The 144179-nt window shown below is 36.6% G+C and overlaps 4 protein-coding genes and 1 non-coding gene across 12 annotated transcripts in view; 3 read left to right on the top strand and 2 right to left on the bottom strand.

Moving 5' to 3' along the window:
- The window catches only part of RSRC1 (arginine and serine rich coiled-coil 1), a 427490-nt gene extending 390687 nt beyond the window's left edge, over positions 1-36803 (top strand). For all 6 annotated transcript variants that reach the window (XM_059921838.1, XM_059921836.1, XM_059921835.1 and 3 more), the window contains 3 exons: positions 28336-28442; positions 35363-35515; positions 36458-36803. In XM_059921838.1, the coding sequence (XP_059777821.1) occupies positions 28336-28442; positions 35363-35515; positions 36458-36550 (353 nt within the window). In that variant the 3' untranslated portion in view covers positions 36551-36803. The remainder of the gene's footprint in view (positions 1-28335; positions 28443-35362; positions 35516-36457) is intronic.
- Positions 36804-58549: 21746 nt separating this feature from the next.
- On the top strand, positions 58550-94296 carry MLF1 (myeloid leukemia factor 1). Its single transcript, XM_059921833.1, has 7 exons — positions 58550-58713; positions 77036-77183; positions 87322-87405; positions 88500-88628; positions 90439-90598; positions 92186-92324; positions 94175-94296. Exons 1-7 carry the CDS (start codon positions 58667-58669, stop codon positions 94278-94280), a joined length of 813 nt encoding a protein of 270 aa, XP_059777816.1. The 5' UTR covers positions 58550-58666; the 3' UTR covers positions 94281-94296.
- On the bottom strand, positions 64692-64764 carry TRNAW-CCA (transfer RNA tryptophan (anticodon CCA)). Its single transcript has one exon. It is a non-coding gene; the product is annotated as a tRNA-Trp (tRNA).
- A 4524-nt stretch (positions 94297-98820) lies between the features above and the next one.
- Positions 98821-141905, top strand: GFM1 (G elongation factor mitochondrial 1). Of its 3 annotated transcripts, XM_059920036.1 has the most exons (18): positions 98821-99035; positions 100348-100500; positions 101357-101489; positions 101943-102147; positions 104121-104237; positions 107700-107850; positions 111313-111467; positions 112039-112123; positions 114464-114601; positions 116375-116476; positions 118144-118200; positions 121428-121565; positions 122452-122534; positions 132972-133134; positions 134736-134880; positions 139530-139690; positions 140461-140514; positions 140673-141905. In XM_059920036.1, exons 1-18 carry the CDS (start codon positions 98931-98933, stop codon positions 140802-140804), a joined length of 2277 nt encoding a protein of 758 aa, XP_059776019.1. In that variant the 5' UTR covers positions 98821-98930; the 3' UTR covers positions 140805-141905. The 3 variants fall into 3 exon arrangements, with proteins under 3 accessions (XP_059776019.1, XP_059776020.1, XP_059776021.1); XM_059920037.1 differs by lacking the exon at positions 100348-100500; XM_059920038.1 differs by lacking the exons at positions 98821-99035; positions 100348-100500 and adding an exon at positions 100507-100641.
- LXN (latexin) lies at positions 122572-128707 on the bottom strand. The gene is made up of 6 exons (XM_059921831.1): positions 128321-128707; positions 126923-126985; positions 125638-125815; positions 125185-125321; positions 123173-123235; positions 122572-122903 (listed from the first exon to the last, which is right to left on the bottom strand). The coding sequence occupies exons 1-6, from the start codon at positions 128447-128449 to the stop codon at positions 122805-122807; spliced, it is 669 nt and encodes a 222-aa protein (XP_059777814.1). The 5' UTR covers positions 128450-128707; the 3' UTR covers positions 122572-122804.
- Positions 141906-144179: the final 2274 nt, after the last annotated feature.

The following is a 144179-nucleotide window of genomic DNA, read 5'->3' as shown; positions in this document are numbered from 1 at the left end:
GCAGTGGCTTCTCTTGTTGCGGAGCACAGGCTCTAGGCGCGCAGGCTTCAGTTGTTGTGGCATGTGGGCTCAGTAGTTGTGGCTCGCGGGCTCTAGAGCTCAGGCTCAGTAGTTGTGGCGCACGGGCTTAGTTGCTCCACGGCATGTGGGATCTTCCCAGGCCAGGGCTCGAACCCATGTCCCTTGCATTGGCAGGCAGATTCTTAACCACTGTGCCACCAGGGAAGCCCTTAATCATATTTCTTTTTAACTGGTCACTGATTATTTAAATATTCAATGGTACAATTTTGAAAGTGCCAAATTTTCCAAGTTTTTAAAAATTTCCAACAAAACTTGCAGAATGAGTGTCAGTAATTTGGAAGAAAACTCTAGAGACAATAGAGGAGCACCCTCTTAAGAAAGGCTGCCTCACAAATACCCCTGATGGCAAAGAGGACATTCTTGTAAGCAAAAATGTAGACATCTACAACCCTAGGTTGAAAGATTCAGAAAAGTTGTATTTTGAATGTGGAAAACTTTTAGGAATACCCTAGCCAATTTGTTTCTCTTCCTTTGTCTTTTTATGTATGTGCAAGAGTGATATGTAATTTTTAAAAATCTGTTTTCAGTCTAAAAGAGCTCTTTTAATAAGTGGAAATAAAAAATTCTAAGTTATAAGAAAGCATAGTGGAAAGCATAGTTGGACAGCTTTTTCTTTCTTACTGATGTGTAAGAGAATTGTGTACTGTAATCAATGACATCTTAGATTGGATGAAATATGAAATTAGTACCTGTATCACATTTTATTGTACTTTTGTCATTTAATTTCCCTGTTGTGACCTGCCATGGTCAGCTCAGCAGTACTTTGTGATGATGACTGACAAGAGGATATTTCTCAACCTGTGCTGAGCATATTGGAAATTTTAGACATAAAAGAGGAGGTGCTTAAATATGAGACGTTAGAGTATATTAAGATGTTATTAGAAACTTTAGTAACTCTAGCAAAGTGTCTGTTATAGAAATAAAATTCCCTGATAATTTTTAAAATAAAATTCATTTTCTTTTTGACAGGTGAAAGAGGCCATTCCCACATTAACCTCTACTGCTAAATGAGTAGTTTGTTTCTAACTAAGTTAAGCCAGGAGATGAGTCTCTTTGTTTAACACTTCTTAAAGTAAAAGTTAACATCCTACCTTTATCTAATTGCTATCAAAGACATTAGCCTATTTGGCTCTAGCCTGATTCAATTGCATGAGGTCATGCTGCCTAGCTGTAATAACTTAAAGTGCTTCACTTGGTGATAAGAAAATATATTAAAATGCTCTCAGGTTCATTAGTCATTGCCTAAGGTCATGCTTTATGGTCAGTCCATTTACTAAAGTTAGTTGTAATAGCACTGACCCAAACTTACATTTTTAAGTCTTTTGATACACGAAACATATTAAATTTTAAGAAATGATGTTTGTATTTTAATCCACTTAAAGAAAAGTTATTTATTTTCATTTTTACCACTTGTAGAGGAGCTGGAAATATATTTAATGATATCTTGTCACTAAAGTATACTTAAAACCTTTAACAACAACAACAACAAAACACTGCTATAAAAATGAGAGACTTTGATTTAATTTCATTTTTACTATGATTTGAAGTCCTTTTCTATATTTTCATAAATAACCAAATGAGAGCAGGTCCCTCCAAGTCCACCCTTTGTGTCCCTCACGAGCATGTGTTGCTTCATTAGGCTGGCTCAACCACCTGGTGTGGAATCTTTGGTCTCAGGAGACTCTCTCAACATCTGGCATTAGCCATGATCTTTGTATATGTATGCTCAATCTTCTTATTGACATTTTATAAGAAAAAATAATGTGGGACAAATTAGGAAGATGTATAGAACAATATAAAGTAAAGCTATAGTGGATCTAATATGCCATAGTATATTTATAGTATATATATAGGAAAACAAACCAGTAAATAGAAGATCAGTATGTCAAGTTAATTTATTTTAGAACTTAGCATGATGTATGTGATATAAAAGATATTTATTTTATGTGGGATATTGTTTGTTGAGTTATTAATCTAGGGTCAAACTCCATTCATCCTTAAAAGAAATTATATATTTCAATCTACTATTAAACTATTGTAGTTTTTTAGTATCATTTTTAATAGATTTAAAAAATTAAGATGATTTCATGGTGGGACAGGAAAAGAGATTGGCATCTTATTAACTTTCTGAAAGATAATGTAGTTGAGTTTCTGAACTAGGGAATATTGAGATAATGTATGAAAGTGAGTGTTTTCTTATCACAGAAAAACCAAAGAACATTGTCCATTATGCCCTGAAAAAAAGTAAAAGGACTTAACTAGTTACAATGAAAACGAAAGTACTATGGCTTGTTTTTAATTGAAAACCTATTTCTTTAGTACCTTAAAAAATTTTAATGAATATAACAAAAACAGAGAACAACAAATGCTCTATGTTATCACTTATATGTGGAATCTAAAAAATAAACAAACAAATACATATAACAAAACAGGAAAGGACTCACAAATATGGAGAGCAAACTAATGGTTACCAGTGGGGAGAGGGAAGGTCAAAGGGGTGAGATAGGGGTATGAGATTAAGAAACACAAACTGCTATGTATAAAATAAATAAGCAACAAGGATATAGTGTACAGCACAGGAAAATATAGCCATTATTTTGTAATAACTTTAAATGGAGTTTAATCTGTAAAGATATTGAATCACTATGTTGTACACCTGAAGCTAAAACAACATTGTAAATCAACTATATACTTCAACAAAAAACATTTTTTAAATAATAAACTGAAATTATTTTTAGTATAATTTTTTAAATTATGCTATGTATTTAAAATGAGGCAAAACAGGCACCTTGTGCAGAAAATAAAAGCAGCTTGTAGTGATGTGAAGTGTTGTTCTTTTGTTTGTGTATTTATAGATATAGTCATCCTTTGTAATAGTATTTAATATTTTTATTAGAAGCAAATGAAGAATGAATTATCAAATAAGGTATAGTTGTCATTTGTAACTATTTAATTTAGGTAAAGTAGACATTAGACTCCAAAATGTATATAGTTCCTTACGGTATGGGACAATGTTGAGATCACACGTAATAGATCTGTAGGTGAATGGAGAGAAATTTCTGCCTGGAGCCCAAGAGATGGAGACTGACTCTGATCTTAATCTGCTGACCTGCTGAGTGATCTTGATTAGTGTTCATATTATACATGTACAGCTAAGATTATGAAGATTGTGCAGCTATTAAACGCATTGCATTTTTAACTTAATGGGACAAAGATTAACAGCAGCATTGAGCACTAATTTAATATAACAGATTCACTAAGTGTAATTTTAGCAGTTGAAGACAAACCTCTCTAATAATTGGGGTGGGGGGGAGTGGAGACATCATTTATTATTCTGATACTTAAGTGAGGTCAGTACATTAAATTATATGAAACTTTTGTTTTTCAATTATTATCTTTTGCTGCCCTATTTTGAGGTCAACTGAAACTGGTAATTTTATCATGGTTTTCTCAGTAATGTGATTTATATAATAGATATCTCATTTCCTGTTGTCCACTAGGAGATGGACCATAAGAAAGAACTCTAAAAGAAATAAAATAATAGCTATAACAGCACTTTAACTAAAAACTTCTTTGCCCATTAAAGACTTTTTTTTTTAATTTGGTAAATTTAAAATTGAGAAGTGTTCTTAGTGGAGGTACCTAATTAAGTAGATGTATAATACCCTATTTGTGGGGTAACTTAAACTGGCTTTCACAGCCACGTAATTCAGTTAATTTCAAAATTATCCAGGATTATTGGAATGCCAGGCTTTTTCTTTTGCGTTTTGTTTTGTTTTTGTTTTCTTTGCTCTTTAGATCCCAAATGAAGAACATTAAGGATTTCAATATAATTGACCTTGTTAAAATTGTATTTTTTAACTGATTGGCAACTGAAACGGGACTTTAACTTAAAAGTTTAGATTTGGTTAACCACTTTGAGTGTATAACAGTTTACTGTTATTAGACAATACTGTCGTCTTTCATTGTCCAATTATATGCCAAAATAATGAAAGTGAAGGTAACTCAGTGTAATTTTCATGTATGATCACAGAATATACCAACAGTGAAAACCTTTAGTACTTTTGACACCTGGTGGTATGGGTTGGAACATTCTGAATAGAATGTTCTTATGTTCTTTATCCAGGAGTTTTGCCTTCTTTGTAGAATACAAAAATAAGCACGCTATTTTGATGTGTTGAAGAGAATTTTTCATATCTCAGTAGTATTTGTTTATGAATTTTTTTTCAAAACTTCTCAGTTGTGTTTATTTAATATAAGCCTTTCCTAGTAGTGTTAAGTGATAATTTAAGACAGTTTTTAAAGTTATAATGTATTTTCAGTCAAATAGTACTCTCATTCTGAAATTGGACAATTTTGAACAAATCTAGCCAAAGGTACTCTTGGGCGGTTTTCATTACCGAATGCTCTCTAGATAGCTGCAGATGGTAGAGGAGATGGATCTGTGTTCTGCTCCAGGACATACTCCAGAAGTAGGCTGGGGGGGAGGAGGGGGGAGAGCGTTCGCTCGTTATTTTCCCTTCCTTTTTTTCCTATAAATAAACTGCCAGTAAATTCTCGTTAAATGACTTCCTATTCTCAGATACTTTTCCAGTTAACATTTTATTTCTTCTTCCAAGTGCCATTTTGTTTCATCTCTTTACCATTAGAAATAAGTCACAAAATGATAGGGCTGGGAGAAATCTTAAAGATATCTAGTTCAGCTGTCTCATAGCTGTCTTACTTTATAAGTAAGAATTCATTTTTCCCCATCTCCTTAACCCCCCACGCCAACTCAACAGAAATGTGCAGTGGCAAAGGGGAAAAAGCAAAACTAGGTCAAGGGGAGGAAGGTGTTTCAGAGAATATGGTTCAGAGAAAGAGGCTCTAAATGTCACCTTGCTTGAAAGAGTGGCCATTTCTAAAAGGAAAACTCATTCTGGAGGGACAAGCCTTACTGCAGCAACAGACAGAAAGAAGCAGTCTAGTATTTTATGTTAATTCACTCTGCTTAGTGGTTCCTGACCTGACTCTGGGGTTTTACAACAGTGTACACTTTCATTTATCTTCAACAGAGTTGGGGAATTCTGGGAAGCAGATTGAAGTAACATAAGACTTGTTAAATCCCTTTTAACAAATGCTACAAGAAGCCCTAATCATCACCTACTGAGCCAAAGCAGTAGGTCATTGTTCACAACTAAGCAATTGCTGAGTGAGTACCTTGCATTGTAGGTGCCAATAAACTTTCATTCTCCCAACCCAGGAGGAGAAGCCTTTGAAGCAGTTTTAGTCAAGTCCTGTATTCATGTTTTGAGGTTTGGACTTTTGTTTTCTGATGGGGCTGGAGGGTGGTGGTGAAAAGGGAAAGAGAAGTCTGAGCAGAGAATACAGGAAATATCTTTTGTCCCATACCTCATTTTAAAGAGATGCTCCGTACATGGGTCAAACTAGAGAAGATAGATTTTTTTGATCTATCTAGCGAAGTCATCAAGATTTAAGACTGAAATGAAAGTCATACCTGAGGTGGCAAAAATAAAGGGGAGGGGGGGCTTGTTTAAAAGGTTTAGCAATGGAACTCTTGAAATTATTTTATTATTTCAATATTATCATATTCTCCCTTATCTTGAATGCAGTTAGGGAAAAATTAAAATATTTTGTATTCTCAGGGCTTACTCAGCAAACAGGGGAGCAAGATGGCCCAATCAGAGCAAAGAAACATACAATGTGCCAAGCATGGGGCCTTATCTGTGTTCTCTCATTTAGTTCTATGTTCACAAGAATCTGCTAAGGGAGATAACAATTTACAGATAAGGAAACTGAGTCTTGGAAAGGTTGAATAATTTTCCTATAGTCACGATACTAATATGTCAAGAACCAGGATTCAGACTCAGTTTATATATCCCAAACCCTTGATTTTTTTATATGTTGTCTCAGTACCCATAAAAAAAAGAAAAAGAGAATGAACTTGGCTCTAAGCAACAACAGGTAACAAAGTAGAATATTTCTCTTGTCACAAAACCCACTAGTCATTAAATCAACAGAACACCTTCCTAGGTACAAACAGACATTTCTAAGATCCTTCCCCTCAAAAAGCTTCCAGCTTTGAAATTTAATTCTGTGGGTGCCTTTAAAGGTATATGCATAATCTTTATCACATTATGTGTATTTTCTTCATATAAAGCAGTATCTCCAGTGTGAATTATTCATGCAGCATTTGGTTCCTGATTATGCACACACTGCCCTCAGTCACTCAGGAAGCTCAGGTAATGGAAATGTGTTTTAATGACAGCTTAAATCAGAGGTCAGCACACTACAGCCAACCTGCCAAATCCAGCCCACCACCTGGTTTCGTAAATAAAGTACAGTAGGAACAAAAGCCATACTCATTGTTTACATATTGTCTGTGGCTGCTTTGTCCTACAACAACAGAATCTAGTAGTTATGACAGGGATATATGGCCTGCAAAGCCTAGCATATTGGAGTTTAGGCCTTTGTAGAAAATGTTTGCTGACCCCTGACTTAAATGAACAGCATGAGAAAGTAATTTTAATACCAAAATATAATTACAAATATAATTATACACACACATATATACTATCTCCACATACATATATGTTATAAAGACAAAGTATACAGAAAAGAAAAATTATCTGGGAATTAGTTTTTTTGTGGTATCTATGCCCCTAATTCACCCCTTACCTAACTTCTTTGTCCTGGATATTAAATATTAGTATCATATTCCTCATAATATGTATCTAGAGGTACAATTGGGACTTAAACTTTGTTTCATGAGTAGTTATTCTTCCTTTGAATAAGAACTTAGGTTTGATTTTTAAGTATTTGTCATATTTTTGCATACTTGAGAAAGGTTTCTATTTGAATACATCAGTGGTTCTCGAACTTTAGTGTGCCTCGAAATCACCTGGAAATTTATAGCACCATCCCCAGAGTTTCTGATGCAGTGGTTCTGAGATGGGCACTGATTACTGCATTTCTAAAAAATTTCCAGGTGAAACTGATGCTTTGGCCTTGTGCCCACACTTTGAAAACCACTGGAATAAACCTTGAAGATGGTTATAGGGTAACGGGAACCCATGAAAGCATTCAGTGAGATAGCCTGAGTCTTCAGAAAATTTACCACACTTTGCCAGAGAGGGTCTACGGCCTTAAGAGGATTTGTTAAGTAGGAATGAAAAAGCAGAATACAAAATAGAATATATGTACTGTAAAATTAGTAATGGTATAGTCAACAAATGTAAGGTGATATGCAGTGGAAAAGTTATGTTAAGAGTGGAAGGATGAAAGCTTTGCTACTTTATTTTGCTACACTTGCTTTCTGGCCTTTCTACTTACTGACTGAGTGACTGGCCATATTATTTAATCACACTGACTTCAGTTCTTCATGTAAAAATGAAGAAAACAGTGCCTATCTCACAGGAATTTTGAAAGGACTAACGATATGAAAGCCCGTAGTAAAGTTTATCCAAGTGTTAGCTGGAGGCTATGGAACTTCAAAATCTTGATTCTGGAATGAAATAGAGACTATATTTATTAGGAAATGATCCCATCTTTAGGATAAAAGAAACCTTTAAAATTTGTTAGAGGAAAAAGTTATCAACACTGACTTCACTGTTATTAAGTGTATTAGATTCATTTGTTAGGTATTTCATTTAAATTCTGAGGTTTGGCCTTCAAATTTCCATTAATTTGAACTGTTTAGACTTTTGAGGTTTTCATTTGTCAAAATTGTTAGCTCTTGGGTATTACTAACACAAATATTGATATGTAGCTTTGGCCTGTTAGCTATCAATGGAAATCAGAAAATCAGTAAACATAATAGCTGTTCATTACATAGTTGATGCATTTGCAGGACTATGTTGAGTACTGTCAGTGAGTAATCAATTCAGTCAAAATCTATTACCAGATCACTGCCAGAAGTTTCTTATAATATACTGTTTTATTTATGACTTTATATAGCTACCACAGCACTTTTTTATGATGCAGTCTTTTGTCTTGTGGGATTCATACTGCTTATAATTTGTGGTCTTTCCACCCAATTGGAAACACCTACCACCTAGGAGGTATTGTTCCTAGATTAGCCCTCTCAGTATAAACAGGACTCCAGCTCTCAGGTCAGCTTCCACCCTAGGATTAATTTCATCTGGTCCATTCATTCAGCCAGCTTATGTTGGCTGAATCCCTCCTATGTGCTAAGTACTGTGTGGGGACATATATCTGGGCTCTTTTGTAGTATATCAGCTAGTGGGGGAGAAAATGTATGAAGCAATAATACAAGGAGAATAAAATAAATGCCATGTTGGGGGTTCAAAGAAATAATTAATGTTCATCAGTAGGGATTTGGGAAGGCTTCATAGGGAGTGGCATTTGAGCCAAATTTTGCAAAAGTAAAATTCACTTTGTGAAGACTAGATGATAGACCTTCAAGCCTGAGGGAAGAACTTGAAAAGAAGTATTGCATGCTATAGAAGCTTGTAGGAATCAGACTTATAGGTCAAGGAAGGATTTCTGGAGAAGGTAAATTCCGAGCTGAGAGTTAAAGAACAAATAAGATGAAAGGGGGAAAGGATAGAGGTGTTCCAGGTAGAGGACACAGCATTTGCAAAACCTAGAAACAAGAAAACATGGTTTCTCAAATAGTTGGGAACTGAATGAAACTTAGCATGGCCGAAACAAAGTGATGCATGTAGGGAAACGGTGCGCTCCAGGTATGGAGGCCTTATAATGCAGAGATTTACAAAGAAAAACCCTCCAGAAATTTGTTAGGGCAAGAGGTTTACCTACAGAGCATATTTTTTTTAGGTGATACTACGAATGTCTGTTGTTCTAAAGCAGACATTTTATGGTCTTGAAAGTCCATAAAAGAGTAATGTTGCTTGTTGAAAGTAGATGTCCTTTTTTGTGTATAAAATAAAATGTGACACTTCTTGCTTTGTAGCAGGATTAGGATTGTTCTCTATCTAGGAAAAAAAGTTGCAGGGGGAGGGAGATTTCAAGAATGCTGAGTTTCTAAATTTTAACCAAAAACTTGTAATAAGAATTCTTACCTCAGTTTTTAATCCAGGACATTAAGGATTGGTTTTTTGTTTGTTTGTTTTTTAATACTAGTCTTTCAGTGAGGAGTATTAAATTGGTTTGGACTTTATGTCTGAGATCTTTCGCCAATTTTAAAACTCTGATAACCAAGCTATATACATGACCCAACCATCTGACACCCTGTCATAAGGTCGAAAATCTTTCCTCTCTCTCCCCATCCTATTTATTTTCCTTCTCCTCTCTTTCTCATCTTTTTATTTCTTCTTCCTGTTTTTTCATGCCTTTTTTGTTTGTCTGTGTCACATTTGCCCCCTCACCCTCTCTCTTTCTGTATCTGTTTCTCCCCACCCCTCACTTTTCTTCCTCAACTCTCCACAACATATAGCTAAAGTCTGTGTTATATTTGTTATACTGAATAAATGTCATTTTGTTTCCCTCTTCTTTTAAAATACATATAGATGGGATATTTTACATTTCTCTCCAAATATGTTCTATTTTCATATATGTAAATATATATGATTTGCTTACTTACATATTGTATTTTTTTCCCACTATGGATCAGTGACATTTAACTGAAAAAGATTAATCTTTCCTCATTGACTATACACAACAGGCCAGGAGGAAGCTGTTAGGGGTCATCTTCAGTTGCTACCAGTGTCTGCAGCTGCTTTTAGCACAGGTTTGGTTAGAATATTTCCCTGAGGTCCCTATGACATAAAAGATATTAAATTAATCTGGGAAGGCTTCATGGAGGAAGCCTTCCCAGATTAATTCCATTCTCGATGGAATTCTTTGAAGCACAAATTTTTTTCATTTTGATGAAGCACAGTTTATCTACTTTATTTTATGTTGCTTATGCTTTTGGTGTCACGTCTAAAAAGACTTTGCCTACCCCAGGGTCTCAAAGGTTTACTACTATATTTTCTTCTAAGACTTTTATAGTTTTAGGTCTAACATTCTCTGTGATCCATTTGGAGTTCATTTTTGTGTACGGTGTGAGGAAAGGGTTCAACTTTCTTCTTTTGCATGTGGGTATCCAGTTGTCCCAGCCCCATTTGTTAATCTCATTCACTTTTAAACTATTTTTTTTAAGGATGAAATACATTCAGAAGTATTTATAGCATATATGAAAATACAAAAATAACAATGATACAGACACCTGCACTCATTTCCCAACTTGAGATGCAAAACAATGAAAACCCCTTCTGCAGTGTTCTCAAATCTTACCTGTCCTGAGTCCTGTGCTTGTTATTCTCTTGCTTCTCTGTATGGTTTCACATTTGTGTGTATTCCCAATAATGTAACATTTAGTTTCAGACGCTTTTTAACATTTTATAAATGAAAACACAGTGTATGATATTTTTATGACTTGCTTTCTTTTTCTGTTCAGCATTATGATATACATCCATTGTAATGCCTATAGTTGTGGTTTATTCATTTCACGGTTATAAACTATTCTATTTTCTGAATATATCAAAATTTATTCATTCTCCTCTTCATGGACATTCGGGTTGTTTCAGATTTTTTGCTATTACAAACACTGATGATGTAAACATTCTAGTACCCCTCTCCTGGTGCACATATGCAGAAATTTCTCTAGGGTATATATGCCTAGGAATAGAATTGCTGAGATATAAGGAAGACATGTCTTCCACTCTACCAGAGAGTGCCAAATTGTTTGCAAAGTGGTTGGTGCCAGTCTTTACTCACACACGTATTTCATAACATTTCTGGTTGCTTCACATCCTGGCCATACTTGCTATTTCCAGTCTTTCTCATTGTTGCCAATGTGTGGTTTTATTGTCACAATGTGGTGACTATAAAATGGCATCTGATCTTGGTGTGAATGAGCATTTCCAAGATTACTAATGGAGTTGAGTATCTTCTCATGTGTTTATTGGTTTGGTGTTTCTTCATCTGTGACATGCTTATTCAAGCTTTTAATGCCTTTTGGTTTTATCTTTTACTAATTCTTGGTCAATTAATCTGTGTTGCAGATATCTTCTCTCTCAATAGATCTTAATTTTTATATATTTGACCTTATCAGTCCTTTCTTTTATGTTTTATATTTTTTTATGCCCTGTTTCAGAAATTCTTCCTTAATTCAAGGACATAAGCATATTCTCCTACATATTCTTCTAAAAATTTTATCTTTCATGGTTAAATCTTTAAGTCACCTGGAATTGATTTTTGTATATGGTGCACTATAGGGATCCATTTTTTTTTTCGTATAGGTAACTGTTTATCCCAATATCATTTATTCAGTACTCCTTTTTCCCTACTAAACTGCAATGCCAGCTCCTTCATCAACCAGGTTTCCCAATATGTGTAGACTATTTCTGTCCTCTCTGTCCTATTGTATTGGTCAATTTTATTTATCCCTGTACTAATAGAGCATGTATTAGTTAGTTACTAGCTTTATAATAAGTCTTGACATCTGATAAGACGTCACCAACCTCATTTTTCTTCTATGTGAATATTTTGGTTATTTTTAATCTTTGCTTTTATGAATAAATTTGAGAGTTTTTTGAGATTCACTAAATAGAAAAGTAAATAGACAGACTGACCAATTGATATCCTGGGATTTTTACTGAAATTACATTGACTCTGTAGATTGATTTGGTAAGAAATCATATCTTTATGATATTGTGTCTTCTTATCCTTTACTTAGGTCTTCTTTAGTGTCTGTTAATAAACTTTTACAATTTTCTTACTAACGGACTAGCACATAATTTGTTGCATTTATTTGTAGATGCGTTACATTTTTATGCTATTAAAATATTATTTTTTAATTATATTTTCTTCTCATGGCTGATATACACAAATGCAGTTGAGCCTTAAATATTGATTTTGTACCTAACTAATAAATTATCTGTAGATACTTTTGGGTTCTCTATATAGAAAATAATATTATCTAATAATAGTGACTTTTTTGTTTCTTCCTTTCCATTTGTTATATCATTTGTTTCTTTTTAAAATCTTACTGCACTGACTAGGACCACCAATACCTAATAGAAGTGGTGATAGCTAGCTAGCATCATTATCCTGTTTGTGGGCATAAAAATATTCTTTTTACAAATACCATATGCTAATGCATATATATGGAATCTAAAAAAACAGTACTGATGAACCTAGTGGCAGGGCAGGAATAAAGACGCAGACGTAGAGAACGGACTTGAGGACACAGCGGGGGAAGGGGAAACTGGGACGAAGTGAGAGAGTAGCACTGCCATGTATACACTACCAAATATAAAATGGATGGCTAGCGGGAAGCTGCTGCATAGCGAAGGGAGATCAGCTTGATGCTTTGTGAAGATCTAGAGGGGTAGGATAGGGAAGGTGGGAGGGAGGCTCAAGAGGGCGGGGTATAGGGATATATGAATACATATAGCTGATTCACTTTGTTGTACAGCAGAAACTAACACAACACTGTAAAGCAATTATACTTCAATAAAGATATAAAAAAAGATTTTTTTAATAAAAATAAATTAATTAAAATTTTTAAAAAATATAATTGTTTTTAAACATTATACTGTTAAGTGTATTTGCCTTACCTTTTTCATTTTGGTTTAGTTTGTAGGACAGGGGTACATTCTCTTTTTAGGTTAAAGATGTTTCCTTCCTTTCCTAGTTTGTTTTTAATCTCAAATAAATGTTGCACCTTGTCAAAGAATTTAGTTTTTTAGTTTAGTTTTTCTCTTTTAATCAGACGATGTTATGAATTACATTAACGTATCTTCTAAAGTTGAACCAAATCTACGTTCCTAGGACTCATCCAACATGATTTTGATGTATTATCTTTTTTTTTAACATTCCTTGATTTAATCTGTTCATATATTAAATTATACATATACATGTATGTATATTTGTGTACAAATAGATGTGTGTGTATTTTTCCCTCTTACCCTTTTTGCATCTGCATTCATGACCTGCTTCTACAGCTTCTCCCTTTTTGTACTATTCTTGACTGTTTTTGATAGCATGTTTGTGCTAGCCTATAAAATGAGTTAGGAAGTCGGTTTGTATAACATCAAAATTATCTTTTCCTTGAAGTTTTGGTAGAATTTTTATGTAAAACCTTCTGAACCTAGTGTTTATAAAATAATTTTTCACAAATGATTCGATTTCTCTATGAGTAGAGGACTTACTAAGACTATAAACTTCCTTTTTGGTCTTTGTGGATTCCTTACTTCATGTGATCTCAGCAATACATTTAATTTAATTTTTAAAAAAATATTTTATCTAGCATTATTTTTTCTTGTGTTCAGCAGAGGTATCATTTAGAGAATCTTATCCTCCATATTCTAGGAAACAGAAATCTTCATTTAAGTGTCATTCCTCTTCAGTGTGACTTACCACATCACTCCATTAAAACTTCTTTTTTCAAAATCACCAATACTGTCTAATTTGCCAAATCTAGTGGAATTTTTCTTATCACATTCAACCTTGCAGCAGCATTCAATGCAACTCACCACACTTCTTCTTGAAACATCCCTTTTTTCACTTAAAATACGGCATGATACTTACCTGATTTTGCTGCCAGCCCTGGCCAGCCCTCTCTCTTCCTTCTACCCAGTCTGCAAGTGTTTGTATTCACTGGAACTCAGTTCTTTTCTATCTCTTTTCTCCTCGAGTGAATTTATCATTTTCCATTGGAGTAAATGCCTTGTATATGCTTATTACTTCCAAATTTATATCTTCAGCCCAGACTTTCTCTTCTGAACTCCAGACTTAGAGACTTTCTTTTTAAAACCTACAAGCATCTCAAAGTCATCATCTTTAAAACTGAACTCTTAATTCCACCCCCAGGTCTTCTTTGTCTTAGTAAATAGCACTACTGTTTATCTAGTTACTTGATCCAGAAACTTGAAAATCAGCTTGATTCTTCTCTTTACCTCACTCTGTACAAAATTAGGGTCTATTCTTTATTTAAAAAATGTCCCCATCTTATCTGTCACCCCTGATCTGCGTAGTCAGCATCTCTTGCCTAGATCCCTGTAATAGCCTCACATTTAACTGGTTTCTCTACACTCTCTTGATGTGCTAGAGAATGACCATTGGCTACTTTAGACTGAGTGCTCTGGGAAAGCCTCCTTGAGCTGGCATTTAAACTAAATCTGAACAAAAAGCAACTTGCCATGCAAAGATCATTCTAGGTGGAGGGAACAGCTTCTCTAAAGATCCTAAGGGGGAAGCAAGTTTAGAATGCTTAAGAAGGCCAGTGTGGCTAGGACAAGCGTTAGAGATTTGGTTGAAGAGTTTAGCAGGATCGAGATTACGTCGGATTTTGTCAGTAAGAGTATGGAGTTTGAATTTTATTCTAAAAGAGACAGGAGCTAATGGAAAGGGATAGTTTAAATTTAGGGGGTAAAAGAGAAAAATCAAGGTCTGGAGTTTGGTAATGATGTTAGGACCTAAAATTTTGAGGGTCATAAGCGTATAGATGGTATTTAGAGCTATGGGTCACCTAGAGAGAGAAAAAAAGAGAAGAAAAAGGGGCCCAGTCTGAGCACTGGGGCACCCTAACATTTAGAGGGGCCTGTATAGGAAAATGAGGAATTGTGACCAGTGGGGAGAAAGAAAACCTGGAGTGTAAGGTGTCATGGAAGCAAAATAAAAAAGTTTCAAGAATAAGGGAGTTGTCACCTTTGTTGAGTAATGGGTCAGAAAAGAAATAGAAATAGAATTCTGCTCCTATAAAGGTCATCACTTAGTAGTTTCCAGGACAGTGAAAAGCTAGCTTTTAAGTACTCTGTAGAAATTCTTGAGAGCAATAAATAAGTATCCACCATTTTCCAAAGAGAGAGAGGGAGTCGTCTTCAAGGAGCATCCCTCCCCAATAAAGGAATGCCACATTCTTTAGCAATAGTAGCCTGTCTGTGTTCAGGTCATCATTCAACAAATACCTACTAGAGTCTTTGTGAATGCTTAGTATGACCCCAACACTTTTCTTGTTAGACTTTCAAACATCATTCACGCTCTTTGGCACATTGCTACTTTATAGCAAAATTTCAGGATGGTTGATAACCTTTTGGACCAGATCCGATTCTCTTAGAGCTTACAGCTTTGCAGTATCTCTGACTGGACAGTCACAGAGAAATAAATATGTTCTCCCTCGCAGTCAGCATATGGAGGAACAAGTAAACTTGTTTTGTTTACAAGGGACCTTCCGTCAGTCATCACTTCTGAACAAAGACTTTTTGCAGTGAGTAATTATCATTTAAGGTAGTAACTGGCTTTACGAATGTGTTTACTAAACAAGATTTTTAGAAAGACAGCAGGGAGAAATTGAAATTTATCTTTTAAATCCATTTTCTGCCTATTTTGGTAAAATGGCTTTCTGACGTGTTGGACAGTAATTGCTTCCGGGTACTTGTTTTACTGTCTGGCTAATCACTGTCTCATTGCTTCTGGATTATTGACCTCCTATATCCATCTGGCTGCCAGGATCAAGCCCTGAGTCAGCCTGTAAAAACTCTTCTTGAAATGTTTTAAATTAATTGTGGATTTGCAGTGGTTTCATTTTCAAAGGTTTATTTTTAGTGCTAATACTGTGATATCCATTTTGTGATTATTAAGTGAATTCAAGCAGGCCTGGAAGTGTTTATGTGTATATGTATTTGTGTGTATATATAAAATTTATATTTATATTTTTATTTATTTATTGTTAACATCTTTGTTGGAGTATAATCGCTTTATAATGGTGTGTTAGTTTCTGCTTTGTAACAAAGTGAATCAGCTATACATATACATATATCCCCATATCTCCTCCCTCTTGCATCTCCCTCCCAACCCCCCTACCCTACCCGCTAGGTGGTCACAAAGCACCGAGCTGATCTCCCTGTGCTATGTGGCTGCTTCCCACTAGCTATCTGTTTTACATTTAGTAGTGTATATATGTCCATGCCACTCTTTCACTTCGTCCCAGCTTACCCTTCCCCCTCCCCGTGTCCTCAAGTCCATTCTGTACGTCTGCATCTTTATTCCTGTCCTGCCCCTAGGTTCTTCAGAACCATTTTTTCTTTTTTTTTTTAGATTCTATATATATGTGTTAGCATAGGTATTTGTTTTTCTCTTTCTGACTTAACTTCATTCTGTATGACAGACTCTAGATCCATCCACCTCACTACAAATAACTCAATTTCGTTTCTTTTTATGGCTGAGCAATATTCCATTGTATATATGTGCTACATCTTCTTTATCCATTCATCTGTCGACGGACACTTAGATTGCTTCCATGTCCTGGCTATTGTAAATAGAGCTGCAGTGAACATTGTGGTACATGACTCTTTTTGAATTATGGTTTTCTCAGGATACATGACGCTTTTTGAATTATGCCCAATAGTGGGATTGCTGGGTCGTATGGTAGTTCTATTTTTAGTTTTTTAAGGAACCTCCATACTGTTCTCCACAGTGGCTGTATCAATTTACATTCCCACCAACAATGCAAGAGGGTTCCCTTTTCTCCACACCTTCTCCAGCATTTATTGTTTGTAGATTTTTTGATGATGGCCATTCTGACCGGTGTGAGGTGGTACCTCATTGTAGTTTTGATTTGCATTTCTCTAATGATTAGTGATGTTGAGCATCCTTTCATGTGTTTGTTGGCAATCTGTATATCTTCTTCAGATAAATGTCTATTTAGGTCTTCTGCGCATTTTTGGATTGGGTTATTTGTTTTTTTGATATTGAGCTGTATGTGCTGCTTGTATATTTTGGAGATTAATCCTTTGTCAGTTGCTTTGTTTGCAAATATTTTCTCCCATTCCTCCCAGTAAGTTTTATTTCATTAATCTTTATGCACACATATGCACCCTTTCTCTAGCTAGTGGGTGACCAGAACGTAACAACTTGCAAACAAAGACAAAAGCATTACTGGGGTTATACAAAGAAGAGAGTTGAAGATTTTTTTTTTTAATCTCCTCAGCACCTAGGAGTGAGCATAACCAATGCTTTTGGGGGACTATAAGGAGGGTACATCTTTCCACTTTCTCTCCGATGGAGGGCTGAGTGGATACGCTCTCTGGCTTCAGTATTCATTTATGGAAAATTTGTCTTATTTTAATGTCATCCTCTAATAAACTGATGCATTCACTTTGCAAAATATAAGACTATGGAGTTATTATATGCACTTATAAACACACTTTTGGGTAAATGGTTCTTCTGATCTTCCATTACTCTTCATTTTCGTCTCATTAATTTTCAGGTTTCAACACAAGTTTTTTAAAATAAGGATTTAAACATAAAACAATAACCCTAGATAAAGAACTAAGGGATTTTGATAAGTTATTCTTTCTGTTTTTAGTAGTTTTTTGACCCTTACAAGTGTGTATAATAGTCACTATTAATATTCTTATTTTCTCTAATTTGTTATAAAAATGTAACTTTACTACAATGATGCAGTACTTTTTAATCATGAGAAACTGTAAGAATATCTTTATATTAAACCCAAAATACAGTATGAATATGAGATCTTATTTTTATATTAACATCTGTATTTCGTAATGTATGTGGTATGTGTGTGTATTTATTTACTTTAGGTACATTTTGCTACATTTATATGTTCACACAGATTTTATATAGAGACACTAAAAAAACCAACAGGCATACCGTTTGGGTGTTCATGGATGTTCGTTACATACATATATACACACACACACACACACACACACACACACACACACACATATATATGTTATTGGGGATGCAAAGATATAAAAGATAGAAGAACCTAGTAATTGCCTTTAAGATCAGAGTACAAAGCATTAGTTTGAATTTTACAAGGCCAGCCAGCAACAAAAGAGCAGTAATTTATGAGCTCAGCGTAAAAGAATAGCATAATTGCATTAAAAATTAATGCTAATGAACACTAAAATGGGGAAGGTGGTTATGATGAAAGTTTGTATTCATCTTCTCTGGTTTGAATGATGGCTAGTGGCTTGATTAATGGCTTAATTTCTATCAATTAGCGGGGAAAAATCTCCTGTGAGACAAGGGTAAATTGAGCATTGAATTACATATCTTGCTTTTGTGTGCTAAGAAAAAAGAACTGCGTGTCTCTGATATTAGCCACAGTGACAAATGTGGTGTGCCCTGCGATGTCTGCATTAGCTCTCCTGACAGGCGAGTTGTGTGTGGTTATGGGGTGTTTGGAGATGGCTGGCAGACAGCATTCACTTCAAGTTCCTTAGAAACATACAACTCTTCCATCTACAGAATTTTAATTAAAGAGTCAATAAGAATTCTGGAATTAAAATGGATAACAAATAGCAACTTCAGAGCCTGTATTCTCTGTTAATCTGGTATACTTCAAATTATATTCCTTTCTTCTATCCTATTAAAATAAGAAAACTTCCAGTATCTTTGGCTTTGTTGGAATTATTACTTACCACTATTGAAAGTGGATTTGACTACCCATGTTTATTACATTTGAGAGAAGCATAAGGCAATAGTCTATGTAGTTCGTCTGCATAGTGGTTGTTTGTTTAGCCAAATTCTCAGAAACCATTCTAGTTTTTTGTAGCAACAATTGATGCACAATAAATAAAGAACAGCCCTAAAGTAGTAATTTACCATTCAGGTTGTCTTCAGGCTTAAATGAAAGAATGATAGGTTTTCTAAAAACTTTATTTCTTTTATTCATTAATAAAGGTTTTCAGAATGTAACATATATAATTTTTTTAAAATTTATTCGAGTATGAAAGATTCCAAAAATATACATCTGTAATCTAGTTCAAGATAACGCCAGAAAACCAAAACAATATATATGGCCTCTCCTCCACAAATAAAGCTACATTGTATTTTACCGAATGTATAAGCATTAAAATGCAGAATAAGAACAATACCAAGAACATTTATTATTCTAGTAAATGGGTAAGAAGGAAGAAAAAAATATGTTTCTTGGCAGGAGTGGGTAAAGAATTTATTTGACTAGGAAATAATGACTGGATCACAATTCAGAGATTGGATCCCACTTCTACCACCAGCTAGCCCAGTGACCTTGGCCAAGTTACTTAGCCTCAGTTTCTCATCTGTACAATGAAAATAATAATAGTACTATCTCTTATGGTTATGATAGTTAAAGGAAGTAATCCATGTGAAGTGCTTAGCACTCAGTGCCATAAATGTAAGATTCTTTTAACTGCCGTGATTACTGCTTCTGCTTCCATGACAGCTCATCTGGCCTTTTTAACAACCATTTAAAAGAAAAATTAGCCGCCATGACCTTCCTCACTAGAAAGGCATCCCAGATATTGATGATCAAAATATACGTTTGTTTTGAAACATGATTTCTACCACATGACTGCCATTTTAGGGAGTGTGTGGTAGTAGACATCCATTAGGATTCTATATGGCCAGAAATTGAGGTTTATATACCAACTTTTTAGCCAACTTCTGTGTCTTAGTACAGCTACTAAATCAGCCCTCTAGTCCTATTACTAGTAATAGCTCTCAGTTACTAAGTGTTTTTAATGCTTCGCTTCCTCAGCCCTGTGCTGAGCACAGGTGTCATCTCCCAGATTTTCATGACTTGTTCCTTCACATGATTCTTCTTTCTGCTGAAATCACCATGTCAGGGAGTTCTTTCTTTCCTGGTTACCCCATCTGAGATGGCCCCCCTTTCTCCTTTGTAGCCCTCTACCCTGCTCTGTTTTCCTTGATATTATATTGTTTATTTACATGTTTATTATTTGCTTCTTCCATTGAAACATAAGTTCCGTGAGAGAAGAAAGAAACTCTTGTCTCTAAACCTTGGTATGCAGAACAATGCCTGAGTGTGCTCAAATATTTGGAAGTAGGAAAGGAGAGAGAAAGGGAAGGAAGAAAGGAGGGAGGCAACCTCTCAACCATCCTATGATGTTTCACCTATTATCCCCATGCCACAGAGGAGAAAACTGAGACCACCACCACGCACTTGCCCAAGGTCACAAAGCTAGTAAGTAGAAGAGACAGTGTTCAATCCAGATAGTCTGAACCCAGAGCTGTTAAAACTAACCACTTAGAGACATTTAATTTCTTAAAGTTACAAAACCTTTTATAATTTGACATTTCTCCCCCGTGATGTTTTTTTTTAATGGTTATTTTAATGCCCCTTAATTTTTAAGTTTTCAACAAATGTTTATTGACTGCTTACTAAATAATAGAGCACACTATACTAACTCCTGGAGTTGACACAGAAAGGTATGTCCCCTCTAGCTGGGGAAATGAAGCTTTTGCTCAGGAAGAGATTAATATCAGTGGGAGGTAACGTATGCGGAGAGCCTCATTTGGGAAGAGGCCCCTCATTATAGAAGAGGCCCCTTTTCTCAGAGGTGGCAAGGGAAGTGACAGGGAGGATTCAGAAAAGGTAAGAGCATTCTAGGTGAGAGGAACTAAATGAGGTGGAATTTGTGTGGATTTTCAGTATGGATTTTGTTTTTCATAGAACCTAGTCTGATGCTCAATTCACTTGCACTTATTAAAATGTTTATCAGAAATTCTTCACTGGTTCAATCACATTAAATTTATTCTTATTACTTAATTTGACATGGAAAGCAGTTTGTCATGAGTCTGTCTTGGACCCCATCCAAGGGGGGGTTGTTATTAGAGACACTCCAGGAGCCTCACTGACATAAATAACTTGGTACTGTATCATAAGCTTCCAGAAGGCTGATAGACAAGCCACATTCTACTTAAGAACTTTTCTCATCTTTCACGTTATTTGTGGATATCGGTTCTGGAAATTGGTACCCAGGGATATGAGATTTATGAACAACCTTAAAATGTTATGGTTGGATGGATTTCTAATATATGTTTTATATGTTTTAATGAAAGAAACTTATTTGAAATACACTGTTTTGAACTGTTTTGAAGGGAAAGCAGTGGCTATGTTTCATTAAAATTTGTGTTCATGAGGAGTTGCTTTAACTTTAGAATTCCAAGTGAGCTTTATGGTATGTTTTATTTGTCTACAGATTTTATTGAACAGCCATCTCCATTTACTTATTTATTGAATAGCCAGTTTGTTATTGTTTGCTTTTTTTCTTTCGTTCTTGCAGAGCACTTGAAAATGCTTTATATTTCAAAGACTTTGTTTTCAGTGTCTATATTGTACCATAAAAGGGAATTTTGCAGATATTTCCATTCTTGACTAAAATTTGAATCCATTTAAACTGAAAATAAGATCTTCTCTTGTATTATTCATGTATTTGTAGCAGTAGTATTAGTATATAAATTTTTTTTCCCCTTGGGAGAGAAAAGTAGCATAAGTAACTCAATAACTATGAAGCCAACCAACCCAAACTCTTTGTAATATAAAATGCATTTTAACTTTGGGGAAATTCATAAATTATTAATATTCAAAAGTAGTCATTTGGAGATGAGATTTTAATGTGTAAGGTACCTTTCATGAAACTCATGTTGTCACTTAGCCCATTACATTTTGGGTAATAGTGCCATCTGCTGTTTTCTGCCTAGCATTGCTGCCAGTTTAGAGAGGTTGGCTTGTTTGTAATCTGCAAATGGTGTACATATTTAAATTTTGCCTTTTCAAATAAAAGGTTCATATTGGACCTTGTCATCTTTATCTACTAATCTTAAATTTGTGTACCTTTTGATAACACAGAAAATTCTGTAAATGTGTCATGTGAAATTGTCAAATATAACTCAAAGTAGCAGGTGAACCTAATTTTTATAATATAACATCAACAGTAACTAATAAAATATTTGATTTTAATTTTTCATCACAAAAAGAACAAAATAATTGTCCATGCAGTGAGTTATTGACTTTTTTAGTCTGTAGTGACTTAGTTTTCTGACTCCATTATTTTCTCTTTTATTATGAAATATGAAATGTTCTGCGGACATCTTGCAAGCAACCTATGGAAGTCATTTTGTTTACCAATAATGTGTTTATCAAAAAGCATCAAGTGCAAGTAGATATGTTTACTTCATGGTTACCATGTTAATGTTTAGAAACATCCTGTAATTTATTTATTTATTTATTTATTTATTTTTGGCTGCGCATGGGCTTTCCCTAGTTGCGGTGAGCGGGGGCCACTCTTCGTTGCGGTGCATGGGCTTCTCATTGTGGTGCATGGGCTTCTCATTGTGGTGGCTTCCCCTGTTGCGGAGCACTGGCTCCAGGTGCACGGGCTTCAGTAGTTATGGCTCTCGGGCTCTAGAGCACAGGCTCGGTAGTTCTGGTGCATGGGCTTAGTTGCTCCACGGCACGTGGGATCCTCCTGGACCAGGTCTCGAACCCGTGTCCCCTGCACTAGCAGGCGGATTCCTAACCACTGCACCACCAGGGAAGCCCCAGAAACATCCTGTAATTTTTATTCTCCGTAACTTTGTCACTTGTTTTCATTTTTACCTCATGGCTGGTGAATACAGGATACTTTGTATGTTAGGCATTCATGCCAAGCATATAAACAATAACTAGGGGACTTCCCTGTTGGCGCAGTGGTTAAGACTCTGCGCTCCCAATGCAGGGGGCCTGGTTCAATCCCTGGTCAGGGAACTAGATCCCACATGCATGCCGCAACTGAGAGTTCGCATACCACAGCTGAGGAGCCCACATGCCGCAACTAAGGAGCCAGCAAGCCCCAACTAAGAAGCCCGCCTGCCACAACTAAGACCGGACTCAACCAAATAAATAAATAAATGTTTTTTAAAAATAAAAAAATAAACAATAACTAGTTTTAATTCACATTCTTCCCAGTCTTAAAATTGGTACAGAATTTTTAAATGACAAATTGGCATGTTAAACTTAAGAGCCTGAATGTAAAACAGTTTACTATAGGGACTTCCCTGGTGGTCCAGTGGTGGTTAAGACTCTGCGCTCCCAGTGCAGAGGGCCTGAGTTCGATCCCTGGTCAGGGAACTAGATCCCACATGCCGCAACTAAGAGCCTGCGTGCCACAGCTAAAAGATCCCTCATGCCACAATGAAGATCCTGTATGCGGCAATGAAGATCCCGCGTGCCACAACGAAGACCGGGCGCAGCCAAACAAACAAACAAATAAATAAATAAATATTTTAAAAAATAGAACAATTTACTATATATTATTGATGGGTTTTATTCTGCTTCCCAAAATGACAGGGCTATACTTAAGACATACATTTGTGGACATTGATCTTAGAATTTTGAGTATGAAGCAGTTTAAAACATTTTTTATGCCCGTTTTCAGACAGCATGGAGCTGACCTATTTATAAGGCTAAAAATGAAATCTCCCATGCATCTTTCAAATTTTAATTTATAATCTACAAACAATAAATGCTGGAGAGGGTGTGGAGAAAAGGGAACCCTCTTGCACTGTTGGTGGGAATGTAAATTGATACAGCCACTATGGAGAAACAGTATGGAGGTTCCTTAAAAAACTAAAAATAGAACTACTATATGACCCAGCAATCCCACTACTGGGCATACACCCTGAGAAAACCATAATTCAAAAAGAGACATGTACCCCAGTGTTCATTGCAGCACTATTTACAGTAGCCAGGACATGGAAGCAACCTAAGTGTCCACTGACAAATGAATGGATAAAGATGTGGCACATATATTCAATGGAATATTACTCAGCCATGAAAAGAAATGAAATTGAGTTATTTGTAGTGAGGTGGATGGACCTAGAGTCTGTCATACAGAGTGAAGTTAAGTCAGAAAGAGAAAAATACCGTATGCTAACATATATATATGGAATCTCAAAAAAAAAAAAATGGTTCTCATGAACCTAGGGGCAGGACAGGAATAAAGACGCAGACATAGAGAATGGACTTGAGGACACGGGGAGGGGGAAGGGTAAGCTGGGATGAACTGAAAGAGTAGCATTGACATATACACACTACCAAATGTAAAATAGATAGCTAGTGGGAAGCAGCCGCATAGCACAGGGAGATCAGCTCCGTGCTTTGTGATGACCTAGAGGGGTGGGATAGGGAGGGTGGGAGGGAGACGCAAGAGGGAGGGGATATGGGGATATATGTATACATACAGCTGATTCACTTTGTTATACAGCAGAAACTAACACAGCATGTAAAGCAATTATACTCCAATAAAGATGTTAAAGAAATTTAATTTATATATCACTCTCTTACTCTTTAATTTAAATATCACATTCTTTAATTTAAATATCAACAGGAAAATGGTTCCCACATTGAAAAGTAAAAGCTATGTTGGTTTATTTTCATATTGTAAGTCAAGCAGACAGGCTCTCCCCTATCTACCCTGTCACTTTGTTAGTCCTGAAGTGATCTTTAAAGAAACACAAAGATAATGTTCTGTTTTTCCTCTAATCTTTCTCCTTCCTTCCTTTACAGTTTCTCCAGTGCTATTTTGTTAAATATACTGGCCCTTTGGCCAGCTTCTATGATAACACTTTCATTTGTATTAGGAGCTGGTTGTATGCCCATATTTAAAGCTACAAACACTGCAAGCTTTAGACATCAAGTACTGTTTGTGAACTCACCTCTGACATTTAATACTAATGATGTGCTTTGTAAATCCACATGAGGGAATATGTTAGAGAAAAAATCCGAGGGGTCAAACAGTTGATACATATGAGACATCATCCTGAAGTCAGAAATATTGTTTTTGGTTGGGAACTAATGATTGTGAAATAATTGTGAAACTAACACCTACACAAACAAATGTGTTTTCATGTTGACCAATTAAAGTTGAACCACTTGGAATGGTATCCATTATAATTTTTCTCTGCTATATTAATGCCATTATATATGTAACTAATGAAAATATTATCCTCTGGTACAGAATGTGTTAATAAGTTAGATGGGCAAAGAGTCTTCTTTCATTTCACGTGCTCAGTTAGTACATTGCATAATTAAAAGGAGCTTTTATTCTAAAGCATGTGGAACTATTTGCTCTTCCATGACATTCTGACAGTGTTTGCTTTTTATATAGGAAAATATATTCTTCCAAAGATGGGAGTGTTGGCTGTGACGGCTGTTACTTCCAAACATTCCATGCAGGATTTCTCACCTGAGAAAAGACTGGTTACAGCTGTCAGGAACACATCTCAGAAGCACTGTCTTTCTCTTAAATAAACTGGAACTTGCATAAGACTGTATGCTTATAATTTGTGATTGGCCAAAAATTGAAACAGACATTTTTCATAAAATGTTAACTTTTATTGAATGTGTTAGACCAGGTTTCATACTCTCTATATCATTTAACCTTTTCAACTTAGTATGTAAAAATTACTTTGATGCAAATAACTCTACCTTGTTAAACCAGTTATTACAGTTTTTTAAAAAATAAATTCAGTTATTATTCATACAGGCTAAAACCCCGGCATTTTTAGATGCCTTAGCTGAGTATTCAGTGGCTCCTAATTCAGGTGTGTATTCGTTTCAGCTTAGACCAAGAGTTTAAACAGTAAGGTTGTGAACCATAATGTTGTGTTTTTCCTGCCCAGCTAGCATGTGAAAAAAAAATACAAAAGTATGAAATGACACATGCCTGTGGCTATTTATTAAAGCACTAATTGTAAAAAACAAAGGACTGGAAACAACTCAAATGACCATCAGCAGGGCATTGGTAGGAAAAAACTATCATAAAACCATAAAATAGGTTACTGTATATCTGTAACATAGAATGAGGAAGTCTCTATACTGGAAAACGTAGTGTTAAAAGTGAGAGAAGTGGGGCTTCCCTGGTGGCGCAGTGGTTGAGAATCTGCCTGCCAATGCAGGGGACACGGGTTCGAGCCCTAGTCTGGGAAGATCCCACATGCCGCGGAGCAACTGGGCCCGTGAGCTACAACTGCTGAGCCTGCGCGTCTGGAGCCTGTGCTCCGCAACAAGAGAGGCCGCGATAGTGAGAGGCCCGCGCGCCGCGATGAAGAGTGGCCCCCACTTGCCGCAACTGGAGGAAACCCTCGCACAGAAACGAAGACCCAACACAGCCAAAAATAAAAATAATAAATAAATAATAAATTTTTTTTAAAAAGTGAGAGAAGTAATATACATAGGAATGTATAGTATGCTTATTTTGTGTAAGAAAGAAGAGAATATGTATACTTATATTTTCAGAAATAAGCAATGGAAGGATAAAAATCAAAACCTAATAAAAAATGGTTACCTATGGATTGGGGGGAATGGGATAGGAAAGGAAACATACACTTCTCTGAATGACGTTGTTTTAATTTTGACTTTGAAAGCATGTAAGTGTTTTATGCGATTAAAAAACAAATATTAATTATGAAAACAATAGAGCAAAACAACACTTAAAAAAAAAAACTGAAACAAATGAACCTAACTGTATATCAAATTGGTAGCATAATCACATGGAAAATTATTTCAAGTGACTTTAGAGTATAGTGTTTTGACAATTCATCAGTGGAATAAATCCTAAGATCAAAAAGAACCATAAAGAAATTTTAAACTTTATTAATTCATCTTGTTAATAGTAATATTTGTCTCATTATTTTGAAACTAATATATATTCAACTCATATATTAGGAAAAACAACTAAGTACTTTTGATCATATCATTAAGGCCTAATATTCTTAGAATAAGAGAAAAGATATACAAATATAACTCACATTCGATTTTCTTTTCTAAAAGTATGTATTTCCTACCCCACCCACTGAAAAAGCTGAGAAGCGGTGACAATCCAGTAACAACAAACACCCCTACTGCTCAGATTACTGTCTTTAAGTATCATTCCCCACTAAAAGGAATCCAAGCCCTTTGGAGAAATGGCTGATTTCAAGTCTGAGACAGGAACTGTACAGGATGAACCTGGGACATCTTATCACACTTTAACAAAAGAGATCATATCAAAAGAATGCAGGGACCAACATGAAGAGGCTCCCACTACCCAAAGGTAGAATCAAAATATGAAAATGACTACGACGGACTGAAGTACATTACATATATAAATACTCATGAGCTCATAATGGTCATCTTTGGACCAAAATTGATAAAATAAGGGAAAGAATTAAATATTTATTCTGCCTTTTCCTGTACAGACTATATTTCACAGTTACAAAGTAGTCGATGAAGGAAGTTCTTCAAATCACAGCTAATAAATGCAGGACAAATAATAGAATTAGAAAAAAAAATGACCATTTTGCAATGTCTAATAAAATAATGGAGCTAAGCAGCAAACATTGTCTGCTAAAACCATTAAATGAAAGGTTGGTGGAGAGCTAGGGTCAGGCTGACATCACCTTGGACACACTGATCAATCTTAACATCATTAGAAGTGGGAGAAGCACATCCTGATATGATGTAATAGGAATTACACAGCACCATCTGTGATGTACTCTTTACCAAAAGAAATTGAACCTGAATCTTACCCGTCTAGATCTAACTGCTGGTTTACACAAAATATGAAGGATAGAAGAACATGTTAAGTGACACCATGAGAATAAAATCAGCAAAATCCAGAATGTAGAAAATTGTAAAGGCTAAATGATCCATTTTCTTCAATAAATAAATGACAATGAAAGGAAGGGATGGTGGACCGTAAGTGATTAAAAGGAATTTAAGATACTTGTTGATTAAGTGTAATGTGTGGACCTTGTTTGGATCCTGTTTCAGATAAACCAACTGTAAAAAAAAAAAAAACACTTGGACAATCAGTGAAAATTAAACATGGATTATATAAGATGATATTAAGGAATTATTACTGATAACGTTGGGTTTAAAGATGGTATTGTAGTTATGTTGCTAGTTTGTTTTGTTTTTTTAAGCCCTTATCTGAGATACCTAAAAAAATATTTAGGGGTAACATGGCATTATGTCTGGGATTTACTTTTAAATACTCCAGGTCCATCCCCCAAAATTGAAGTGGGCATGGATAGATTAAATAAGAATAACAGAAAATTAATGATTATAGAAGCTAAGTGATGGGTGCAGATGGATTCATTGTGCTCTTATTCCTTTTTCCTTTTATGTATTTCCATAGTAAAATTGGAAAAAAAATGTAAAGTCCTCCTTCCAGATTAGCACAGATTAGCTTGGATCATTTTAGCAGTACCTTCTCAGCAATGTTTTAGGTTTTAGGTGAGAGTCTTAGTGGATAGGAATGTTATCTTTGTGGGTCTCCAGGGGGGGGCAAAAAGTTTCTATTTTAACTTAACCATAATGTCTTTTTTTTTCCATCCAGTTAAATTTCATAAGTCATAAAATTACTTCATAGAACATTGCTTAGGTATAGTGTTGATAACAAGCTGACACACCAAAATACACTGACATAATACCCTCTTTTTTAGACCAAGCCACCCTGGTAGAACAAGTAAAAAGAGTCAAAGAAATTGAAGCCATTGAAAGTGATTCTTTTGTTCAGCAAACATTCAGATCAAGTAAAGAAGTCAAAAAGGTAAGTTTTCATCCAGGCATTATGAATAAGCCTTTAGATTCCAACTAAAGGGATGCTTTATTAATGGATTTTACTTAAATGTAAGTGCTTCTTCTTCTAATAGATGAAGTAGGGCGAGAGTGTATCAGCATGTTACTGAGAGAGAGAATGAATCAGTGAGAATCAGTTCAAGTTTAACTTGTTAAAAAAAAACTGTGAAAATGTATCTGATGCTATTTTTATTTTAAAATTCACCAAGAAGGCAAAGTATAAGATGTCAACATGATGGATCTATAACAATAATACACATTTCATGAACATAACACAGTTTTCTTTTCAAATGTATACAGCTACTTTTTGAATTGACTTTGCTAGAGAAAAGTTACAAAAGAACTTTAACAATAAAATTATTACCCAAATAGTAACATATATTTACACTCTTTGCCCATATGGGTATCACTTATTCAACTCTAATAAAAGGAGCTTTGATTGGCATTTTATTTCTGTTGAATATTTCATGTATTCTTTCAATCATTATCAGGGCTGCTTTTTGGAATTTGTATTCCTTTAGTTGGAAAAAGCTACTGTGAAATACATGTATTCTTCAATATCATACATATAATGAAGACATGGTATAGTTATCACTTATTCAAAAATACTCTATATCTGTAGATATATTAATGACTGTATAGTATTCTACTGATGAATGTATCATAATTGATTTTTTTTTTTTCTCTGATAGATATTTTAGTAGTTGTAAGTTTGGAGGTATTGCATACATGTTTGTGAATATCCATTATTATCACCTTAAGATAAAATTTTCAAAATGGAGTTGTTAAAGGTTAATATTGTTTATTTTCATACCTGTTCCCAAAGGCATTCTCCCAAAATATTGTATCAATTCAAATTCCACCTCGAAATGCAGGGAGATGTCTGTCTCTCACACCCTGGTTAACACCAAGTCTTATCAGACTTTTCCATGTTTACTGACCTGATAGGTAAAAATTGACCTTTTGTTGTTCCATTAGCATTTCTTTTGTTATTAGTGAGATGGACATCTTTTTAATTACCATATGTATTTTAAAATAATTCATTATGGGGACATGAATTGAGCATGTGCAGGGTGCCAGGATGCACTAGACAGCCTTGGTTAATCCATGGTCCTTGCCTTGTTATTTTGCTGATTTCATTTGAACATTTTGTAGTTTGCCACCACAACTCCTGAAAAAAAGGAGCTGTGAAATGGGCATTCACAAATATAGTTGCCCATTTTATTAAATATCTTACTCGTACGTATTAAGAAGTCCTAAAAGAATTGTAATTTGTTTTGAAGTTTACTTGTGTAGTATTTGTTTTCTGGAGTTCACCTTGACTTCCCAGTTCTCACTGCACACACTTCAGATAACCTAGCATTTTCTTTCTGTGGAAATATTTATTCCTCTATGTTAATACACTAGGTTTTCTTCTAAACAACTTTTTCCCATTTGGTATTAATTATTAATACAGTAAATTTATTTTTAATTCCATTCCTCTCCTCCAAGATACTAGCAGTTCTTCCAGTAACTAGTAAAATTGGCAGTGAGCAAGGAAGTTGATCTAAAGCCTGCTTAATATAGTGGAAAGAGCATGGGCTTTGGACTCAAGGAGATCTGAGTTTGAATCTTAACTTCCACACTTCCTACCATGATTTATGATCTCGAGAAAACCTCTCAACCTCTATCCAAGCCTCAGTTTCCAAATTCATAAAATAGAGCTAATAATTCCTACTTTTTAGAGTAACCGAGGATTAAATATAATGATTATCAAGTATCTAACATGGTTCTTGATCCATTAAATGTTTATTTTTAAATTATATACTCTAGCATCTAAATTATTTGATATCTAAGTACATTCTATAAACTAAGTATGGTGCTTGAAAACTTCTACTACTATAGGCATTCAGACTGTCTGAAGTATAAACCTTACCCCATTTACATTTCTCTAATATGCCCCTTACTCTCCCTGAGTCTCCATGCTCACCAGTAAGACAGACCCCTTGCTGAGAAACACAGAAATTCTTTAGATATCTGGTTGCACCTTAAAAGATTTTTTAAATGTAATAATATCTATATATTTGAATTCCAAGATTAGTCATTTTTTTACCTTGTTTATATTCTCTAGAAAAGTTTTAAAATATTATTTCCTATAGTTATTAATCTTAAGATAACTGATTAAATCCAAGAGAAAAACTCCTCTTCCCATATCTATAACAAAACCCTATATATAGTTACATGGGCTTCCCTTGGGAGCAGTTTAAAGGAATTTCACCTACATCTCTCATCAAAGGGACCACCATTATTAATTATTTTAATAATTAGTTTTTGTTTGCTTTAGTTTTTAGTGCTGCGTTGGAATTTACTCAGCTTCAATGTAGCTTTTCTTGTACTCCCAATTCAGATGCTACCATTAAGGATTGAGAGGTCTAGGATGGAACAGGAGGCTCTTCATTTTGTAAGCAACCTTCATAAATCTGTGTGAGGGAAACCCACCTTCTGTTTCAACTATCTTTCAAAAAGAGGTTCCCCTTAACAGTAATTCATAGAAAGAAATAAAATCAATCAAAATCAATCTGGAAAGCCTAGAACTGGCCAGTTCTTGGTTGGATAAGTATGACAGAGAAGCAGAAGCAGCCTAGAAATGTTAATCCAGCACCGTGAATTGAGCCCCTCAGAAATATATTTAGTTAAAATATTTTACCAACATTTTTGTTTCTTTCCTCTAAAATTCAAGCCAAATTGCAATAAATCTTGCATTTAGCAATTAGGAAGCAGTGGTCAAAAGCATGAGATGTAGACTCAGATCTGGAACCACATTTTGATTCTGCCGTTTACTGGTTATATGTCCTTAAACTACATAATAATCTTATTAAACCTTGGCTCTTGTCCCTTAAAATGGGGATAATACCCGTAGCAGAGGTTTTTATAAGGATGAGCAAGATACTTTACATAAAACCGTTAACCAAGTGCCTGGCATATAGTAAGTACTCAAGAAATGAAAGCTGTCACTACTCCTCCTCTTCCTGCTGCTGCTACTGAGGGCTGTATTTGTCTGTGGCTTCCTTCAGAGGAATTGTAGATACAAGGATTCCTGTTTTGGTTGGGCCGGAGACTGTTTTATGTAATTTTTTATGGTCTGTAGATCCTAAAATTCTCCTTATTTGAGGCTTGGTGACCAAGCAAATTAAAAATTACTTTACACAGTAACTTTCTGGTTTCATGTATAGACATAAGCTTTGGACCAATTTGTTTCAACACAGCCATTTGGAAATGTTAAAGCAGTAGGCAAATGATATAAAACAATGTTGTATCATAGCCCCACTTTTTTATATATTTAAATAATGTAAAATAACTAAAATAATGATGGCTACCATTAATACTAGACATTTAACATTTATAATTTAACTAATATCCTAATAACCCTTAATTATAGCTGAGGTTCAGCAAATTTCATAACCCATGGTCAAACTGCTAATAAATGATAGAAAGCAGCAGCCAAACCAAATTTGTCCAACTCCAGAACCCATGTTTTTCCTACTAATCAAATGTCTCTCATAATTGTGAACTCGATGCATATTCCCTGTTGAAATATAAAGAATATGCTAAAAAGCCACAGAAGATGGCATTTACCTTGGTGAATGTACAGTAGTATAAAATATTAGCCATCCAACACTGGACTTATATTAGTCATCGCACCTCAAAACGATCAGAAGAGCAGTGATGGGCCAACAAAGAATAAATTCACACTGGACTGTAATATAAAACAGAGGGCCAATTTATTAGTTTAGAAAGTGAAATCCCTTTCCAGTTTCTAAAATGTCTGTGTCTACAGTATAAGGTAAGGATTCAGGATGCCCAAGAAGATGAATTATTTATCAGGAGATGGCTTACCAAAGGAGGTAAATTATATAGAGGACCATTTCATCGAGGTCATGGGCAGATGTGATGGGCTATTCCTGATGCATAGCAAAGACTAACTCTCTTGAGGACTAAATTATGAACCAAGTTTCAACATCCTTCTCTCCTGGACAGTGCTACATGCATTGGTATAAATTTGTAATATCTCTGAAAAAGGCTTTTCTGTAACTAGTGACCCCTTCTGTTGGTAGAGTCTTTAGCTGTGCTAATTCCACTAATTTAGCTAGGGAGCTATTACCAGAAAAGTGGCTATTACCAATGACATGCTAGACAGTGTGTCTCCTGCAACACATATTGATGTAACTAGTTTAACTCTGTGCAATCATATTTTTCTGGTGTGAGTAGAAAGATGATCTGATAGTTCCTGCTGTATCATCAACTTAAGGAACCAAGATGCAGCTTGTTTTCAGACTGCTCTCCCAAATAAGCTTATTACCAATTATTCAATCCTAAAATTGTTGTATTTGGCAGATATCCGCCTATGTTCAAAAAGAGGGTAAATAACTCTAAGCAGCATGGTCATTTGTTCTTTTATACTTTTAAGTACGTGTTAAAACAAGTTTTTCCAAACTGAACCACCAGGTGGCAGTGCTACTCAAAGCCAGATGTTTGATAGTGGCCATGCTGAGGGTTTTTTAATAGCCAAATTTTCTCTAACAGCTTTCCTCACTTAAAGAAGCAATTGATGGTTTTCCTCTCACATTTTTAAAATTACCCATTATTAAATAATAACTTCTACACTCTGATCCTAACCCCTGAGAACTTTACCTCTTGTGCGTATAAGCACTTTTCAAAGAAAACTTTAATGTACTGTGTAGGTAAAAACAAAATGAGATTACTTGATTTCTGTAATAGAATGTTATCTCTGCCACCTGCACATGTGCAATCCACATGTTTAGCAACTAGAATAACAGCACTTCACAATTTTTCGAGGTAGTTCAATATGGACAGCCAGTCTCCTAGCTGAACCCTATCAAAGCATGGCCTAGATATGCAGAATGGCATGCTCTTACATTCCCTGCATGGCAAGATAGAGTACCAAAAAATTATGTCCTGGACCTCACTGGACTAGCATACTTCCCACTTTCCCCTGTGCAGAATATTGGGCTTTACTGTTACATGTCTTCAGTTTTATAAAGGGTCAGTGTAATATCACTTAGGGCTATGAATCTTCTATGACCACTATGTTGGAGACATAGAAATGTTTGGGATCTGAGGAAAAAAATATTGGCTCCAAACTGTAAGAAGAAAACTGCCAAATCAAATTTACCAAATATTTCTTTAAACAGCTCTATGTAACTTGTTACAATTTGTGATTGTGTATATATTTTGGTATTTATTTGTTAGAGCTCTGTCATTCCATTAGCAAAATGTAATCTCCAATTTGGACAGGGAACATATCTTCTTTTTTTTTTTTAATTAATTAATTAATTAATTATTTTTATTTTTAGTTGCATTGGGTCTTCATTGCACACGGGCTTTCTCTAGTTGAGGCAAGCAAGGGCTACTCTTCGTTGCGGTGCGCAGGCTTCTCACTGTGGTGGCTTCTCTTGTTGCAGAGCACGGGCTCTAGGTGCGCGGGCTTCAGTAGTTGTGGCACGCAGGCTCAGTAGTTGTGGCTTGCGGGCTCCAGAGCGCAGGCTCAGTAGTTGTGGCGCACAGGCTTAGTTGCTCCGTGGCATGTGGGATCTTCCCCGACCAGGGCTCGAACCCGTGTCCTGGACAAGGAACATATCTTCTTATTCTCCCTCGTGTACCCAGTGCTTAGCAATTAGTAGTGCTTAGTAAATACTGGTTAAATAGATGGATCTCCAACTCTGAGATAAATTACTCTAATAAAGGATTAACTAATTCATGCATATTTCATTTTCTAGATGTTTTCCCCAGTGACCTCTGTTTTGCACTTCATTCAGAGAAGTGGATGTTCAGAAGTAAAAAAGTCAAAAGAGAATGGAAATTGAAAAACTATATGTGTAGAACCAATAGGGGTAGAAAAAAAGGCTAAGTAGTGGAATTAATCTCCCAATCATCTAGGGTTTTTTAAATTTAACCTTTAATGTCAACTTCTCATCTAATCCATTTCATGTTATCCCTGCAGCCTTTCCCGTATTCAGCCACTTCCCTGGCCTTCTCCTGTCTCAGGGAAGGAGATATTGGAACTAACCTGAGTTAGCACTACACTCCTGGTTCCTTCCAGGCAGGAACAGTGATTTATCAGTGTTTCTGTCCCCAGCACTTTGCACAGTACCTGGCATATAATATTCTATACAATGGAATATGATTCAGCAACAAAAAGGAATGAAATACTGATACATGCTAAATGAAAGAAGCCAGTCAGAAGAAAACCACATATTGTATGCTTCCTTTTATATGAAATATCCAGAATAGGCAAATCCATAAAGGCAGAAAATAAACTAGTGGTTGCCTAGGGATGGGAGGGTTGGGGAGATATGGGGAGTAGTGACTGCTAATGGGTATAGGGTTTTTTTAGGAGGATGACGAAAATGTTCTAAAGCTGCTTGTGGTGTTAGTTGCAAAACTCTGTTGATGTGATAAAAGCTTTATTAATTGTGATATGGAATTGTATCTCAGTAAGGCTATTATTTTAAAAATAGCAGTAATAACCTTTGAATTTGCTTTTTATATCTAAAGAGACCAACTAAATGGAGATTTGTTGCAAGCTTATTTTCATTAATAGAATTTAGGTATGTGAAATGTATATACTTTTTCAATAGTATAGACTCATAAGTACCAACTTCTTAAGAAAAATATGCTGATTGTAAGACATAACATTTTCAGTGTTTTTGAATTTGTTTGCTTACTTTAGGAATAGTTGTTTCTTATTCAGTAACCTAGGGCCATTTTGTAATTAGTATCATCTCAGAGGAGGCCAATTGAGCAGTTATTATTCAAAATCAGAAATATTATTAAAGCAACATTTTAATTGTATATTGCTATCCAATTAATAACATGTGTTTTATGTTTCAGTCAGTGGAACCTAGTGAAGTGAAGCATGCAGCTGCAACATCAGGACCAGCATCAGTAGTGGCTGACCCACCGAGTAATGAAAAAGAAATAGACCCTAGCAGCATCCCTACTGCTATCAAGTACCAAGATGACAATTCTCTGGCCCATCCAAATGTAAGATCCTTAAACCTTAAGAATGTCAGTTTAAGTCTAGTTGACTGAAGTTAATTCAAACTGTTGTCCTTTTGGGCTGGTGACAAGAAGACCATTGGAGGAAATGGATTCATTTGTTCCTATTTGCTAAAAATAGGCAGCTCACCCCCAGCCTTTAGAGGTGTTACATGTATTAGAAGCTGGTTTGGACCAACTCATGTTACCTGACTTCTAGGAGATTCTTTCTATGGGAAAGAAAAATGGGCAAAAAGAAGTTTTGTTTTATTTTTATTCTGGCACTAAAAGATCTAATTCTTGGGGCTTCCCTGGTGGCGCAGTGGTTGAGAATCTGCCTGCCAATGCAGGGGACACGGGTTCGAGCCCTGGTCTGGGAGGATCCCACATGCCGCGGAGCGGCTGGGCCGGTGAGCCACAATTACTGAGCCTGCGCGTCTGGAGCCTGTGCTCCGCGGCAAGAGAGGCCGTGATAGTGAGAGGCCCGCGCACCGCAATGAAGAGTGGCCCCCGCTTGCCACAACTAGAGAAAGCCCTCGCACAGAAACGGAGACCCAACACAGCCATAAATAAATAAATAAATAAAAGATCTAATTCTGGCTCTGCTCCCGTTGGCTCACGGACTGTGAGCGTGTCATTAACATCATATCGTGCTATCTTCTGTGAAGTAGTGTCATACCACTGTGTCTTCAGGAAGATTGTAGGAAATAAACTTTACAAAATGAGATGTAAAATTGCTAACCAATGATTTTGATGTTCGTCCTTTTACTCTAAAACTTTCTGAGCATCATTCCAAATAGATGATCTTCAGTTAAGAGGTCATCAAGAGTTAAATAGTATCCAAATCTTGTGCTGAAGGATGTATTCTATAAAAGTGATTTATAAGGTCAAATCCAAGTTATTGGCAGACAATAACATTTTTTCTTCTTTTTTCTTTTTTTATTTCAGTTATTTATTGAGAAAGCTGATGCTGAAGAAAAGTGGTTCAAGAGATTAATTGCTCTCCGACAGGAAAGGCTAATGGGCAGTCCTGTGGCCTAAAGTTATGTTCATCTGGTTGAATTAACAGTAACATTGGAAATTTAGGTTTTTAAATCCCAGTATTAACTCTTAAAAATAATTTAGCTGATTATATAAAAAGGTAACCTCATTTCATTCTTTTCTCATGTAGGCTTGAATATTTGTTGATTTGAACTTAATCAAACATTGTGAATATTAAAACTAGTGTAAAGTTTAAGAAAGCATGAAAATGTCATACTGTTAATAAAGCTAATCCTGATAATATTGGTATTAAGGCAAATGGTACACAGTAGTGTTTCTGAGTACAATTTGAAAAATATCAAGTTGCCATTTAAGGACACAATTTTGATTAGTCATGCATATAAAAGAGTCGAACTATATGCTATAAATATGAGATTTTATCTTCCATGCATTATAAAACCATATTTGAATCTTTTATTTCGCCTTATTGAAAAATTTTAGGCACAACAAAAAGCACTGTAAACAATCTAAGCAGCATGAACCATGTTACTTAGAGGAATAATACATTTAGTAAAAAAAAAGACTTGAAAATTAAATAAACTGATGGTTTATTTGCTTAGAGATCAGCTTTTACTAGGTGCTCCTTTGAAACATGTTAGCAGGTCCCAGCTCATTCTTTTAAAAATTACATGTTCACGCTAGACCTAAGCAATTGGCCAAATACTCATGATGGGGAATTGTTTCTGAGAAAACTGGTAAGAGCTCTCACTTCAGTGTTACTTAACCAACTGCTATACCCTGCAGAGGAAGCCAGCTAATTGTAATTTTGATAAGGCTATCTGTCATTGTAGAATACCTTTCTCTGGTAGCTGAATGAAAATCAACTATGCATTCCATACTGAACACGCCAGAGATAAGGACTTTTAGGCCTGCCTTACAAACTGCCTTCAACAGCTGACATGAATTATTTCCCTTTCTATTTGTTCTGCTCAAATTTGTATCTATGAAGACTGTAGCCCAGAACACAAGATAAGCGTGAAAAGTTCTTGGGCTAAGATTACCAATATATAGGACATTTTGATGCCATCTTTTTATATTTCTGGAACTACTAAAGTTGTAATCCCTGTTAAAAACGAAAACTATAAAGAACTTAAAATCAGTTGCAAAAGGGATGGAAAATAGACTGATGACCAAATACTTGTTTTTATACAAACATGTTTTCATATTCTAAATATATGCTAGTGGGGTTTTTTTCCTTAGCTATAAGTAGAAGTACCCAGTATGAACTCAGGTGTGTGTGGTTTTTAACATATACAAATATTTAGTGATTTTTAAAAGGGATTACTGGTACTGAATAATTTTATATTTCATTTATTACATAACTTATAAATAGTAAAAGGACTATCATCCTTTGGGGAATTATATTTTAGTGGTCTAGGCAAGAATATGGGTTGTCATTTGGGCCACTAGTGATTCTCCAGAGAAGCTGGACTAGGCATTTTTTCTCAGTATGCTTGATGTTCCTCATTTATAACATACTGAAAATATTATGATCCACTTTAATTATATTTCACACCAGAGTTCCTCTTTGGCAAGTAGCCCAAATACAGATGCTTGAACTGCAATAGATTTATATTTTAAAGCTAAATTTTTCATAGAGATAGAGAATCAAGTTATTTTGTTAATTAACTAAACTCTAGTCCCTGCTAAACTCAATGACTATTCCCCTTCTTCCTGATTTCCAGTGTGATTCATTTTAATATATTATTAACTTTGTTTACCTGCATCCTGTTGAAGACTACAATATTACCACATAAGCCAAATCAAATTTAATGAGAAAGACTTCATAGACCACTATCAAACATATCACCAAACTCAAGGTAGGCGATCCATGCGGGCCTTCTTTAACATCCTAATATAATGACTCTATAAAGCAGAACAGTCCCTTTCATGTCAGTTGATTAGTGGCAACAGTTTGGACTTACATGAGACCTCAGAGTGTTTTTCGAAACATTGACTTCACACAAAATGATGAGTACTAATAATACAAGTTTTCATTTCTGAACAAGTGCATTCTCAGGGAAAATGGAATAAGAACTTTTTTTTTTTTCTGGCACTCCCTAATTACGAGGAAACAGATACCTAAGAATATGAGAACAGAACACTCTTGAGTCTTTCACCTACTTCACTTCAGCATCACAGCAGGTGAAATGAGGATACTAATAGCCTACCTACCTACTTTGATTCTTCAGTAAAATAACACAAAAGAAAGCCCGTGGTAGAAAAAGTGTACTATTTATGCCAAGGGAACATTTTGGCATGGTAGCCCATCTTAACGGAAATATGGAACAAATAGTTGCATGGGTAATTATTTGAAAAGCTACACTCCAACTTCAGTGTACTCCTTATGTATGTGCTTGAACTGCCATGGCCAATAGACCCCAGCTTTGTCCCCAGATTTCTCTGATGTCCCTCCCTGCCAAGACCACAAGAAACCCTGATTGCTCTGCAGTTAGTGACCTACTATCTGCTTACTGGAGGTATCTCAGGTCTTCTTCCGTCAGATTTACCCACTTACTCATTAACGTTTTTTTGACTACCTAGTTTGTGCTGGGCAGAGTAAGGGTAGTTGGGTATACATGGGTGAATCCAGTGGGAATTCTGCCCTCAAGAGGCTTAGTTATGAAGCCCAGACATGTATATGACATAAAAGATATAATACTTAGTGGCAGAGGAGAGGACATGGTTGCAAAAAAGAGAGAGATTACTGCAAGTTAGAAAATTAAGGAAGCCTTCATGGATGAGATCACAACTGAATGAAGACCTGAAGGATGGGAAAGCCCCTGGAGCCACAGGAACTCACAGCTATCCACTTCCACCTTCCTGGTAGCTGCTGTAGGGGGCTGGGAACTGTTGCACTTCCAACCCAAGGAAGAGTCCCTCTTGTGAAAGACCCAAGTGGCCCTGCCCTCTCGATCCTATTAAAATCCAAGCAAAATTTTAGGTTCCTGGTCGCCCTCTGGCTTTCTCTGATCATTTCTTCCTTTTGGTGGAGAATCAGCTGAATAAGCCAATTTGGCCACTATCATCCCGTCTTGTATCACCACCACTTGTCAGCCAAGATGACTTGAGTGAGACGTGTAATGGTAGCTGAAGGAGGCTTTCAGTACTTCTAAGAAAGAATTGCATCTGCCAGTAAGGCCTTGCACAGCAGTGGGACAACTGTGTGTTCCCTAATCCTCTTTGCTTTTCCCTTGTGTCCTATTACAGAAAGCATTGTTTTGGAATGAAAAGATACAGTTCATTTGCCTGTGTTTAGGTCTGTTTCCAGATTTTCCTTTGATTTGGGTATCAAGTGAAAATCTTGGTATCAAGTGAGTAACTAAGATAGTAACAGAAGCTAGAAATAAAACAAGACACGGGACATTTTTGGTCACTAAACTATGGATGAATTGATCTGGAATTCTTACACCCATGTTACTTCTTCCTTCCCCCCTTTCCCTACCCCAAAATTCCTCATGAGTATGACGGAAGAGGTCTTGAACCAGCTCCTGGCCATTACTCAATGGATACAGTGTTTGAATTATTCAGAAAATGTTTAAATGCCATCCTTTAAATGTAAGCCCTACTTATTACCCTTTGGAACTCCTTTATGGAATAATGGAAAAGTGAGTCATCTTGATAAGAAAATATCTGAGTCTTTACAGAAGAACAAGGATAAAAATGGAGGTAAGAAAGAACTCTTTGTGAATTCTCTATTCATCTTCACCTTTTTTCATAGAGATGGATGTTGATCAGTATATTCCATTTGGTGGGTTTTTCCCCAGATCAAAGAAAATGCTCTGTCATCATGTATTTCCAAGTTATTTTTGCTATTATTGTATCCCCAGAATCTAGCCCATGCCTGACGCAAGAAGTCTCTCAATAAATATTTGACAATGAAGGAAAAACTGAATTTGCCCGTCTTAAATGGGCAGTCTGTTTAGCAGTATGGCTATTTAAAATACTCAAGCTGTTTGGAGCCAGTACAAAAACAAATAGGTGTCTAGGTATATACCCAAAAGAATTGAAAGCATGGTCTTAAAGAGGTATTTGTACACCCATGTTCATAGCAGCATTATTCATAATAGCCAAAACAGGGAAGCAACTCAAGTGTCTGTGGATGGATGAAGTAAAATGTAGTATATATATATACAATGGAATATTCCTCCACCTTAAAGAGGAAGGAACATGGATGAACCTTGAGGACATTATGCAAAGTGAAATAATCCAGTCACAAAAAGACAAACGCTATATGATTTACGTAGAAGAGGTACTTAGAGTAATTAAAATCATAAAGGCGGAAAGTATAAAGGTGGTTGCCAGGGCCTGGGGTGGAGGGAAATGGGTTTATTGTTTAATGGGAATAGAGTTTCAGTTTTATAAGATGAAAAGAGTTATGGGGATGGATGGTGGTGATGGTTGCACAACGGCATGGCTGTGTTTAATACCACTGAACTGTACACCTAAAAATGGTTAAGGTGGTAATTGTATATATTTTACCACAATTTAAAAATCTATTTAAAAATACTAAATAAAAAAATAGATGAGTTTTATGACCAGATTAGTTTGGTTTCTGTGATTTGTATCTCTACACGTCTCTGAGCTGACAAAGGCCTTTGGAATTCCTGGGGAATACAGACTGCACCCGGCCTTCTCTATTACATTAGCAACTAACAACAGTGGGGCTAGAGTTTAAGCAAGGATCTTACTAGTCTTCACTTGCCCAGACTTTCTTTCTGGTCCAGTATTTATATTATATAAATAATATTTTAAATGATGTAGATGTGGTCATTCAAGGTCCACCCACTGGCTCCTGTGACTGCTCTCCTTGCAAATGATAGGTCAGTTTTAAAGAAGTAAAGTCTACCAATATAGTAAGACAACACTTTAAACTCAACAATGTACCATTTTATTTTTAGGTCTTGAGAAGGAATGGCAAAATGATCCTGCTGCAGTGCTAGGAGAGAATGATGAACTGAACTGACCCTCTCTTCTTCACATCTTGTAACATGGTACTCAGGCTTAAATCCCAGTGTAAAAAACCTAGTATAGTGCGGGCTCCCTTCATAATCTTTTAAAAAATGAACTGCTAAAATCCCATGTCTTGAATAAAATCCATAACTACAGTTTATCTACCTGTTCGTGTTCCATGAAAATATCATAAGCTTAAAATGGAACCGAAAACAAATAATTGAGAAATAAATAAATGTTTACCACATACCAGCACAATGGTTTGAATGCCTATATTAAAGATTGGGTAGACTTTTTAAACAAATTCTGTAACTGGATTATTTATATAGCCGCATTGTAGCTTTTCTCCTTCCTCTTTCTGCCACAGTAAATCTAAATGACCTGGAGAAGATAACTCATAAGGTAACTCATTTATTAATAGTTTGAAAAAATACTTTTTTCAAAACGCTTTGTATTTGAATCAGCCACAGTGTTACTACATGCAGTGAAAATGAGGAGTCATCCAAAATTATATAATCTCCCATAAATATACTTTCTCCATGTTTGAAATAGTTCATTTCAAAAAAATTTTTATACCTGCCATAGAGCATAATTAGCAGCACAGTCCCTGTGTTATGTAATAGCTGTTCCATCTAAAACACTTAAACTTTCAGGAAGTAAACCGTTTTCACATTAACATTTGTTCCCCTACAAGCACACTTGTGTTTCCAAGGTCAGGTGGGCCGTTTTCAGCAAAGGTGCTCAGAGACTTTTAACTCACTTTTTTTACAATTAATAAGAGAAAGTGACAAGTGACTGGTAAATAGGTTAGTATTCGATACGGTCTAGAAAATATCAGAGACTCAGTTTCTGTTTGGGATTCTTAATTTGAAGTTCCAATTTCTAAATATGTTTATCTTGCTATACTAACTGCAGTATAATTCCCAAAAGGCATTGTTCAATTAATTTCTAAATCCCTTTGAAAGGCATTTACACAGACCTTAGAGAGCTTTGAAAGGGTTACAAAACTCTTCAAAGAGTTCTTATTTTTTGAAAAACCTATTTTAGAATTTACGACAATCGATGACAAAAATCTCTGTCTTTTCACTAACAAAGACAGCATAGATTTGAAATGTATTTTTGCTTTGGGAGTTTAAAAAATAATATAATGTTTAAATATCAATGGGGGATTTGAATATTGGATTCTAGTTCAAATGTGAAATTTGTAAGTTAAATATCAATGGCCACCATTTCACTAAACTAATTCTCTTTCTGATAAGTACTTCAAAATTTTCTCAATATTCATTTTTATATTTTTCTATAAATTATATAATTTATGCCAGCTAGCAAATGGTCACATATAATTTATTAAATTTGCTCATTTGCTAGAAAAAGTGTACACAAAATGAGAGTCATGTCAATAATTAAGCTTTTTCTTAAGTGATATCTTTCACATTTTATGATTTGGGTTTTTTTTGTTTTTTTTTTCTCATTGAAAAACACAAAACACAAAAGGAAAGTCATCCATATGGAACCAGTTTTTGAATGTAAACATTATCTGTCCCTCTTAGTCGGCTGCTGCGTTGTCTGTCCCCTCTGGTGACCATTATTAACAGTCCTCCCAGCCTTTCCCTGTGCTTGAACAAATACATCTCTGTTGAGATATTGACACATGGGCTCTCTTTTCAGACCATGAAAACAGATTTGTCTACAATTAATTTTTTTCCCTGATCATATTCCTTAGGTAACTTTCCTGAGCAGTACATCTATATGCCTCATTCTTTTTAATGGCTGCGTAGATCCCTAAAAGTGGAATCGCTAGGACGTAGGGTATGTACCTTTCACATTTAAACTAGTAAATAACAGCAACAATAAGTTAACTTTCAAGTTGGATGATTTCATGCAAATTAAGATTATCTTCAAATCACTTAAGAACTAAAAAGTCATTTTATAATGAGAGGACATTATATATAGGTAGTTCTCGCCATCATCCGTCAGAATCATTCTTCAGTCTTTTGTTCTCTACAGTGTCCCAGGAGGCTGACCTTTACAGACCATATCACCCAATTTCCCTTGCCCTCTGGCTTCTGGTTGGGTTCAGCCAATAGTAGGCACTAGCAGGAAATCAAAGGAAGGAGGAGAGAGAATTGGGTCTCTGTACCCCTGCTATTTTAGTTGTGGTTGCTTTCCTAAGGCCACAACTCTTGTGGCTAGCCCCTCTCTCAAGGATACAGCTCCCACTGTGTTATAGTAACAGCTCCCTCCTCCTGCCTTCTGACCTGGAGGCTGGGGTGGTTTCCGTAGTTTTTAGGCCCTGATTGGCTTCCTTAACCCTGCTCACATCTCTGTATATATTGCCTTCGTTAAACTCCTTTGAGTATGTCATTTGTTTCCTGCTGGGACCAAAGCAGATAAGATTATCTGCAAGGGCAGTGTATCAATTAGGATTACTTAAGTATAGCAATTAGTTTTGGCTTCGTAAACAATGACAACAGTAACAACAAACAGTGGCTTAAGTAAGAAAAACGTTTATTTCTCTCTCAAATGAAAGACATTTAAAGGCAGGTATGGTGGCTTCACATGTGAGGAACCCTGGCTCTTGCTCTAACATCCTCGGTAGGTAGGTGGCTTCCACCATGTGATTCAGTCCGGCTCTAGCCATCGTACTCACATCCCACTGCCCACATTCCGGGCAGCGTGAAGGATGTACTTACTCCTTTTCTTTTAAGAAGACTCAGAAGTTAAAATTAAAGGAAACTTGGAAGTTTGTACCTCATCCCCTAGAACTTAGTCACCCGACTACTCTCCTGTTGCAAGAGAGATTAGGAAATGTATTTCAGCTTGTCAGAGCAGAAAGTAGCCTGATAATTATGAATCTTACTATTTCCTTTAAAAATATACAAGATCCTAAAGAAACCTGGCTACACAGCACATCTGCCCATTCAAATTTTTGCTAATTCAGAAAATAGTTCCATCAAATGCTGCTGGGTGGCATACTCCCATTTCCAGCTCTCCAGAGGCCACTTGACAAGCATCCTTTTCATGAAGTTACAGTAAGCTGTGACAGCAGTAGCTTTATGTACAAACATTTCAAACATGAAGTGAGTGAGTGGCATTTCGACCCTGAGAATTCCTAATCACCATTGCTCCTCAGTTCTCTATTCCAGGCCAGTACTCGTCAGTTAAGAGTAGTTCTCAGAGCCTGAATGTATCCCATTTAGAGAGGTCTGGCATGAATGTTTCAGCTTGACTCTGTGTCAAAATGGTACGATGTCCTGAGGTGAGGGCCCAGGGGAAAGGAGGCAGCAAATCATCAGTTTAACTCATGTGCCTAATCACCTCCTTTTCCATTTAAGTAGTTTCCATGTCTGTTGAACTTTTTCTCCTTTAAGGGAAAAAAAGAACCTTTCATTCATCTTATATTGTAAGCACATGGAAAATGCTCAATTCAATTCTCATTCTACATTTACCAACCAACCTTTGATCAATGATTTCTGTCTCCACCAGCAGGATCTTCCTGTCAACAAATATTTTAACTTACTAAAAAATTGAATTAACCAGGTGTGTGATCTCATGTGAGTGAAGCAATAAATTTGAATTTTTTCAGCCTGCTCTCACTCCCAAAAAGCCAAGCAAAACCATTTAAGGTAAACGAGAGGCGTAGTCTGATTCTCTCTGCCTTAGGAAGAAAGGTTGAAAAGGAGGCTACCGGTGCTTCAACTCTTCCCCAGCCAGTGCATCAAAGTCGTAGATCAGCTAGAAATTAGGGGCAGAAGTCCCAACTAGTAATAGAGGTGCATTTGCCTGGAGCGTGCCCTTGCTTATATTTCTGGCAACCAGGTGAGCCGTCCGGAAGGGGCAGGGAGATAGATGAGAACCTCAACTCTAACATGTAAGCCACAGGTAACAATATGTAGTAAAGTATTTATTACCCACTGTGATGGCTTTAAAACATGTCTGCAAATTCTTTGACACTTCTCCCATTGAGGGGGCGGGGAGGGGTCTATATCCCCTTCCTTGAATCTGGGTCAATCTTAGTGACTTGCTTTTAACCAACAGAACACACCAGAAGTGACACAGCATAACTTCCAAGACTAGTTCAGGAAAGGCTTATGCCTAATTCTCTTGGGATATTCACCCCAGAACCCTGAGCTGCCATACAAGATGCCAATTACTCAAGGGCTGCCGTGTTGTGAGAAAACCCAGGCAATGTGGAGAGTCCGCATGTTGGTGTCCTGGCTGACAGTTCCAGCTGACGTTCCAGCCAACAACCAGCATGAGAGTGCAGACTCCTGCAGCCACAGTCCCCCTAGCTGAGGCCCTTCACATAAGCCATCTTCATTTCCCAATCTGAATTCCTTACCCACAGCATCTATGAGTGTAATAAAATGGCACCTCCATACCACAAAGTTTTGAGGTGGTTTGTTACACCACAAGAGTAACCAACCCTATTGAGTCACTGAAAACCTGGTTGAACCACATACTGATAAACACTGATGTTTATATGGAGGTCTGCTGAAAGCGAGGTGATTGCCACTGTTAGCAGAGGCTGCATGGCGTGGTGGTATGAAATGAGCCATAGAGTTAAACCTCTACCACCTAAGCCTCTGTTCCATGATCTAGTAAACAGGAATAGTAATTCCTATTTTGCAGAGTTTGTATGTGGATTAGAGTTGATGTGTGTACAACACTCAAAAAGTACAGTGCCTAGCAAAGAACCAGAATCAATTAAATAGTTAAAAATAGCAGTGCTGTAATTTTCTGATTTTATGCTCCCTACCATTTCACTTAGATTGAAGCTTTATGCTCTTGTGATCTTACTTTATAAAGCCAACTTGCCATATACAGCTCAGTTGGACAGACAGATCTATAAGAGTATTTGAGTTAAATGATAAATATGATTAGAAAATGAGAGTACCATGTAAAAACAAATACTGGGTTATTTAGTGCCTTTAGCTAGAAATTGGCTTGTCCTACAAGCTGACTGCCATGAGTAAGACTGAATAAGCCATAATCATCAAAATGACTGAGAATTAAGAGAGAAAATTAATTCCCAAAGGTAATCGCTGTACATCTCATTAGTTCAGGAATAACCTACCTTAGGAGTTTAATTAAAAATAGTATTTATTCCAGATAAATGAGTGCTGGCAGGTTTCTGCAGAATCCATAATCTTGGTTATGCTAAATCTTCTTATATTAAGGTAGACATCATTAATCTCATTTGAGATGCCCTCCTGTCTGACAGGTCTTACAGCACTGGGGCTATTTCTTGCAGCAGCCTTTTTATCTTCACAAAAGAGTTATAACTCATGCAGATACCTAACGTAAAAAGGTCTAGGCAATTAAAGACATCACTCTGAGATCTACACTGGCATTTTATCATGTTAGAAAGCTTCTCATAATGAGTTTGTTCTCAACTGGAGGCCAATATCTCAACACTACCATCAAATTAATGGTGGTTATTTTATTATTTTATTTATTTATTTATTTATTTATTTATTTATTTATTTATTTATTTATTCCTTCCATTCTTTGTTCCAGAGAAGCATCAGGTATTTTATAATAATTCAAAGGCTATGACCAGACAAAAGAGAAATCCTAACAAGTCAGTGAAGAAAATAGGGCCAACGAGAGAATGAGAGTAGAAAAGGCAGGAAGAAGTTAGAAGGAATGAGGTTAATATCCTAAACACATGCTGTAAAGTTCTGTGAAATTATATAACTTTCAAGCTTGCCAGCTGATTGTTGGCTTATATTCCAAGTTTTATATAATGATTAATTCTGAGAAATTTGTTCCCTGCCTATTCTGATTATTTCTGTACAAGTTACTAATGGATGCATGCACTGGGTTGAATAGCGTCCCCCCAAAATTCGTGTCCACCTGCAACCTGTGAATATGACCTTATTTGGAAATAGGGTCCTTGCAGATGTAATCAAGTTAAGATGAGGTCATACTGGATTAGGGTGGGCCCTAAATCCAGTGACTGGCATCCTTATAAGGAGAGGGAAATTTGGATTCAGAAACACACAGGGGAGCAGGCCACGTGATGACGAGGGCAGAGACTAGAGAGATATGGGGACAAGCCAAGGAGTGAGGCAAGGAAAGAATTCTTCCCCAGAGACTTCAGAGCCAGTACTGCCCTGCCGACAGCTTGACTTCTAACCTCCAGAACTGTGAGAGAGTAAATTGCTGTTGTTTAAGCCACCCAGATACTCTGTTATGACAGCTCCAAGAAACTAATACAACCCTTAAACATTTTTCTTTCTAAGAACCCAGAGTACATGCCCAGTATGAAAATAAGGATTCGAAGGGAGAAAAATTAAGTAACAGAAATAAAATTCCAAAAATGTTGTCTAGTAAGCTTTTTGTTTAAAATGTATAGCTCTCCTATACATGCTGGCTAGTGACAAAACAAGTAGCAAGTAAACAAGTAACAAATATGAAGAGGGGGAAAAAGCTCCTGAAAGCATCCAATCACGTTTAGTTTAACAGATTGCTTTTATGTGGAGAAATGGGCTTTTGATACTTTATTGCATACACTATGAAAGTCTGATTTTTCCCAAAGCTATACAGGGACCGCTGACCCACTCTCTGGCACAGAGGAGACTAGCTGTTTCCTTTACCTCCAATTGAGGGAGGGCCTAACCTAGAGCTAGAGTCAAAAACCACAAGTACTTCAGCTTACAAGACTGGGATGCAAGCATTTTAGAGCACAGGCAAGATGATCTCAGGTCTACTTTAAGACAACAGAATTAGAAAAGTAATATAATACCCCAAACTGATAAACTTGTCCTAAACATTTGCACACCAGATGAAAAACATTAGTTTGTAATCTAAATATCCTGCAGAAATGAAACTACTGCTTCATGGTGCCAGTATTTTAAGATATGGACAGCCAGTGATGTGGCAACTGGCGTCCACTCACAAAGGCCTTCAGCTGGGAGTCGGGGCACTTCTCAGCTCTCACAACACAGGCCTTGCCGTCAGCGCAGTTTTGAGCTATGCTCAGAAGGCAGTACGTGGATGCTACTGGGCTCAAGTATCCTTTCCTGCCATGACAACTCAAGCTCGCAGTAACTAGATCACAGACTCGAAGCCTGCGGCCCAGATTCAGCCCACAGCCTTGTTTTGTTTGGCCTGCTAGGGTATCTTGTTCTTAATTAATTGCTAACTTTAAAAAATTGGGAGATTTCATGTGAAGTTCCGTACTACCAGTGGGCATGAATTTGCAGGGCAGTCATCTGGAGCTGAGTAGCAGTTCCCCTCTTTGCTGGAGACAAGCCCCCTCCAGTGCCCACTGTCACACCCTTCCCGGAGCCCATGGCCATACAGCACAGGGGTAAGAGTGCGGGTTCCCAGCCAGACTCCCAGGGTTCCACTCCTGGATGTGTGACCTTCAACACACGATTGCTCTTCTCTGACCATTAGCTTTCTCTCATGTGAAATGGGTGTAATAATAGTGTCTATCTCATTAGATTGTTTTTGGGATTAAGAGAGTTAAAACATGTAAAACACCTAAGAGTGGTGCCTGGCACACAGTGGAAACAATAAATGTTCTTATTCTCCTTATCATCTTACCTATTCCACTTCTCTCACTTTCATTACTTACCAGGCCCTTATTGATGTTTGTGTTTTTGACTCTGGCTCCAGGTAAAGCCCCATCCTCAGTTGGAGATAAAGGAGACAGCTAGTCTCCTGTGTGTTAGACAGCAAGGCAGCAGGGGTTATACCAGTGCATCGATCAAGAGCCCAGATTCTACAGCCAGACAACCTGGCTTCCAATCCCAACTCTACTGCTTCCTAGCAATATGCTCGTACAATATTAACTCTCTAAAGCCTGTTTACTTACTTCTATAAAAGAGTAATGGAAGTGTTGTGAATTAATGTGCCTAGCACATAGTAGGTTTTAGCTTTTATCATTAACATGCAGCAGACCACAGCATTCTTCTGCCCACCAGCAACCCCAGGCCTGGCCCACCTCAGTTTCTCCCAACAGGCTCCAGGGCCATTCCATAGTATGAGCCCTGCTGAAGGATGTATCCCAAGGGAGATTCCAGATCAGAGGGTGATAAATGAATTAGGAAGAAACCAGGTATAGCTTGGAGCTACTTATGATTAACTCCCCGTCACCCCTTTATCTTGTTATGCACAAGTATATACCCCAGATAGCATTAGAACTTGCATGGCCTTGAAATTAAAAACAACTCTTCTAAGATGGAAGCAAATTTTTTCTACCACTTCAAATAGTTAAAGCATCTAAGCATATGACAAGGATGAAGGCATTCAAGTTCTTAAAGTTTTCCAGAATAATTCCCTCAAGCCCTGGACAGCCTTCTCATATGATTGCCTTCACAGTGGGACATCCACCCACAGCTTGAATTCTCTCCAAATCTTATCAAAGGTTTAAAAATAACTTTTAAAATAATGCTTTAGACAGTCACATTAAACAGTTCCTGAGAACAGATGACCTCAACGGTATTTCTTAAAGAATGCTACCTACTATTCAACTTGTTTTAGGCTTCGTGATTCTAAAATTTTTCAATTTTTTAAAGATGCAACAAAGTGTTCCTTCTATTTTAGACACAAAAGAAATATAGACAGTTGCAAACATCAAAGAGTTGACTCAATAGAAAATTCCTCCTTATGAAATTATTGTCTGTAGAAAGCTTTCCGAATTTCAATGAAAATAAAGATTAAAAAACAGCTGAATGTTAAATTGATTTTAAAAATTAAGTCATGGGAATTCCCTGGCAGTCCAGTGGTTAGGATTTGGCACTTTCACTGCCGGGCCCGGGTTCGATCCCTGGTCAGGGAACTAAGATCCTGTAAGCTTCACGGCACAGCCAAAAAAAAAAAAAAAAATTAAATCATGTACAAGAATGGTCATAGCAGCTCTAGTCAAATGCCAAAAAAAAAAAAAAAAAAAGAAAAGGAACAATCCAAAAATCTATCAACAGTAGATGGGTAAATTACTTGTGGTAAATTCATACAATAAAATATTACACAGCAATGAAAAATAATAAACTACTGCTACATGCAATAATATGAGTGAATTTTGCAAACACAATGTTAAGCAAAAGAAGCAAATCTCAAAATACTAATTACTTTTGAGAGAGATGATCTGGGAGGGACCACGAGGAAATTTTCTGGGGTATTTGAAATGCTTTGTATCTTCAACTGGGTGGTGTCTACATAGGTTTATTCATATGTAAAATTTTATTGAGCTGTACATTTAAGATTATTGGACTTTACCATATTTAAATTACACCTCAATTAAAAAGTTAGTTAAAATACTTGTCAGTCTTCAGGTGTGGATTTCCATAACTACACATGGCTCCATTATGGTGGAAAGTTTGTCACTTAAAAAAAAAATTAGTATAACATATTTGTACTTGACATTGTCATTCAGATTCCTTGTCTTTGGAGTAATAGCCTTCGTTTTATTCATTAAATAACATTTTTGCTACTGTTTGTTTTTAAAGAAAATTCAAAAACCTTTTTGATGTACTTAAACAAGCTATGCCAAAGTTTGGACAATCCTGGCAGCTTCACATATATGCCGTTTCACTCCATCAGGTTCTTTTTCGTTATGAGAATTACGTAGGGGTGTAGTGAGGAGAAAATGTTCTTGAAGTGGCCCCATCTGGATCAGAATCCCTCTTCTACCAGTCTCCAGGTAGAGGACCTTGGCAAATCTCTCCACCTCCCTGAATCTGTGTTCTCTTCTGCAGAATGGAGATGGTGTCTCCCTCACAGGGTTACTGAGAGAATTAGGATAAAATTTGTGAAACTTTTGGTAGACAATTTTTAGGTGGAAACTGTTAGTAAATGGAAGTGAGCCCTTAGCTAAGTCTATATTTTAAAAAGAACATGGCACGTGCTTCAGAATATCCAAGTCTCAAAGATTTACATCTAAGAAATGTGGGAAAGGCCAAAATTTTGCCCATATTTAACAACAGTATAATCCTTCGTTCAGCCCTGACCCTAGAGTGAGCTTTCACTCCCTCCCCAGTGTTTTTCTGTCCTCTCTGGACTTCCATCACTAGTACAGAACATTCCTCTGCTTCTCTCCTACAAACTTCCTTTTTGCCACCTGAACATTAGGACCCCAGCCCAGGGACTAAAGCCTTGGATTCTACCCCCAAGGGGCTGCCTAAAGCACCTTTCAACAGAGGCAGATCTCTTGTTACCAATACCTCAAAGGTGACATTTTCTCAGTGTTTTTCCAAATAAAATATGACTCAATTACAATTTGTGCAAATTAACGTGTCCACAGAGAAAACAAGCTATAAAAGTGAACACCACTGGAAAAGTGTGCTGCTTGTTCGTGGTGTGGTGTGAACAAAACTCCTGGCTCTCACCCCAGCAGCAGGCACCAAAAAGGAGGACTTAGCGTTGAAAATTTTTCTCTGTGAAGTCAAATTTGCTTTGAAGGTTTACTTCACTGGAGGAAAAACTTGCTTTAGAGAGAATGATTCTCAAGGGAGAAGAATGCTATTGACATTTAGGACAAGACAGTTCTTCATTGTGCCAGACTGTGCCACACATCGTGAGACGCTTAGTGTCCTGACTCCACCCAGCGAGGGGAATAAAGATGCCTTCAGGGATGCAGCACAGTTGGCAACTAACTCCACCTTGGCATTGTCTCCCTGGAAGAGAAGGAAGAGTCATCCCCAACAGAATGGGAACACAGAATATAAATCAAGTTCAGCTACAGGAAAATAAAATTACATTTCTTGCTCATGAGTTTGTGGGTGAGCTGGGTACATTAACTTCTGACAAGTAGAAAGAATTCACGCTTGGGAGGGGGCTACCATGACCAAGTGTGCAACACCTAAGGGGGCACCAGTCATACCGTACACATTGTAGATTTGTAAATTTACTAAACAATTGTCCCATTAATGGAAGTATCTTGAGAAGGAGGCAACTGTTCCTAATTTGAACAATGATGCTGTATGGACCAGAGGCGGCCCCAGCAGGGAGTTTGAAGACCTTGGACCTATGCTTTTATTATATGTCTTTTATCACTATGTATGATTTCCCTATCTCTCATAAAAGTATAATGCAAACTTGTAAGAGGGCTGGTAAGACAGCTAGTGGAAAAGAGAATAAACACTAAAAAGAAAATGAATCATACCTTTTAGAAAAATTGGATTTGTGATACAACTTTTAATTTTTAAAAATTTGAAAGAAAGAAAGATCATGGGGTTAAGACAGATGTCCCCAAATGATCTCAGGTCATGAGCCCTTAGTGCCTCAGTAATATTCACTGTGCCCCCTAGGTCTGAAGAAATACTCAGTAGTTGGTTCTGTTTATTACCAACAACTTAAGTCCAAACAACTTAAATATGTATGTCCTAGAAACTCAGTAGCCTTCTTAAAAATTACATACATTGAAAGAAAAAAATTTTTATATCATTCTTAAATAATCACACTGACAGATGTGTGCCACTCTAGCATGGCTCAACTTCTCGAACTTCGGGAACAGATTGAGCTTTGCCATCAACATTTCCTTTTCCACATTGATTTTCACATGGTACTTCCTTGTCGTCATGGTAATTTCTAAAAACCTAGCTTTCCAAAGCTATGACATCACCTTAAGGAATGTAGCACAGTATTGAAATATGCGAACTATCCCAAGCCAGTAGATTCACAACATCCGACAGATGTCAAGTTTCTGTTTCCTTCGAAATTTTTAATTAAAAAAAAAATTTTTTTTTTTTTTTGGCTGTTCTGGGTCTTCATTGCTGCACGCCGGCTTTCTCTAGTTGTGGTGAGCAGGGGCTACTCTTCATTGTGGTGCACCGGCTTCTCATTTGCGGAGGCTTCTCTCGTTGTGGAGCATGGGCTCTAGGCGCGCGGGGTTCAGTAGTTGAGGCGCATGGGCTCAGTAGTTGCAGCTCGCGGACTCTAGAGTGAGGGCTCAGTAGTTGTGGTGCACGGGCTTAGTTGCTCCACGGCATGTGGGATCTTCCCGTACCTGGGATCGAACCGGTGTCCCCTGCATTGGCAGGCAGATTCTTAACCACTGGACCACCAGGGAAGTCCTCCTTCAAATTTTTAAATGTTGCATGGCACCCCCTGTGAATTTGCTGTGACTCTCCTGCAGCATCTCTGTGCACAGTTTAAGACAAAGGGATTAAGACAGTGAAACCCTAGACACATTGAAATTAACTGTAGTAAAGATATTTATCATGGCCTAACACCCATGGCTCTGCAGAGCTAGAATTAAGTCTGAAAGTCCAGCACTCAAGAACCTGTTTAATTCTTCTTGGGCACTTGAGATAATGTCTTCAAAAGCATTTTGAAAATTCTGAAGTGCTGTAACAATAATACTTGCCGAATTAGCTGGTAAAAGAGCTGTCTGCTAGAACATAAGATCCAAGAGGCCAGGGAGTTTTGTATCCTCAACACCTAGAATAGTGCTCGGGATATAGCTATTTTTTAATAAATAGTTGATGAACTAATAGATGAAAGAAAAGAGGGCACACTGACTTTTCAAACTCTTGGTATTTTTAATAGAGTTGTAAGGTTGTCATGGGTTTCATGCTTTTCTTTGTATTCTCTCAACTTGGTCAGTGACTTTCCAAATGAAACCTAAGTTGTAGTGTGGTTAGAGATTACTATGTGTCTCGATGTGTTTCTCCTTGGGTTTATCCTGCCTGGGACTCTCTGTGCTTCCTGGACTTGGGTGGCTTTTCCTTTCCCATGTTAGGGAAGTTTTCGACTATAATCTCTTCAAATATTTTCTCGGGTCCTTTCTCTCTCTCTTCTCCTTCTGGGACCCCTATAATGCGAATGTTGTTGTGTTTAATGTTGTCCCAGAGGTCTCTTAGGCTGTCTTCATTTCTTTTCATTCTTTTTCCTTTATTCTGTTCCGAAGCAGTGAATTCCACCATTCTGTCTTCCAGGTCACTTATCCGTTCTTCTACCTCAGTTATTCTGCTATTGATTCCTTCTTGTGTATTTTTCATTTCAGTTATTGTATTGTTCATCCTGTTTGTTTGTTCTTTAATTCTTCTAGGTGTTTGTTCTTTAATTCTTCTAGGTCTTTGTTAAACATTTCTTGCATCTTCTGGATCTTTGCCTCCATTCTTTTTCTGAGGTCCTGGATCATCTTCACTATCATTATTCTGAATTCTTTTTCTGGAAAGTTGCCTATCTCCACTTCATTTAGTTGTTTTTCTGGGGTTTTATCTTGTTCCTTCATCTGGTACATAGTCCTTGCCTTTCCATTTTGTCTATCTTTCTGTGAATGTGGTTTTCGTTCCACAAGCTGCAGAATTGTAGTTATTTGTGCTTCTCTAGAGATTATATATGTAAAAGTGTCTAGTACTTAGAGGTGCTCAGTAAATGATTAATTTTTTATAGGGAGATAAAGTATGGTGGTGGCAAGAATATTAGCTTTGGAATAGGGCTAATTTGGATTTGAATTGACCAGATAATCACCAGATTTCTCTGTGTCTCAGGTTTTCCATATATAATATGGAGATAAACATCTTAGTACAGCAATCCCCAACCTTTTTGGCACCAGGGACCGGTTTTGTGGAAGACAGTTTTTCCAGGGATGGGGGGTGGGGAATTGTTCAGGCGGTAATGCGAGTGATGGGAGTGATGGGGGTGATGGGGAGTGGCAGATGAAGCTTCACTCACTCGCCCGCCGCTCACCTCCTGCTGTGTGGCCCGGTTCCTAATAGGCCGCGGACTAGTACCGGTCCACGGCCCAGGGGTTGGGGACCCCTGTCTTAGTATACAGAGTTGTTGTAAGGATTAAATGAGAAAATGTATATAAAGCACTTAATACAATGCCTGGAACATAAGAAGTACAAACAGGGGGGTTTGTACTTACAGGACCCTTTATACTTACAGGACCCTTTCCACACCTGCTTCTATTCCAAATGAGGGGCAGGGAATGTTTAATAAGTCTTCAAAAAAGGAAACTTTTTTTTTTAAACAGTATTTTCCATAATACGTGCTTATAAGAGCACTCGGAGAGTTTTGCTGTCTCTCCCTGGAAGTGGTTGGAAATTGCCAGGTGCCCTGTTTGTTTCCTCTGCTTGCTTTGTTACAAAGCTAGCCTTGTTTGGAGAGAGACTCCTCTTTCTGTCGAAAGTACAAATAGGACAGGGAAGCAGAGAGAGGTGCACTGAGCACCTCAGGTAAACAAGTGCCAACCCGGTGAATGGTTCCAAGTGAAATAATATGATGCCTTAAGACGAAGGCATCCAGAATAAGAAGGCATCCTAATAGGTAATTTTCACTTTACTTGACTTATCTCATTCCTCTGAAGGTAAGTTTCAGGACCTATGAATAGACTGTGCATTATATACACCAGGCACATGCTACCTCAGGGCCTTTGCACTGGCCTGGAATGCTCTTCCAATACATGTCCATTTCCTTCCAGTGAGCCTGCTCAAATTCACCTTCACGATGAGGCCTACACAGAATTCCCTGTTTATAACTACACACCTCCCTCCCCCTTACCCTGCTTGGTTTTTTCCCCTAACACCTATCACCTTTTAACATACTACTTTCTGTGTTATTTATTTTCATTCTGCCCTCACAAGAATATATACTCCAGGAAGACAGGGATTTTTGTCTGTTTTGTTCACCAACACCTCAGTGTCTAGATCAATCACTGACAGAGAGTAGGCACTCAGTAGATATTTGTACAATTGAATTGAATTGATATTAATATATTCCCACTGAATTTTATACTGTTTAATTTGGGTCCATTTTTTAGTTTGTCAGCATAATTTTGAGAAATAATAACTTGCTTTCATCCTGCATCTTTAAGTGTGGCCCATCACCCACATTGGTGTAAGTAGCCCCCACCAGGGAAAACTCCAGGCACCCCACCCAGATCAATTACTGGCAGTGTGAACTTTGGCTATTTTCTTAGCCTCTCTGTGTCTTGGTTGCATTACCTATAAATGGAGATAAAAAACCATTGCTACTCCATAAAAATCTTGTGAGGATTTAATGAGTTAATACACATGAAGTGCCTATAACAGTGCCTGGCACACATTCAATAAATATGAGCTATTGTTTTTCTATCTATGGCCAAGTCCAGGACCTTCTCCCCTTAGTCCTGCTCTGCATCTCTATTCTCCCCTCTGGTATTCATCCTCTGCCAACCCACCTCGTCTTTCACCTCCTCCCTCTTTACCTATCTGATCTGAAACTGATGAGGTCTCTTTAGCTTCAACTCTCCTTTTTCCTCTACTAACTATTTTTTAAGCATTGGCCATTAGGACCAAACTGCTTTTAGAAGCTCCAGGTAACTCCCTGACTAACCTGTGCCTGGACTAAAGTTTTCATGTTTTAACAGTGCAATTCTAAGAAAAATCCCAATGGGAACAAGAGGGAAAAACTTCTCACAAGTTGCTTTATTTGAGCTTAATCCAGAACTATTTTAATCCTATCATTTATCACCAATAACTTACCCCATTTAATTTAAGTTTTTTTGGTTTTTTTTTAAAGCGTGGCCTCCTTAACATCTTGGGTTGTATTATTTTAAAGAGAAAATAATTTCAGGTCTTCTAAAACTATTTTTTTTTGCCTTGAAACTAATCAAGAAGATCCCTAATATGTATATACTCTCTGAACTTCATTCTGAGGCTGGGGAAGAAAATATCCTCTTCCCCAGAAGGGCTATGCTATCTCAACTTGGGCTGTGAAGGCTGCCCAACCTCATGTCACCAGTCTCGGGAAAGGGGGGCTGCCAGAGAACTTGGCTAAAGGTGGGGAGGTAAAAGGTCCAAAGGATTAAATTTCTGGCTCCCAAAATAACCCTGAGTACTCCTGCCACCTCCAAATCAGGCCCTGCACGCTTCTTCACTCTGGCAGAGTGCCACTTCTCTGGCCCAATCCCAGGAGGCCCTGTGGAGCCATGGCTAACACTCTGTCTCCACATGACAGCCTTCTAGAGAGGCTGGGGAGCCCACTTAATTAAGGATGGACGTGCAAGGTGCATTTTCTCTCTTCTTAGACTCAATTGTTCTTCTCTTTCTTTAATGTTCTTTCTTTCTTCTTCTCCACCTTTCTCTAGGGTCCTGCAAGTTCACAGGACAGTGTTTTCCAAAGTTCAATAATGTGAGAACCACTGTCATGATGCCCTCCCCCTAGCCCCCAACATATCCAAATCCCACCTGTACTGTTTCCTTAAATTAGCTCACTTTTTCACTTAAGTGTTTAAAAACTAGTTACTGCTTTAAATTTAAAACCAGTTTCACTTGCCATAAACAGATGGCTCAGATATAAATATAATTAAAGGAAAAATATACAGTAATGGCATTTTAGTTGGCTATGGCTGTTTGCTGCAGGCCTTGTGCCTGAGTCCTACTCTGTTAAGGAATGCTGGAGAAGGTGTTAAAGACATACCAGCATCAAAGTGAGACTTGCTTCTTGAAATAGGGACTGGAAAGAGGATGGAAGAAAGCAAAGTTCTCATCTTATTTTTAAATAACATGTCTTCGTAAAACTTAAGCATTTCCCACTCTGGGAAACACTGCTTTCAGTTCAGGCTCACAAAAGGCAAATATTGTTTGTTGAAATCTGAGAGGCCTCATCCCATTTCCCTCAAGTACTGGGTACACTATTTACTAACTGTACTCAAAAACTTTTTGCATATCTTTTCTTATTATTTGTTCACAGCGTCCGACCAACCACCACAGAGAGTTTCGGATATAGGACTCTGCTGTGGATCACAAAATGTGGCCGGTGAATGGGTCTTTGGATGCCATTTAGCCTAAATCTTGACCCATCTCCATTTTCCCGAAAAGAGACTTGGGTTTCGAGGCCGAGGGGGATTTGCCCAAGGTCACACAGGGGGTAGACTGATTTTTGTGTTCCTGCAGCCCAGAGAACAAGCTATCTCGTGCTACCGGAGGCTTCACGATGGGTTGCCTGGCTGGCGCGTGGCCAAACTTCCAGTCTCCTGTGTTGATGGCGGTTGCCATGGCAGCGGCACATTGTTTCCCCGCCTCATCTTTGTGACGTTATGGGACCAGCGTCCAATGGGAAAGCAGCTCCGCGTCAAGCACCGCCTTTCCCGACGGGCACGGCCTTAGCGACTGGGAGACAAGCGTTGACAGTGCTGGACCGGCTGGCTCGGGTCGCGGCCGCGGCATTACATCGTTTTCCAATCTGTCCGCAAACGCCGCCGCCCGAAACAGAGCCAGGATGTTCGGGATGCTGAGCAGCAGCTTTGAGGATGATCCCTTCTTCTCGTGAGTGTCGGCGGGCCGGGAGCCGGCGGTCGCGCGGGAACTCGGGGATCTTGAGCGGAGCTATCTTAAGGGAAAAGAGTCAGTTAAAACTCCAAAGAGGGCGAGAGGGAATTCGAGTGACTCCAGGAGGCAACTTGAGGGAGAGGAAGACTTGGGGGGCGTGAGAGGGAACGGAGAAGATATAGGGGCGTGTGAGGGAGAGGAGAGGAGGATTTCGGGACGTGGGAAGGAGGGGAGAGAAATTTACCGGGCGTGAGGTGGGGGGAGGTCTGTGCAGGCTTCCCCGCCCAACAAACCCGTGTGCCGGCTGCTCTCAACTTGGCCAGACTTCAGATACTTCCCGCCCCCCAACCCCTGTGCTTCTGGTGTTGGGAGTCCCGCCTTCGCAGCCGCAGAGGCTTTGCAGGTGACGACGGTAACTGCCCTCTCGGTGGAACTTCTGCAGAGAATTGTACTTACAGGACCCTTTCCACACCTGCTTCTATTCCAAATGAGGGGCAGGGAATGTTTAATAAGTATTCGAAAAAGGAAACTTTTTTTTAAAACAGTATTTTCCATAATACGTGCTTATAAGAGCACTTGGAGAGTTTTGCTGTCTCTCCCTGGAAGTGGTTGGATATTGCCAGGTGCCCTGTTTGTTTCCTTTGCTTGCTTTGTTACAAAGCTAGCCTTGTTTGGAGAGAGACTCCTCTTTCTGTCAAAAGTACAAATAGGACAGGGAAGCAGAGAGAGGTGCGCTGAACACCTCAGGTAAACAAGTGCCAACCCGGTGAATGGTTCCGAGTTAAATAATATGATGCCTTAAGACGAAGGCATCCAGAAATTAGTTGTTTCATTATGATCTAATTTTCTGGTTTTTGCTGTGTCTTGTTTTTTCTTTAGTTCTTCCTCTGTCGATTATATAAAAGTAATAACACAATCTAGTGATCCCTAAAACAGGAAGATTTGTGTTACTTTTTTACCCAAGTGTTTTGCCAGTTTGAATTTTGACTTGCTGTCCTAATTTATTTTGATCACTTAAATTCTCTATCTATGCAACTTGGGGACTATCTTTTAAAAAAGTTAAAATGTTAACAGTTTACTACTTCGATTTTTTTGTTTGTTTTTAAAGAAAAATATTGTATTGGCTTAAATGTATTAGTACTATATTAAAACCAAGTAACATAAGAGTAATAACTGAAAGAAAATTAACAGTAGAAAGACGAAATGATTAATTTAGAAAAAATTAAATGATTAATATTTTATTCTAAAGATTATTCATTATAATTAAGGGGTGTATGGACTCCAGCAAATTTATCATGCTGTTTTAACTTGTTTAGGAGCAGTTGGGACGTTTATGACCAGTGTCATTTTAACAGATTTCAAATTTTGTATTATGATTTGCTCTTTTAAAAGCCTCTGAGAGTAGGGACTAAATATATCCTTAGATTAGTTGAGCTGTTGAAGTGGGTCTTATGTAATTGTGATATCAGTACAATGGGCGACAGTTAAGAAGATTATGACAGACAACTTTTGAGTTGTATTGTCTTTGATTATATCAAAAGAGCAATGAACTAAGCTAAACCATGAATGTATAATTAGTACCTTCTTTAAAACATCTAGCAAAAGTGTAATTTAAACTCTTCGGTGACGCTTTCTGAGCAAAGGCAATGAACCCAAGAGTCAGGGTCAGAAATAGTAACAGACCACAAATAGTAGGCATACATCAAAGAACACTCTTCCCCTGGGCTTAGGATGGATAGGACCATCAGTTACATGTCAGTAGGTTTTTCAGTCATCATTTTCTGTAGCCTTCTTCAAATGCAGGCAGCCATATCTTAGAAATCTGGGATAAAATTAATTAACTTTATAAAACTGACTTATAATTTCTTTGCTCCACAATTAACAATATAGAGAATAAACATAATTAGGGGAGACAAGGGAGAAAGAGAATGTGAGTTTATATTTATTTCAAGTAATGTGTCATTTGACCCACCCCTTTTACCCGAACCGCAAACAAAATGGGAATCCACTACTTAATATAAGTCAAGCATAAGGAATTGATAAAGGTGACAGACTCCTTATTAAATCATCCACTGACCTTAAGGAACACAGAAGGGTTCCATACCCACCATCTTTTATATAAATATTATCCCTATTGCTAACATTATGTGTCTGGTCATTGGGTTCCCTAGTGGCTATTTTAATGTCTGACATGTAGAAAGTATTCAAGAGATATTGTTTAGTGACAATCTGGTGTCTTTTACTCTGTCTTGTAGTTAATGTGGTATTTAGTTGATTGCTGGATTGCTGAAAGTAGTTACAGATGGTCCCCAATTTACGATGGTTCCACTTAAGATTTTTCAACTTTACCATGGTGAGAAAACAATACACATTCAGTAGAAACCATACTTTGAATTTTGAATTTCAGTCTTTTCCCGGCTAGCGACACGTGGTACAATACTGTCACAAGGTAGGCAGTGGCAGGGGCAGTGAGCCTCAGCTCTGTCAGCCACGATCACGAGAGTGAACAACGCATCACTGACAACCATTCTGTTTTTCACTTTTAGTACAGTATTCAATAAATTACACGAGGTATTCAATACTTTATTATAAAATAGGCTTTGTGTTTGATAGTTTTGCCCAACTGCAGGCTAACGTAAGTGTTCTGAGCACGTTTAAGGTACACTAGGCTAAGCTATGATGTTTGGTAGATGAGGTGTATTAAACGCATTTTCGACTTACAGTTATTTTCACCTTACGATGGGTTTATCAGGATGTAACCCCATCACAAGTAGAGGAAGATATGTATTTGCTTTCAACAGGTGCCATTGTCGATGTTGGCACTTTCTAATTTAAATACTACCATTTTCTAAATAATTCATTAGTTCAGAATCAGGGATATTAATAATAAGCACACTCTACTAATTTACTAATTAAAAGTGGGCAGACAAAAAGTATATACTTCTTGGATATGAAATTAGAATTATTAAATAAATTGAGACTAGTAAAATACAGTGTCAAATTGTCAAACACTTAAGAGATTTGAGTAAAAGACAAAATCTAGTTTTGAATTCAAATATATTCATTTTTAATGTTTACCTTCCTATAATAGCACATATTAAATGTTTCATCAGAAAATTAAAGGGAAACTTCAAAAGTGATATTTTAAAGTTCGTTGTTTTATTATATATTTGGGACATTTTTGGTGTTATAATATGTTTCAGAGCTCAAGTTATTTCAGTGAAAATTGCCTCACAGTATACATTCACATACACCTTTTTAAACAAATAATACTTGTAATTTGGTTAAAAACACAAAGGCTAAAAGCTAGCACTTCCTGGCATGCAGTTTTCTCTCAAGAATACTACTTTCTCCTCCCGTTTGCATTTTCTTAAGAATAGAAACATGCCAGTATGGACAGAAAAATTAATTTGAGAATAAAATGGTTTTGGCATCTATCCTACACCCTAAAAAACATTGATTATTAAATGTAAAAGTTTACATATATTTAGTACAATCTAGAAACTTCTGCTTTATACAGAAACATGAACTTCGAATCTTCTGAGCTACAGAAATGAAATTCTGATCGTGCAAGTCTACAAAGAATAGCTATGTTACCACTTATCAGCTGTTAGACATTAAACAGCCTTTAATAAGGCAAATCAGCCTTATTTTTCGTTGTAAATTGTTAGCATTTCTTTAAGCCACCCAAACTCTTCATGTGGGCCCCATATCGTGATGACCAGTCTTTGGTTAAAGAAACCCTGCATATATTCTTAGGATGTTACTTTTTCTGTCTCCTCACTCTCATCAGGGGCTAAAATTTACATATCTATAAACTCTATTTTTAATTTTTAAAAATTTATTTATTTTGCACTTTGGAGGTAGTCAGAGGACACTGCTTTGACCTATTTACTGAGTTGAAAGTGAATGTATTACACATACAAGACAGGCATTGACTGATATTTTCTTGATTGAGAATATTGCCACGGCAGAAAATAAAACAAAATCACCTCATTAAATACACTAGACTGTTCATTCGGGGCATTCTTTGGCTCGTTAAGTACGAACTATTGAGTTAGGAGCCAAGGAGCACAACACAATTATGACATAGTCAAAGAATGCCATGTGGTACCATCTGATCATATCATAATGCTTAGTTCTATCAATGACTTTGTAAGCATTCACACAGAAGTAGGGGAGTACCTACAGGATGGGAAGGAGCCATAGTCATTCCTACATCTCTACACCACCATTTTAAACTGTGCTTCTAAACAGTAGGCAAATAAAATTGCCTATGAAAATGTAATTCATTCTTCAAGTATTTCTTAGTTTTCTACTATATGCCCAGCCCCATGGACTTTGTTATAAATTTGTAGAAGTCTTGGTCCATGCCCTAAAAGATTCTCTTATGAAGGTTGTATGCATTATTTCTAGTGTCAAAAATATATCATCTGATCTATTTTCTTTATGGACCCATACACCTTACTGAGACTAGGAAACATTTTTTTGTGATCAAAGACCCATAGCAATCTGCTTATGCCACTACCATGTATAATGGAAGGAAGGAATTTCCCTTGATGAATGGGACTGCCATTAGTTATCTAAGTTATCTAAGTTATCATCTAGTTATCATCTTAGTTATCTAAGACCCTTGTGTAATAAAGAATAGTGTACTGCTTTTTTACTTAGAAGCACAAATATCTATATTCTTGTACAGGCCAGTAAAATTGTAATTCTGGTAAAATATATATATTACATGTATATATATATATATATATATATATTTATTATATATATATATATACAACATATATATTTGAGAGAATCTTGGAAAAAAAAAAACTTATTCTGAAGTGAAACATTACCAGCCCTTAAAAAAAAAAACACTTTTATGTTGAGGTTATCCCAAGAGACCCAGAATCAATCTAGGAGTTAAGATTTTTTTGTGGGGGGAGGGGCAACAATTTTTCCTAGCTTCTGATAGGTAAATATAATGGAGTAGAAAACATATGTTTGGTGCCAAATTTCATTCTGTTTGATTGTGGTTTGTGTCAACAATGCTGAAAGAAGTAGTATGGCCATCATAATAGTATAAGTAAATTTTTCCTCATTTAAATGAAAATGCATTCTCATGGAAAATCTGAAGACTGTAGAAAATTTGGTAAAGGAAATCATGCAACCCAAGATTTTAGCTACTATCATTATTTTGGTGTATTTCGTTTCTATTTTCCATATATGAATTTTTTTCTCCAAAATTGGAACCAAACTTTATGGTTATAAATATACTGTTTTGGCTTCCCTGGTGGTGCAGTGGTTAAGAATCTGCCTGCCAATGCAGGGGACATGGGTTCGAGCCCTGGTAGGGGAAGCTCCCACATGCCGCGGAGCAACTAAGCCCCTGCGCCACAACTATTGAGCCCACGCGCCTAGAGCCTGTGCTCCGCAACAAGAGAAGCCACCGCAATGAGAAGCCTGCGCACCGCAACGAAGAGTAGCCCCTGCTCACCGCAGCTAGAGAAAGCCCGCGCAGCAACAAAGACCCAATGCAGCCAAAAATAAATAAAGAAAATAAATAAATTTATAAAGATAAATATACTGTGTTTTTCCTCAACATATACCATAAGCATTTCCCTAGTCTTTAGGTATTCTTTAAAGCATGAATTTAGTGGATGCAAAATATTGCATCCTGTGGATGTACAAAGAATATTTTTCATATAAATCTTTAACCACATTTCAAGTTATTACTTTAGACCAGTTTATGTACACAGTATGACCAATTTATAGGGTATTAGCTTTGTAAAGTGTCATCATATTTCTAGTTTATTTTCCTAGAAAACTGAAACATTAATTTTCTTTCTTTTTTAAAAAATATTTATTTATTTATTTATTTGGCGGCACCAGGTCTTAGTTGCAGCATGCGGGATCTTTGTTATGGCCTGCGGGATCTTTAGTTGCAGCATGCGGAATCTTTAGTTGCTGCCTGCGGGATCTAGTTCCCTGACCAGGAATCGAACCTGGGCCACCTGCATTGGGAGCATGGAGTCTTAACCGCTGGACCACCAGGGAAGTCCCAAAACATTAATTTTCAAAAGAGAACAATATGAATAAGTAGAAAAATATAAAAACTCTTCCTACCGGAGAAAACAAACTCTATTAGATTAATTTTTAAAATATTAAAATAACTTCTTGCTACCACAAGAGATTTTCCCTTTGTTAAAAAAAAAACAAAAATTCAAGCTTGAACAGGAGAAATCTTAAAGTCCTATTTCCAAGCAGCTGCTGTTTTGGGTAGACATGAGTTGAACTCACTTCAGGGTCCAGCCGGGTTTCTTCCTGAATGGTTCAGACAGGTGCAAAAGCCAGACTGTGAGCCCACTTTTGTCTTAATGCTTTTTCCGACAAGCATGTCAATAAAAAAATTAAGATTTAAAAAAAATTTTTTTATGTATGTATGTATTTATTTATTTATTTATGGCTGTGTTGGGTCTTCGTTTCTGTGCGAGGGCTTTCTATAATTGAGGCAAGTGGGGGCCACTCTTCATCGCGGTGCGCGGGCCTCTCACTATCGCGGCCTCTCTTGTTGCGGAGCACAGGCTCCAGATGCGCAGGCTCAGTAATTGTGGCTCACGGGCCTAGTCGCTCCGCAACATGTGGGAATCTTCCCAGACCAGGGCTCGAACCCGTGTCCCCTGCATTGGCAGGCAGATTCTCAACCACTGCGCCACCAGGGAAGCCCCAAAATTAAGATTTTTTTTAGCATTTGCTCTATGTATAAATATACCTACTCCTATTTAAATAAAGAGAAACCTGGGCAACATTTTAAATGAGCCACATTTAGTTGCTGCATTTTTAACCCAATTATAATGCAATCAGAAAAATAAATCTTACTGAATGTTATGTTTCTATAGGAAAATAATAGCTATTTAATACTCATTTATTCACTGAGCAAAACTAGTATTCCCTGAAGTATCTTTCTTCATGCAGTTGAATGTCATCCACGTATCTAAAGGGAAAGTTGACTGGTTTTCTTAAGTAACTGCATATTAATTAGAATGAACATTTTAATCTTCATACTTGTACCCATATTCTAAGCTCTAAACGTCCAGTGAGTATAGAGATCTCAGCAAAATGACTCTTTTTTGAATCATCCATTTTAAAAACATCAGATGGTACGAAATCCTTTAACTCTACGTAGTTCTATTTCTTTTTTATTCTTTAAAGATTTTTATGAAACATTTTGAATATATACTACTAAAGTGTAACAGTATAACAATACTGCATACCCCTCGCCCAGAATTTCAAAATTTACACCTGCTTTACCCATCTCTATCACTGCTGCTGTCTCCAAAGTGTTTTGTTTTCTTTTTTATAAATTTATTTATTTATTTATTTTTGGCTGCATTGGGTCTTCGTTGCGGCCATGGACTTCTCATTGCAGTGGCTTCTCTTGTTGTGGAGCACGGGCTCTAGGCGTGCGGGCTTCAGTAGTTGTGGCACGTGGGTTCAGTAGTTGTGGCTCACGGGCTCCAAAGCACAGGCTCAGTAGTTGTGGTGCACGGGCTTAGCTGCTCCACGGCATGTGGGATCCTCCCGGACCAGGGCTCGAACCCATGTCCCCTGCATTGTCAGGCGGATTCTTAACCACTGCACCACCAGGGAAGTCCCCAAAGTGTTTTAAACCAAATTCCAGACTTCTTGTCATCTTATTCATACATATTTCCAAACACATCTCTGAAAAATACTGTTGTATTCTTACATCAACACAATACCATATTTACATCTAACAAAATTAACAATAATTCCAACTTCTTGGTATCATCTGGCATTGAGTATCATCTAGATATGAAATATTTAGGAATAGTCTGGTTTTTTAGGTAAAAACTAGAAATTATTTCTTAGACAACTCGTTTATTGGTCTTAGAACTACTTGAAACTCTGTCTCTTTAAGTAAAAATTAGGGAGATACATACACCTAATTCTGATTCCTTAATTGTAAACTAACTTTTAATCTTCACGTCTTGATTTGGGAAAGCATAAAACTCTATTTCTGCCCTCTAGTCTCATTGTGTGCCATTGATCCATTTAATTTTTAAATTGTCACAACTTCCGCATAGTGCTAGTTGCCTATAATTCTGCTAAAATAGTGATTCTCAAACTTTTAACAGGTGGCAGGTCTAGGAATAGCAGTCTGTTAAATTTTCCGTGCCCATCACTCCTATTAATAAGACAAAAATCCAAAACTAAAAATTCTATAAGAATTCATGGGAAAATTATTTATGATATTTTCTTCATTGTATGTATAATGTCTTTACTTGATTATTCGTAATATGTTAGAGTCTGTTTTTAGTTGGAAAGAATGAAATATGAATAATCTCTAAATAAACCTAATGCTCTAGTGTCTTCATTTTATCCTATTTCCTAAATGAATTTAGTACATTTCTGTAGTTAATACTGAACGTTCAACTAAAGAGACTCTTCATTCTCAGAGATTCGGTTACTAATTTGGTTAAGAACAGTTTAATTTTTGGACTCCTGTTGAAATTTTTGTGTTCTGTTACACTAAGAGCATCCTCAACCTGCACACACTGGAGAGCACTTTCCTTTTATGACTTTGCATAAAATTTGTCAGCAGGAAGGAGGCTGGAAAGTAGTCAGGGCAATGTCCGCAAGTGGATTGGTATGTAAAGGACAAGGGAGTGACAGTAGGAGAACAAATGAAGAAGTAAGAGTACTGACATGTTACAGTTTTTTAGAATACGGATCAATCATCCAGACCAGCAGTGGTCCTAATGCAGGGGTGGTTGAAACTTATCGTGTTGGTCAGGTATGCAGAGGACCTGCTATTTGTCATTCGTAAATATATTTCTTTCTCTGCTTAACGAGTTTCCTCTAAAACAATTGATACTGCACAAGAGTAAACAGATCTGTAGAACAAAACAGTCAGGAAACACTCTCATAAACAGCCTCCCTGTTAGATTTATTTAGAGAATACTCATCTTTTTATTTTTTATTTTAATACTTTGTAATATCATCAAATGTACCTGGGAAATGGCACTGCTTTCTGAGTAGAAGACTAGATTTTAATTGCTGGAAATCCTTTAGACAACTTAAAAACACTCACCTTGGGACTTCCCTGGTGGTGCAGTGGTTAAGAATCCGCCTGCCAATGCAGGGGACACGGGTTTGAGCCCTGGTCTGGGAAGATCCCACATGCTGCGGAGCAACTAAGCCTGTGTGCCACAACTACTGAGCCTGTGCTCTAGAGCCCGCGAGCCACAACTACTGAGCCCACGTGCCACAACTACTGAAGCCCGCGCGCCTAGAGCCCGTGCTCCGCAACAAGAGAAGCCACCGCAATGAGAAGCCCACGCACCACAATGAAGAGTAGTCCCTGCTCACCGCAACTAGAGAAAGTCCGCGTGCAGCAATGAAGACCCAATGCAGCCAAAAAAATAAATAAAATTTAAAAAAATTAATTAAAAAAAAACAAAACATTCACCTTTACACCAGTTATTGTAGAATCAATTTAAACATTTGAAACATTCGACATAAATTTCTACATTCAATTTTCAGAAATTATGTTCAAGTCGAATTAAGGCAATAAGACTTCAGAACTACATAATACTTTTTGGAGTAAAGTTCTGTCTTAGCATATAATTAAAACTAATGCCTAACTGAAAACAGATGGGAAATATTAATTTATTGAAGCATAAAACTTAGTAACATCTTACCATGAATACCGAAATTTGACAAGCTTTAGGGTTTTCACAGAAATAAATTGGTATACTTTATTTTACAGCATTTTAGTGGGAGTTGCCAAGAAATAAGCTTTATTACTATTAGGGGGAAAAAAACCACATTTATACAGTCTGAACTGAACATTTACATTGGATTTGGAATTGTAGAACTTTTATCCCATTTCAATTTTCCATGTTTACACATGCACTGTGAGACTTTAAAAAATGAGGAAAATCTCTTAAAATTTAATGACATCCAACATCCAGCAGTTAATACCTTATTTTATAAAGTATCAAGATGCTTTACATTTTCAAAAATGTGTTTTTGGAATGTGTAATACATGCTTATGGCAAAAACTCAAAAAGGTACAGAAGAGTACATAATTAAAAGACCCCTCCTCACAACAAAGCAAATATAATTAACACTAAACTGTACATTTAAAAATGGGAAAACTCATTGAGCTGTACAGTTGTGATTGATCTGTGCACTATTCTATATGTGCTATACTTCAATAAAATAATTTAAGACAAAAAAAGACTCTCTCACCTTTGGCCCTCAACCATCTAGCCACCCTCTCAGAATGCAACCCCTATGACCAGTTTGCTGCATAGCCTCCTAGGGATATATTCTATACATTTATAAGCATATGTACATGAATATTTTTAATATAAATGGAGGTGTACTACATATCTTGCTAATCCTTCTATATCAATACGTAAATATCTGCCTTGCACTTTCAAAGGTGGCATTATATTCCATTTGAATGCTTTTAAAGTGCTGAAAAGTCTTCAATGGCTCTTTTCCTATCCTTTTTTGGTTATTGTTCCATCAGTCAGTCCAGAAACATCTGTGGGCCAGATAATTTTGTACAGTAGAGGGAGCAAGAGAGATGTGTCCCCTTTCCTCAAGAAGCTTCTAATTGGGCAGAAAAGACAAATAATATTTTCTGTATGTTATTTTATTTTCAAAAGTCTTTGTTTTATGAAGAGGGCTAACACAAATAGCAAGACTTTATTTTTAACTTAAATTAAAAAAAAAATTTCCCCTTGACTCCCAATAATGGTAACCTATGCCTTCCCTTCAAGGGGAAGAAAAGAAAGTAGAAAAAAAATATTGAGGAGTACATAAAAGAAAAATGATAAAATAGTTGAAACAGTACTGTTCAGACATGCTTCAATGGGATTAAGGCTGATGAAAATAAAAGGAGTAAACCTTCCCACCTATGTTGACATTCGAATGTGGAAAACAAATTTACTCTAGCAACTTGAAGCAGAAAATGATTTATTACAGGGCATTAATTGGCTTAGAGAATCACTGTGATGGCTGAAGAAACAGACTCTAGGTTGAACTTTCAAGAATGACCCTCAAAGTCACATCACATCCAGACCACTGGGGAAGCAACTGCCACTTCCCAAGTTAGGAAATCACTAAATTGGGAAGCTGCTGCTACTCCTAACTCCAAAGCCATTGTGTACCTGATAGCAACCGTATCAGCGAAATGGATTTCACTTCCTGTCCCCCATTACCCATAAAGCTCTAGTGATGAGACACTCTGAGTTGCTAATACTGCTACAGAAAAACTATGTAGCTCTGTGATCATGTTTACCAACAAACAGAAGTAATAGTACATACAGACTCTCCCACACCTCTACCTTCCAGTTGTCCATTGTCCATAATTGGCAGAACCTAAATCCAGAATCTTAGCTGCAGTGGGGTGTAGGAAATTAAATTTTACCTTTTGAACTTCTGCAGTATAAAAGGGCACATTGAAAGGAAGTTGAAATGGATTGAATGCCAATCTGTCTTTTATATCCTCTTCCCCTTCCCCCAATCTGTAGCTCTCTTCCAACCCCAACGTCTTTTTCTCGTTTGTGTTGCTATTTTAAAGCAGGTAAGTGTAAATAACTATACATGATGGGGAGGATTAAAGTCTACAGTCACACTACCCTCCCCTCATTTCCTTTTTAGAAGGATAAATTATTGCTCCCAAGGTACTCCTTTGCTGTGCTGTGTCTCAGGAACGAAGGAAAAAGAAAATTGTAATATCTAGAGATCTGCTGTATAACATTGTGCCTGTAGTTAACAATACCGTATTGTACACTTAAAATTTTCTTAGGAGGGTAGGTTTCATAGGAAATGTTCTTACCACAGTAAAAATAAAATTGTAAAAAGCTAGAGAAGCTAATTTGATAGAAGAAAGAGAGAGTAGTCTATTAGGCCTTGGATTGAAAGGGTTTGGGGAGGAGGTTAAAACAGGAAATCTCAAATACTAAACCAAACTGTAGGACTAAGCACACATTCCAGCTTCTCCCTCTAACTCAGATCTATAAACTCACTTAAAATACTTTTAACCATTCACGTCCCTTCATCCATTTATTTCTTTATCTTGTTCAAAATATGTAAATAACTGCAAACATTTGAGGAAAACTAACATCATGAAAGACAGAAGCTACACTAACCAAACAGAAGAACGAACATTTAAGGAAACAAAACTAATGAAACAAAAAAGACTATAGAATGTGAGATTAATATCTTCAGGAGACCTTCATTTCTAGCATAGCCAAGAAAGCTCCGGTTGTACCAACTCTCCTTCAGATAACAGTATAATGCCAGAATAAAACACAAAAACAACTTTCTGGAGAAGGTACTGGAAAATGACCAAAATCAGACATACACTGCAGGTGACTCAACAGTTGGAAGAAGGGAAAGCAATGGTAGCCTATGGGTAAGCTTGATCTGTGCTATGTAGGGGTGGCTAAAACTCTGATAGAAGACTTGAAACAGGCTGGCCTAAGAACCAGGCTCAAAGTTCAGTGCAGCCACAGTCACAGGAAAATGAGGAGTGAAGTCCCAAAAGGGGAGAGAATCAGAGAGGGTGATCTCTAAGAACTGTTAATAAATTCTGCACAAGTCTCCATTTGAGCCTTACACCTTGTATATGTGGGAGAGACATAAAGCAGTTCAGCCAAGGATAAAAACTAAATTGAGAATTGAGCTGCCACTCAAGAGACAGAATTTTAATATTAAGGCCAGCCAGAATAATTTCCTGCTTAAAACAACAACAGCAACCCACACTACTCCTGAATATAACAGATACACAGCTCCCAAACATAATAGCCACAATTTACAGATACAATCCAAAATTATTTGACAAAAAAAAAAACAAAAAACAGGATAAAATGCGACCCATTCTCCAGAGAAAAGATAATCAATAGAGATTGATCCCAAACTGATCCAGATGTTGGAATTAACCAAGAAGGATTTTAAAGCAATTATTATAATTTTGCTCAATGATGTAAAGGAAAATATGTTTACAATGAATGAAAAGATATGAAATCTCAATGGAGGAAGAGAAATTATAAAACAAAAACAAACAAATAGAAATTCTAGAAGTGAAAACTGCAGTATTTTTAGGAAAAAAATTCACTGGATGGGCATAAAGATGGCCAACAGCTACATGAAAAGATGTTCAACATCCCACTAATCACCAGAGAAATGCAAGTCAAAACCACAATGAGATATCACCTCACATTTGTCAGAATGGCTGTCATCAAAAAGATCACAAATAACAAATGTTGGCAAGGATATGTAGTAAAGGGAACCCTAGTACACTGTCAGTGGGAATGTAAATTTGTGTAGCCACTGTGGAAAACAGTACGAAGTTTCCTCAAAAAACTAAAAATAGAACTACCATATGATCCAGCAATTCCACTCCTGGGTATATATCCAAAGAAAATGAAAACACTAATTTGAAAAGATACATGTATGCCAGTGTTCGTAGCAGCATTATTTATAATAAAGACATGGAAGAAACCTAAGTGTCCATCAACAGATGAATGAATAAAGATGATGTGGTATATATATAATGGAATAGTACTCAGCCATAAAAAAAGAATTAAATTTTGCCATTTGCAACAACATGAATGGACCTGGAGGGTATTATGCTTAGTGAAATAAGTCAGACAGAGAAAGACAAATACTGTATGCTATCATTAAATGTGGAATCTAAAAAATAAACAAATGAAAGACTATCACAAAACAGAAACAGACTCATAGATATAGAGAACAAACTAGTGGTTACCAGTGGGGAGAGGGCACAGGGGAGGGGCAAGAGAGGTGGGGAGAGGGGATTAAGAGGTACAGACTACTATGTATAAAATAAATAAGCCTCAAGGATATATTGGACAACGTGGGGAATATAGCCAGTATTTTATAATCACTTTAAATGGAGTATAGTCTATAAATATCTTGAATCATTATGTTGTATACCTGAAACTAATATAATACTGTAAATCAACTATACTTCAGTAAACACAGACTTATTTGGATAGAAATGGGCAAATGTTCAATAATTGCTTTATCATTGTAATTTATACTCTGAGTACTTCAAAAAGTATTACAACTTCCTGGCCAATAGGAAGTTGAAATTGATTTTAGCCCTCCAAAAGTCAGGGCTCTATACCCACTGCCTGGGGCCTTCTACATAGGTATTCAGTATATATTTGTTAAATAAATGGAGACCATTTGCATCAAAACAAGCAGAAATTGAACTAGAGTCCCTGATAAAGTGGTTGAAGAGGACAGATTATAGTGTTTATTCACTTGAGGTCCTTGGAACATCTGCATTAGGGTTACTTGAAATGCTTGCTGAAATGCAGATGACTGGGCCATGCTCCAGATATCCTGAATCAAAAATCCCTGGGCGTATGTCTCAGGAATCTGCATTTTAATGAGTACCTCTGGTGACTTTTAAGCATGGTCAAGTTAAAAGAAATAATGCACAGAGGGCAGGGAAAAGAAGACCGGGTAAAGCCCAGAGGAAGTATGTCTTTAGGGGGCAGTGCTTTTCAGCATTTTAACGTCATTCACAATTAGAAAATACTTGCAAAGCACCTTGGAGTACAAGGAGGAGAGACTGATAGAAGCTGGAAGTAACCAGCGCCAGGGACTTTGGCAGGTTCAGGCCCCACCTGGCTGCCCCAAGGATGAGGTATCAACATTTTGACACATCAGTAATCTATCTGTGACTCTAAGGAAGCTCCATCAAGGGCGAGAAGGAAAGGAGAATTTAAAGGAGAAATTTATCAAACATGGCTGAGAACAGTGCATTGCCCTGAAAGTTCCAGATGCTGCGGAGAATTCAAGGAATAGGGATGACCTTTGGGTCTCAGTAATTGGAAGGTTAAGGGAATCATTGGTGTTTTAATGCAGAGGTGAAGGGAAGGAAAAGGCATTTGTAAAGAAATAAAGGGAATGAGCTACAAGGAAGTAAAGGACACAAGTATAGATGACTATTGGAAGATTTTAAGTGCTAAAGGAAAGGAGACAGTAGCTGGAAAAGTATCAGGAAAGGGTTTGGGGGAGGGGGAGGGAAAGTATAACAGAAGCCTTTCTTTGGTACATTAAGAACAGAAGGTAGTTTGCATTCGCATGGATTTCATAAGTTACTTTTTAAAAAATTGTAATTATTTAGTAGTCTAACAAAGGACCTCAAAAGTCCCCTTGAATTATAACAAGAAATAATAGTTACAAATCAGGCCATTAGTCAGAGAGAATGCTGCCATCGTGGTGGATACTTCTTCAAGAGCTGATGCTTTCGGAGCTGATGTCTTTTGGCTTGTCCTAATTCAGGTTCAAGTTCTTTAATCTATTGTCTTCATCATCAGTCATAGAAATCCCCTTCAGCACACTAGTGCCAGGTTAATCACAAGCTGTATTTTATAGCTTTTCAATCTTCTAAGACGATTTTATGCAGACTGACAGGAACAATTGGAAATTGCTTTAAATAAAGTGATTTTAAGAATGTATTTGTGGTAGACAGAATAATGCCCCCCTAAAGATGCCCATGTCCCAATCCCCCAAAACTGTGAATATGTCATTTTGCATTGCAGGGGGAAATTAAGGTTATAGATGGAATTAACTTGGTTAATCAGCTAACCTTAAAATAGGAGAATAACCTGGATTATCCAGGCGGGCTCGATTTAATCACAAGAGTCTTTTAAATATGGAAGCATCAGAGAGAGATTTGAAGGTGCTATGCTGCAGGTTTTGAAAATGGGGAAAGGAGCCATAAGCCAGGGAATATGAGCAGTCTCTAGAAGCTAGAAAAAGGCAACCGATTTTCCCCTGCAGCCTCCAGAAGGAATACAGCCCTGCCAACACAATGATTCTAGCCAATTCTGGGCTTCTAACCTCCAGAACTGTAAGAAAATTAATTTGTGTTGTTTTAAGTCACTAAATTTGTGGTGATTTGTTACAGAAGCAATAGTAAACTAATACAATATCTAAGTTTTAAAATCTTAATTTTAAAACATAAAGTCTCACTTCTCTGTCAGACCAGAAGTTCCTCCAGACCAATAATCAACCTCTGTGCTTGATGCACAATTTACACAATAAACATTTGTTGAACTTGAACCTGTATATCATATTGTCTCTCCACCATTTCTTGGGAGAGTTGCTTACTGTTCTTAAATAAAGTTTCCACTCACCTGGGAGCATGCTACATAGAGAAGCATTTCTGTTGCAGTCAGTATCTGTAGTTCCGAACTTCTTCCTTAGTGACTTTTGATTGACCGGGGGCAGGGAGGTAAGGGTGGAGAAGGGAGTTGCTCGCTTAAACCAGAGTTAGTTTTCTCTGGGCCAAGTGTTTTAATATATGAAACTTGTATCTCCTGATCAACAGTTCCGTGGCTTCTTGTACCTCAGTTTCAACTGCTTTAGAGTAAGACCACCTATCTAAGAAACACCACCCTCAATTGAGGTTTGTTTTATGCCATAGAATCTTATATATATATTCATACCATCCCAAACGTAGTCTCAAAACTCGGTGAAAATCTGTAAAACATTTTCTCATGATGCAGAAACAGACCTACTTATTTTTATAGATTTGTATTCATTTCCTTCCCAGTCATTAGATGAAACTACCAAAATTGACAGAATAAGGGCAGTTTTAAATGTGTTATACACTGCTTTTTGGGATGTAATATGTATTAGTTATCTATTGCAGCTTAAAACAAACATTGATTATGTCATAATTTCTGTTGGTTAGGAATCTAGGAGCAGCTTAGTGGTTCCAACTCAGGGCCTCTTAGGCTGCAATCAAGTTGTGAGTCAAGGCTGTTGTCATCTTAAGGCTTGACTGACGGAGAATATACTTCCAAGTGCCTTCACGTGGCTGTTGGCTGGTCTCAGAAATCTGCCCCTAAGCTCACTCATGTGGGCCTCCCCACAGGGCTGCCTCATAGTGTGGCAGCGGCTTCCTGCAGAGTGAGCCATCATGCTAAGAGAGCGTACAAGCAGAAGCCACAGTCTTTCTAAAAACCTAATTTTGGAATTGACATCCCATCACTTATATTCTATTAGAAGCAAGTCTGTAAGTCCAGCCATACTTAAGGGGAGGAAGGGTTTACATGAGGGCATGAGTACCAGGGAGTGGTGATCATTGGGGCCATCTTAGAAGCTGGGTACCACACATATAAATTAGTGAGTTCATTGGTTTATCAGAGACTAGATAATCAAGTTAATAATATACCTAACTGAAATTAAGTTCAGTAATATTAGAACATTTTGTAAAAAATAAATAAATAAATAAACTACAAATAAATCTCCCATGTTAGAAGATGCAAAATAAAAATGGAAGCCTTTTAACTTTAAGACAGGAAATTTAGAAGGTACGGTAGAATAATCAACACAATTTACTCTTTTATACGATACTCCCCTCAGATTGTCCACTTCTGACTTTCTATTACAATTCTTCCATTCATGTTTTAAATTCTACTTATTCCTCATCTTCTAAAAACAAAAGAAGCTTATGGAGATATGTAAAATGTCATAGGAGTTGGAGTTAGTTAAAGATGAAAGGCAGAGATAGAAATCTAAGTCAGAAATAAAATTTCCATGCAAAGGTCATAGTCTGGTGAAAACTGAAGACCTAACAAAGGATCCTGGCTGTGTGGCTCAGTAAGCTGATGTTAAGAAAATGAAAAGGCAAGTCCAAGATTGGGGGGAAAAAGTATTTACAAGACATATATAATAAAAGCCTGATGTCTAGAATATATAAAGAACTCTTACAACTCCGTAACATTAAGACAAAAAAAACCTGTTTTTTAAAAAATAATGTTGTATCTTTTATGGTATTCATAACATAGCTATAGTTCTCAATGCTCATATTTAATAAATAAGAGTTAAAAAATAAACAAGCCAGCATTCTTTATTAGCTCTCACTAGAATTTATGTTGACTGCCCAAAGTGGCCTCTACCTGGTAGCAGTATTTTTCAGTCCTTTTTTGCCATTTCCTTTAGTGCTGGCTTAAGCTACCTGAGATGTGTTACTTTGTGTTTATCAATTTCATACAATGAGATAAATAAAGGTATATTTTTACTATTATACATAAGTGAGTTATGGTAGATAACAAACAGAACAGGTTTTGTATTCATGAATAATGGGTCTTTATGAGATAATTCTATTCTCCTAAACTCTTCTTTTGTCTCTTTAACAAGCATATTAGCCCAAAATCATTCTTTGTAGTATTAAGCTGCCTACTTATTATTTAAATTCCAACACTTACTCTTACATGATACTCTTATGTATTTTCAACAGTGATTCTTTCATGGCACACCGAGAAAGTATGCGACAGATGATGAGAAATTTTTCTGAACCTTTTGGAAGAGACCTGTTCAGCATCTCTGATGGCAGAGGAAGAGCTCGTAACCATACGGGACATGAGGATGGAGAAAATTCCTTGACTGTAAGTTCTTTATTTTAAAGTTAGTAAAGAAAAGTATTACAGAAGAATATATCTCTGACAACAGGATATGACTAATACTTATGTTATAGAAATAACTTATGTAAAAGGAAGGACCAGTTGGAAAGCTGAGTTCTTGAACAATGAATTGTTAATTGTATAGAATTCCACTGTGCTACTAAAACTTTTAGCACCATAAAATTATATATTACCAGCCAAACTTAAAACATTGTTTTCCATATGTATATAGTTTTTTCCTCACCTTATCATTTACTCCCATGTCTTACATTAGAACAGGCAGGGAAATATCATTGCATACAACACTTTTTTTTCCCCACTTTAAAATAAAAAACTATAGTATAATGCTTTATCTCTATTGGACCAGGAAAAACCAGTCTTCTGCATGGCTACCTTGGACCTTCAAAACTTAGATTAACTTTTAATTGTATTCAAAAGCCTTGCAAAACTACAATATATATTCAGAAGTCTTGTCTGAGAGCAAAACTAAAAGGTTACAAACATACTCAACTCAAAAAAAAAACCAGGATATTTATATACCTTAAGTATTTTCTTTTCTGCTTATTTCTATTGTTTCTTCAGCCTCAGGAATGGCAGTTCTAGAACAACAAATCCACAGGAGTTTCTAAAAGATAAATCTCTGCAATAGAAATGTAGATATTTGGAACTCAGTAAACATTTTGAATTGGTCAATTGGGAAACTTCCAGAATCTTCCAGGAAAACATTTTCATATTTTCTATTTGCAGTGGTCTTAAATAGAGCAAAATGTTTCAAATACTCCTAAGACGTTTGATGGATAACATTGCATTTGCCATTTAAATGAAAGTAATCTTCACATTCTTTTTCACATACATATTATTCCAATATATATATTAATTACATTCCAGTTATTTTTTAAATTAGTTAATGTGGTATCATTATATATATTTTTTACTGTTAGAGCTATAAATTTCCATAAAAGTTGAAAATTAAGGTCAAAGGAAAAAATTGTCAAAGAGAGCAGAAAAATCAAATATGACATTCTGAAATTTTATCTTTCACATGAGCATTGAAGCATTTTATATATCTGCTATAACCACAGCAAAGAAAGAGTAGGGCTGTACATAGTGCTTTGTATTTACGTGCATAAATGAGCTACTCGTAGCCTTTGTAGAAAAAGAAGTGACAATTTTATTCCCTTGTAAGCATAGAAAGGAGATCTGTTTATAATTCAGCTATAAAGTTCTTATTGAGGATGCCTAAGCTGTAACTCTGCTGGTCATCCACTGGAAGTAGAAGTAAATGTTTCTTTCCTGGGTACTTGTGCTTAAAGCATCTGAATGTTTAATGAGCTGGAATAAGAAATATATGTAACCAAATAAAGAGATAAATTTCTGTGAAACTGTAGTTTATACGATTCATAATTTAGAACTATTTGTATTTTAGCTTGCCTCATATTTGCCTTGCCAGTGTGGCTTGAAATCAAGTTTTGGGGAACCAAAAACACTCACACAGCTGAAGTAATATGGTTGCATAAATGTTATGATTAAATAAGGAAAGTCAAGCAGGAAAACAACTCTGAATATAAAGGAAGGCCAAGACCAACATTTGAATGAAAAACTAAAATAGTTGCTACCTTGTCCAGTTTATAGTGACATAAATTAACTTTTGTCTAAGATTATTAATCATAGGTGTAGGCTAAAGTCTGTAGCATTATCCAATAGAACATTCTGGATGATGCAAATGTTCTAAATCTGCCCTGTTCAGTGTGGTTAGCCACATATGGCTATCAAGCCCTTGAAATGTGCCTAGTGCTACTGAATTTTTAATTAAATTCTAATTATTTTAAAACTAATTTTAAATAGCCACATGTGGCTATTGGCTACCTTAATGGAGAGCATGATGATATTCAAATAGACTGGAAAGCTTTTAGCTTTTTTTTAAACCAATGCTGAGTAAAGTACACTAATCACCTATACGTGAACCTATCATCTTATTTTTTAAGTTAATAAAAATCTCTTTAAACATTTTCCCAAGAAAAACTGCAGTACTCATCTACCTATTAAATAAAAAGTAAATGGTAATTTTTACTATATCAGATTTAGACAAAACCATTTCATAAAACTTTGAGTTTTATAACTTTTTATATAGTCAATACTGCTAAGTAGTATTTAGTTGCCTCTCCCATCTAAAATCAAGTAGTATACATTCTTCTTCAATTACATTATATTGTATCAACTGTCTTAGAAAGCTAACACCAGTGGAGTTTTTTCTTGTTCAAGCTATGAAAACTCTTTGCCAACCAAGAGTTCCGAGCACTGTCCTAGGGCAGTTGAAGGGCAGTAGGAATTTTTAAATATAGGAATTTCATCCAGTTTTCCCAGGAACATTCAGCTTCTCTTTTAGCCAAAACATTTTTTCTTTCCCGGTACATTATAATTTATACTGGTGAGATATGGCTCACCTTTTTTCCCCTAGGGTGTGATACATTTGACATGTTTATGTCTCAGTATGAAAGACTTATGTAATAGCAAAACTAAATAAATTAAAAGAAAACAAAAACAAACAACAGTAGCAACAGAAGACCTCTATCCTAACTTGACTTTTCTAAGTCAGTGTCTTATAACTAGATGTGAAAGTAGAAACAGAAATTAGAAATTGACTGCAGAAGATGAAAGATGGCTGCCTAGTTTGAAAAGAGCACAGTGAAGAAAACAGTAGGGCTTCCCTGGTGGCGCAGTGGTTGAGAATCTGCCTGCCAATGCAGGGGACACAGGTTTGAGCCCTGGTCTGGGAAGATCCCACATGCCGCGGAGCAACTAGGCCCGTGAGTCACAACTACTGAGCCTGCGCGTCTGGAGCTTGTGCTCCGCAACAAGAGAGGCCGCGATAGTGAGAGGCCCGCGCACCGCGATGAAGAGTGGCCCCCACTTGCCGCAACTAGAGAAAGCCCTCGCACAGAAACGAAGACCCAACACAGCCATAAATAAAATAAATAAATAAATAAATAAACCCAAAGTTTTAAAAAAAAAAAAAAAAAAAAAAACAGTAGTAGGCTTTTTGAGCATGCTGGCTGTTCTATTTGAACTTTTATTAACAGTTTACACGAACTCTTTTTTCTCTTTTTATGAAGTTATAAATTTTAAAATGAGTATTTTGATTAAGTAGTGAGCCATATGCTGATGCTTTTAAGCACAGTGGATGAAAATTTATATTTCAAATAGACGCTTGATAACTTTTTTCTTTATTTTTGGCCCATTTCTTGACGTTTGTCATCTTTATCAGCCCTATTAGGAGGGAAAACAGAGACACCTACAGAAGTAGAAGCATCAGCTTTGCCGTTTTCCTGTGTTTGTACTATTAGCATTTTCTTCAGTTCATGATTTCCTAATTGGGATATTTTTAAGCCATTAAGTTTAAAAAGTTGTCCATTTTGAGAGGATTGGTTTGTTTAAAACTATAATTTAATCTGTAAATTTATTTAATTAGGCAGTTTATAATTCAAGATATGACGTGTGACCATTTGACAATTAGATTGAGAGATGGTGCCAGAGTCAATGTAAAATCTGTTTTTCCTTTCAGTAAAAAGAAACAGAAAGAGAAATTTTACTGGTACATCAATACACTTTGGAGATTACTGTTCTGCATATACAGTATAAGTATATATCATCTGATATAACTTATAAAATTGAATATAAACACAGTTTTCTCTAGTTTTTTTGACATAACTTACACAGGGAGAAAATTATCACAGAATGATGGTAAAACTTTATATATACCTTTTACCAAGAAATTAAAAATTTATTTTCAACATTTAAAAATTCCAAGTAATGAAAATTTTTAATTTGTATACGTGTCTAAAAATTTATTTTCATCTGTACCTATTGAGGAATATAATTTGTGAATTATTAATTTTGATTATTCCATCTATTATACTTAATGTTCTTTTTCCTATCGAAGACTCCAAATATCTTTAAATCTCTATGTGTGATCCTTTCTGAAGTCCATATTTCTTATTCCATAAATTAGTTCTTAGGAGGTATTCATTAAATTTTTGGCCAAATATCTCTATTTTGGCCAAATATCTACTAATTTTTTGAAATGTTATTAATTTAGATACTTTTGATTTTTAACGGGTTAAAGGAAAGATTAACTGATTTTTAAAAAATATGGAATAGTTGAACAAAGGAAAGATGATATAATCTTAATCATTGTACCTTCTGTGTTAATTTTGGTGTGAATTTGCATTTCCTTTGAGAAATATTTGTCTCAATCCATAGCAAATACTTTCTCTTTCAACTGCCTTTAACAAATACTAGAGTAGTCTTATTTAAAAGTGATATATGGTCTCTCTATTTGCCTGCCAGGATCCTGTCAGGCTCTACAATGAATAATAAGCAGATAACTTTAAAAATATATGTTGAGTTCTTTTTGATTAAAAGGTTCTGTAATTTGGTTAGCTCTGAACTATGTGATTATGCAGTGCATTTCTCTCTTTTTCAGAGATTGTTATATAATAAATATCATAACCAAAATTAATTGGATTTTTTTTCTAGGTGATGAGTGTTCTTGTGCCTTTTGGCAGTTTTGGTAGTATGGTTCATATCATAAGACACAAACCATTTGAGCAATATTTTCTGACAAATATTTATTTTTCATTAACTCAAGCAAACTGAATTGGCATGCCATCTCACTTTCATAATGGCTTTTTAGCATTTGTTACTGAAAACTTGTTTCATGTGTTAAATTTATCTTAGAGTGTTTAGGCCTGTGTTTTGTGAAGTAAGTAATATCAACATAATAAAATCAGTCTTCCAAAAGAAATAGTACATTTTAGTTGATGACTATTCACTTGATTTGCAAAAGGGATCCCCACAGTTGTGTTTAAAAGTTGGAAACTTCCCCAAGCTTATGAAGACTTTTCAAAAGGTGAAAAACCACCAAACTGTAGATAGACAAGCACATTTGGAAAAGCTCAGATTGGCTGCTTTCTCTAGGACTCTATTGCCAATTCATTCATGCTTTTCCTTTCCCAAGTTCAAGCATGGCTACTCTGCAACCAGCTTTTCTCCCACCCCTGTTTCTCCAGGCCTTTGGTCCTGTTTTCTGTGGCTCTAGTTTCTAACACACTTAAAGGCAATCTGAGGAGTAACAGAGAATAGCATCACCTTGGAACATTTCCTATGGATGCACCTATGCTCTCATGAAAAAGTTTTTTTATTCTCTTGTGCTAGACTTCAGCCATTTCTCTCCTTAAAGTTTGACATATAACATTTGTCCTTCCTGATCAGAGTTTTTAGTGGGACAAGTGATGAAGGAAAAAAAAAAAAAAACAGCTATAGCACAGAGTTATCAGTAAAAATGACCAGGAAGTTCAGCATGCTGTGGGAGCACAGGCAGAAAAAAGCCTGTAGCCCAGACGTTTTGGGATGGTGGAGTGTAGGTCAACTAGAGAACACTTCCTGAACCTTAAGGATTAATAGGAATTAGCCAGGAAAATCTGGGAGGGGAGAAGAAGAGTGCTCAACACAGAGGAAACAGCGTGTGCAAAAACCTAGAGGCTAGGGAGCCCAAAGATGTTTAGGGTCATTTGGCCCTAGGATGTGAGTTGGAGAGTGTGTATAGATGAGGATGGAGAGGTAACCAGGGGGACTTCTTTTGGCCCTGGTAAGGATTGTGGGCATTATCTTAAGAGCAGGGGAAGCAATTGGTGAATTTTCATCAAAACAGTAGTAGAATCAGGTTCTCATTTTTTAAAGATCATTATGCCTGCAGGGAGGAGAGAGATTAGAAGGGATCACAGTGGAGGCAGGGAGGCTAGGAGGCTGATCAAGTATTCTGGGAAGCACTAGTGATAGCTTCTACTCAGGTAATAGCTGTGGTGATAAAGAGAAATAATCGCCTTTGAGAAAGAGTTAAGTAGGTGAATGGATAGAACTTGGTGATTAATTGGGTTGATGGATCAGTAGAGAGGGAGAAGGAAAGTATTATGCTTATTTTTGTGGCGTGAGGCATTAGGTAGATGGGAACGCCACTGAGCTAGGAACAGAGCATTGATGCAGTGCAGATATGAGGGCAGGGGTGTTCAGAAAGGTCATTTCAATTCTGGGTGTTTTGCATTTGAGGCATCTGTGGGCTGTCCAGGTGGGATTTATCTGGTAAACAGTTGGATATATGGGTTTGAGCTGAGCTAGAGATAATTAGTTCATTCATTCAGCAAATATTTATTGAGCCCTCCTATGTGCCAGGAGTTGTTTTTAAAGTATTGGGAATATAGTAGTGAGTAAGACAGAGAAGATAGCCTTGCCTTCACAGAGATTATTTTTACAGAGTGGCAAGACAGACAATAAACAACAAAATAATTTCAGATCGTCAAAGTACTTCAAAGTACTCTGAAGGAGATGGAGTAATGATATAGTGACAGGTGGAGGTGAGGCAGAGATTAGTTTAGACAGGTGGGCTTCTTAAGGAGGTGATACTTGAATGATTAGAAGAAACTATACTGAGAGTCAGGAGAAAACATTCTAGGCAGAGAAGAGCAGCCGTACAGAGTTCCTGAAGGCCTCAAAAGCCCACTGGAATCTCTGCTCTAATTTGTAGCCCCACTTTTTGTCAAGGCGTTGGGCCACCCCATAGCAAGTACAGATACATCTTTTGATGGCTGATTTGATAGTGAATTGAGAAGAGACAGAATATACCCCAAACATCTGATCTTTTTCTCCTCCTCCTCCCCTTCCTTAGGCCAGCCCTTCTATCTCTCTTGAATTGTTCTCTCTTATACAGCCTTGTAACCTAATGTTGAAGCAAAAAATTCACAACATTTCCTGAATTGTGTTGAATCTCTGAAATGCAGATTAATTCTATTGTAGTCCTTTGCATCCTAAAGACGTATCAATATCTCCTAAATGTGTCTTTGTTGTTCCCTACTGTGCTAAGTGCAGGTTCTAAAAAGGAATTTGCTTTTTTTCGTCTATTTCCTATTGTAACTAGCAATAAAAACCCAGTAGAAGGCAGAGACATAAACAGACCTTTGATAATTCTTTACTGAGTCCCAGCTTGGCACAAAGCAAAAGAATATCCAGAAGGGCTGAAATACCAGCATTGAATAACAGTGCCTTACGGGGTTCAAAACACTCCTCCTGCTTGAGCAGGGGAGTTCCTTGAACTAAACACTCCTTATAATAGTAGATGGTGCTTTGGGTGACACACTAGAATATGTGCTTCACTTTTTGATTCCTGGTGATTGTTCCAGTGATAAAACCTAAAATCAATAGCAGATCTTTCTAGAGCAGAGTTTTGCAGCCTTGACACCACTACTTTCATGTTGGTCTGGATAATTCTTTTTTTTTTTTTTTAATAAATTTATTTATTTATTTATTTATTTATTATTTTTGGCTGTGTTGGGTCTTCGTTTCTGTGCGAGGGCTTTCTCTAGTTGCAGCGAGCGGGGGCCACTCTTCATCGCAGTGTGCGGGCCTCTCTTGTTGTGGAGCACAGGCTCCAGACGCGCAGGCTCAGTAGTTGTGGCTCACGGGCCCAGTTGCTCCGTGGCATGTGGGATCTTCCCAGACCAGGGCTCGAACCCGTGTCCCCTGCATTGGCAGGTGGATTCTCAACGACTGCACCACCAGGGAAGCCCTGGGCTGGATAATTCTTGTTCTGGGGAGCTGTCCTATGCTTTGTAGGATGTTTAGCAGAATCCCTTGCCTCTACCCACTAGGGTCATATACCCTCCCCAGCTGTGACAAACAAAAATGAGTATAATTATTGCCAAATGTCCCAATGGGATCAAAATCACTCCTGGCTAAGAAACTACTTTCTGGAGGAATTCTTAACTGTTCTTCTAAAGGAGCATACCTCTGGAGGAATCAGGTTCCCCAGCTTCAAACTATAGTACAAAGCTACAGGAATCAAGACAGTATGGTACTGGCACAAAAACAGAAATATAGATCAATGGTACAGGATAGAAAGCCCAGAGGTAAACCCACGCACATATGGTCACCTAATTTATGACAAAGAAGGCAAGAACATACAATGGAGAAAAGACAGCCTCTTCAATAAGTGGTGCTGGGAAAGCTGGACAGCTACATGTAAAAGAATGAAATTAGAACACTACCTAACACCATACACAAAAATAAATTTCAAATGGGTTAAAGACCTAAATGTAAGACCAGACACTATAAAACTCTTAGAGGAAAACATAGGAAAACTCAAACCATATATGTGGTTTGACATAAACCACAGCAAGATCTTTTCTGACCCACCTCCTAGAGTAATGAAAATAAAAACAAAAATAAACAAATGGTACCTAATTAAACTTAAAAGCTTTTGCACAGCGAAGGAAACCATAAACAAGACGAAAAGACAGTCCTCAGAATGGGAGAAAATATTTGCAAATGAAACAACGGACAAAGGATTAATCTCCAAAATATACAAACAGCTCATGGAACTCCATATCAAAAAACAAACAATCCAATTAAAAAATGGGTGGAAGACCTAAATAGACATTTCACCAAAGAAGACATACAGATGGCCAAGAGGCACATGAAAATGTGCTCAACATCACCTAATTATTAGAGAAATGCAAATCAAAACTGCAATGAGGTATCACCTCACACTGATCAGAATAGCCATTATCAAAAAATCTAGAAACAATAAATGCTGGAAAGGGTGTGGTGAAAAGGGAACCCTCCTGCACTGTTGGTTGGAATGTAAATTGATACAACCACTATGGAGAACAGCATGGAAGTTCCTTAAAAAACTAAAAATAGAACTACCATACGACCCAGCAATCCCACCACGGGGCATATACCCTGAGAAAACCATAATTCAAAAAGAGACATGTACCACAATGTTCATTGCAGTACTATTTACAATAGCCAGGACATGGAAGCAACCTAAGTGTCCATCGACAGATGAATGGATAAAGAAGATATGGCACATATATACAATGGAATATTACTCAGCCATAAAAAGAAACGAAATTGAGTTACTTGTAGTGAGGTGGATGGACCTAGAGTCTGTCATACAGAGTGAAGTAAGTCAGAAAGAGAAAAACAAATACCATATGCTAACACATATATATGGAATCTAAAACAAAAAAAAATAGTACTGATGAACCTAGTGGCAGGGCAGGACTAAAGACGTAGACATAGAGAATGGACTTGAGGACACGAGGTGGGAGGGGGAAGCTGGAGCGAAGTGAGAGTAACATCGACATTTGTACACTACCAAATGTAAAATAGATAGCTAGTGGGAAGCAGCAGCATAGCACAGGGAGATCAGCTCAGTGCTTCGCAATGACCTAGAGGGGTGGGATAGGGAGGGTGGGAGGGAGGGTCGAGAGAGAAGGGTATGGGGATATATGTATGCATGTGGCTGATTCGCTTTGTTGTGCAGCAGAAACTAACACAGTATTGTGAAACAATTACACATCAATAAAGATCTATTAAAATAAATAAATAAATAAATAAATAAATAAATAAAGGAGCATACCTCATGCTTCAAGGGTATGCCCTACTGAGCCGGCAGTGGTAGGCAGCAAATCCAAGGACTGTTAGTGGAGTGAATCAACCTATATCACTTGGGTCCAAGTCTGATGGAAAGGAGGGCTGATTACTCCAGAGGCAGCTTCTATCATCCATGTGGAACTGCTGGAAGGAACACTGTCATCTTATACTCGGGTTTTATTTATTTGCCTGGTAGGATATCCAGAAGGAAGAAGGAAAAATTGGAAGACTAGTCTATGCTAGAGCTGTCCCACAGCCAAGGATACACCACTCAGTATTTAAATATTAACCAAATTATGTTATGAGCAAGTTGAATTTTATGTGTGTGTGTATTTATATGTTCTTGCATGTATATATGTGTGGATATATACACATGTATGTATGCATGTATTTATAGTGTTACAACTCCCTAACCATTTGTATGTTGGCTGTTTAGGATTTTGTGTATGCTTCAAATTCTTCTTTAACAAATCACTTTCATTATATAGTCCTTAAATTATCTTTGCCTGGTCCATCACTGCATGAGACCCCACAGCAAAAATCAAAAAAAAAAATTTCAGCTGTTTTGGGAATGTTGATTTTCTTCTTTTGTGTTGTGCTTATAGTTAATGACATACTTCCTAATATCCTATAGCGTACAGATGTCAACCCTTTTCAGGCAATGGACCGAATGATGTTAAATATGCGAAACAGTATGCAGGAATTACAAAGAAACTTTGTAAGTACTAAAAGATTGTTGAGAATGTTATTTTCAGTTATCGGTACTCTATATTATAGTGGCTTTCAACCTTTTTCTAACCATTGTCCACAGTGATTGAAAAATATATCTTACATCATAACAGTACTTGTGTACCGTATATATTTTACACCTGAAATAAAAGTTTCATGAGAAAATAATCATACTGTTTACAGCGTGTGCTGATATTTTCTATTTTACTTCATATTTTAAAAATCCCGGTCACAACCTATCAAAATGATTTCAGAAGCTGCAAGTTTGAAAAACAGCGTTAATTAAACTTTCAAAATGAAAAAATTCAACCTCAAAAACATTTATTCTGCTGAAGATGACTATTGTAAATGAATGTTTTATATGAATTTAGATTTTTTTATTATGTATAACTTGTCTACTTAAAAAGATTTGTGGCATCTAAGAAATTAAGTTTTAGCGTTCAAAAATAACTCTGAAAATAGAAATTTCAGGAATGATGTTTAGGTACTGGATTAGATTAATACAGTCCAAACACTTATAAACTAGTACTAATACTCTTACTTTTCTACTCGTGATATTAATCAAAATAACTTGATTCAGTATGAAGACCACCCATATTATTTTAGTCATCCAGTTTGAAATCTAAGGATCATTTCAGAATGTCCAAATCTAGGACATTATTAATGATTTTAGAAACGTAGCAGTTGGTACCCACAGAAGGTATAAAACTTCTTGGCATATGGCTAATTGGCTCAACATTGGCAAAATTGCACACAAAAGTCAACCACTGACTGTAAAAGTATTACATGCTTCAGGGCATGGCATCTATAAATTTAAGCCACAAGTCTTTGACCTCAAAGATTTGAGGATTTCTAAATGAATCACTTGTTATTTATTATTCCTTATAAGGAGAGTGTGAATTGGTATCTAAAATGCAAGGAAGTTAGGGCCTTCATGGGGGTACCATTTGGACATCATACTGATCGTATATACTATCTTTAGTAGAACTTCTAGCTAGTGTTGTTACTTTATTTGAATCCTCTGACATTAGTTCTTCGTATTTGACTGAACTCACTGGATTTACAATTTATATTTACCTCTAGGGTCACCTTTCAACGGATCCAAATGGACATTCGTTTAGTTCTTCCTCAGTTATGACTTATTCCAAAGTAGGAGATGAACCACCAAAGGTTTTCCAGGCCTCAACTCAAACCCGCAGGGCTCCAGGAGGAGTAAGTATTTTCTTGGAACTTTATAAAGTTGTGGAATCATAGATCACCTATATCAAATTTTAACTATTAAAATTTGACCTTGTACTGGTCGGGGGAAGGGATGGGGGGAGAAAACACAGGTCAGTGTGAAAAGCAATAAAACTAACTATTTATTTATTTATTTTAAGGCATTCTTTGTCTCCCCCACCTACCTCCATCCCTGCCCCAGGTGCCTTTTTTCATGTTAATATCTATGGATGTTTATTAGCTTTACATGTTGACAAAGTAAGTAGACACTATAAGAAGTCTTTGTTTCATGAAATAAATGTCTACTTTTAGTTTCTATTTGAAGTAAATGAATTTTTTAACTCATAAAATATTTCAAGTATACAGAAAGGACATAGAGAATAATATAAGTACCCCATACTCCTTCAATCCAGTTTAGTCAAATCATTAATACTTTTCTCTATTTACTTTAAGTTGTCTCTTGTTTTGCTTTCTTTTTAAGCAAAGATGTTACAGATTCAGTTAAAGCTTCCAATATACTCCTCCCTCCTCCTCCTTTTCCCTTTCTCTGTCCCCCAAAGACAACCATTTTCTTATACAGGCATACCTCGTTTTATTGGGCTTCACTTTATTGCACTTCACAGATAAATTGTGTTTTTAACAAACTAAAGGTTTGTGGCAACCCTGTGTTGTCAGATGAGAGATAGCAATTTTTAGCAATACAGTGTTTTTAAATTAAAGTATGTACATTGCTTTTTTAAACATAATGCTACTGCACACTTAATAACTACAGTATAGGATAAACATAACTTTTATATGTACTGAGAAACCAAAAAAATCATGTGACTCACTTTATTGCAATATTCCCTTCATTGCGGTGGTCCAGAACAGATCCCGCAGTATCTCTAAGGTATGCCTGTACCTGGAATTTATCATTTTCATGGATGCTTTTATAATTTTATTACTTATGTATGCTTTATATACAATACAGTGAATTATTTTACAGGTTTCTAAACTTTGTATAAATGGTTTCATACTGCATGTGTCCTCTGCAGCTTGACTTTGCTCAGTAATTGCTTCTGAGATTTATTCAAGTTGATATGTGTAGCTCTGGTTTCTTTATTTTAACTTCTATATAAATGTCTAAAGTATGAATATACCACAGTTTTTTCATCTATTTTTCTATTGATAGATATTTAGGTGTTTATAATTTTTCACCTATTCATCTTTATACCTGTCTCCTCGTGCAAAAGGGCTAGGAATGCTATTGTTGGATTGGAGGAGACCTGTGTCTTCATCCTTACCTAGAAATCACCAAGTTATTATCACACAGTGATTGAGACAATTAGCTCCCACAGACTTTGGTATGAGTTCCCATTTCTCCACTTCCTTGTTAGTACTTATAGTAAAGAAAATTTGGGTTTGCCTGTCTAACGGGTGACTTAAATGAAAATAGAATATGTAAGTCATTTCATGAGTGCAGAATAATTAGTTGCCCTTTCTTGTAGGAATGCTAGTATGTACTCCCATCTATTAATTGTCAAGGACAGTGTTGAAGGCACTAAGTTTAATATAATTAAGTTATTCTTTATTTTAATAATTATATTGGTTCTATTTGTCCTAGATATTTTAATTGTAAGCAGTTCAGGAAATATCAGAGAACTATTACCATAATTTTACTATAAGTTGGTAGTGGAACTGAGTACCCATTAGTTTTAGAGCAGTAGATTTATATTCTTACCTCTATAGGTAAACAGGTTCTGAGGAGTTTATAGTCTATATTTATTTAAATAATAACTAATTTTTATTTTCATCATTTTCACAGGTAAAGGAAACTAGGAGAGCACTGAGAGATTCTGAGAGTGGACTAGAAAAAATGGCTGTTGGTCATCACCTCCGTGACCGAGCTCATGTCATTAAAAAGTCAAAGAACAAGAAGACTGGAGATGAAGAGGTCAATCAAGAGTTCATCAATATGAATGAAAGTAAGTTATCAGAGAAAATAGCATTCTTCCTCTCAAAGTTAAAATAGCAGCTGTACCAGTAGAACTTGGTGAATATTTTTTATAGAAACATTTTATATGATGTTGTTTCAGACAGTTTATGAATTGTAAATGTAGAGAATACGTTATCAAAATAGTAATAAAATTGTGGTTTCAGTGTTTCATTGTAGATCTGTTTTTTATAGTGATTTTTGTTAATGTTGAGTATCATTTATTTTTTTGTTTTATACTTGGAAAATGGAATCTTTTGAATTGTTTTTTAGAAAGACTGTCAGTAGGAAATCGAGTTTTTATTTATTTCTGATATCAAAGAAGTACATTCGAAAAGTATAAAAAAGTATAAAGAAAATTAAAATTATTCATAACTCCAACCCAAAATAACTACTATTAATGTTTTAGTGTATTTCTTCCTAATAGTTTTATGTATTGATATATATAAACATACAATCACACATACTGTTTTTCAAAATTTGTATTTTACTATCTATATAGTTTATATTGTGCTTATTTTAATTCCCCACTATAATTGTGAACAGTCACCTATGGTGTTACTTTTCAGAAACATCCTAGATGGTTACCTAAAAGTTTTATCGTGAATTGGCCATAATTTATTTCAACTATTCTGTATTGTTGGGCACTTAGGCTTTTGTATAGATAAGATATAAATTTCTGGTGTTGTTAGATAATAAATCACATATATATCAAGCAAACCTTTCCATTTCTTAGATTTTATATTCATTCTTCAACTCATTTAAGACTTCCTAACTTTTTTCATTATAGTTTTTAAGCTGTATTCATTTCCTGTTTTTAGAAAGTATTTTGAATAAAAATGTTTTATCATAGTAAAGGGTTTAAATTATATGATTTAAAAAAAAGAAGTTCTCTTAAGGTTGGAGCTGGATAAAATTATTCTTATGCAATGAGATGGAAGCCACAACATCTTAACCCCTCTTTAATTTTAACCTTTGTAATTTGGTCATATTTAAATATATACAGAGTAGTTCACAATAATGAACATACTGAAGAAAATTTTAGTAAAGTAACACATTATTATAAAGGCAATCTGAAAGAACAAGTATTATCATTTACTTATTGTTATTATGGAATTTAGATTACCTACTTCCTAACAACATGAATTGTCAGATGAGTAACCTGTCTCAGGAAATTGAAAAAGAAGCTCGTGAGGCCAAACTGAGGGCAGGAAGCGCTAGGCACAGGAGGAGTGTCCTCCCAGTGAGAGGAGGAGCAGGATCACCATGAGATGACCCGGGAAGAAAGCCTGTTAGTGTCGCTGGGTCATGGGGTCCATTGGATAAGTAATATGATACCCAGGCAGGTGTGTGAAAAACCAGATCATCAATAACCAAATTATCAACAGGAATAGGAGAGGAACAGAGAGAAGAGGAAATATTACTCTGAGTCAAAGACCTTTTTATGTGAAGCAGTTTCCTGCTTCTACTAAAGTAGGCTGATGGAAACACCAGGCTAGAGTGAAATGCGTGGGGAGCAAGGCAATTACTGACAGCTGATACCTTAATATTTACCCCTTTATTTTGATATTTGATGTAGGTGATGCTCATGCTTTTGATGATGAGTGGCAAAATGAGGTTCTGAAGTACCAACCCAGGGGACAATGGCACAATCTAGAAAACTCTAAGATGCGAAGCATTGGTCATGAGGATTTAGGATCCCGAGAACTTAAAAGAAGGTAAAAGTTATTTCTAAACTAAACAGTGTTTTTTAAAGAGAAATTAGAAGAGAAGTTATGTAATTTTACCTCTGTTATCAGGAAGTTTTGATTAACATCCAAGTTGTTTGTATCAATAATATCTTTTGTGAAAGATGTAAAACTGGGGCTTCCCTGGTGGCGCAGTGGTTGAGAATCTGCCTGCCAATGCAGGGGACACGGGTTCGAGCCCTGGTCCGGGAAGATCCCACATGCCGCGGAGCAAATGGGCCCGTGAGCCACAATTACTGAGCGTGCGCGTCTGGAGCCTGTGCTCCGCAACAAGAGAGGCCGCGATAGTGAGAGGCCTGCGCATCGCGATGAAGAGTGGCCCCCGCTTGCCACAACTAGAGAAAGCCCTCGCACAGAAACGAAGACCCAACACAGCCATAAATAAATAAATAAATAAAATTTTTAAAAAAATGTAATAACTTTATATTATTTCCAAGTATTCCAACACAAATTTAAATTTGTATCTGAAAACCAATATTTTAGGATTATATGACTAGTACCTCACTAGCAAATTATGCTTTAGACAATGGGGCTAAAATCCTCCTAAGGTAAAGCAATATACTATAATGCAGTTATTCTTGTGAAACAGATTTTCATCTGGATAGAGTAGGAGTCATACATTTCGTACCAGGTAAAGATATTGGTGTTTAGGGATATGGTAAGGGGAGAGGAACTGTAGCTAAAAGGCTGAACAAAACTTCCCTAACAAGTCAAAATTGAGCATTTAATGGTAAAAAGATTTTTAGACCCTTGTATAATATGTAATAGTATCTGTATTAGATATCAAATATTTTGGAAGAGTTTTGCAAAAACTTTAGCCTCCTTTGGAATTACCGTTTGGAATAGCTGCAAAATATGAACGTGCTAAAACCACACTTTTATAGAGATTATAGAGATTTTGACACATTTAGTATATATTCTAGAGTTACAATTTTATTTGATACTCTGGGGGGAAAATTGCAAACACTACCTAATTCCTACTGAAAATTAGACTCGAGAGAGAGAGAGAGAGGGCTCAGCAGGCCTTAAAACAGAAATCTGTTCTAGGCTCTAAGAGAGTGGAGAATTGCTGCAGAAGGTGGAAGCCTTCCCAGAACCAGCGGTCGACAAGTGGGTACCAAGTAAATTAGAAGACTTGTGCAGAATTTCATGTGCTAGCATCTTTTATTTTAAAATACTTGTTTAGGAATTTAGAGCCCTAATGTTTTCTTTAGAAAACTTGCTCTCATATTAATTTTAGATAATATTTGTGTCACTTTGAAAAGTTTATTGATAAAAACCTAACAGTGCTAAGTTTGACTATGAAATCCAGGTCCCAGTTAGAGAAAAGCATGCTCTTTATAGATGATCTATAAATTTATGGCCTATCAGTGGCATTTTCTGTAAACCAGCACTGTCCAATAGAACTTCCTGAAATGGTTTTTTGCAATGACGAAAATGTTATGCATCTGTACTGTCCAATATGGTAGCCAGTAGCCCCATGTGGCTATTGAATCACACTTGAAATGTAAACAATGCAGCTGAGGAACTGAATTTTTAAATTTTATTTTATTTTAATTAATTTAAATGTAAATGATGTGGCTAGTGGCTACCATGTTGGACAGCATGGTTCAACGGTAAACAGTTAAATCTATCTCAGGAAAGCAGCTGTTGCTTTCTTAAATGTTAAGTGAAATAGTCTGCCATATGTTTTTCAAAGCTACTAAGGAACCTTTAAGATAAAACTCACCTTAAATTACAGTGGTCTGTATCATGTTTGTATTGATTTTTTTAATGACCATTTAAAAAATGGTATTAATGTTCACATGTATATTTCTCAGAGAGAAACTGCATCAAAGTCCAGCCATTGAACGTGGAAGAAGATCAAATGTTTTTGTGGACAAACTCAACATCAAAGGATCACCTGTGAAAATCAACAAAAAATAAATAACATTGCATTTGATTTGTTTAGTTTTGGTTGTTTGAACAGAGAAAGTAATGGTGCTGAGTAATACACCTAAGACCAATCGCTTGTTATTAAATCAATACTGTGTTCTTAGCAACTTTCTTCTGAATGTTCTTGGAAGTGCTAGCTTTATATTGTCCCTACTTTAGGAATAAAACTTTAACTTTCAATAGTGCAAGCTGTTAAACATTCTATAACACTCTTTAAAACATAACACATGCTGATTTTGCTTTCACAATTATTTTCCTATTGGCTATGTATTCCCCTATATATTCAAGATTGAATGTACAGCTGTTCTATCATATAAAATTAGTTAAAAGAATAAACTGTAAAAAAATAATCTCAATTTTTACTAACACTATAATAGAGTGATGTTAAGAAAGGTTAAAATTATTTAGCTCAAATTTTATAATGTGTTATGTAGCCAGCTAGCTTAAAGAATTTTTTTAAATAAAGCAAAACTATACTAGTACTCTTTTACAAAAAATTAGTTATTATTTTGATAAAGAACATAAAGAATAATCAAATAGTTCCTTTTCAAAGAGATTTTAAATTGTTAATATACATGAATTTTCTTATCATTTCTTTATACAGTATATTCTTTTTTTGTTCTGTGTTACATTTTCAACATTCGTCAGACTTTATATTGACCTTTCTCTTTAACATCTTAAGGTAGCATATTTCTGTTCTCCTTTCTCACAGACAGCTTAATCTATCTCCACGGTTAACATTCTAAAGTTGGAGTGTCCTTGGAGAAACTCTGCTCAGCCCTTTTGTGACATTTAGAAAAATGCATTTGGTATTCTGCAAACCTGAATGATTGATTGTCTCAAAATTTCTTAGACAGGTGAAGTGTGTTTGAGCAAGGTACTTAATAATTCAATTGTTCCCTTTTTAAGTATACTATTTAAAAATTCAGCTCTTGGGTTTTTTCATTCTAGAATGTGAGCATTAATCTGTTTTTATAGTTAGGTATGAAGTTTGTGAGAATATAAAATCTTAACTTTTAAGTTTTTGTTGTTTCAAGGGGGGAAAAAAACAGAATCGATTATCACTCTATAATCCTAATATCTTCCCTTTTAAACTTTGGAAGTAGAATTGTGTGATTGTGCTTATACTCTTCTAATTTTCTATATCATATCCTGTTAATTTTACTAGTCAGTGTTTCATGCCTTTAATTAGTCAGTAAACTAAGATGCATATGTGTCAATTCATTTTTATAATGGAAAGTAATTGAGCAAGTATTAAATATGTTAAAATTTTCCTCTTATGAATAATTTAGTGTACTAATAACATACTATTACATACTGGGAAGTTATCATAAGGCATCCGTTTGAAATAACACTTTCGCATAAATTCCCTAGATAGAGCAAAATCCCAGTAGACACTGTAATTATTCTCCTTTCGCTTAAATTATTACACTGATGTTAACTTGAATCATTATATTCAGATATGAAAACACATTTTAATAAATATTTGTGCTTAAAACAGTATAACTTCTATGCATCATATAACAGAGAATTCATAGATGCTTTTTTCATCTCAATTTGTTTACTGTAGAAATCAAATTAAAATGGAATTAAATATATATTTCCTCCTATGCCACAGTGCTTCCTGAGGGGCCACTTACAAAATATGTGACATCTGGAGATCAAATGTTAATTCTTTATGTTCACACGATGCTGAAATTAACTTTTTTTCTGAATTTATTTTTATCCTAATTCTGAAGTCAACTTAACTAGTATAAAAAAGAAGGCTCGCCATAGCTTGTAGTTCACATGTTATTTTTTCTTTATTGACAACCACTGATCTTTCTGGAACGCTGGGTCTTTGGGGAATGTAAGGATATTAACTATTTGGTGAATGTGGCCTTGACAATAAGTCCAAGTTGAAAACTTAGGCTCCTTGCTACTTTAGTGATTTTCCTGGTAACTTTCAGTCTCAGTGATGGGTTTTCATTATTTATCTTTAGGACTTCATTATCTTTTATTGTTACAGGGCAGTGGCAGGAGCACATTGGTATCAGATGGTGCCCTACGTGTGGCAATGTGATGGTGTTTGGAGGTGGGGCCTTTGGGAGGTGATTAGGTTATGAGGGTGGAGCCCTCACGAATGGGATTAATGCCTTTGTAAAAGGGACCCTAGAGAGCTCCTCCACCCTTTCTGCCTTGTGCCCACACAGTGAGAAGTTGGCTGCCTATGAACCAGGATGTGGGACACACCAGACACCGAATCTCCTGGAGCCTTGATCTTGGGCTTCCCACCTTGCAGATCTATGAGAAATAAATTTCTATTGTTTACAAGTCACCCCGTCTATGGTATTTTTGTTATAGCCGCCTGAATGGACTAAGGCAATGGTCTTAGGCTAGTCGGGCTAGGACAATTTGGAGATTCTACTGAGGTTTGACCTAGACCCTCACTGCAGTGAATCAGGACCTTCACTGAATTTATCTTTATTCTTATACATTATAAAATGACTATGAATTAACAGAATGTGTAACTGCTTTGAATGATATAATGTATGTGTATTTTGCCACTTTAAAACCTAACAGAAGTAATCTATAATGTGTACTCATATAAAAATTTAGCTAGACAGTTCTTGGCTTTTTGTCCTCTAGTTTCCTCTGTGGAGAAAACAAGTTTATTACTTTGGTTAAAAGTGGTGATTAATAAAAATAATTAAGAATATACTTGGTATAATAATTACAGAAAAATATGAATATATATATATACACACAGAGGACAATGAGTATGAATTTTTACTTCAGGAAACTTAGTTTGTTAAAGTGGTAATTTCAAAAAGTAATTTCAAAAGTAACAGATACACTTTTTTATTTAACATAATTATATATTAAAATTAAAGTAAAACCTTAATGTTATTACTATTTACATAATTATTACTTAATTTACATATTTTAAACAAATACATACACAGGCTTATAAAGACTAAATTTTTGAAAGCCTACAAATCAAAAAGTTTACTTAAAAGTATTCAACATTAATGGATTGATTCATCAAAGTAAATCCTTTACTAAAAATTAATACATGGATGATATACAAAAAATAAGTACAAAATTCATCATTGAATCTCTGGTTTTTCTTTCCTTGTATCCTGTAATTTACTCTGATTTCCATTTATTTGACCTTATTCATTTAACAAATATTTATTGAGCACCTAGCACAGCAAGGGGTACAGCAATTAACAAAACCAAATCACTGTCCTTGCGGAACTTACATTCTCATTGGGAGAGTCAGACAACAGACAGCTGTGTAAAATGTCCGGGTGTATCTAAGAAGAGCTCTGAAGGAAAATGAAGCAGTGCAGGAACATAGGGAAGAGCTTGCTGTTTTAGAAGAGTTGGTCAGGGAACACCTCACTGATAGAGGATATTTGAACAGAGAGAAGAAGGTAAGGGAAAGAGCCATGCTGGTAATCCGGAGGAGAGCACAGGCTCTGGTCATGTGAGGATCAGCAAGGAGGCCAATGTGTCCGGAGGAAAACGGGCAAGTGAAGTAGAGCTACACTGGTGTGGCTCCTCAAGCAAGACCTTGTATTGTAGGTGCTTATTCTGAAGGTTAATTTTTTTTTTTAATTTAGTTGTTTAAGGTCATTAAAAATTTCAGATTAAAAAAATTAGTTATGAAAAATTTCAAGCCTACACAAAAGTAGAGATGACAACAACAGTGAATTCACTGGTTGAGTGATTTCAGCAGAAAAATGACATGGCCAGGCTTAAAAGGATCCCTTTAGTTACTGTGCTGGGAATAGACTGAGCAGTCGCAAGGCAGAAGCAGTAAGGTCAGTTAGGCTATTACAGTAATTCCGTCGAGATAGCAGCGCTTTGAGAGGTGGAGAGAAGCTGCCGATTCTGGATCTATTTTTGAACGTAGTTCCCATAGCATATGCTGACAGACTGGACCAGCAGAGTCAAAGAGTGGTTCAAAGTGACATTTTTGGTCTGGGCAACTCGAAGAACGGAGTTTCCATTTATTGGATGAAGAAGACTGCAGAAGAAGGTTTTGGTGGAAGATCATTAGCTCCTTTTTGGACATACTAAGTTCGAGATGCCTCTAAGAGATCCAAGTGGAATCCTCAAGGATGCTGTCTTCTATGTGGACCGGACATATAATGTTTAACATCGAACAAAGATGGAACATTTTGAAAGGAGAAAAAGCACTTGTAGATCATTATTTTTCCACGTTCTTTACAGGTCATCCTATAGATTAATTATTTTTTCATATTTCTGTAGTAGCATAGATAACAATTTTGCATTTTTTTTTAACGTAAATTCTATTATAAACGTCTCTCCACTCTGCTGTATGGGGAAAACCACCACGTTTAAAGGCTGCATCTTTCTGGGAGCGTGCCAAAACCCTGATTAGCTCCGGAAAGCGACTGCACTTCCTCTTCCCCGTCGGCAGAGGGCATCCTGGCAGCGGAGGACGCTGCTCGGCTCTGAGAACCGGAAGCTTCTCCCTCTCTCTTTTTTTCTCCCCTCCCTCTCATCCTTCGCCCCTGAAGTGCTCTTCCGGCACTGGTTGCCGGCGTGCGTTTGAACGCTTCTAGTAGTGGTGCTGGTTGCTGGGCAGAGCCGGAGCTGCGGGACCTTCGCGCCTGTTCTGCGCTCGCCATGAGACTGCTGGGAACCGCCGCCGCCGCCGCCGCCGCCGCCGCGGCTGTGGAGAGCCGGCCGCTCCCGCGGGTCCCCGCCGCCCTGGGCTGGCAATGGAAGCAGGTAGTGGAGTCCGGCGGGGCGACACCGCACCACGGACTGTCCCCGGGACCTTGCGGTGTGTCCGGAGCCAGGGAGGAAGTGACACTCCTACCCTCCCTGGCACCTCCTTGCTGGCAGCTCCGAATGGGAGCTGTCGACCTCAGCGCTGAAAAGCCCCTCGGTATCTGCACAGCCGCTGGTTATTAATGAGCAGCGTCCCGGTGCGCTGGGAGGTTCGGCGGCCTCCGATTTACGGTTAAGCCTCTTATTTTTGGTATACCTTAGAGAGGAGTGAAGGTCGAGACAACGGAAAAATTAGTGTGTCCAGGGCTCGAATCCAGAGCTTCTGACTCGTTATGCCGTGCTCTTTTCACTACAGAGTGTCGTTGGCCTCTGACTGATCCCTCTTTCAGCTGACCCTGGGTTATTCGATTTGGAGCCCGACCCTCCCAGTACCTTTCTTTGGTTCTGTGTCTGCCTTTTGTGGGGGGCGCGGGGAGCGCAGAGTGGACTAGGATTAGGTAGGAGTTGAGCCTTTCCTGTTATGCAAACCTCCTTTGCTTTGCTCGCTGATATCCGTGGGATTTAATCAACCAAGTGCCGATCACCCGGATTCCATTTTACCCAGGTTTTCCAAGTTCTTCCCTTTTCCCAGAAGTGGCTGCAGTGCATTTTGGATGGGCAGTCCTATAGAGAGAAATTTATATTGTGTCCTGTGTATATTGTGTCCTGTTTCCATAAATGGAAACATCCATTCCATCACCACCAGAGTAAAATAAAGTTGTTGTTGTTGTTTTAATGTTACTAATTGTTTTGGGGTGGAAAGGAATTGGAAACCTTTTGTGGGCTGCCTTGAAGCTATTGGCACCACTGCATAGAGCATATAAGTCCTCAAACATCCTTGCTAGCTGTGAACTACAGTAAGGAGGAAGAGGAAAAAAAGTAAAATTTAGAGTAAAAACTATATTTCCTATTAAAGTAGTTGTTGGGAGCTGTTTTTCTGATTTTATCAGCCCCAGTGTATATTTTCAAACCTGTGCCATTCGGTAAAAGTATCTGTCCCCTTTTCTTTATTTAATTAATTTATTTGAATATATCTTTTCTGACTTATTTATTTTTAAGAGTATGTCTTTTCTGTCCTCTCTTGCAGCCTCTTCTTTGGTTACAGGAGTTGCAGGTTGAGACGTTCCTTCTTTTGCCTTTTCAGACAATCTCATATGACGTTTTGTGTCCATTGAGATTTCTTGGAGGAAAGATGTCCACTAAACCCTTTCTAATTGTCCACTGTTTTCTCATGAAAAATGCATTGAATTGAGCTCTCTTATTTTTTCAGGCTAATTGGAAGATTTGCCGATGGTGTTCATCAGGGGTGATTCCTAATGAAAAGATACGAAATATTGGAATCTCAGCTCACATTGATTCTGGGAAAACTACATTAACAGAACGAGTGCTTTACTACACTGGCAGAATTGCAAAAATGCATGAGGTGTTTGGTTCATGGTTGATTCCATTAGTTTGACCTTGGTTTTAATTGTTTTATAAGGATTTAAGAAACTTCACAAACCTGGAAGATTAAAAGAGTGGTAACAGTGGATCTTTAATCAGAGTCACAAAATGGATAGATCAGGTTGGCTTGAAATGTTGCTCTGAGGAATCTTTCTAGAGACCATCACTGTGGGTATCCTGAGTAGGCTGTTTTTCAAGAATGTTAAGTCAATATGATGTACCCTTAAGCAGCCATTAAAATAATGTTTACATACTTTTAAATGTTATGGAGAGATGTTTATAATGTTAAGTGGAAAAAGGGTTTAAAATGAGCTTAATAGTTAAAAAATACATATGTCAGGAAAGAATTATTTTAGAAAATCTTCAAACTCTCCTGAAGACATTACATATTATTGAGTAATTCTACTCTCCACTTAAAAATGTTACTTCAGATGAAGATCATCTCATTAAACCACAGACTTTAAAAGCTGAATTCTTCCCACCCAGACCTCAAAGTCCACACGAAACACAGCAGGGAAAAATCTCTTCTCTGCACATCTGCTCACAGACTAACACAGGGCTGGTGGGCAGGAACAGTGTAGAGGGAGCAAGGATGGCTCTAAGACCAGGTAATGCTCAGTGGTAGCAGCTGCTAAAAATGGCAATGAAAAAAGGGTTAGGGTTAATGGAGGGCAAAACCTGTAATCAATTTTCTACTCCATGAGATGATATGGTTTGACAATTAGGTTTCTCTGAAAAGTGCATCAGTTAACTATCTGTGTTCTGGTTCCATCTGTGAAGACTTCTTTCTTGGAATGCAGGGACAGAGAAATCTGAATTGCTGTGCTTGTGTTTAGGTAAAAGGTAAAGATGGAGTTGGTGCTGTCATGGATTCCATGGAACTAGAAAGACAAAGAGGAATCACTATTCAGTCAGCAGCCACCTATACCATGTGGAAAGATGTCAATATCAACATTATAGATACTCCTGGTGAGCTAAGTTCTTGGTTTTATTGCAGCTTGTTTTGGCAGTGGCATATTTAGTTCTTTCCTCCACCATGATCTAGCTCACTTTTGAGTATCAAATAATACTCAAAAGTGTGACTGTGAATTTCCTATTAGAGAAATCTAACTTGGGACCTAGAATACTTAATCTTTAAGTGGTTTCTTTGAAAAATAGTGCAAAGAAATTGTGAATAGGAAGGTTCTTGCCTTTTACATGTTGCAGCTGATTCCAAAGATGCCCATGCCCTAGTATCTTTTGAAGTGATTTTGTTGAGCCCCTAAACCTTATGTTAAGTGAACAGTATTGGTGGTTTAAGGAGTTCATATTTTAATTAGAAGACTTACGTAATGATCAGAGATAGAAGAACTTTTACTTGTACATGTTGTAAAAATTCATACTGCTTTTTAAGACCCTGACACAGTTCTCTGTCTCATTTAGGGCACGTGGACTTCACAATAGAAGTTGAAAGAGCCCTGAGGGTGCTGGATGGTGCCATCCTTGTTCTCTGTGCGGTTGGAGGGGTGCAGTGCCAGACCATGACTGTTAATCGTCAGATGAAGCGCTACAGTGTTCCATTTCTAACTTTCATTAACAAACTCGACCGAATGGGCTCCAGCCCAGCCAGGGCCCTGCAGCAAATGAGGTACTGAACCTTAGAACAGAGTGGGGGTAATGATCCGGATAACAAACCTTACATCCAGAAGGACAGTTAATTCAGTGTCATTAAGCTTTATCCCCTTAATTTTTTTTTCCTTTTTAAAATTCATCTATGTGTATGACTTATCATAGTAAATGGAACACTGAGGTCCATAGTTTGGTTTGTGATGTGATTTCATCAACTACTTTCTCTGTAAAATGGAAGAAATATGACTTAAATTTTAGGGAGGTTGAAGGTGAATTCAGAAAACCATCTGGCAATTTGTAGTGTTTTGCTGTAATTAGAGAATTTATAATCTAGGGTAGATTCTAAAAGTACTGTGCGTTTATTTAGACAAACCTAGAGGATTATCTTCAATTTTAACCTTCATTTGAGGAATTTTAATTAATGACTTAAATTAGTATGCTATATTCTCTTGCTTTTATTTGTTAACATATTTGTTAAGACAACAGCAATACTTCCTTTCTGAATCAGACATAACCCAGTGGTATTGCTATGATTTTACATTTTGCACAATACTACTTGTTTCACACAGCCTTTGAAAAGAGTCGGAGTTTCACTTTTCACCTTTTGTAGATCTGTAAATGTAGCGGTAGAGTTCCTACCCAAGATTCACATGGCAGAGCTGATGGATGTAGGCAGTAAGGTTTGTGGTAGTGGAGAGACTAAGAGTGATGTGTCTGATGACAAAAGATACCGTGTTGAGGAACTTTAACTGACAGTATTGCTGTGTGCTCTCTGATGGAAGTGACGTTTTTGAGAACATGAGAGTGAAATTTTTCTTTATTGGGCATTTGTAATACTTTCTTGGGATAACGAAACGTTTTCACTGTTTTTTTCTAATTATATTTTACTTGTGGTTGGCAATAGATGGTCTCTTTGCACCAAGTTTTTTCCTGAATTCCAGGCAGATTCTGTTTCAGCATTTATTTGACTACTTTGGTTCTTTCTTTGCACCACTCCCTTTTACCTGTTACCTCATTCTGTAGCTCCCATTAAACAGATCTTGAAACTTCTGAATCTGGCCTCTGTGTCTTAACTTTTCTACCATACTTTCTCATACTTTCTGTCTCCTTCTAATTTTTACTGGGTTATGAGAGAATTTTTGAGGTCAGTCTTCCAACTCACTAATCTGGTATTCATCTGCATCCCTTCTGTTATTTAGCCTGTTTTTTGTTCTTTTTAATCCCAGCAGTTATGTAGTTAATTTCTATAAACTTTCCCTTTTATTGTGACATCTTTATTAATAGAGGTAATTCCTTTTTAGATCTTTACATTTTATTTTCTTCTAGTAACTTTCTCCTTGGAGGTTAGTACCATTTCTTGAGCTCCCACCTCTCTTTCAAGCTATTGATTTCCTTCAGATATTTGGTGGTTCTTAGTTATCTATCCATAGTTATAGATGGATACCTAGAATCTAGAGCGTAATTAGCTAGAGCATATTTCTACTTGAGTGTAAATCCCTGCCAGTGAGTGTAATTTCTCTTCGGTGGTTGTGCCTGATTGAGCGTACAGGCTGATGATGAATGTCTGACTTTAATACCCACTCTAAGGGTTTTCCCCCTAAGGAACTTCCTTTTCAGATAGCTATACTCAGCTTCACTAGAGTCAGCTGATCCAAGAATGAGATGTGGGTACAATTATCCCACCATCCTTTAATTTCCTGGCCAACCACTCAATGACCTGTTTTCCCCTCTTCTGTGTCTGATCCAGGGTATTCTGGGGATCTGATGGGAAAATACGTATCTTACAGTTCTTTTTGTTGCCCGAATAGGGTTGAGGCTTCCTGAGCACAGTGAGTTTGGCTGTCGGTCTGTTCCCAAATGCTTTTGTATCCTCCGCTCTGACCTGCTGATCAGTTCCACAGATCTGCCATTGATTTCTTTTTATATTTATTTTGTTATTTCAAAGGGATTTGGGGAGAAAAAAAGGGGTAAACATGTATTTTTATTTTTCAGGTCTAAACTAAGTCATAATGCAGCATTTGTGCAATTACCCATTGGTTTGGAGGGTGATTTTAAAGGTATTATAGATCTTATTGAGGAACGAGCCATCTATTTTGATGGAGACTTTGGGTAAGTGTTAAAAATATACTATTCTATTAAAATCTTATATTTTAAAAAGTATCAAAGAAAGGAAAAGGATGAGTGCTTTAAATATAAACTTCTTTTTGAAATGGGGCTGGAAGAATATCCTCTAAGATGATTTTGTTTTAATACTTTTAATCCTAGTTACTTCCCATTTTGCTTAGTATTCATTCCAAGGGAGAGTATGTTACTCTTTGGGTGATATATTTATATCGCATTATGATATACACGGTGTGGTGAGAGGAGACCTTCAGCTTGGGCTAGTGATATAATATCTCTTTTTCTACTTGTTCATGCATTCATCCATGTATTCATTCATTCTGTAGACTTTTCTGGAACAGCTACTATGTTCTGGGTATTATAAAAACTGGGAAGAAAATAAGGATCATAAATATTTCGTCTACCTACTTCATGGGATTACAAAAATAAAAAGATTAATATATAAAAGAAGTTAAAACTTGTATACATGTGGTTTAGGCAATACAAAAAGCAAATTGGTAACTTTTGACATGGTTTTGGTCCGTCAACCAACTTTTGAAGAGACCTTTGCATACAAAGCATAGTAACTGCGCAGTGGTTATCAAACCACGGCATTCAGAAGAATCACCTGGAGAGCTTATTAAAACACAAATCTCTGGATTCACCTCCAGAGATTCTAATTCAGTAACTGTAGGGTGGGCCTGGAATTTGCATTTCTGGAAAGCTCCCAAGTGGTGCTGATGTTTCAGGTCTGCAGACCACAGTTTGAGTGGCACTATTCTAGACAATTTAGGGAGTCATAAATGAACCTTTGTTCTGAAGTGTGGACCCAGTAGCCTGGCAGTTCTCTCCGAAGGTCCTTTATTAGAGGTTTCCTTTTTCTGCTATGGAACTGAGATTGCTGGTCTGGCAGGTGGGTGAAAGGCATTGTGATCAGTTAACTATATAGAATTTATCCTTATCGACCGTCTTGTAGGCAGGGAAAAGATCAAGCCTATTCAGTGGACAAGGCATTTCTCTTACTTTTTGTTTGACAACTAAGTAATGACAACAAAGTTTATCTCTCACTCCTTAGAGTGTAAGGGACAAGGATTTTTACCAGGTTTATTCGCTGCTGTGTACCCAGCCCTAGAACTGTCTGGTACAAAATAGAGACTCAAAAAATATTTTTAAGTAAATGAATAAATCTGCTTCCCCAGAATTACCAGGGCACACATTTCTGTGTACTGAAGCAGAGGCTTTTAAACATTGTTGTACATCAGAACCACAGGTGGAACTTCTTAACATACCTGCCCCCTTTCCCAGCCCTAGACCACTGGGTATGTACATTTTGAAAGGAAGATTCTGATGTGAAAGACTAAGAAGCAGGGAGCTAGCCAGAATGGAAGAAATTAAGTTCTGAAGACTGTGAAGAGCATTCTTTAGGACAATAAGAATTATTTTCTGACTACTTGCAATTATTTGCAATTGGCTTCTTTTCCCTTTTTTTTTTTTTTTTTCAGGAATGTGTTTTCTGAAAAGCTTGTTATTTTTCGACATTAGATTCCATTTTTAAAGAAATACTTTTAAAATGTTAAGACTGATGTTTCTAAATATCAAATATATACATTTCTCTGTTGTGTATTTTATTTGTGACTCTTACCTATCTGGCCCCTAGAGGGACGGAGAACTGAGGTCAAGGTTGAAGAGTCTGTCATAATTAGTAACTTTTTTTTTTTTTTAACTACAGAGTGGAGTGTTCTGTGTTAAAAAATTGCTACTAATGAAAAGGAATAGTCAAGTCTCTAATCCTGCTTGTCAGAGACTGTGATATTCTTCTTTTGTTTTTTTTAAAGATTATGAAAACTACTGATACATGGAGTTGTTTTTAATAAATTTTATTTATTTATTTATTTATTTTTGGCTACATTGGGTCTTTGTTGCTGCACGTGGGCTTTCTCTAGTTGCGGCGAGCAGGGGCTACTCTTCCTTGCGGTGCGCAGGCTTCTCATTGTGGTGGCTTCTCTTGTTGTGGAGCACGGGGTCTAGGCGCGTGGGCTTCAGTAGTTGTGGCATGCAGGCTCAGTAGTTGTGGCTCGCGGGCTCTAGAGCGCAGGCTCAGTAGTTGTGGCGCACGGGCTTAGTTGCTCCACGGCATGTGGGATCTTCCTGGACCAGGGCTCGAACCCGTGTCCCCTGCATTGGCAGGCGGATTCTTAACCACTACGCCACCAGGGAAGTCCTGACTGTGATATTCTGATTAATTTGGTTAATAGAATTTTCAAGTACAGTTGACCATTGAACAATGTGGGGGTTAGAGGTGCTGATCCCCCCATGCACTTGAAAATCCAAGTATAACTTTTGACTCCCCCAAAACTTAACTACTAATAGCCTACTGTTGACTGGAAGCCTTACCAATAACACAGTTGATTGACACATATTTTGTATGTTACATGTTGTATTCTTACAATAAAGTAAGCTAGAGAAAAGAAAATGTTAAAGAAAATCATAAGGAAGAGAAAATACATTTATAGTATTGTACTGTATTTATCAATATGGAAAGTAATACCTACATTTATCAGTATGGAAGGTAATACCTACATGAGTCAAAGCACTGTAGATGTTATATGTATTACTAACACTAGATATCTAAAATGAAAAGATAAAATATGAAAAGAAATTCATATTTATATACAGGTATTACAGTTCATACATTGATAAGGAAGAAGCAGCACTATATTGCTTTAGGGTAGCCTAGTGTAATTGATGTAATGCAGTAGCCTAGTCTGTATGCTAATGAATGAGTCGTTATAGAATTTTTTATGGCATATCATATAATCATATTCATAATACAGTATTGGAAGCATTGTGACTTTTAAAAAAATATTACTTACCTGTGATGATACACAATTTCTTTAATTATGTGAGAAAGGCATACTGTATGGTGATATAATTCTTTGAAAGCAAAGTTATAAAACAGTAAGAACACTAACACATTAATTTCATATTAAATATCACTCCTACATAATGATAGGCTGTCCACTTCAATACAAGTTTTGTACACAGTGTTATACACATATATTTTTGCATGTTTATTGAAAAAAATCCGTCTATAAGTGGACCTGTGCAGTTCAAACCTGTGTTGTTCAAAGGTCAGCTGTACTCATGGGCTTTGGAGTCAGTTTAGCTTTGAATCATGGCTCATCTGTTTACTAGTAGTACAGCCTTGAGCAGTTTGCTTTGCTTGTTTAAAGTATTTTGCCCACTATTCTGAATTTTAAAGATTCACATTTTTCTTATTTGCGATTTTAATGCAAATATATCAGAGCTCTTATCTAAAAAAATATTTTGGCCATTAGTTTATCTTTTTCATTGGTGCTTATATGTTTAATTGAATATTCTTTTTTTAAATTAATCTTTATTGGAGTATAGTTGACTTACAATTTAACTGAATATTCTTAAAGTACCAAAATAAAACATTTCTACTTTTAGTCAGGTTGTTCGATATGGGGAAATTCCAGCAGAATTCAGGGCAGCGGCAGCTGACCACCGGCAGGAGCTGATTGAATGTGTTGCTAATTCAGATGAGCAACTTGGTGAGATGTTTCTGGAAGAAAAAATCCCCTCAATTTCTGATTTAAAGGCAAGTGCTCTCAAAATTAATCTTATATTAATAAGAAAAAAGAGGGTTTTTGCTTTTTTTTTTTTTTTGCAGGGAGGGGACATGGTGCTTTTATGCAGGGGTTTTATTAATGAAATCTGAGCAAAGTTGTTTAACATAATTGGTTTCTTAAAAAAATACTTGACATGACAAATTATTCTCTTTTTTTAAGTAGTGAGTTATGTAAAATGGGAAAGGAGTCATAGTTCTAGGAAAAAAGATACTTACACTGCCAACCTCTTGGACATAGTCTTATTAAGAAGAAAGAAGATAAACTAGAAATGTACCCTGTTGTACTATTTGGAAGGCTGTATAGATTTTTTTACTTGATTGTTCAGCTCTTAAAAAATAAAGAGAAGATCCCTGCCTAAAACTGGTATTCAGTTTGTAAATAGACAGTTCTCCATAGAAGGTAACAAATGGCCAAGAAGCACATGAAAAGATGCTCAGCATCACTAATCATTAGGGAAAGCAAAGCAAAACCGCAATGAGATACCACTTTACTTATTAGGGTGACTATTATTTAAAAAACAAAATAAGTGTTGGTGAGGATACGGAGAAGTTGGAACCCTTGTGCATTGCTGGGGAATGTAAAATGATGCATGTGCTGTGGAAAACAGTGTGGTGATTTCTCAAAAAAAATTAAACCTAGAACTACCATATGATCCAGCAATTCCACTTCTATATACCCAAAAGAATTGAAAGCAGGGACTCAGATATTTGTACACCAATGTTGATAGCAGCGTGATTCACAATAGCCAAAAGTTGGAAACAACCCAATGTCCATCAATGGATGAACAGATAAACAAAATTGGTATATTCATACAATGGGGGGTATTATTTGGCTTTAAAAAAGAATCAGCTTCTTATACATGCTACAGTATGGGTGAGTCTTGAGGACATTACGTTAAGTGAAATAAGCCAGACGTAAAAGGACAAATATTGTATGATTCCACTTCTGTGAGGTACCCAGAATAGTCAAATTCCTAGAGACAGAAAGTAGAATAGTGGTTACCAGGGGCTGGGGGAGGGAAGAGTGGGAAGTTTAATGGGTACAGAGTTTCAATTTGGGATGATGAAAAGTTCTGGAGGTGGATAGTGGTAACAGCAATGTGAATGTACTTGATGCCACTGAACTGTACATTTAAAAATTGTCAAGATAGTCAATTTTGTTATGTATATTTTATCTTAAAAATAAAAATCATAAAAAGACTGATATTTATTTTGCCAAACCACTTGGTGCCCTTAGCAGAGATCAGATAAGTAATTATTGTGTGTAAGACATTGCACTCAGGGAGTTTATAGATCAAATGCACAAGGAAAGAACCCTACTGAAGCTGAGATGCTTACTAATATATCTCATAGCTTGAGTTCTTTACCATTCACAAAGGCCTTATCACCTCAGCTCTCTGATGAGTAAGGAACACCACGTAGGAAAGTATAGGTCTGGGCCTTGATTAAAGTCAAGCACTGTATCCCAGGTTCCACAATAGAGAGTTAGGTTTCGATCTATGAAAGGGAATATGTCAGGGGTTCCCAGGACCACTCCCAGATCTGTGATTCACTAGGAGTAAGGACTCAGCACATAATCACACTCATGGCTATGATTTATTACAGTGAAAGGATACAAAGCAAAATCAGCAAAGGGCAAAGGCACATGAGGTGAAGTCCAGAAGAAACCAGGGGTAAGCTCCCAGGCATCCAGTGCAGTCTGCAGTGCTTGCCTGTTTCCTCCAGCAGCAAGTTGTGAGTGTGCCTGTGAAATGACATCTACCAGGGAAACTCATTAGAAACTCAGTGCCAAGGTTTTACTGGGGACTGGTCACACAGACACCCCCTGCCTAGCATGTACCAAATTCCAGACTCCCAGAAGGAAAGTAGGTGTTTAGCACACATCACATAGTTTGTACAACAGTATAGGCACAGTGAACCAGTCTTACCAGTTCTGGGAATGCTGGGAACCTCCCAGAAATCCAGATCCCCAGGCCTCAGCCAGGGGCCCAGCCTTGCAAGCAGGCCTTTATAAGGAGGACAGTTTCAGGCCTGCTATGTTTACTGTTTTCTGCCAGGATACATGGGTGTACTTTAGTTTCTGTGTTGTTGTTGGGTATATTGTTATTAGGGACAGTGGAAAGGCAACGGTTTTCAAGTGTGAATGTGATTCTTATAAAAGTAAGGGAAATTTTCGGGAAAATAAAGCTTTTGTTATGCTGGTATAGGGTTAGCTTTAATTTCTCCTTTTTTCTATTTATCAACCACCCTCATGTGTTTCTCTATTCAATGGATGTAAACTTAAGCATGGTAAGATTCATATGTTCCTACTGTTGCATATAGGGAGGGTGGGAAAGTCAAAGACGTGACTTTGTGGCCTAGGGTAGCCTAAGTGATTAGTGACCAAGCCATTTCTGGCTCCTAGCAACAGCAAAGGCAAGTGTTTTAAGATAGCTCCAAATGGTAATTGCTTTCTTACCATGCCTACTTTCTCCTTTTTATACTCCTTTTATTGTGCTCAGCTGTTATCCTACTTTTCATTGTGATGTTTAGAAATTGTGGTTATAAATGTTTTGCTTTAAGCTTTTTAGGATAACTAGTTTTCTGTTTTTCCTGAGGACTGAGAAATAATTGTATGCAGCTGCATATTTCTGGAGTGGTGGGTTGTGGCCACAGCACAGCACTGCTGTTGGCCTCTTCCAGCTGCTAGAGCTAAAGGTCCACTGCTCCCTCTGAGGCCAGTAGCCAGTAAGGAATGAGGCTGGGACACATGGACAGTGTTTGCATGAGGGGTTGGGACATGACCAGGAGGTCGTTATTTTAGAGCCTTGTTACTATCATGGCCCTTAATTTATGAGCAGTTTGTACTGTTTGGCTTCCTGTATGTATATCCTTTAAAAAAAGGAAACAAGTCAGTTAAATGTTTTTTAATAGGTGACACTTTCATATCGTTTAAACATTTAACAACTGTACAAAGGTACACAGGAAAAAGTCTCCCACCTGCCCAGTTCTCTGCCCTGTCCCTAAAACAGATTGCCAGTTAATAGTTTCTGGTGTATCTTTCCAGAGACTTTGTGTGTGTGTGTGTGTGTGTGTGTGTATTGCTGTTCCCTCTATTTTACACAATTGTTAACATACTGTTTACACTGTTCTGTGTGTGTGTTTATTTTCTATGTATGTGTGTATATATATATCTTTTTCTTTTTTTTGCCAGATTGAAAGTTAGTGACATTCCAGGAGTGTTGAAAGCAGTTGCAGTGTTGAAAGTTAAATAGCCTTTTTTCTTTTTTTTGTATTTTGATCTTAAGTTATAGAGAACCTGATTCCAGTCTTCACCAGAGCCAGTACTCCAAAGACTATCAATTCATTTCGTTCATTTGTTGCTTTGTAATTGATCTGAAACACAAAATGTAACTTTAAGATAAACTAATCATTAATTTTTTTCGTTTGTAGCTCGCAATTCGAAGAGCCACTCTAAATAGGTCATTTACTCCTGTCTTTTTGGGAAGTGCCTTGAAGAACAAAGGAGTTCAGCCTCTTTTAGATGCTGTTTTAGAATACCTCCCAAATCCATCTGAAGTCCAAAATTATGCTATTCTCAATCAGGAGTAAGTCTTGGAAATTGATTTTTAATTTATGCACAAAGACTTTAACATTTGTGCACTGGGAAAGTATTTAAGAATGGTTCTTGTAGTTGTGATTGTGGAGTTTTCCCCATAATTTACAAAAATCAATCTCCATTTCTATTTGGGTAACAATTTTGGCATAGAGAAAAATATTTATTATACCTTCCCATATCATATTCTATTTGTAAGTTAGAAATATGATTTATTTCATTATCAAAGTTTACATCATTAGAAAATTTACTCATTTGGAACCAATTGTATTTTTTTTAATGCTTTAAGAAACAAAAATTTTGAAGTTCTCATTGATAATTTTTCTTTTTCTGCCAGACTATTTTTGTGTTTTTTATTCTGCTCTGGTCCTGTCACAATGCAGTAATTAAGGCCAGAAAATTTATTCTTATTGATCCCTTTCAGTGAAATTTCACTTATGAATCAGCCCAGAAATGTTTACTGCACATGTGCTTCTTCTCAGATAATATTCTGATGAAACAAATTGATATAAAAGAAATATCAAATATTCCATCTCATAAATGTGTATTTCTTTTATTTTAAGTGACTCACAAGAGAAAACCAAAATCTTAATGAACCCCAAAAGAGACAATTCCCATCCATTTGTAGGCCTGGCTTTTAAACTGGAGGTAAGTTGCTTTCTAATGTATTTAACTGCTATATGTAGAAATTTTCTTTTCTATTAGGCTTTTATTCCTATTATAAAATGACTTAGGAAATATTTGGTTACAGGTTTCTCCACTGTAAAGTTACTTTCCCCTCTACCCCGTTCCATATTGACTGTTTAGAAGAAGGTTCCTGGGCACAGCCCACACTTAAGGGCTGGGAATTATTTTCTTCCTCCTTGAGGGAGCAGTATCTATGTAAGTTATTTGAGATTCTTCTGTATAGGAGAATTGTCTTTTCTCCCCCGTGTATTTACTTATTCAATCATTTATTTTTATCAGTATGGACTCATGGATATTTATTTTGTACTTTGAGTTATAATCCAGTGGTATGTTACTTATTTTGTTGCCAGATTGACCAGTTTTGGCCATTGGAGCTGTTTCACTTGGCTTCTGTGCCCCTTAGACATTCCACCGTATTTTGCTTTTTTGAATACTTCCTTACTTTCTGGCACTACAGGATGCTCCAGGCTTATGTTGTATATTCCCTGCCCCAGCCCTAGAATCAGCCATTTCTCTAAGAGCCCTGATTTCTTTTAATTGTGAATGGTATTAGAAACCAAGATTTGGGGACTAGGTGTGCTTTTTGTTGTGTTATTGCTTCTGTGTATAATATTTTAAGTGGGAAAAAAGTTGGATAAGTTGAAAATGTTAAAGAGTGGTTATTTCTGGGATGGAATTATATTGGGGGGGCTTTTTCCTAGTTTGTATTTTTAAATTTTTACAATATGCTTTTTATTACTTCTAAAACCAGAAAAAGTAATTTTAAATTAAAAAGTAGAAATAACATTGCAGTGACAATTTTTATGCATAAAGCTTTTGAAAATATATATTTAGGAATAGTTTTCTTAGGATCCTCAGAATTGTAATTATTGTGTAAAAGGTATGAAATATTTTAATATTTAATGGTTTATATTGCCAGATTGCTTTCATACTGTCAGAATTAATGTACATGTTAGATTATTTCATTGAATCTTTATCAGCATTGAGTATTGTTTATTAAAAATCATTACTGATTTCATAAATGAAAATAGTATTTTAATACCTCATCTTGCCTTAATTCCTAATAATAGAGAACATTTTTCCATATATTCATTATGGAATTGTATTTCCTCTTTTGTAATTGCCTCTTTATTTTTTTTGTCTTTCCTTTTTTAAAATTAGAGTCAAAGTGTTTTACTTATTTGTACGAGCCTTTCTCTAATAAAGTTTTTAAAAAAACAATTCGCAGTTTAAAATTTACATAGACAAATATATCAGTGTTTGTCTTTAGTCATTTTCTCATTTTTAACCTTATAAATCTTCCTCTTTGATTATATTTTGTAAATATTTACTTTTCTTTCTACTTTTTTGTGGTGGGGTTTCTTGTTTTTTTCATTGTTAATCCAGTTGGAATTTGTTTTGCTGAATGCTGTGAGGTAGGATCTAAATGTATTTCCTCTGCCTTCAAACAGAAGACCAATTGTCTAGTTACCAGTTTTTGAACAATGTTATATTTTTTCATTGATTGTCATGTGTCCTTTATCTTCTATTGACAAATGAATTAAACATTTTAGATATTTATACTATACCCTATGGGCTGTTCAGTTTAATTTGTGCTAGTTTTATACTATTTATGTTTTGGAGTATTTAATATATTCTTATATCACTCAGAGTTATTTTCTATTTTTATCCATTCTTCTAATTAAATATTAAAGTCACTAATAAAATGTCTAAAAATTCCTCTTCGGATTTTTATTGCTATTGTGTTAAACCTGTAAATTAACATGGGAGGAATTGGCAACTTTTAAATACTTACCTAATAAGTTAGTGTTACTATTCAGGAGGAAATGATCCTTGATTATTCATTTTATATTCCGTCACTTTACAGAACTCTTATTTGTATAGCTTTCCAGGTGACTCTCAAAGTTTCTCTAACACGTAGTCTAACTAACAATGTTAGTTTCTCCAACATTGTTGTCTTTCTAATAATTATACCTTATTTTTATGTCTTCTTGTATTAAACTGAACTTATGGAATAACTTCCTTATTATATAAATTTCAAAACTTTTTCTAATAACTTTTATTTCAGAGGAAGCAAAAGTAGTATCTTGGGTTTTGATATCAGAAAGAACAACCATTTAACTTATCTATATTCAAAACTAGTATTAAAGTAGTTTATGACAACAAACTGAAGCATGTATATATGTTGTACTACTAAAACTGATAGCAAATATTTGAAGGTAGTTGTGAAGTTTTCCTCTTAATTTTGATTCCTGGGTTTCTTTTTTATTCTTTCTGCCCTTATCCCATCTTGACTTCTAGGCAGGTCGATTTGGACAGTTAACTTATGTTCGAAATTATCAAGGACAGTTGAAGAAGGGTGATACCATCTATAATACGAGGACGAGAAAGAAAGTACGGGTGCAACGACTGGTTCACATGCATGCCGACATGATGGAGGCGAGTACCTGGGCATTGTTGTGAGATCAGAAATTTCTCTAATGCAAGTGAAATATATCTACCTTCTTGGTATCCTGAGCCCCACAAGAAAATCACTTCTAGTTGAATGTGTTTTCCTAGCTTCTTCCTTTTTAGTTAGGTGGGCTACAATTCTCATGTGGCACTTTGGTGTAGGCTAAATTAGCACATGTCAAGAACACATTTTAAACCACCATTTGTGAGTTAGCTGTATTTCCTCAGTGGCCAAGGTTAAGGAAAAGGGACATTAGTTCCCTAAGATTCAGAGCACAAGATTCAGCACTTTCCTCAAGAGCTATCCTTATGAAGAGTATAATAGGTTCTTAGGACAGTGGAACTGTGGTTCTCAAAGGTAAATGAGAGTAATAAATTCATACGTAACTTCCCACATTGTTCAGTAGATTTACTTCCTGAAATATGGAAGTAGAACCAACCCCCAGAAGGGCCATGTTGATGCCAGAATTCATCTGAGCATTTAAAACCTCTGAAGGTCTAGTCTGGGAGATAAACTTTGGCTTATGGCTTGAATTCTTGAATTGGCTCTGAATCTGTCCTAGCCTTCTGTGGTCCATAGGGTTAAGGCTTGGCAGGATTACCAAGTGTGTGAGGTTGTCTCCTTCTTGCACCCTTTCTCAATTCAGCTCTATAGTCCTAGAGAAATTTATTAGTCTAAGCAAAATGTTATGATATTCAGAAATTTTCAGTGGCCATAACTTTTTTATCTCCTGGAAAATGAATAGGCAGTCTTTCAAAATTAGACATCATTTCTCTTTTTTGAGATAGGCAGCAGGGGGCAGGCTAGAGGGATTAGTGATTGTCACAGCTCTTTCATGGGCCAGAAGCTAGGAGATCCGTACAGCTGTGTAACCATTAAAGCAAGACACACACACTTGCTCATTCACAGCCACAGCTGTTATTAATGAATGTCAATATAAAAAAAGACTAGGAAGTTTAGAGGCACCAATGCTTTATTCTTAGATTTCCTGTGTTTTTTTAACTGCCTGCATCTGTGAGAAATTAAGATTATTTTAAGTACAGTAGACTCCATTCTCCTGCCTTTGTTTTCCAAAACTTCCTTTGCAGGTTTTCCTTGTATGCCTTTGTCATACACATCTCATTATTGGACTGTGGCAGCACATGTAGTACTACATGTTTTTTGTTTGTTTTTCTTTTTTTTCTTTCTGATAGAATTTTATTTTTTTGAATTTATCTTTTTAAAATTTATTTCTTAATTGAAGTGTAGTTGAATTACAATGTTGTGTTAATTACTGCTGTACAGCAAAGTGACTCAGTTATACATATATATATACATTCTTTTCCATATTCTTTTCCGTTATGGTTTATCACAGGATATTGAATATAGTTCCCTGTGCTATACAGTAAGACCTTGTTGTTGTTTATCCATTCCATACTACATGCTTTTTAATTCTATAGAGATAACTTTAGAACCATGAGGCTCTGTGTTCTGTCAGTAGTGCAGATCCTCCAAGTAAAGATGCCGTAGCTCGGAGCTTCCATTTAAAGTAAAATCTTGTCAGTTGAGATGTGGTTTAAATAAGGGCCCTGTTGAAGGTATATCTTGCCGTGGTTGATTGTTGGTGTTGCATTGATTCTATCTAATTCCTTCTTTGTGGAATTCATGGTGAGATTCTGCCACATTTGTTTGTGTACAATGTGTTTATTGTGCAATTACTTTTTAGTTATGATGTCCTGGTTTGTATTACTTGCAAGTATCATATTGTGTTCTTTCTTTAGGATATTGAGGAAGTGTTTGCCGGAGACATCTGTGCATTGTTTGGCATTGACTGTGCTAGTGGAGACACATTCACAAACAAAGATAATAGTGGCCTTTCTATGGTAAGTCATTTAACTTCAAAGCTGTTTATCACTTGCGTTTCAAAAGTCTATGTTTTAGTACTTCAGAAAAACAACCACAGAAGTTTTCATTGAGTGCCATGGGCATCAAGTGTAGATTGGTTGTGGCTCTTTTAATGTCAACTAAACAAGTGCTCTGTTAGCTAACTTACCTGGTTTTTCTTAGTAAAATCATTCCACCATTCTCCAAGGTTTAGCATGGAGGGAAAATCTCCACCAGGTAACCTGGCATGTGTAGCGCTGACTCCTACCCTGAGGTCTGCCTCCCCATTGTGGGCACACCTCTAATTGCTGTCGCCGTCATCAGGCTAGTCCCAACCAAGTGCTCCTTCCTTATTAACTCGGCAGCTGGAGATTGGACCCTTCCCTCAATCCCCTAGAGAACTGTAAGAGCAGGCTGTAACATTTAGGCTAGACTCCAGGGGCAGCATGACAGAACGGAACCGTGCCCTGCAGGCAGGATGCAACTAGACAGTCCACCTTACTGTACACAGCCTGCCTTGTGGAACTCACAGGTCCCTTTTTGTCACTGAGGGAGACTGAAGGGAAGAGCATGCTCGGGCAGTTCCCGCCTTTCAGTCCCCGCCTTTCAGTCCCCTTTACTCCTCCCCTTTTTGCCCCCACAGGACAGCAGGCTCTTGCACAGCATGACCATGTGTTCATGAGGGTGCTCCCTCTCCTGAATTCATTCAGTAAAGGACGAATATGAGTACGCAGGGGATAGGTGATTTGCAGTGAAGGAATTTACAGTGGGTTGTTTATATAAGAACTGGTCCAGCCTAACAGATGAGCACTATAATAGCTCCTGTATCTTATGATGAATTCTTGATTTTATAATTTAGCTTTTTTGTATAAAATACTCTCTAATGTCTATGGTTTTACATGTGGAGTTAGGACACTGCAAAAATCATAAATCTGTAAAGGTTTTTGGGTGATCTAGATAAGGGGACTTTTTGATAAGTATTATTGATAAGGCTTTTTCTAAACTTGTCATTACCAATATGAAGGGACTGGAGGTTGTGGGAAGTACTCAGGCGTTGAGGCAAGTAGACCCTGGTCAGTCTTACCTCTGCCCTGAGCTACCTGCTGGCCCTTGGCCAAGTTAGTTATTCTTCTTGCCAAGCCTTTGATGCTTCTATTTGTAAGATGGGGATAATAATATCTGCCTCTCAGAGTTGTGACTGATTAAATGAGATGTCATATGTATAAAGAATCTAGTCCCTTTCTCTGCTTCTCTTATCAGTGATGGCAGTATATTTTGATTAAATAACTTATCAGAAGATAGCTATAGCAGATGTAACCACGAGCTAATAAGTATTCCACATCTCAGCATTTGAATTCATTATATGTAATGATTATGTTAAACTGAAAGTGTCAACAAACTTAAGGGTCTTAAACAGTTAAGTAAGTAAATAGATGCTTTATTTTTGTTATTTTGGGAGGGAGGAGATCATATAAGTGGACACCTTTATATATTAATATATTCATTTATTTAAGGAAAAACAGACCAAGATATATTTGTCTACCCTAAGATGTTGACTAGTATTTGTCTTTTGTTCTATTGTAAAGGAGAACATTAAAATTAATCCATCCCTGACACATACGGTACTGTATTTGAATTCTTCTCTGTTCTTTGAAAAATACTTTAGGAGTCAATTCATGTTCCTGATCCTGTCATTTCAATAGCAATGAAGCCTTCTAACAAGGTAGGAGTTTGATTTAACGCTCAGTATATCACAGTAAAAACTTGAGCTCTTTTTTGTCTGTCTCCACAATGCATATGGTGTCTTGTGATAACCAGCAGTCTTATGGTCTCTATTTGCTCTTTTGGTATTGAGATCACCTTTTAAAATTTACCAATCTATTAGTAGTAAGTACTTCACAGTATATTTGAAGAAGTTGATGGTATTAAAGTATTCATGAGACGGTGCTTTATAACTCTTTACTATAGTAAAAGTATATCATTGGCTCTGGAGTGTTAAGTGTGAGTAACTTCCTAGATTGAGATCGTAAGAGATGGAAAAGAGGCAACTGAGGCATTTGTCCTAAGTTGCAGAAAAACCTCACTGTAAAGTATATTAAAATATTGCATAGATTAATTGCCTCATGGATTATAATACATCTCTACATCTGTAGTAGTTATGAAGTAAATGTCTGACTGTAACATGGAAGGCCTGCAAATAAGACTGTTTTGACTCACTTTCAAATATAAAGTTTTATGATTGGATTTGATGTCATTTAGCTTTTTAGCCAAAATTGCTTGAATAGGTTCTGCATTTGCATTGCTTGTCCTTGGAATTAGTCCTGATCTTGAAATATAATTGTTTAGTTCTTAAGTTAGTTACATTCATAATAATCATTTTAACGTGATATATTGACATTAACTCATTCATGCACTGAGGGAACATTTTATGATCTCTTGTCATCTGGGTACTATCATTTACAGAACGTATTCTGATTTATTGTCTTGTGGATATATTAACAGCAACTACTTCATCTATTTTGAGGAACTGAGATTTTCCAGGCCCTTCTCATTATAGAAAAGAGAATGTTGAGGTGGCAGGAAACATTCAGTCACTCTATCTCAGAAAGTTGAAAGGCGAGCTTTACATCTTACCACAGTGAGATGCCACTGTTTGCTCCAAGTACTTTGCCAGATTGGTTGCTTTTCCCTTCAGAAGATGAAGGACTAGAAGTTAAAGATATTATTCTTCTTTATTCCTAACTCCAGAGTTTATGTAAGACATTTAACTGTTGATAGTTCACAATCATGGAGGGAAATCAAATGCATCAATATTCAAAAGGTTTTTTGGTGTCTTGGGGTTGTCTGCTTCCTGGAGAATTAATATACATCAAATAATGAAATCACTGCATAAAACCCTGAATCTCAGTAGTGGGGCAGGGGTGATCTTCTAGTAAGTTGAGAGTCCCTGGCTAGTGCAGGGCAAAGGGAAAAGACTTTGGAGATAGACTAACCCAGGATTCAAGCCCAGCTAGCTCTGTGGCCTTGAGCAACTTGTTTGTACCTAGTTTCCTCACCTGTAAAACATGGATAATTCTGTCGTGCAGCCTTGTGGTTAGAATTTGAGATAACGTATACAAAACACATAACACATCTTCAGCCACATGTGATAGCTGTTAATATTGGTGATTGGAGCGTGTTAGTTTTCTATTGCTGCCTAAGAAATTAGCAAAAACTTAGTGGCTTAAAACAGCACAGATGTATTATTTTACAGTTGGGTAGGTCACAATTCGGACATAGTTCTTAATGGGCTAAAATCAAGTATTGGCAAGGCTGTGTTGTTTCTTTCTTGGAGGCTCTAGGGGACAGTTTAGTTCCTTGCTTACTCAGATTGTTGGCAGAATTCAGCTCCTTGTTGTAGGACTGGGGTCCTCATTTCCTTGCTGTCACCTGAGGGCTGTTTGTAGCTTCTAGAGGCTGCTCATAGCCCCCTTCCTCCTGTCTTCAGTGCCAGCAACAGCAAAATGAGCCCCTCTCATGTTTCAAATATCTCCTGTCTCTTCTTTCCCTCTTCCCATCTCTCCACTACCCTTCTTCATTCAGCTTCCTTTTTTTTTTTTTTAATTCAACTCCTTTATTCAGCAAGTATTTATGAAGCATCTGCTACAAAGCAGACACTCTTCTAGGTGCTGGGGACATAACAGCATCCCTTTCCTCAAAGAGCTCACGTTCTAGCGAGGGCAGCAAACAGTAAACTGAGAAGGTGTGATTTATTACATGGGAATGATGTCTCGGAGACCACTGCAGGGCAGGGGAGGTGGAAGAGGAAAGGGGCAGTTCTAAATGCAGGCTCAGCTTCCATTTTTATTTTATTTTATTTTATTAAAAATTTTTTTTTTTTGCTGCATTGGGTCTTCGTTGCTGTGCATGTACGGCGAGCGGGGGCTACTCTTCATTGCGGTGCACAGGCTTCCATTGCAGTGGCTTCTCTTGTTGCGGAGCACAGGCTCTAGGCATGCAGGCTTCAGTAGTTGCAGCACGCAGGCTCAGTAGTTGCAGCACATGGGCCCTAGAGCACATGGGCTTCAGTAGTTGCGGCTTGTGGGCTCAGTAGTTGTGGCTCATGGGCTCTAGAGCACAAGCTCAGTAGTTGTGGCGCACAGGCTTAGTTGCTCTGCGGCATGTGGGATCTTCCCAGACCAGGGATTGAACCCGTTTCCCCTGCATTGGCAGGCGGATTCTTAACCACTGCACCATCAGGGAAGTCCCTCAGCTTCCATTTTTAAAGGCCCATGCAATTAAATTGGGCCCGTCCAGATTATTCATGATAATCTCCCCATCTCAAAGTCTGTAACCTTACTCACATCTGCAGAGTCCCCTTTACTATGTAAGGTAACAGTCACAGGTTTGGGGGGATTAGGGCATGTCCTTAGAAGACCATTATTCTGCTTACCACATAAGGAAGTTACATCTAAGGAGAATAAAGGTGCATCAAACCACATCCAAGCAGATTGTTTTGAAAGGGAGAGGTCTCAATGTGCATTTGCCTAGTGTTGGTCTTAACTGCCCTGTTGAATCTACAGTAGAAACTTGGTAACCATGCTGATTCCTTTGATCATGTATAGGATTTCTAAGATATAACACAGTAACACAGATTCTACTTTCTGCTTTATGGGCAGTTTTCCACAAATGGACAGTTTTTGTCAATATAATAGGAAAGGGCATAGAGTTAAGTCTTGGACTCCTGTATCTTGGTGTGAAAAGAAAATTCTATCAGTTAGCTATTCCCTGCTGTCTTGGTTGTGTGGTATTCAAGCTCTCATATTAAAAGGATATAGCCTAGAAACTAGATGGTAGATCATTTTTATTTTTTTACTGTTCATGTATTTGATTTCATTCATTAAAGTTTTTTCAACAGTTTCATTGCTTATCATGCTTAGTAAAATGTGTAATGATTTTCTTTTTTTAAAGAATGATCTGGAAAAATTTTCAAAAGGTATTGGCAGGTTTACAAGAGAAGATCCCACATTTAAAGTCCACTTTGACACTGAGAGCAAAGAGACAATTGTATCTGGAATGGGAGAATTACACCTGGAAATCTATGCTCAGGTAATGAATAACAAGGAAGTTAAATTCACTTTATGTCTATGTTTTGTTAAAAGTCGATAATTCTCAATCTAATGGTTATAAACTAATAGTGGTTCTTCAAGCTTCACTCTGGTTTTTGTATCTAGATGTGGTATACTGCTTCTTCCAGTGTGTGTTACTAATTAATTACTTTTGGTTTCTAAATCTTTTTATTCGTAAAACATTGCAGACTTCTAGAATCAAGGCTCAGGGGATTTGCAGTAAGACCATTCATCCATCCCTAGGTTATGGTTCCTTGGGTCGAGTGTATCCTGGTCTCAGCCTTAGGAAGACAACCTCAGGGAGAAACCTGCTGAGAAAGTCGGCCCACCAGTACCCACTCTTCAGGCCATTTCTTGCCTGTTTTCTTCTCAAGTCAGTACTTGAAGATCATTATAATGGAGATAAACAAGTGGGTAGATGGGGCCCCTGCTTACCTAGGAAAGGTCTTGTGTGTATATGAACGAAAACAAAATATATATGACTTATGATTAAAAATTCTGGTTGTGATTATATCTTTGAAGTTGAGATAGTAGAAAATTATGACAACAGATTCATATACTATTCCAGTGAATATGTAATAAAATGGAGCAAAGATAAAGTTTTATTGGATAGATTAATTGGAGGTAAGTATAAATTAATCAATCTAAATTAGAATTCATTTATATAAAATCTGTAAAAGCAGTTTTATTGTTTAATATCATGTATTTATCCTCATAAGGTACTTAAGTGATTTAAGATTTATCATTTGCTTATCATATTTAAATGAATGCTTCTAAGGTAGTTGAGATTCTTGGGATTTTTCTTCCTTTAGTTCATTATTTTTTTAATTTAAATATATCAAAAAGATCTCTCCTGCTCTTTTTAGAGGATGGAAAGAGAATATGGCTGTCCTTGTACCACAGGAAAGCCAAAAGTTGCTTTCAGAGAAACCATTACGGCCCCTGTCCCGTAAGTATGCAAAACGATTAAACATAAACTATGAGGCTGGAATTTAAAGCTTTTTATTAGGGGATATACATAGCACTGTTACTGTTGATAAGACACTTTTACATTGTGATGCTCTTTATTATGGAAGCTATATAGTTCTGTAGTTCAGGCCATTTATACAAAGGGACACTTATGAGATTTGTCTGACCCTTTAAGCTAGATATCAATGAAGACTGGTATACACATCATTAATAAGCATGTTTATACTTCATCGAATGTTACAGTCTTCATTTATTCCAATTGTGCTTCCTTTGGTAGACGGCTATTATGTTTTACTTTAGTACCATATTGTGGATGCCAGAGAACTTGCATTTGCCAAGGAATAATCTCCTGCAAGTAAAGGAAACTGATGCTATGATAAAATTCAGAAAACATTTAAGAAAACAGAGTTGGGTTTATATTTTGTTAGAAACAAAACAGTCCTCATAAAGAAAGCACAAAACAAGTTAAATTGCTGCAAGTGTAATATATTTCAACCTGGTGCCTATTTGAATTTATATGAATTCTGATTTAGAGTCAAAATTAATAAGGCATACTGTGGTTACAAAATGAGTCTCAATTTTCAAAGTAGCATCAAATAAAGGAAAATGATACTCTACCTGAGATGCAATGTCATGAAGTAGAATGGTGTAGTCTAACTCAATGAAGTCATCATTTCTTTGCTATAATAAAAAATAAAAACCTGTGTTTAAAACTTGATATCATTGGCAAAAATGATAATTTTAAGAATCAGCTTTCATTAGTAGATGACAGTAATACTTCCACTTAAATAAAATTAAAAATTGAATGTCATAATTTATTTAGCCTGGCAGAAAAACTATTCTCTTATAAATAAGATTTCTTTCAAACTACATTTTAAAATCATGATTTTTAAAAAATTTGTTACTCTAAAAATCATTTACCCCTTCTGTTTTTAGTTTCTGAGTTGTGGTAGCTACTTAAGAACATTACAGTCTATAATTTGTCATTTAAGATTCCTTAATGTTTCCATTATTCAGAAAAGCATCGTTTAAGGGATAAACTACTGAAATGAGAGTTTACACTAAAGGAAACCAATTTTATAATAGGAATTCTCTTTTAAAAAACTGAAAATAATAAAATGTAATGTTTGATTTTGTAACTAAAGCTTTGATCTATGCTGCTTATTGCTTTGGACATATAAAGTATTTATACTATCAGCTGCACAGAAATATTGCGTCTACAGAGTTTCAAACCATGGTCATCAGAAATTTGCTGTACTCACCCAAGGCTCTTTAAAGCTTATAACTGATGTATTGAAACAAGCCCTAGACTCCAAGAGGCAGCACAAACTCCTGTGGCTCCTTTGGTTGACAGTAATTATAAATATGGCCCCAGGATCAAATAAAACTATGCTCTTCTCTCCTTAATAGTATCTTGAAGCAATCCCTTCTTTGACTATATCAACAAAGAATGTCCTTTAAGGATAAGGTAAAAATCAGGAAGGTTTCTTACGTGTTGGATCATAATAGGTAAAGATATATAATATATTCACGCTGAAGCAGTGGTTAAACTCTTCTGTTGGGATTTTCATTAATGCCTTAAAACTGCAGTTTAGTGAAGGGTTACAGGAAATTTCTTTCATAAAGCAGTAACACTGCATATTTTGCTATAAAAACATGGCTTGAAAATCATGATTGTGATTGTAGATCCTCTGTAACGTGGACCCAGCTACTCAATTATCTGAGCCGCAATGCCCCTATAGGAGTGTTGTAACCAAGGTTGCTATCTACAAAAATGCATTAGAAAAAGGCTCTCTTAAAGTGTTATAAATAGTGATGCTAGGTATTTGGCATTACACTCTGAGTACTGTAATTGGTATCCTGTCCTCCAGTGTCCAAAGGTATCTAATAAGTGGCTGCAAAAGCTTGTGGAGTACAGGTGCTCCAGCTGCCTTGCAGTTTGTTACCAACAAACTGAAACAAGCCAATGGAAAGTGCTTTTCTCTTACAGAGTATTTTTCTTGTATTCCATTAAATACTACTAGTTGACATATTTTGTTTTTCTTTTAAACCTCTTAATAGAGCTAAACTCAAATAATTTATTTTAATCTCTTTAAGGTCTAGAAAGAGGCAGTTTGGAATAGTCATATCAGACTTAAAATACAAGGCTAGCAACAAGTAAGATATGAGGTTGTCAATTATGACTAAATGGGTTATAAAAGATAATTATATACAGCAAGCTTCACAAAGACTGAGTGCTAATATTTTTGTTCCAGCTGATCCTGGGGGAAAAAATGCCAGCCATATCTTTAGCTCTGACACTACCATTTCACTAGAGGAAAAAAGCAGAGGTGGTTTCAGTATCACATGATTATAATAATTTGAACACAAAACTTAGGTTGCAAAAGGAAATAATCTGTATTAAGCTGCACACAAAAACCACTGCCAAATTATTTATAATTCAAGACTTCACTCTCTTGAAACTGCAGCTTCACCTTCTCTGGCCTTGATAACTGACTTCTCCTTCAAATACTGACTTCACTATCTTAAATACAAAATGACTAAAGGGGCACTATTTTTCCAATCATGAATTATAACACCTTCAGTAAATATTAAATCTATTAATAGTGTATTTTATAGAAATTACTTACCACTTGCTTGACAGTTTGAATTTTTGCCATTTTATACCATGTATTTTCAGTAGAATTTTGCCATATTATATAACCACAGGCAACCCAGGCTAAATGTTGAACTGGCTTCATTTCCGGAGGTACATTTCCAAAACTGTCTGGTGAGGGAAACATTTATATGATAAATGGAATTATTTTATATATACAGTATTGACCTTTAAAAAAAATCTAAATTCTAAGTCATGTCTTAGTTTTCTTCAAATGGGTACAGAAAGTAATTAATTTAATTAAGCCATAGATTGATCTATAAGGTTCCAAGGCTTTTTTTGTTGTTGAATTAGATTAGTAATAAATATTTTTGCAAAAGTCAATATATTGCCAGCATAATGTTAACATCTAACAATTTTGAGCATAGGTAATTGATATTATCTTAAAGTCGAAAAAAATATTTTTCCGTGCCATATATTTACATACCTGGAATATTTTGTGCTTCTAGTGGTTCCTTCATAGACTTGAGTCTATGATAAAATGTGGTATCTTCCTCATCTGGGTTCTTTCCAATTTCTCCTTCAAATGTGAAGTTGACTTCTGGTGCAGTATCTTGTCCCATTGGAGGGTACAGTACTTCAGCTGTGCAATTCACTGTAACTTGCTGTTTGAAACATTTTGTGAAAGATCTTTACATGTAGATGGCCATCCATTACTAATTATTGTTCTTTGAGATATAACATTTAAAGCATTGCCCCCCTAATGGTGTTGTTTCAGACTTGACTTGAGTGTACCTATTCCAGAGGTATCTAATTGGTGGTGGCCCAATAATTTTCTTAGAGGTATCTAAAATAGGTAACTTATTTTATAACATATAAGGTCTCATAATCTTGTAAATTCATTTTAAAACTATGTATTTCAGTATTAATGGGAAGTCCATTTGTAAGGCAGATTTTAGTCTTTATATACCAACTCTAGACTCTGGTTACTTTTTTAAGTCTGTCCATTACTCTTATTCTCTCCTCCTGAAATAACAGAAATTTTCTCAAACTCAGATTCTGCAATCTATATCCAAATATAAAATGAGAAGATTGTAGCGTTGGTTCTGCTTTGTAAAGATGACTATCAAGCAGCTCAAATGCCTTTTAATGAATCTCCTTATGTTAGCCTGTATCTCTTTTTAATTATGCTTAACAAAAGGGCAAGCTTTTTAAAATTTCAAGGTGGTTATGGTACAAGTGGCAGTTCCTTCCTTTTAAGTTTGTCTCATTAATAATTTGACAGGTGTATAATTTTTTAAAATTTCCCTGCCCCATTACTGAAAGATTCTTATCTGAACAGAGTGGTACCAGTTGGCCATTCTATTGCTCATAAATATCTAAAAGCACTTGCTTTCTTTAAATAAAAGAAATGAAAAACAGAATGAAACAGACATAAAAAAGTGATGATGATTGTAGAGTTAATTATTACACTTGTTCATATTAGGCATAAATTCATACTGGCCTATGAGTACATAACATTTTTAAAGGAAATTTATTTGAACTGAAGTATATAGAGTCTCTTTTCTAAATAGCGTGATAGAAATACTAAGTGTATCTCAGAATACACAAAAAGTAAAAACTGACCTTTGTATGGTGATCATTTTTTTTGAGGCAGGGATTTTACAACAACTTTTTTAAAAACCAAATTAATCCTATGATTTGATCAACAGAGGTGATATGGAATATTAGGAATCAAATTTTATTTCATAATAAAATGACATTTCACTTACTTTTTGGATAATTTCTTCCACAGAAAATTTAAGGTGATACTTATGTCCTCTTCCCGGAATATCCTAAAATTAAGAAAATGTTGTGTTATTATAACAATAACTCAATTCTTTACATTGTTAGAAGAATCCATTCTCATTTGGTTGGGCGTGGTGCTGACTGTTGGGGGTAAATGGTTAAGGCCTTACACCTTGACCAAGGCATGTCACCATGTTTGTGACATCTAATTTAGCAGGTCCTCTAGCAGGGTTATTTTGGATGAGAACAAGAGGGTGAGATAAAAGCATGTATAAATAAAATCGGTTATAATTCACTTTCAATCATCAGAGTACTCTAACCTCTGGATCTGTGATCCTAAATTCCACATGAGAAATTTTGAAAATTTTAATTCTAAAGGTGACAAATAGGATGCACCATTGAAAAGCTTTTTCATAAAGCCTTATGTACCCTGCAAATAGTGTTCAATGAAGATGAATTCCATTTTGAGGCAGCTTACTGCCAAGTGGTTAGAGAATGTTAAGTACTGCTTTTACTTGTATGTTAGTGGACTTGCAAAATGATACGTTAACAAATTTTATAACAGTAAGACAGACGTTTAGGTATTTCACTTTTGAATCAAGATGTAATTGAGAATTTGTACCTAATTATGTTATCTGGTGTGGTTTTGAAATAACATTTACTCCCTGTCAGCTCTTAAAGACTGTTAGCAGTTAAACTTCTGTCAGATAAATAAGGGACAGTCGCAAATCTATTAGATTTTAGTAAAACGGAAACAAGCTTAGTGGTTGCTGAGGTCTTGAGCGTTTAATTTAACCCCTTAGCCAGAGGGGGCCCATCATTCACAGCAGTCAGTGGCAGTAGTGTTTGGATGGTTGAAGTGAAGCTTCAGGCCACAATACTTTTACTCTGCTTTGTCAGTTTCTGTTGCTTTTTGTTTAACCCTTCATTTTGGTCAAAGAGTCTAATAAAGGATTGATCTTAAAATTCAGGCAGTGAAGAAACTTTTGCAAGACGGGAGCTTTTGTTGGCCCAGATTGGAGTAGTATATGCTAAACATAGCGCCAGTTTTAAGATCCTTTTGAAAATGGTTCCTGTAGGTTTCACTTGGGGAAAGGGGAGAAGCCGCCCCAATTGAGAACATTTACCGATTTCCTTATAGCAGGGCTCATAAAAACTACCAGTGTCTCTGCCTTCCCGTAAAAACAACAAACATTCCCGGGGCTGTCCCCAGAGACTGGAGTGTAGCCCAATCCCAGAAAAGCCAACTCCTCTAGAGAGACAGCCAGCCTTGAGGCCCAAAACGGGCATGGGGTGTGGGGGGTCAGAAGCAGGTGGAGCTGAGACCCTTGGCGGTGGGGGGAACGCTAGCAGGTGCCGCCACCACCCTCTGCCCGACTCACCTGCAGGCTGGCTTGTTTGACTGTCTGCACCAGAAACACCTTGTGGGGGCTGCCCTGCTGGTAGTTGATGCAGCTCTCTACCACCGAGGCCGCCCTGGAGGCCGGGTAGTGGGTCGGAGGGATTGCCATTCTTGGTGAGCGGCGGCTGGGCTTGCGTGGGGCTGCTCGAGCTTCCCAGGAAGGGAAGGGCACCCCCGTCCTGCCTGCTGCCGAGTCCCCCAGGCGGAAAAGTCAGCCCTCCTTCTTCGGGCTGGGCGGGGCCTGGGGCGGGGCCGCCAGCTCCTTCCCTCCCTGTCTCCCTCCTTCCCTCCTTCCCTCCTTCCGATTCTGCAAGCCGCTGCCTGGGAGCTGGCTCCTAAGGAGGCTGCTCCTGGAGCCCCGCCCTGCTACCGCCTACTGTTACTCTCTGGTCCCTGTTTGGAGAGAGCCCCCTCCTCCTTTAAGGGGGGGTGAGGAGTGAGTCGTTGGGCTGGGTTGTTAGAGACTACATCCTTCCTTTTATTAACCTTTACAGAAGCTTGGGGAGGGGCTTTCGGGCCTTCGCCTTAGTGGAGAGTCTCTGGGGCTTCAAGTTTCCTCTTCGTGGAAGGAGGCTGGTTGCTTTACTTGCAGACTGGAGCGCAACTTCCTTATACACCACCCACAGTGTCCGGCACGAGCGCAACTTCCTTATACACCACCCGCAGTGTCCGGCACGGGGCAAAGTACAAAGGAGCGCCAGGTAGTGAGTCATTGTGAGTCCTTCTTTTCTCTTCCCTGTCCAGGAACAGGCTTGCTCATACCCAGCTTTCTGTGGTGGTGTATCAGTTCTGCCCAAATCAGGGTACGAGAGACTGCAAACGATAGCATTAATTTGGAGGATTATGTAATTTAGGTCAGGAGAATTTTAAAAGGTACTTGGCACTCCTCTCTCCCTTTACTGATCTTCGAAAGATGAGGTTTTGATATCACACCATGCTTCCAACTTTCTGAATCACTTTGAAAATTTTACTTTGAGGATTAAAACTTACTTAAAAACTGAATTTATACAAAGCACTACATTGAAGTAGCTTCTAACAAAAGCAGTTTTTAAAGCTCCTTAAGCAAGCACAGACTTTTAGTAGGCAGTGCATTTTTACTCTCCAGATCTCTTAATTACCTCCTGTGAGCTTTAAAGGAACTGTAGTCTAGGCTGTTCTTTGGATTTGCTGTAGATCTAGCAGCTAAGATTTCTTTTCATCAAATGTATAGCCAAACTGACACTGTAGCTGGTTGGCTTAGAAATAAAGACTCTTAAAAAAAAAAAAAAAAAAAGAAATAAAGACTCTTTGCTATTTTTCCCAAAACGGATTTTGAAGGTTCCTTGGGTAGACATATATATTGTGTTGCTTTTTTTAAAAAAGTTAACAAAAATGTATTTGTAATGTGTTGTTTTCCTCAAATACCCTTTTTATTTGTAAATAAAGTCTTTGGAGTAAGTAGATTTTTAAAGAACAGTAAGTAGTAAGGCATTCCCATTCTTTCTAATTATATTAGCCAACAACCATCAAGTAACTAGAGGATGAAAGGGTTAGTTTCTCCTCAAGGCTTTTTGTAAAAAATTGAAGCTTGTTTTTCTGTTTTTGGGCGGTGTGTGGGGGGGTGTGAGTCATTCATCTATCAGCCAACCTCTTAGTTTGTCACTGTATTTGTGTGTTAGTTGTATGAATTATGTGCTCCTTTGATAGTGTCCAAGAAGGAGTGGCGGAATACATTCTAATTACCCAGAAAGAGCTTTTTTGCTGATAATGAAATTTTAAAGTTTTCACAAGTAGCTAGTTAACATCTGTTTTATTACCAGTTAGAGTTGTGAGGAGTACAATATGTGAGCTTCCTAGATGAAATCACCCTTTTGAAGCTTTACGAATACAGTTAACATCTCTGTAGATCAAGGCTAGTAACAGAGGTTGTGACGTATCAGGCATTTATTTACTAAAAGTACACATACCAGTTTAAGTTCTTTTAAAAATATAATTATTATATTAAAATTTTTAAACTGCTTATTTAGATGTTAAATAAATAAACTGCATTGAGAGAATCTTATTCCTATACTTGAGTCCTTGAAATCTTACTTACTTACTAAAATTTCATTAGTGGTAAGTCAAGAGATCATTATCCGCAAACTTGAATAATGTATGAGTTACCTTGAAAGTAGCAGAATTATTATGGGTCTCTGGGATCGGGCAAATTAAATTATTATTTTAAATAATTGTATGGACATAAAACTTAAAACGCCTATGGCTTGCAACTTTGATAAGACTATGAAGTCAAAATAAATCTACAAAATAGAGATATGCAATAAAACCAACACAATTCTAATTAACAGTAATTTTAATGTGAGAGATGATGATGTTTTGTCAAAATGAAATTGTCTTTTATAAAATTCCAGTGGTCTGACCACAGGAGCATGGATTCTTTTGCCTTCAGCACATCTATTCAGTGCCTACCAAGTGATGTCTTAGTTCTTCCACTTCTCTATTTAAGCTACAGTAAAATCTCTCTTTGTGCAGTGTCTTCTAACAGCTTTTGAAGTGAATGCATCGTGTGCAGATTAAATCAGTTTATGTTCTTATTAGCCTTTTAGAAACATGCTTGATTAAGAGTGTTGGTCTTGGTACAAATCCTGGCTCTGCCACTTAAGAGCTGTATCACGTTTGGCAAGTTACTTAGCTTTTCTGACCCTCAGGTTTCTCACCTGTAAAATAATAATAAAAAATAGTGCCTACTTCATGGGTCTGTGGTGAAGAGCAAGTAAGACTGTTCATAAAAAGTGTTTAGCACAAGCCTGGCACATGAGTGTCCTGTTATTTGGCATCCACTTGATTATAAACGCAGCCATGGTCCCTGAAACCGCAGGGATTGCTTGTCTGTGAGCTGGCCCTCCAGGGCACTGCTGTCCAGTAGCAGTTTGTGCAGCGATGGAAATGTTTGGCTCTGCTGTCCCGGACAGTAGCCACTCTCCACACCTGCCTGTTGACCACTTGTAATGTGACTAGTGCAGCTGAGGAACTGAATTTTAAATTTTACTTAATTTCAATGTAAATATCCATGATTAGTGATTACCATATAGACAGCACAGATCTAGAGTATGTTGTATGTCATATTATTGTCAAATTGAAAACAAAATTTAAAATGTCTCAGAGAACTTGAGCATACTAGAGAATATGTCAATGGACCACAGTTTTGGAATCCCTTCAGTAATTCTGTGGTGATTTGGCAGTTGTTTCTCTTCTCCTTTTCCTGCTCTTGGTGGTTCTGATGGCTGTTTGTTTCTCTCCCGGGAAAATCAACCATTCAGCATTGTTTCCCAGCCTATCCTGAAGCTCTTGGCTGCTGGAAGATTATTTAAAGGCAGTTCATCAGGCACATTCACGCTTAGGCTCTCTATGGAAACTGCTTATTCCAAGCTGACATCTACTGAAATTTGCTGTTTACTTCTTCCAAACCATTCACAGATCTGTACGCAGGAACACACACTCATTAATGTCCATTTACCTGCAGTTATCTGCAGACACCTTTGAAAGCAGCCAGCTTCTTCCATCTTATGGCCTTGAGGAAGGTTTCAGTTGACAGGAAAAACGCCTTCCAAACAGTAGATACTCATGAAATGTTGTTTTTTTTTTTTTTTAAATTTATTTTTATATTTATTTTTAGCTGTGTTGGGTCTTTGTTTCTGTGCGAGGGCTTTCTCTAGTTGCGGCAAGCGGGGGCCACTCTTCATCGCGGTGCGCAGGCCTCTCACTATCCCGGCCTCTCTTGTTGCGGAGCACAGGCTCCAGATGCGCAGGCTCAGTAGTTGTGGCTCACAGGCCCAGTTGCTCCACGGCATGTGGGATCTTCCCAGACCAGGGCTCGAACCCGTGACCCCTGCATTGGCAGGCAGATTCTCAACCACTGCGCCACCAGGGAAGCCCTCATGAAATGTTTTTTCAGTGATATCGTAGCCTGTGTTTACATATATTTAGTATGCATGTAAGATGTTTATTTCATCCTATTTATGTTGTCATTAGTAGTTTCAAGTAAACACTGACCTGTGTGTCTATTTGAATGACTTAACTTATGTTAATCATGATCATTTTGCCATTAATCATTTTCAGGTGTTAGTTATTCCGCCTGAAACTCCCTTCTCTCGTATTTTCTCAGTCCATAGTGTACAAGTTGTAAAATCAAATAGCAAGTATCTGAATGAATTAACTGCATAGCTCCTATTTTCAGGTAATTGTCCTCATAGAGATTTAAGGAGAGAACACTGTCCCAGGGAAGGGAGGCATTCCAAAAGAAATGGGTAAGCTCTTTGGAATGTAGGTTACTATTAATAGAATAAGAACCTTAGACGGACTTTTTATTTTAATTTGTTGACTTTTACTTTCTACTTGTGAAATTCAGAATTAGCAGAATTAAAACCATGGATTACTTTGGTGGTGTGCCCCACCCTCACCTCCAAGTAAAAACAGAAGGGACAGGATTACTTTTTAAATAAATTCTATAATAATTTTATAGCAAGGCCATGGTATTTGAAGGAAAAAGTAAAAATGATGAGAGGTGGTTTTTCATTTAAATTAGTAGGAGTTATTTCATTTTGGTGATTATATAATGCTATGTTGATTTTTTCTTCTTCCTAAATTACTTTCAGGTTTGAGTTTACACATAAAAAACAATCAGGTGGTGCAGGCCAGTTTGGAAAAGTGATAGGTGTACTGGAGCCTCTGGACCCAGAGAACTACACTAAGTTGGAGTTTTCAGATGAAACATTTGGGTCAAATGTTCCAAAGCAATTTGTGCCTGCCGTAGAAAAGGTAAAAACAAAAAAAACCTTTATTGCATTTAAAAAAAAATCAAAAACAGTCTATTAGGTATCAAATCACATTGCTATCACGTCTTCTGTGGTTCATTTTCATTACAGTTCTGCTTCTTTTTCTCATTAAGCTTTCCATCTGATTAGAATCTTTAAGTTCAAGAGCTATAAATATATGCTGTGATGATGAGGGGAAGTCATTCTGTTTCTTAATCATAGTTATTGTATTTCTCTTGATAAATTTAAACTACTTCATTGATTATAATCAGCACTTGAAATTTGCAGTAGGCGTTAGGGGTTTATGAAAGTTTTAGGTGTACTGATGTAGTAGAATGGACATTCATTAAGATTCCCCACACCTGGGTGCTGTCCTAATCTCTGCTAGTGATTAACATGCCCTTGGGTAAATCAGAGCCACTTTCTTTTGTAAACTGAGCATATAGTACTTAATTCCGAACCCCTCACAAACTCAAGGATCAGATAAGACTCTGATATTTCTTTGGGAACTGTGAAGTGATTTGCACATACAATGGGGTTACTAGTGATTTGTTGGCTTTCTAGGTCAACTGGCTTTAAGACTGTTGTAAACCTTTAGCAACTGTCTATTCTTGTAGATTGAGATTTTTAGGTTTTTTTAACCTTTTAACTTAGAAATCTTTATTAACAGATCATAATTTTGGCTTCAGCATTAATTTTGGTAGCATTTTTTGTGATTAGTGTGTTTCATTCATTATACTTTATTTCAAGACAATATTTTGTCATTCACACACTTTTAAATTATCTTTTATTCTCCAGGATTAATGTAAGTGAAGGAAAGCTCAGATATTTTTCAGCATTTAGAGTTTACAGTTTTGAATGCCAGAAATATATTGTACTACATGTGCAGCTGTGTGATTGTCTTGCCATGAAAAACTATCTTGAATTGTAGGAGCTCTACGAGTATTTAAGTGACTGAATGAAAAAAAAAATTGCACACTTATCAAATTTTACTCTTTAAATATGTATAGTTTATTGTATATCAGTTATACCTCAATAAAGCTGCTTTTTTAAAAGAAGAATTGCTTTGGAAAAATGAAATTAGCTTTTAATTTTAGTTCTTACTGACATTGTAGAACACTAAAGCTGTTAGTGATCTGCCAATGAGGCAGAGCAGTGATAGGTATATAGTAGGAGCTTAAGACACAGCTGTTGATTAGATGTCAGTTTTGATTGACGTTTTATTTTAGAGAATTTCTTAGATTTGCCTTTCCTCTCTTTCCTCCTTGTAAAATTGAGATCATGCTGTCTCTGTAATGCATCATGAGTGTTTAGTAATTCTTGAAGATGAGGTTATGAGAAAGCGATTGTAGCACTCTCAGCATCACTTTCAAACCAGCTCTCACCTTTAAGTGATAGAGTTTTCCAAGGGATTGCTCATCTAGATTCCACAATAATAATACTTAAATAGGCTGTTCAACTTAAAAAAAAATTTTTTTTTAAACAATGAAATGTAGCATACATAAAAATGTTACACTTCTGAATACTAAAATGTTTGGGGGTTTTTCATAATGCTTCTGTGAGTAAAACCCACTCACTCCAGAAGTTGTGTTCATTCATTAACAGGGGTTTTTGGATGCCTGCGAGAAGGGCCCTCTGTCTGGTCACAAGCTCTCTGGGCTCCGGTTTGTCCTGCAAGATGGAGCGTATCACATGGTGGATTCCAATGAAATCTCTTTCATCCGCGCAGGAGAAGGTGCTCTTAAACAAGGTACGCTGTGTCTGGCAGTTGCCGCATCAGTGCATCTATTTCCCTGGTGGACCATCAGAGCCGCAGAAGGCAGCACTGTGTTGGTTAGGTCTTCCTCCCATCCCCCCCACCCCACCAGAGCAGTAAGCAGCACACCAGGGAACATGATAGGCTCTGGGCAAGTATTCATAGAATCAAAGTGAGGATAGATTACTGTGTTTTCTTTCTTACAAAATTAAAATCCTACTTTGTTCTCCTAAATTATCTGGTATTTTTTTGTAAGTTTAAATTCATAGATAATCTGTAAGTTCTACTTTTAATAGAGAAGACGGAAGTGCTCAGAATTATAAGAATTATTTTAAAGAAACATTAATTATAGTCATCCTGTTTTTAGTGATTTATTCAGATGTCAGAAAAATCTATAAATTTGTAAACAACTTTTTCATGTATGACATTGTAGGCTTTTAGGCATTTGAAAGAATTCAGTAAACCTTATTCTCAGTGCAGACTTCTTGTTAAACTGCTAAAATTGTCAACCTTTCTCACATAGAATAATACGTCTATTAAAACCCTGATGAAACAGAACCCTAAGCAATTGCAGATATATCTGATTCATTGCTTTTAAGAGAGAAAAGCAAATGACGGCACAGCAGCTTGACGTTGGGGGCTTTTACATTGTAACTGGGAGCCAGAAAATTCATTCTCTTTGTCATCTCTTCCATATCCATTATATGGTAATTCATTAGTTATGTCCATAAGTGGATTTTTGCAGAGAATTACATTATGATTCACAAAACATTTCAGAGATATTTTTGTCAAAGAGGGTCGAAATAGCAGAAAATTAATCCTAACACATCATTTCCAGGCATTCGGAAAATCAGGATTTTATTGTATGAATTTTGGACTTTGTTGTTTTTGGTCTGTTTGCATCTGTGACCAGGTGTGGGGCAATGGCTGGAGAAGGTTGCTCATTCCCTGACCAGGTTGCTAATTCCTTATTTTAGTTAAACTAATGGGAGCCATTAGTAATTTGTTGTTTCATTTCTCAGTTGTGAAAGGGTGAGAGAATCCTCCATTTTCTTTATGCCAGCTAGCTGTCTATTAAAAATGCATTTGAAATTTATGATCTAGAAACCTTGTCACAGTCTGTCAGCTGTAATAGGAAAAAGGGAAATAAAGTCACACAAAAAAAATAAGACTTTATTAAGCATGATTCAGATTGTATTGATAACACCTGCCTCTTGCCTTCTCGGGGTTCACCACTTTAATAAATCTTCAACCGGCAAATTGGTTGTAATCACTTCATATTCTTTTTTTCAGCTTTACTCAGGTGCAGTTGACAAAATTGTAAAATATTTAAAGTAATGATTTGATAAATGTATACATTGTGATACTTTTTTAAAGTATAGTTAAAACAAATTAGATATCACCAACTGTTCTATGCTGATTCTTGACTGGAAATTGGTAGCTTTCCTGGATAGAGGTTGCATAAAGCAAGGTAATTGGTAAAATCAATTAACAAAGAGCCTCAACCTTTTAAATTATACCTATATGAAATATAAATAAATATAGATTATATGCCCATAACATACACATATATAGCCATGAAAAAAGTCTGTATGTCTATGCATATTAACTAAACAGGTAGATATGTACCATTCAGTTTGTAAATACTTAAGTGTACAAATACTGTTATGTGTGATGACTGCCTGGTGGGGTGCAAAGGAAAAGCACCAGATAATAATTGAATTGAGGAGTATTGGTTTTTGCCAGATAAATATGTGCAAATAAACAGGTTGCAAGCGTGAAAAATGAATTACTTTGCTGTATCATCATCTGATTCTTTTTTCTCCATGACTGAAAGATAAAAGGGTAAAAGGGTAAAAGGAAATTTTTGCTGGGCTCTTAAGAAAATCAGCTTTTCATGCATACACCTCCACTGATTATCATATGAGAGTTTTAGGGTGGAAAATGTTGATAAATGAGCTTAGTATCAGATTAGCTTATACTTTTGAGCTATTCTCTATTATCAAAATTGGAAGAAAAATAGTCCAAATTCTCACGTAGTTTTCATTAAAAAAAAATGAAAACTGGAACTATTTTCAGTCACAATGTAAACTTTGCCCCTGAGATTAATCAGTGATGTAACTAAAACTGAAACGTGAAATTGAATGTTCTTTCAGGGACTGTTTCACCCCATAGATGTTAACCGTTGCCATCATTGTCTATGGCCAATTTTTAGACCGCTGTGCTTGGTCTCTGCAGAAACATTGAACTTGTAGCTACTCTACAAGAGAAATAAAGGCCTACCCAGAGTCATGTTAGCTCATTTTACTCAGCAGTGTCCCTTTTCTGATCTCCTGGGCTTTGAGTTTGAATGCTGGCTCTACTTCATACTTAACTCCGTGGAAATGGGCAAGTCCAGGCTGTTTGGAGATAGTAATGCCAAAGTATTAGATGAGAATGTACTTGAAAACACTTGCACACACATATTTGGGCATAATGAAGGCTAATCCCTCTTCCCTTCACATTACCTTTGACCTAGCACTGTGCAATGCCACCCATTTGCCAGCTTTTGGTCTCAGAGTGGTCATAATAACACTTATTGATCACTTTTGTGCTGTGTATTATGCTGAGTACATGAATTATCATATCTTACCTTCAACAGTGGCCTTATAGTTGAGAAAATTGAGACTCAAGAGTAGTTAATCAAATGGCCCAAGGTTACATGTTAGTTAGTGGTGGAGCTGAGAGTTAAAACCAGAGCCTAGCCCTTGACCACCTCCTCACACAACCTCTTTAGCACCCAGCCTGGTGTTATCAACTTTGTCCCTAGGGGACTGAAATAGAAACATTACCACCTCTACGCACCACTTTGGCTTAAAAGGTCCTGTGATGGTGTGGGTATTTTCACTTGCTTTTTATTCTACTTCAGGAAAAATTGCTTGTAGGACTTGGCTGCCATGTGACTATTAAAAAATGGCAGGATGAATTTAGCTCTGGAATCTTGTCGTACGGAATGGGACAGAGAAAAGCATGAATAAGGGCGAGGTGAATCAGAAGGTGGATTTAGGAAGAAAGAGGGAGTTAAAAGGAAAGGAGCAGGGTGAGGGAATATGAAACCAAGAACTGGATAGGCCGTCCTCAACAATTATGTACTATACACTATATACTTGGCCCCTTCTTTCTCTTTAGAATATGAGCGTCTTACACTCTAGCTCTTTTATATTACTGACCTATATTGAAAACACTAGATAATGTGTTACTAAATTTTAATATGTCTGTTCACATCTCTCTTTCTGGGTACCTTCTTCTGCATTAATTGCATTTATTTAGAGCCAAGGAAGCTCTGCTGTTGTGGTAACCCAAGAAGTTAACAAGAAATAGAGCTTCTTCTACAGTCTATCTAGAATTTTTAGTCTACTGCTTTAGCTGTCTACGTAGAATTCTGCAGGCTTAGCTAATGAAACTTAGGAGTCTGCAGAGTTCAGTTATTCCTCTTTTCAGAACAAAATTCACTAATTAGGAGTAATGAGTCAAAGTTAGGTCTGAGCTAAGATATGATTTGAATTAGAAAACATTTCAAAGAAATGCAAGTATATTAAATGGCTGTTCTTATAATTATTGCACTTAAGCTAATAGTGTCTTTAGAACAAGTGCTTTAATGAATATACAAGAATAATTGCTGACTAGATTATTATAAACAAATTGATGCTTGGAAAATTATGATTATTTTAAAACAAAATATTTTCTTTGTCACCTTTTCATGTTATGCTTAAAGTCTTTATTTAAAGATAATTCATCCAGTCTGAGGCTGAAGTATTATTCCACACTATCATGATGTCCAAATTAAATATGAGTGTTTGAAGTTTTTTTATATTCTCTCCGCACTGTTACATTTTCAACCTCAGTCAGCATTTGTCACAGTAAGAAGTGTTCTTGTTATGTACTAAGTGGGATTAAAAAAATAAGTTTTTTTTATTTTAAAAAAACACACATAAAAAACACATTGGGGTTTAGTGCTTAAATGGCCTTTAGCATCTAGGCCGATGTCTTTATTTTGTAGGTGAAGAAACATGACCTGGACAGATTGTGTTTTTCCAAAAGGCATATAACTTATTAGAGGCAGAGCAGAAACTAGAAACTTGGTTTTCTAATTCTCAATTGGGTATTGAAATTGTTTAGCCTAGACATATCTCAGGCATGACTTGATTATTGTCTCCAAGTATAAATAACTGTCTGCCAGGGACCAACAAGAAAGAATTGATTTACCTTGGTCAGAGACTTAACAGATAGTGTCTTTATTCCCGAAGGATTTCAGAAAGAATTAGTAACCCTCAACTGCATAATTTAAATGGGAAGGGACTTGATCGAATGTTGTTTTAAGACCCTTTTATATTACTTCTGCAACCTAATGATTTTTAGGATAAAAATATGGTAATGGACATACTAATATTAGAATTAAGTGTTGTCTTACTGGAAGTTCCATTTAGAAGAGTGACTGCTGCTGCTACTAGAAAAATGAGTCCAGATCAAATATTTTAACCTTATCATTTATGTGTGTACCTTTGGGAGAGCACTTTCTATTTCCCTTTTGTATATGTGGATAGGAAAGAGCTCCAGTTTGTTTAAAGATTAATAAACCAATTTATATTTTTTTTAAACCCTAGCCCTGGCAAATGCCACATTATGTATTCTTGAACCTATTATGTCTGTGGAAGTTGTAGCTCCACATGAATTTCAGGGACCAGTGATTGCAGGAATTAACCGGCGCCATGGAATAATCACGGGACAAGATGGAATTGAGGACTATTTTACGCTATATGCAGATGTAAGTACTGTTAGTCACTGACAACCTTGCTTTTATTATCCACAGGAGGAAATCAGAGTTAGCTTTTGGTTTTGGAAATTGTAGAGCAAATTGGCACATTTCCATGGCTGAGTGTTGAATTTGTGGCTTATATGTATGTGGTAATTTCGGTACTTTGCTGTTAGAGCATCTCTTTAAGTGCAAAATCTAAAACTAAGATTCATTTCAGGTAGGCCTTTTGTGAGTATGTCATTTTCTTAGATGTATAATTACCTTTCTCATTATAGCTTTGTTTGCATAGCCGTTTTATTATGTTCTAATTTATTGGGATAATATTTAATTCCGTTGCCTGTCCCTTACTTAAATCTCATGGGAGAAAGGGTTTATCACGTTACCTAAGGCCTCTTAGAAGACACTCCTCTTGGCATGTGGCCTATCATTGAGTAGTCCAAGGGAAAGTTGTATTCACATTTTCACAGAAGAAACACTTCTGAGTGCTTGAGCTGTAGCTGCGTGGAGTGGGGATGAGAGGGACAGCTGTTAGCGGTGTCCGCTCCGTGAAACTGAAAGATTGGGTTTCTAGTTGTGTCTGTCAAATGAAATTATTTTCAAATAGGGTTTCTACTGTGGTAAAACAAAAACAGGTTTCTCTTTGGCTTTTAATTCTTTTAAACCAGGAGTAGTTAGTAGAAACCTGAGTCTAAAGGAGTTAAATGACTAAGTCTTCTCTATATTTTTCTCAAATATTTTTCAATAAGCAATGCTGAAATATCTACTGTGTATGTTTTCAGGTCCCTCTAAATGAAATGTTTGGTTATTCTACTGAACTTAGGTCATGCACAGAGGTAAGCAAGTGTTTAAATTTTACTTCAGTGTTCTTCAAGAGACCATCCTGCAAAATCATCATTTTTGTGAAATCTTGTCTTTGCATGACTTTACTTGATAGTTGTTTTAAAAAAAAAAAAATCTGCTTTTTGTTTCTGTTTTTGTGTTAAACCCCCAGGGGAAGGGAGAATATACAATGGAGTACTGCAGATATCAGCCATGTTCACCAGCTACACAAGAAGACCTTATCAATAAGTATTTGGAAGCTACAGGTCAACTTCCTGTAAAAAAAGGAAATGCCAAGAACTAACTTTCCTCACTTTGTTGACTAACTTCAACTGTATCTGCAAGGTTTAGATACGTTAATGGATTCATGGAATAAATTCAGCCTGAAAAGAAGTAATTTTAGAGGCCCTTCCTATTATATTCAGGAGCTTCTGTTATATCATAGTTCATTCTGTGTATATCTCAACTGTTGATTGGTTTTATACCTCAAATAAAATATGATTATTACTGAAATATATTTAATATTTATTTGAGGGAGGAAGAGACTTATTTTTGTTATACTTAATAGGCTTAGAACATGTATAAACGTCCAAATTTTTTCATCATAAGAATTTTCAACATACAGAAAAGCTGAAAAAATAGTACAAAGAACAGCCATATACCTTCCATCTAGACTCAACAATGAACAATTTTGTTAAGTGTTTATTGGATAATAATTTGTTTTGTCATATTTGCTTTATCTGTCTATTGTCCATCTATGTTGCATACTTTCATTCTTCAAGTTGTTTTGCTGTATACTTGAAAGTGAATTGCATATATCATGACATCTCTTGGAGTATCACCTTTTTTGTTTAAGAGTGGATTCCTTTGTGACAACCTGGATAGCTAGCCCTAGAGGGTATCATGCTAAGTGAAATAAGTCAGAGAAAGACAAATACTGTATGATTTTACTTAAATGTGGAGTCTAAAAAACAAAACAAGTGAACAAACATAACAAAATGGAAACAGCCTCACAGATACAGAGAACAAACCAGTAGATGGTGGTCAGAGGGGAGGGAGGAGCAGGAGGAGGAGTGAAATAGGTGAGGGAGATTAAAAGGTACAAAATAAATGAGGCACAGGGATAAAGTGTTTTTTTTTTAAAAAAAATGGATTGGAGAACACTTTTCAGATTTTCTTTGGAATATTAAAATGCTAGCTCAATTTCTAGCTGTTTTATTTAGAGCTGATTGCTTCAATCTGTGGCTTCTGCAGATTTTTAACTGCTTGTTTTTAGGAGTATAAATGTTACTTTTTTGCAGACCTGTGAGGTAAAAAAAAAAAGGCCCTTGCACATGCTATTCTTGTCTATGTTCATTTTAATGTTTCTGCAGCTTGGAAATAATAAAATATAACCTACAGGGTTGCTGGCTAGTCTATTTCATCCACCTATTAAATGCTAGTTGAATTAGAGTCTGTTGGAATGTATCATATATTGTATTCATTGAGATTGTGAAAGAACAAATGTTAAGCTAGAGTATGTTGGACATTGCCAGGGAGTTAGTTCTACCATATTGTTCAGAATTGCTTCATCCAAAAACCATCTGATGTGAAAGACATATCGTAGTCCTTTCCCTTAGTGGATAATAGACATGAAATAACTGTTTTAAATTCCTTTGTTTTTCTTGATTTGTAGATTTGGCTCTATAACTTCAGGTTCCTAGAAAAAAAGACCTTTAAAAAATATTGAGCAAATGTTTTCAAGGCATTTGTTAAATGCTTTAAATGCATTATCCATTTTAGTTTTCACAACCCTATGAAACTAGGTACTATTATTATGTCCATTTTGTAATAGAGGAGGCAAAAGCACAGAGAAGGTAAATAACTTATCTAAGACCACACAGCTCATTAACTTTTCAAATTGATAATGCAGTTATGATACTCATCAAACCAAGTGCATTTTCCCATGAATATGTCTGTTGCTACAGTAGCATCAAGCCTGAAAAATTGTGTTGCTTTGGCATTTCATCAGCATCTCATGCTATCCACACTGACTTTGAATATTGTTCCTGATGAGGAAATACCTTCATAGAATTTAGCACAGTTCCTCTTGCTGTTGCTAACAGTCAGAAATATTAGAACTAAGATGTATAAATTTGGAAGTGATTTTAACTTGTTAAACATTTTGGTTATGAAGATACGGTGCCAGAAGAGAGTCGAGATATCTAATACAACACCAGCATTTCATAGGCAACGACACGGGCCCAGCTGGTGGGAGTAACTAGAATAGGATCACATAGGAACCCATCCAGGACCAGAACCCACATCTTTTGTTAACTCATTAGTTTGGTTAGAGTTGGTAAAGACCACATACCAGCCAAAGTCTGTATAAGGAAAAAATTAATGAGAATATTCATAAATGAGGGTTTCTTTTATACTACTGTTGTAAAGGATGATTGTTGGCTAATTTAAAGACAGTATTATTTGTGTTGGAGAATGGTAGCAGCACTAGGTCTGCTGCAGTATCGCCCTGATTCCCAACCCTGGCAGCACTTTAAAAATTACTTGGGGAGCTTTAAAGAGAAATAGCCAGGCCAACCCCTAGATACTCTGATTCTTTGCATCAAGATCAAAAGTTTTCCAGCTTATTCTAATATACAGGCAAGGTTAAAGACCATTGCAGTATAACCTGTACCTCCAGAACATGAAATGCAGGATTTGTTCAGATGTGCCACATTATTAATATTCTTTGGTGTGATGTTAGTGATTGGGCTATTGGTTCTTAGCTTGGTAAGTTTATCTTTAAAGATGTACAGTCAATTTTCTGTTATTCCTTGCCTCCTTGCTCACTCTTAGTTTTACGTTGTGAAGTCACTAAAATTTAATACTGAAATTTTAGGATTTTTCATATTTTAATACTTTTGAAATCTGGATGAGTCTTAAAATTGATGCCAGTGAAGTGAGGCAGCCGCCAGGTAAGTAGTAAATTGTGACATGTAGGAATATATCCCTTAGTAGAAAACATCTACTTGCATTGCTAAAACTATCCATTTTTGAATTAGAGCTTTAATTGCTGCTTAAAGTGTCTTCAAATAAAACTGTAATACATCGTTGAAATAGTTCATGTTTTCACAGGCAATTTATTGTGAGCATGGATTCATTTATCCTTTCAAATAAGTGCCAGGCAGCATGCTAGTGATTGTAGCACTTTGAAAGTTAGGAAAGGTCACAGAACAGGTCATAGAATTTTCTAGGCTGAGAGAAATCAGTGTGATAAACTCATATGTCATGAAGCACTATCATTCAAGGGCCAATATAGAAACTTTCAATTGACTTTCAAAAGAACTTAACTTCTAACTATTCATAACTCAGGTAGGAAAAACAAAACTATAAGTAGAATCAAATGGAATGCAGGCAAAATCCTGGTGTTAATTTGTATGTCTTAAAATTTTTGAAAATTCTAAAGAGATTAGGAAAATAAGTGTGATGCTCTCTGTTACTGTCATTGGGTCAGAGTGATTCAGAATTCTTTAGACTCTTAATGAATAAAAGAGGGCTTAGGGAATTTAGAGGTTTTCATTTTATGTCAAGGCAGATGAAGTAATTTTTCTCCTCTGTTAGCTAGTAAAATCAAGTCAGCAATTTTAGAGTTTGTGCTAGAAAAGATGTTCTGATGGTGATATTGAGAAATTTTTAGTTG

Source organism: Balaenoptera ricei, chromosome 4, assembly GCF_028023285.1.
Source record: "Balaenoptera ricei isolate mBalRic1 chromosome 4, mBalRic1.hap2, whole genome shotgun sequence".
NCBI lineage: Eukaryota > Metazoa > Chordata > Mammalia > Artiodactyla > Balaenopteridae > Balaenoptera > Balaenoptera ricei.
This window is presented reverse-complemented; position numbering and strand designations above follow the sequence as displayed.

Coding starts and splice junctions, on each gene's coding strand:
- MLF1 (XM_059921833.1), top strand. CDS start 58,667: ATGTTCGGGATGCTGAGCAGCAGCTTTGAGGATGATCCCTTCTTCTC. Junction 87,406..88,499: donor AGGAATTACAAAGAAACTTT/GTAAGTACTAAA, acceptor ATTTACCTCTAG/GGTCACCTTTCAACGGATCC. Junction 88,629..90,438: donor CCCGCAGGGCTCCAGGAGGA/GTAAGTATTTTC, acceptor TCATTTTCACAG/GTAAAGGAAACTAGGAGAGC.
- GFM1 (XM_059920036.1), top strand. CDS start 98,931: ATGAGACTGCTGGGAACCGCCGCCGCCGCCGCCGCCGCCGCCGCGGCT. Junction 116,477..118,143: donor ATAATAGTGGCCTTTCTATG/GTAAGTCATTTA, acceptor AAAATACTTTAG/GAGTCAATTCATGTTCCTGA. Junction 139,691..140,460: donor ATTTTACGCTATATGCAGAT/GTAAGTACTGTT, acceptor GTATGTTTTCAG/GTCCCTCTAAATGAAATGTT.
- LXN (XM_059921831.1), bottom strand. CDS start 128,449: ATGGCAATCCCTCCGACCCACTACCCGGCCTCCAGGGCGGCCTCGGTG. Junction 126,986..128,320: donor TCAAACAAGCCAGCCTGCAG/GTGAGTCGGGCA, acceptor TCTTAATTTTAG/GATATTCCGGGAAGAGGACA. Junction 122,904..123,172: donor TTCATGACATTGCATCTCAG/GTAGAGTATCAT, acceptor CTTTACTTGCAG/GAGATTATTCCTTGGCAAAT.